Raw genomic sequence first — 144,179 nt, forward strand, 5'->3', positions numbered from 1 at the left:
AGTTAAAAAACCTTAAATGGAATCGGTGACATCTTGAGGTGAAGTTTGTTATTACAACTTGTTATTTTATAAAAGAGTCTTGGCTTGAAGCCCAGACTTTAGATAAGATTTTTCTGACCTTGGCACCACCTGTGAGAGACTTAGCTGTAAGATAACAACTGGGCGGCATAACTGGCCTACTTGAACTGTGAATGTAAACCTTTACTGACTCTCAGAGTTATATGTGGGAAATTGCTTTCTCTTTATTTGAGGAATATTGGTCACTATATGAAATGTTGAAATACCTTGGACTATAAAGTCTTGCTTGACAAACAACTTCTATTAGAAAGACTATTTATAAACATTTATAAACAAGAGATGGATAAAGACCAGGAAAAGATCCTTTTCATGTTGAAAGCAATACATGAAACCATTCTTTCAGCTTGTGATAAAATAAGACCTAACATAAAAGATCAAGACGCCAGCTTAGATACACAAACCCAAACTTTGACTACAACCAAATAAAAAACAATGCAGAAGAAAACAGAAGAAGTAGGACAATATTAAGACAGAGGACTCAATTGACCAACAATGGGAAATCCAGAAAAGGAAATGACAACACTGAAAATGGAAATGACTTTCTATATAAATTAGAAGAAATTTGAGAAAGAAGAACAGATTGAATGGAAGACAAACATATCAGGGCAAGCATGGGGAAATGAAATAACAGGGAGACAACAAATACAAATGGGCTAGTCCTTCTAAAAAAAGATGACAATTAAATGCTCTTCTTTATTTCAAATAACATATATAATAATAGAGGGAGATCTAGTTGACAATCTAAAAGCACTGATATGGAAGCCTAGTTGGCAAAGGAAGAAAGCCAGAATAAAGTTAAAGAAAATTGGGGTTTTTGACTTATTAGAGGGGATTTCATATTATTAATTAGAGGGTTAAAGGGACACGTTGACATAAGGAGAATTCTGGTCATTAGATATAAAATACTTGGAATGATGTTCTTATCATCATGGGGGATTGGAATGCTAAAGTAGGAAGCCAAAAGATAACTGGAATAACAGGCAAGTTTGGCCTTGGAGTGCAAAATGAAGCAGGGCACAGGCTGATAGAATTCTGTCAAGAGAATACGATGGTCATAGCAAACACTCTTTTCCAACAACCCAAGAGACGGCTCTACACATGGACATCACCAGATGGTCAACACAGAAATCAGATTGACTATATGCTCTGCAGCCAAAGATGGAGAAGCTCTATACAGTCAGTAAAAACAAGACCAGGAGCTGACTGTGGCTCAGACCATGAGCTTCTCCTTGCAAAGTTTAGGCTTAAACTGAAGAAAGTAGGGAAAAGCACTAGGCCAGTCAGGTATGAATTAAATCATATCCCTGTTGAATATACAGTAGAGGTGACAAATAGATTTAAGGAATTAGATCTGATAGACAGAGTGCCTGAAGAACTATGGACAGAGGTTCGTGACATTGTACAACAGGTAGCAACCAAAACCATCCCAAAGAAAAAGAAATGCAAGAAAGCAAAATGGCTGTCTGAGGAAGCTTTGCAAATAGCTGAGGAAAGGAGGGAAGCGAAAGGCAAGGGAGAAAAAGAAAGATACACCCAATTGAATGCAGAATTCCAGAGAATAGCTAGAAGAGATAAGAATGCCTTCTTAAATGAACAGTGCAAAGAAATAGAAGAAAACAATAGAATAGGGAGGACTAGAGATCTTTTCAAAAAAATTGGAGAAATGAAGGGAACGTTTAATGCAAAAATGGGCATGATAAAGGACCAAAATGGCAGGGACCTAACAGAGGCAGAAGAGATTAAGAAGAGGTGGCAAAATTACACAGAAGAACTATACAAGAAGGAGCTTAACGTCCCTGATAATCACAATGAGGTGGTCACTGACCTCGAGCCAGACATCCTAGAATGTGAAGTGAAGTGGGCCTTAGAAAAGCTGAGCAACAACAAAGCTAGTGGAGGTGACAGTATTCCAGCTGAGCTATTCAAAATCTTAAAAGACAATGCAGTAAAAGTGCTACACTCAATTTGCCAGCAAATTTGGAAAACTCAACAGTGGCCACAGGATTGGAAAAGATCAGTTTACATTCCAATTCCTAAGAAAGGCAGTGCCAAAGAATGTTCAAACTATCGCACCATTGCACTCATTTCTCATGCTAGTAAAGTCATGCTTAAAATCCTACAAGCTAGACTTCAGCAGTATGTGGATCGAGAACTACCAGAAGTGCAGGCAGGATTTCGAAGAGGCAGAGGAACTAGAGATCAAATTGCCAACATACGCTGGATCATGGAGAAAGCTAGGGAGTTCCAGAAAAACATCTACTTCTGCTTCATTGACTATGCTAAAGCCTTTGATTGTGTGGATCATAACAAACTGTGGCAAGTTCTTAAAGAGATGGGCGTACCAGACCATCTTATTTGTCTCTTGAGAAACCTATATGCGGGTCAAGAAGCAACAGTGAGAACTGGACATGGAACCACTGATTGGTTCAAAATTGGGAAAGGAGTCCGGCAAGGCTGTATACTGTCGCCCTGCCTATTTAACTTATATGCAGAGCACATCATGAGAAAGGCAGGGCTAGATGAATCAAAAGTTGGAATTAAGATTGCCGGAAGAAATATTCAACAACCTAAGATACGCAGATGATACCACTCTAATGGCAGAAAGTGAAGAAGAACTAAAGAGCCTCTTGTTGCAGGTGAAGAAGGAGAGTGCAAAACTTGGGTTGAAACTTAACATTAAGAAAACCAAGATCATGGCATCTGGCCCTCTCAATTCCTGGCAAATAGATGGGGAAGAAATGGAGGTAGTGACAGATTTTATTTTCCTGGGCTCCAAGATCACTGCAGATGGGGACTGTAGCCAAGAAATTAAAAGACGCTTGCTCCTGGGGAGGAAAGCCATGGCAAATCTAGACAGCACACTAAAAAGCAGAGACATCACCCTGTCAACAAAAGTGCGTATAGTCAAGGCTATGGTCTTTCCAGTTGCAATGTATGGTAGTGAAAGTTGGACCATAAGAAAGGCTGAGCGCCAAAGAATTGAGGCCTTTGAACTGTGGTGCTGGAGAAGACTCCTGCAAGTCCCTTGGACTGCAAGGCGATCAAACCGGTCAGTCCTAGAGGAGATCAATCCTGACTGCTCTTTAGAAGGCCAGATCCTGAAGCTAAAACTCAAGTACTTTGGCCACCTAATGAGAAGGAAGGACTCCCTGGAGAAGAGCCTAATGCTGGGGAAGATCGAGGGCAATAGAAGAAGGGGACGACAGAGAATGAGGTGGCTGGATGGAGTCACTGAAGCAGTAGGCGTGAGCTTAAATGGACTCCAGAAGATGGTAGAGGACAGGAAGGCCTGGAGGAATGTTGTCCATAGGGTCGCGATGGGTCGGACACGACTTCGCAGCTAACAACAACAACAACTTGGAAATTAGTTGAAAATAAGGACTATCTGTTTAATATTTAAAAAAATAGACCTAAAAGAAAAAAGAAAATTAATTATTATGAATATGTTTGATTATTGATTAACCCAAGTAATATACGTAATGGTTTTGATTTATTAAAGGGGATATTGTATTATTAAGTAGATGATTTAATATGGTGGGAAATAGATAACTCTTAGGAAATAGAACAAGATTACATTCAAATAGATAAAATATGTATTTTGGATATTATATTTTATATAATAAGAACTGTACTAGCTTGAATACAAGACAGTAAATGTTAAGGGGAAAAGAGAAGAAATATCTGATGTTGTAACTTCAGATTTGTACTAAAGATATTGTTATCGAACTATTAATTAATAATAATAATAATAATAATTTAATTTCTATACCCAGTCATCATGTTGCTTTTTAAATACTTAAAAGGAAAATTGGAAAATTAATAAAATATTATTTAAAAAAGAACATAAATAGAAAAATTTATTGGCTAAGTGTGATTAGATACAAAACAAATTTTTTTCTGGTATAGAAGCACTCAGTGTACATGCAAAACAACAAAATAATTTCAATCATAATAACAAAGGATACTAATCATAGTAGTGATACCAATAGAGAAAGTAGTGGAAGAGAAGAGAAGGATAAAAGTAATACAGCCATACTACATACTACCTTTCCAGTTTCCACTTCAGAAAACCAAGCCGAAAAGGGACTGCATCCAATGGGAAGAAAGAACAGGGATGTGTGGTCCCATGCTGTGGATTGGCTGGGAACAAGTATCCTTTGGCAAATTTCCCAGGAGAAGAGTGCATTAGAGGAGTGCCAGCAAACTATTGGTGGGGGAGAAGCGCTGGCAGAGGGCCAGCTGATGATAAATGCCCACAATGGGTCAGCTGTGGTGGGAGACCCATGATGGAGTGGGTGGAGACATGTGCCTGTCTGAGGGACTGTCTTCTCCCACTTGTTTCTATCTGTCCAATCTGGTCCAGCAGGATTGGCATCATCACTCCCCTCAGCCAAAGTAAGTCAGCTGGCAGGGACTACGAGACATGCCTTTTCTGTCATAGTGCCTGCCCTCTGAATCTCAGCAGTTGCTGAGGTTCAGCTGGTTTGCCTGGTCAGGGGTCCCATGTTGCACTTCTGAGCTGCCTTGTTCCTCCTCGGAATCAAGTTCCACTGAGAAAGGAAAACCCTGGTGGTTTTGGTGTGGGCTGGCTTGGGCGCCAGTTTGAGGACTTCGGGAGGGACTTGTGCCATAGTCCTCACTTAGTGACCATTCTGGAAACCTTTTCCTAAGTTGGTCAATGTGTCTTCTGACCAGTCGCCCTCCCTCCAATCCCACTTTATAAGATAGGGGTCCAGATTCTTTGATCACCTCACCAGGAACCCACAAGTTTCCAGGCCCATAGTTTCTGGCCAAACCCAATCACCTATTTGCAGCCCCCTTGGGGGTTTTGGTTTAGAGGCTTGGGATGCCACTCTGTCTGGATGCAACCTGTCCAGTTTAGTAATTAAGCACCTTCCCCAACAAAGCTCAGCAGTACTTTTACCTGTAGCTGTGCAGGGTGTAGAGTGTTGACAGGGCAAGAAATCTGCCAATCTATGATGCCAGTCACCTGTGATGATGCGCTTGAGCGCCTCCTTCATTGTCCTCACCATGCATTCAGTTTGTCCATTCAAAGAGGGGTGAAATGGTGCAGATGTAGCATGTCTGATGAGGTTAGCTCTGAGAAAAGCCTGAAACTCAGCAGCAGTGAATTGAGCCCCATTATCAGAAACCAAATCATCAGGCAACCCATGTGTTGCAAAGAGTTTTCTCAGCACCTGGATGGTCCTAGCAGTAGTCATATTAGGGACTGGAACTACTTCCAGCCATTTTGAGTGGCTATCCACTACTACCATAAGAAGCTGTCCATGAAAAGGCCCAGAGTAGACTTCCGGGTGGCAAGCCTCCATCGATGGTGGCCATTTCGACCATCAGCCCCGTTGCTCTCCGTTGAACCGCGAAAACAGCGACAATCAGCTGTTTAGCGGTTCGGAACACCCCCCTTGGGAAAAGAGGGGAGGGGAGCATTCAAGTAGGGGTAGAGCTCCCTTAGACCCCTAGAATTGTTATTCTGGGGGTTGAAGGGTGAGAGCCCCCCCCCCCCCGCAGCCTGAATTAGCTCCGGACTCAGGGACTCCTTTGCTCCAAGGCTTTGGAACAGAGCAGGATGCTACAACCATCCCTGCAATGAACATTGTATTTTGGATTAATTGGATGCAGGCAGAGCTGTGCAGGAGAATTTTGAAACAGCAAGTATATGATCTTTAACTCCGGTTTATACTAAAAGAAAGGAAGAAAGATGGTGCAGGAGTGAATTGTTAGTGAAAAATAAAAGGACAAAAGGACAAGGAATATATTATAAAATATAAATACTGAGAAGGAAGAAATTAGTTTTTTTAAAGTCACTGCGCAAAATATTTGAAATTGGTTTAAAAGTGAACTTAAGGACTTGTACATTTAATAGGGGAGAAACAAAGTTGCAAGCTGAGTGAAAAAGTGAAAGTGTGCAACAAAGATTAATTGGGTGTTAAAATGGCCTCTAAATCAGCTAAAGCTTCTGCTCCTAGAAGTACTGGTGCATCACCAGTTCAACATTCTTCATTACATGCACTGATGCCACCCCCTGTGGTACCTGCACCTGCATTAACATTAAAAGATTTACAAGATGCTTTAAAAAATCAATCTCAGCAAATATCTGAACTTATTAATGAGAAGAATAAAGTAATATGAGAGGACATTTTACTGGCCTTTCAGGGGCTGGCAGTTTGTATTGAGTGTTTGGATGAATGTGTGGAAGAGGTGAATCAAAATAATTTGAGATTGGATGCTAAAATGTCAGAAGCTGAGAATAAAATAGATAAGACTGAGGACAAGGTGGTTATGATACAATATAGAGATATGGAGTTTGCTTTGAGGATAAGAGGATTGAAAGAGGATCCAAAGGAAAACTTGAAAGTGTTACTGGCAGAAGCCCTGGAACCGGTTTTGGGCTGTCAAGCGGAAGAAATTATAAGGGATATAGATAAAATATTTTGTGTTAACTCTTGGATTGCCAGGCAAAGAAAACTACCTAGAGATGTGGTTGTTTATTTTACAAAGAGATCGATCAGAAATGTGATTATCCAAGCTTTTTATCACAATAGATTTAAAGTTGCTGATCAAGATGTTTTAATTTTGAAAGAAATTCCACCAAGAATTTTAAGGAGAAAGAAAGAATTTACTTTTTTGGCAGATGAATTAAAGAAACGTCAGCTTCAATTCAGATGGGAGGTACCAATAAGCTTGGTGGTGAATTATTCAGGTACAAGATACTGTCTCAACACAGTTTTGAAGGCACGAGATTTTTATTCTAATATATTGAAAGCAGGTTCTCCGCCATCCCCAGAATTTAAAGGAAGGAAGGAAGGAAGACGGAGGGCGACAGATACAAATGGAGAGTACACAGGGAGATGAAGAAGTCATCTCGTGGATGGTTAAAGAACTTCAGCAAACTTTGGAAACTGTGCAGCCCCAAGGCATCATTAGAAGAGGTTAAGGAACAAAGAATGACGCAGGCTGCAACCAGACGAATAAGACAAGAACAAGAAGAACAGAAATCCACAATTATATCTCAAGAGTCTACTTATAGTGAAGCAGTGGGAGGAGCGAGACTGAAGAGGCAGGTGCTTGTGGTTTTGCAAGATGCGCTCCGAAAGCTTCAGGTCGCAAAAGATGGTGACAAAGTTTCTAACCTGGAATGTTAATGGATTAAACTCCCCGCAAAAGAGAAGGAAAGTATTTCAGTATTTGAAACAATTTTAAAATGATGTTGTGTGCTTACAGGAAACGCATATTCGTGTATCAGACCAAAAATATTTGATAAATTCCAGACTGGGAGTACAGTTTAGTGCGTCTGCTTCAGATAAGAAAAATGGAATAGTTATTTATGTAAAGAATTTAACAGCCAATTTAATTGAAGCTGATAAACAAGGAAGATATGTTATAATTGAACTTTTAATAGAAGGCAAGAAAATACTTTTAGTTGGACTATATGCACCTAATCAACAACAAGGAGAATTTTATAAATTTTTACATAATAAAATAATTCAATGGGATTATAAATCATGTATTTTGATGGGAGATTGGAATGGAGTCCTGGACGCACAGAAAGACAAAAAAGGTCTTTTTAAAAGTACTCCAAATCATGCCAGATTGCCTAAATCCTTTTTTGAGATGAAAGATGATTTGGAATTGAGAGACGTTTGGAGAGAACGAAATCTGGAAGAAAAAGATTTTACCTTTTTTTCTGATCGACATCAATCCTTTTCTAGGATTGATTTTGTATTAACTACTAATGATTTTTTTCTAGGGTTAAGAAGATTAAGATATGTCCAAGAACTTTATCAGATCATAGTCCAGTATGGTTGGAATTAGATAAGGAGAGGAAAGATAGAAGATCTTGGAGAATAAATGAAAATTTGTTTAGATATCAAGAGAATATGGATGAATGTAAAAAACAGATGACAGAATTTTTAATACAAATATGTATATTGGTACTCCTATTGAAATGGTTTGGGATGCAAGTAAAGCCTATATGAGAGGAGTGTTAATATATTTGAATAATAAATATAGACATAGATTGGAATGCAAGCGTAAAGAGTTAGAGGAAGAAATCAAGAGGAAAGAGAAGGCTCTAACTTTGAACCCATCTGATAAGAGGGTAAAGGAAGCAATTACTTTGTTAAGAGGTCAGTTTAATATGTTGATGGCAGATCAAGTGGCATCTAACCTGCAGTATGTTAAACACAATACTTTTTGTAATGCTAATAAGCCGGGTAGGTGGTTAGCTTATTTGTTAAGGAAAAAACAAATGTCACGCAACATAGATAAGATAGAATACAAGGGTAAAGAGATGCTACAGCAAAATTATATTAAAAAGGCTTTTGTTGAATTTTATTCTAAGTTATATGCCGGGGATAGAATTCAAGGTTTAGATATAGATAGATATTTACAAGAAGTTAATATCCCCGTACTTACACAAGAGCAAAGGGAAGGGATGAATCAATTGATAAATGCTGAAGAAATTATTTTAGCAATTAAACAATTAAAAGTGGGTAAAGCACCAGGAACAGATGGTTTGACTGCTATTTTTTATAAAAAATTACAGTTAGAAATGGTGGAACCTCTAAAAGAGCTATTTAGAACAATTCAATCTGCCTCCATCGTGGAAAACAGCTTTTTTTAATTAAAAAGTTTTACAATACATTTTATGTTTAACAAACCAAAAAAAAGAAAAAACCCTCCCAAACCCTTCCCCCCACCCTCTTCCCCCTCCCCAACCCTCCCCAACCCCAACCCCTCCCTTTCCCCTCCCCCCCCCCCGCTTCCCAGAGCAAAATACAGGGTATAAAAATACAAACAATCATAATCTAACTTACGCAAACAATCCTAAACTATTTAAACTACCGAACTTTAACTCATATAAGAAAACTCCAAATATATATATATATATATATATATATATATATATATATATATATATATCATATCATATCATATCAATAATTATACAAATACAGAATAATACTTTCCAATCTAATACCAAAACACAGGGTATAAAAATACAAACAATCATGATCTAACTTACGCAAACAATCCTAAACTATTCAAACTATCAAACTTTAACTCATATAGGTAAATTCCAAACATACATATATATATCATATCAAGGATTATTCAAATACAAAATAATACCTTCCAATCTGATACCCAATAAAAACAATCTCAAATAAACCAATTTATATCAATTGTCTAAAACTATTCCTCATTCCAACTAAGCAAAGTGATGAGATATTTCTTCTTATAGAAAACTAAAAGTGCTATAGTATTCATTGGTAATTTGAGGGGTTTTTTTAAGATTCTTCTGACATACTTTATGCAATCTCTCCTCTGGAAAAAAAATATATAAATTTCATAGTATTAAGGCTGATTACATCAGCCAACATTCTCATCTCTGAAGGAGCCTCTGGATTCCTTGAGGAATTGAAAATCCAGCAAGACTAGGGAACTATTTCTTTAACAAGATCACAAGACAGAAGCCCAATGATTCATTTTGGGGATTTGGTAAAGGAATGCTAGAGGGCAATCTAAATCTGGAGAAAAGCATTCCTTACTATTGTGTAGTGCAGACATGTCAAACACAAGGCCCGGGGGCTGGATCCGGCCCGCGAAGTGATTTCATGCGGCCCGTGAAGCCATCCTGGAAACAGTGAGGGAACGGCCCCCACTGCCTTGGCCCTGGCCCAGAGACCCTCCTCCTGCCAGAGACCCCCAGATCTGTCCCACTCCTGCCCAGGCCCCCATAGGCACCCTTGATGCGAACGATGTAGAGCTGACCACGCCCACCCAGCAGGCCATACGCACTCTAGCCACGCCCACCCAGTAGGCCATGCCCACCCAGGCCACACCCACCCGGCCCCCTGAGGGCAACCGCAATGCTGATGTGGCCCTCAATGAAATTGAGTTTGACACCCCTGGTGTAGTGGGTTCTGGACCGCATGGCAGACAGCAGGCAGAAGAGTACAGCATCAGCTCTTTATTGTGGGTAGCTCAGAATTGAACAAACCTGTACCCCTTATATACCTTGCCAGGTACACTCTCGGCCAATCCATTCATCCGAATCTCCCGCCGAAAGCTAACCAGCCAATACGGTAACGGTACAGCGCCTCCTGGTGGTAATTGTCGAGCTGTTGCTAAAACCCCCATACATAACACTTACCACAGAGTTAACAGCCTCACTGGTCTCAGAAGTTGGATATTTTCACATCCAGTTTCCACAATTCTGTCACCCATTTGCCATGTTTGCTTGTGTTATAGCAACTGGACAGCCAGTTTGGTGTAGTCTGTTTTCATTTTATTTTTGCTGGCTACAGAGACTGTACTCGGTCAGACAAGCTTTTGGGGTGCGGTTGACAATTCCTTTTCTGAGAGAGGGTCCTTCACATTTATCACGTCTCTTCCTTGAGGCTTCGTTATGCAAACATTTTTGACACATTCTTCAGATGGCAGGAAGCCTGACCCTGAAACTGAAAAAAAAAATCCTGACTTCTAAATGTGCTGGGAAGGACTCCATTATTAGCCCATCTCTCCCTTTCAGAAGCACCATGAATCTCCATACTTTGTCGGCATACAAACTACACCAAACTGGTGTGCAGCATTCTCACTGCAACAGCGTGGAACGTCTGGAAGGAAGCAGCTTCATCATTCCAGCCCTCTGTATGCACACAAAGTGCAATGAGTTTGCCCCCTCCCAACCTTTCCAGTTTCCACTTCAGGAGACTGAGCCGAAAAGGGACTGCATCCAATGGGAAGGCAGAGCAGGGATGTGTGGTCCCATGCTGTGGATTGTCTGGGAACAAGTATCCTTTGGCAAATTGCCCAGGAGAAGAGTGCATTAAAGGAGTGCCAGCAAACCATTGGTGGGGGAGAAGTGCTGGCAGAGGGCCAGCTGATGATAAATGCCCACGATGGGTCAGCTGTGGTGGGAGGCCCATGATGGAGTGGGTGGAGACATGTGCCTGTGGTTAATTGACCTAGGCCAGGGGTAGGCAACCTCGGCTCTTTTATGACTCATGGACTTCAACTCCCAGAATTACTGAGTCAGCTCAGTAATTCTGGGAGTTGAAGTCCATGACTCATAAAAGAGCTGAGGTTGCCTACCTCTGGCCTAGGCCCACCTGTCTTCTCTCCCACTGTCCAATCTGGTCCAGCAGGATTGGCATGATCACTCCCCTCAGCCAAAGTATGTCAGCTGGCAGGGACTAGGAGACATGCCTTTTCTGTCATAGTGCCTACCCTCTGAAACATTTTCCTTATGGAGATTAGGATGACCTAACCTCATTGGCTTTTCATAAGACCTTAAAGACCTGGGTTATATACTCACTGTTAAGGGTCCCTTTTCCTAGCTATTGCATATTAACTATGGGTTATATATTTTTTCTCAGCTCATGAGGAAACAAAATCTTTTATATTCTGTTAGTAATTGGTTTTACTTGATTTTATGATTGTTTGCCACCGTTTGTTTGGGAAGGGTGGCCATATATAAAGTGAATAATAAATAAATAAAGACACACACCCCTCTGTTCCCCAGCAGGAGTGGCTGACATTTGTCCATTGTTATTGTAGGGAATCTGTATGGTTTCAGCCTCCTTTCATCTGACCTTATTCTTTTTTATTTATATAAACATCAATGTAGCTACCCATCATCAAACAACTCTAGGCACCTTGCAACCAATAAAATAATATAAGACAATATAAAAACACAAGTGCAGTAAAAAACAAAAACAGAAATCCCTGATGCCACCATTTCATGCCAGCGTGACCTCAAACATATCTCAAAACCTGGGGAAAGAGGCAGATTTTAAATCCTCTCTAAAAAGCCAGGGATAGGGTCTTGTGCCTAAGGTGGGAGTAGAACTCACAGTCTCCCCATTTTAGCCTGGTGCCTTAACCACTACACCAAACTGGCTCCCCAGTTACTATGAGATAAGCAAACATGACAAATGGTCAGAGAATTGTGGAAACTGGATGTGAAAAATATCCAACTTCTGAAGCCAATGGGGTTGCTAACTCTGTGGTAAGAAATATTTTCCCTAGGTCTAGATTGCCCTCTCGTATTCATTTATGAATTTATCATGTTATTACATGTCAGGTGCTCAGAAAGGATCCTGAATTAGCAGTACTAATTGATACTACACACTCATTTAAATTTGACAAGAGGCCTCATCTAGCCAAGATTCCAGGTGACTCACATCACAAAACAAGACTGTCAAAAATATCCATGAATGTATTTCCCATTGTTCATCATTAACCAATCCTGTTCACAAACACCAAAATCTTCCAGTCAGCTGAAAATGAGACAACAATGGACAGTAGTCTTCAGACACCTGTTATCTTTTGTCCTGAAAGCACTATAGAAAAGAAACATTTAATGATCTTAAAGTATGTGATGACAGGACCATCCTGACTGAATGGGATAAGGTATATCCAGAGGGAAGAGGCATTACTATTTTGGACTCCCTAAGAATAAAGAGAACCATGGCATATGCTCTTGGCTCATATGTCCCATGAATCATCTTGACAATGGTTTCTTCTCACACATCAGGAGGACAATCAATCCTATTTGCAAACATCAAAAACTTCCCCACAGCTGAAAATGGGACACCAATGGACAGAGTCTTCATATCCCTGGCATCCCCTGTCCTGAAAGAATTATTAGACTTAGTGAGACAAGATCTTCCAGATAGAATCTGGAAGGTGACAATGGTTTCTTCTAATACATCAGGAGTTCAACAACTTCGAAGAAGCTCACTCAGAGAAAAAAAACTGCTGTCGTCCCATTCATCAGAGATGTGGTCCATTGCTTCTTTCTGAAATTCAGCGGATAAATATTCTTATCCATCGACTCATAACAGAAGAATTGCAGAATTACACATTCCACCTTTCCAAGAACTGTTGACTCAGTGTAACAACAGCAAAAACCTACAAAGTTTTCCTAGAGAAAAAAATGATTTTAACAGTAACTTTTTAGACAAGTATTAATAATAATAATAATAATAATAATAATAATAATAATAACAATAACAATAATAATAATAATAATAATAATAATAATAATAATAATAATAATAATAATAATAATAATAATAATAATAATAATTTAATTTCTATACCGCCCTTCTCCTGAAGAACTCAGGGCAGTGTACAGGGCAATACAATAAAATACAACATACAAAATTTAAAAAAATATTAAATATTACAGCCCAATTCAATACAATTAATACAATAACATTAAAATATCCCTAAACCCATCAGACCAGGCCGGCTTGTTCAAATAAATATGTTTTTAGGTCACGTCAGAAGGAGTGAAGGTCGGGAGCCATCCGGAGCTCCACCGGTAAACGGTTCCACAGGTCTGGCGTGCCCACAGAGAATGCCCTCCCCCTGGGGGCCGCCAGTCAACACTCTTTGACCGACGGCACCCTAAGGAGGCCCTCTCTGTGGGAGCGCACTGGACGAAGGGAAGTTGGTGCCGGCCGCAGGTGCTCCCGTAAGTAACCTGGACCCATGCCATTTAGGGCTTTATGAAGATTAAATAGAACTAAACATCAACTGCTTACATGTGTGTTGTACAGGGGCTACTTTTTGAATAAGGTTTCAGACAATGTTGAAATAAATGATAAATACTGACTGAGTTACAAGCAATAGAAATTTTGCAGGATTCCCAAGAAAATCAATGGGTGAAACCTCTTGTACCATAAAAGATGTTTAATTAATTTATATCTCCAAGAAATGTATTGATTGATGTCCTTTACTGTCTGTTGATACTGTGCTCTTTGCTTTTAAAATCCACGGCCAAGAGCCTCTTTGCATAAATGTATCTTGTACAACATTTGCAGTCATTGTTGGTTTGGAAGGCAGTGCTCATGATCACCTGCTTTAGTCATTTCTCAGTTGGACAACTGCAATGAATTTTAATAATGGCTGATCAGAGAACATACATGGTCTCTTGCATCTCACCTTGTTTCTTCTGACCTTCATACCACCTCCTTCTTCTTCCCCTCTCTACATTGCTCTGAACTGTCTGGCAGCCTTCATTGTAAGAAAATGGCCAGTGAATTCTTTACTTTACTTACATATCACCAGAATAATCAACTTCAGTTCTCCTTGTTTTAAGCAAATCAATTCCCAGCTCTGTGTTATTCCAGAGTTGAGAGGAACACTTGCTCTGGTATTTTCTAAGGTTTATTCTATGAATAACTGTTGGACAACTGTAACCTTCCTTGTAATCCTTTACTTATATACTGCCACAATAATCCATTACAGTTCACTTTCATTTAAGGAAATCTCTTCCAAGCTCTGTGTTAGTCCAGACTTAAGAGGAACTCCTGCAGTGGTAGCTTCTAAGGTTTTCTCTACAAATATATGTGGGAGAACTGTAACCTGATAAAACCAATTGATACAATTCAGTTATTACCTTAGGAAGACTATTTCTTTCTTATTGATTTCATGAAGGCACCTTTTATCTCTTTATTCCTCAAGCTGTAGATGATGCAGTTCAAGCTTGGGGTCACTACTGTGTACAGCAGGGCAAATATCCTGTTACGGTCCGGAGAATCTGCCGAGTTGGGACGAAGGTAAGTAAAAAATGATAGTTCCATAGAAAATGCAGACAACTGTGAGATGTGAGGAACAAGTGGAAAATGCTTTGTGCCTATTCTTGGCTACTGGCATCAAGAGAATAGTGGAGATGATGAGGATGTAGGAATAGAGGATTAGCAAAAAGAGTATCAGGTTACTTAGTGCTGTTAATGTAGAAATGACCACCTCATTTTTGTGCATATACGTAGAGGCCAGCCTCAGAACAGGCATAAGATCACAGAAAAAATGGCTAATATGATTTGACCCACAGAAGGGAAAGGTAAAGATTAAAACTGAGTACCGTATTTTCCGGCGTATAAGACGACTGGGCATATAAGATGACCCCTCAACTTTTGAGATGATTTTCAAGATTTTTTGTCTTATACGCCGGAAAATCAGTGAGCCCGGGAAGGCACGCCCTCCCCTCACACTGTGGAGGAAGCAGAGCAGGCTGGCGTCTGGCGGGAGCTGGCAGGGCAGTCCTGCGCACGCACGTGCTCCCCGGCTTCTAAGGAGTCCTTGGGGAGCCATGGCAGGCGCCTCACACTCTTCCCTCTTGAGGCAGCATCGGCAGAGTCATCCGGCGTCGGGCGGGAGCCGGCAGGGCAGTCCTGCACACGCACGTATTCCCCGGCTGCTAAGGAGAGCTCCTTAGCAGCCGGGGAGTGCACACGTGTGCAGGACTGCCCTGCCGGCTCCCGCCCGACGCTCTTCCCACTTGAGGCAGCATCGCTCCCCGGCTCCTAAGGAGTCCTCGGGGATGCTGCCTCAAGAGGGAAGAGTGTGAGGCGCCTGCCATGAGCCCAAAATTTCTGTTGCTAAGAGAGACAGTTGTTAAGTGAATTTTGCCCCATTTTACAACCTTTCTTGCCACAGTGAATAACTGCACTTGTTAAGTTAGTAACATGGCTGTTTAGTGAATCTGGCTTCCCCATTGATTTTGCTTGTCAGAAGGTCACAAAAGGTTATCAGGTAACCACAGGACACTGCAACCATCATAAATATGAGTCAGGTACCAAGCATCTGGCTTTTGATCATGTGACCATGGGGATGCTGCAATGGTTGTAAGTGTGAAAAACAGTCATATGTCACTTTTTTCACTGCTGTTGTAACTTTGAATGGTCATTAAATGAAATGTTATAAGTCGAGCATTTCCTGTATTAATCAGTCTTGGCTTTGTAATTTTGAAAGTGGATGAACTGCTGTCACAGTGAGAACTGATTTATCATGTTATTAAATGGCAGGTGGCTGAGAAAGGATCCTGGCATAAGAAGCACTAATTGATATTGTACACTCCTCTAAATTTAACAAGAGCCCTCATCTAGCCAAGGTTCCAGGTAGCTTACATCACAAAACAAGATTATCAGAAATATCCATGAATGTATTTCCCATTGTTCATCATTAATCAATCCTGTTCACAAACACCAAAACCTTCCAGTCAGCTGAAAATGAGACAATGGACAGTAGTCTTCAGACACCTGTTATCTTTTGTCCTGAAAGCACTATAGAAAAGAAACATTTAATGATCTTGAATTATGAGATGATAGGACCATCCTGACTGAATGGGATAAGGTATATCCAGAGGGAAGAGGCATTATTATTTTGGACTCCCTAAGAATAAAGAGAACCATGGCATATGCTCTTGGCTCATATGTCCCATGCAAGCTGAATCATCTTGACAATGGTTTCTTCTAACACAGGGGTGTCAAACTCAATTTCATTGAGGGCCGCATCAGCATTGCGGTTGCCCTCAGAGGGCCGGGTGGGTGTGGCCTGGGTGGGCGTGGCCTACTGGGTGGGCATGGCTAGAGTGTGTATGGCCTTCCCGGGTGGGCGTGGTCAGCTCTACATCGTTCGCATCAAGGGTGCCTATGGGGGCCTGGGCAGGAGTGGGACAGATCTGGGGGTCTCTAGCAGGAGGGTCTCTGAGCCAGGGCCAAGGCAGTGGAGGCCGTTCCCTCACTGTTTCCAGGATGGCTTCACGGGCCGCATGAAATCACTTCACGGGCCGGATCCGGCCCCCAGGCCTTGTGTCTGACATGTCTGTTCTAACACATCAGGACAAGAATTTCAAAGACGTTGATTGGGGGAAGAACCTGCTGTCATCTCATTCATCATAATTGAAACACATTGCTTCTTTTTAATAATCAGGGGAAAAATATTCTTATCCATCTACCAAACACAGTAGAATTTCAGGAATTATGTGTTCTGCCTTTTAGAGAACTTGGTGACTCAGTAGCTTCTAAAGCAACACTAAAAATCTGCAAAAGATTTTCTAGAGAAAAGGGTAAAATTGAACTAACATCACCCATTTACATAGAGTATGGCATATTTTTTTCAATAAGGTTTCAGATAGTTGAAATAAATTAAAAATGCTGAATGAGTTACAAACAATGGAAATTTTGCAACATTCCTGGGAAAGATAATGAGTGAAGATTCTTGTACCATAGGAGATGCTTAATTTGTTTTTATCTCCAAGGAAGAAAGTTATTGGTTGAGTTCCTTGGCTATCTGTCAGCACCATGATGCGTGCTTTTAAAATTCTACAGCCAGTATAATGTACTCTGTGCACCATTATTGCTGATTTGGGAAGCAAGCTTATGATAACTTAGGCTTTAGACCAGGGGTCTTCAAACTTGGCCCTTTTATGACTTGTGGACTTCAACTCCCAGAATTCCTCAGCCAGCGTGCCAGTTGAACCACAACAATGGGTTCTGCATGCAGCTGATCAATGAACCTGTATGCTACCTTCTAGCATCTCATCTTGATCCTTCTGCCCTATGTCCTTCTTCTCAACCCCCACCTGAGCCCTTTTTCTCTACATTTCTCTGAACAGCCTGGCAGCCTTCCTTGTAATCCTTTACTTATATACTGCCAGAATAATCCATTACAGTTCACTTTCATTTAAGGAAATCTATTCCAAGCTCTGTGTTAGTCCAGACTTAAGAGGAACACCTGCAGTGGTAGCTTCTAAGGTTTTCTCTACAAATATATGTGGGACAACTGTAACCTGATAAAACTAATTGATACAATTCAATTGTTACCTTAGAAGGTCTGTTTCTTTTGTAATGATTTCATGAAAGCAGCTTTTATCTCTTTATTCCTCAAGCTGTAAATGATGGGGTTCAAGCTTGGGGTCACTACTGTGTAAAGCAGCGCAAAAATCCTGTTATTTTCTACAGAATAGGCTGAGTTGGGACGAAGGTAAGTAAAAATGATAGTTCCGTAGAAAATGAAGACAACCGTGAGATGTGAGGAACAAGTGGAGAATGCTTTACGCCTGTCCTTGGCCAGTGGCATCATGAGAATAGTGGAGATGATGAGGATGTAGGAATAGAGGATTAGCAAAAAGAGTATCACGTCAGCTACCACTGTCAATGTAGAAATGGTCACCTCATTTTTGTAGGTATAGGTGGAGGCCAGCCTTAGAACAGGCATAAGGTCACAGAAGAAATGGCTAATTTGATTTGACCTACAGAAGGGAAAAGTAAAGATTAAAACTGAGTACCCCAAGCTTACAAAAACACCAGTGGCCCATGACACAGCAGCAAGCATAGCACCTTCCCTGAGGTTCATGATATATGGGTACTGCAAGGGTTTGCAAATGGCAACATAGCGGTCATATGCCATGACACAAAGAAGACAACACTCAGTGACACCAAAGAAGGAAGAAATACATTTGACATCCACAGCCCCAAAAGGATATAGTCTGCTTCTCTGATAATAAGTTCACTAACATCTTTGGGCTGATGGAAGAGGTGTAGCCAATTTCCAAAAAGGACAAGTTCCAGAGGAAGAAGTACATTGGGGTGTGAAGTGTGGGACTGACAATGGTGAGGAGTAAAACCAAACCATTGCCCATCAAGGCTATGAGGTAGAATGTGAGAATGAGGGAAAACAGAAGTTCCTGCCAAGTCTGGAAATCTGAGAAGCCCAACAGGACAATTTCGGCGAGACAGGACTGGTTGTGTTTTTTCATGGTATCATTCATGTTAAAACCTGGGAACAAAAGAAGACTGTTAATAAAGAATTAAAGAATTATTCTTAACAATTCAATAGGATTCTCACACTAAAAACCTGTCTCTTGTTTCCTTCATTTTTATTCGTAAGGAGCAAATTGGATCAAATCTTTAGAATTAAGGAAACAATTAAATTGTTTAATTAAATTTAAGCAATTAAATTCTGTTTTTAAATTTATTTCATATGCACTTTGCATTTGATTATATCATACTAGTCAACCATTCAAGGAACCTTTTCTGACAACTCATTTATGGATATTTTCAGAACTGAACCTGCTTTGAGATTATGACTAGCAATTGTAAAATCCTCAGGTACCTGGAAGATTGCAATTCCAAGGAAACCAATTTATGATAAAGCCAGCTCAATTTCCCATTAAACACAATTAGTTTTAATCATTTATCACCCATTGTAATCCATTCATGTTATATAAAGAATGTCCTTTTCCATCTAGACAGGAACATAAAAATCTGCAGAAATTTCAGGCATCATCTCTCTCTGGTTCAAAAGAATTAAATGCTAATGCATGGGCAAAAAATTTTAAGCTAAAACTCTCATAGCATTCTATTTAGCATCATTTAAAAATTAAATTCTCTGTCTTCAATATGCATAGTATCAGGAATCAAACTACCAAACCTGACCTTTGGTAAATTATGAGATTTGATCTTATTTTGTGAATGTTTTTCTGATGATTTCAAATAGATGAGATATTTCTTCTTAAAGAGAATTCAGAATGCTGTAGTATTTAGTGGCAACTTGAGGATTTGAAGATTTGTCTGTCATACCTAAGTCTTTATGCAATCTGTCCTCTGGAAAAAAAAATATTTGATACTTTAGGCTACATACATCGACTGACATCAATGACTTTGAAAGAGCCACTAGATTCCCAGAGGATCCCAAACTCCAGGGAGACTGGGGAACTTTTTCTCTAACAATGTCCCATGAGAGAAGCCCAAGGATTCATCCTGGGGATTTGGTAAAAGAATACCAGAGGGCAATCTAAACCTGGGTAAAATCATTCCTTTCAGCAGTTAATAAATCCTTTGGCCTCAGACACTGGATAGTTTTATGTCCAATTTCAATGGTTCTGTTTGCCATGTTTGCTTATGTCAGGGGTCTTCCAACTTGGCTCTTTTATGACTTGTGGACTTCAACTCCCAGAATTCCTCAGCCAGTGTGCCTGGCTGAGGAATTTTGGGAGTTGAAGTCCACAAGTCATAAAAGGGCCAAGTTGGAAGACCCTGGCTTATATGAACTGGAATGACAGTTTGTGTAGTAGTTAAGGCATCAATCTACTGTAGATATGGAGAGACTGTGAATTCTTGTCCCATCTTAGGCATGATGTAACCTTGGACCAGCTGCTCTCTCTCAGGTGTAAGAAATAGACAATGGCAGCTTGTTTCAGAAAACTTACCAAGAAAAGTGCAGGGACATGTCCTGATAATCACCAAGAGCCAACACAAGTCCAAAGGATAATGCCTTGAGTGGCATAATTAATATTGTTGCTATATTTCCTGCCATAGACATGAATAACCACATAGAAGCTATTTGCACAAAACACTATTGTCTCACCTTCTTCCCAGAACTACAGATATGCCTATTAATTTAGTTCCATTCATATTTCTCCCATACTCATTGATACACTATTTGAATCTCAAATGCCATGTTTCATCCTTCATAAATTAAACTGTTCCATCTGGCTGGTTTTAACAATAGTGTGTTACCAAAATTGTAAATGAGGAGCTGGCATTCATTTTAACCATCAGTCTTGACTTTTGCACTTGGGAATGCATGAACTGCTGTTCTCATAATAGCAGACTTATCATGTTAATACATATCAAGTGTTTCAGAGAGAATCTCAGCATAGGAAGTGTTTATTCACGTTATGCATGCATCTAAATTTGAAAACTGGCCTCACCCAGCCAAGACTTTATATGGCTCATGTCGTAAAAGAAGACTGATTGAATGAACCTTTATTGTCAAAGTACAACCATGTATACATTGAGATTGGCTGAGCCTCCCTTCGTGCCCCCACCCCCAACTTACAGTGACACAAACCCTCCATCTTACTACACCATGTGAGCTAATTGCACAACACACCGGCCTTGCAAATCAATCATACATAAGGTTTATAAAATTATATCCTGTTCAAAAGCCTAACAGCCCATGGATAAAAGCTGTTCTATACTTGTATATCTCCTACCCGATGGTAGGAGAGTAAAGAGATACCGTCCAGGGTATGAGTCATCCCTGAGAATTTTCCTCACTCTTCCAAGGCACCGAGCCCTGGCGATGTCATCCAGTGGTGTCAGGGGACAGCCCACAATGCCTTGTGCTGTACTCATCACCCTCTGTAATGCTTTCCTATCCGTGGCTGTCAGACCAGCATACCAAACCACAATACAATACGAGAGGACGGTCTCTATAGTAGACCGGTAAAAGAGGGTCATTAGCTGTTTTTCTACCCTGTTCTTCCACAAGTCCCTGAGAAAGTGAAGTCTCTGTTGGGCCTTTCTGGCCACCTGGGTTGTATTAACTTTCCAGGTAAGATCTTCGCAGAGATAGACTCCCAGAAATTTAAAGGAGGAAACTCTCTCCACACAGTCCTCCTCGATGTAAAGTGGGGCGGGTTCCTCCTTTTTCCTCCGGAAGTCTAGCACCATCTCTTTCATCTTGCCGATGTTCAGGTGCAAGTTGTTGTTACAACACCATATGGATAGTTTTTGTACCTTCGACCTGTATGATATCTTCTGCCCTGAAAGTATTAATTAAAAGAAGCATCATAATGATCTTTATAAACATTGACAAGGACATTCCTGACTGGATGAGACCAGGTCTCCAGAGGGAGAGCGAGCGGCCTGTTTCAAAGTCCCTACTATGAAGGAGAACTATAGCATATCCTCCTGGCTCATATGCTCCTGGCCAAAGTCTCTTGCAGAGGATATCTTCTAACACGTCAGGAGGAATAAAACTTCAAGGGAGCTGATTCAGGGTAAAAAACAAATCTGTTATCATCCCATTTATTACAGATGGAACCTATTCTGCCTTTTCAATAGTCAGAAGATAAATACTTTTATCCATCTGTCCATCACTCAGGTTGACTCAGTCTTCTATCCTTCCGAGGTTGGTAAAATGAGGACCCAGATTGTTGGGGGCAATAGGCTGACTTTGTAAACTGCTTAGAGAGGGCTGTAAAGCACTGTGAAGCAGTATATAAGTCTAAGTGCCATTGCTAAATGCTGTCACAGCATAATTTCATGGATTATGTGTTCCACCCTTCAGAGAAGTGGGTGATTCAGTAGATTCTAAAATGACAATAAAAAAAAATCTCCAATTTTGGAAAATCATTTTTAAAAATGGCTTTTTAGACAAACATCTATGAGGGCAAAATGTAACTCATTGCTCAACACTCAATGCAACTAAACCCCCACCTGTTTACATAACTTATGGCACTCAATGATTAGATTTTGGGTCATGATTCAGATAAAGATAAATTATAAATACTGATTGAGTTACAAAGAATGGAACATTTCCAGTATTCCTGGGAAACTCAGTTGGTAAATATTACTGTATCACAGAATATGTTTAATTCAATCTTATCTCAAAGGAAATTATTGATCAAGATCCTGTGCTGTCTGTTGACACCTTAATATTTACTTTGAAAATCCATGGCATAAATCTGTAGTGGTAGTACTCGACGTACGATTACAATTGAGCCCAAAATTTCAGTTGTTAAGTGAGACATTTGTTAAGTAAGTTTTACCCCATTTTACAATCTTTCTTGCCAGAGTTGTTAAGTGAATCACAGCAGTTGATAAGTTAGTAACATTGCTGTTAAGTGAATCTGGCTTCCCCATTGATTTTGCTTGTCAGAAGGTCGCAAAAGGGGATCACATGACCTTGGGACACAGCAAAGGTCATAAATGTGAACCAGTTGCAAAGCATCTGGAATTTGATCACATGATCATGGGGGTTCTGCAAAGCTCATATCTGTGAAAAACGGTCATAAGTCCCAATTTTCGGTTCCATTCTAACTTTGAACTGTCACTAAATGAACTGTTGTAAGTCGAGGACTACCTGTATTGTACACTATTTGCAGTCATTGCTGGTTTAGGAGGCACTGTCCATGATCACCCAAGCTTTACTCTCTTCCCAGCTGGAGTACCACAATGGAGTCTATATGCGGCTGCCCTTGAAAAGTGTCAATCTTGAAGTTTGCTTTGCTGGTGCAACAATTATTGTTCCTTAGCTTGCCAATGAACTTGTGGGGAGGATGAGGAAATGGAATACAGGCTACAGAGATAAAGAAGGCAGACCGTGAGAATCAAGGATGATTCACCAAGTGCCTGACCCGACTCAGAGACATTTTCTCATAACAATATGATTGCACCTAATTGGGCAATGTGACCTGTTCATCGATGGGAGGGGGAATTCTATTCGTTTAATTCTAAGGGTTTGGGCTGGCATTTGCTAGAGCTGGTTTTGCTTTCATACATGCCGAAATGATATACACAATAAAGTTTTACATTAAGAGATCAGAATGTCTCAAAGGTGTTTGCTTGCTTGGGTTCATCAGTCGGAACCATGACAGAAAAGTTCTGCCTGGCACACAATGTGGCACTCAGTGTAAATTTTGAGTACATAATGGGATGTCCAGATAAAATCCTTCTATGTGAGGTGCACTTGCTCCCTGCATGACACAGGTCACTAGCAAAGTGGGTGGTGGGACAAAAAGCTTATTACTTTTTATTCCCTTTAATTTTTGTCATTCAACTCATAAATTTCTGCTTTAAAAAGTGTAATCAAACTGAGATTTGATTCTCTAAGGCATCAAATTCTTTTCTTTTTTTTCTCTGATTGCTTATACGTATGTGGCGATTCTATTGCATTCCATTAATAAATTCCTAATTGCAAATGTAGCAAATTTATAATTTATAATTCTTTCTTTTTTTATTCCACTCATCTGGCATATTCATTCCCCTCATAACTGTTTTAAGAATATCCCAGTTTGTTCATACAAGTGGTCCTTGATATTCAGCAACAGCTGAGTCCAAAATTTCCATTAAGTTAGTAACATGATTATGGAGTGAATCTGATTTCACCATTGACTGCTTGTCAGAAGATTACATAATCCCAGGACACTGCAATCGTCATAAATACATGCCAGTTGTTGAGAATTTTGATCACATGACCATGGGGATGCTGCAACAGTTATACATGTGAAAAACAGCCATGTCACTTTTTTCAATACTGTTGTAACTTCGAATGGTCACTAAACAAATGGTTGTAAGTCAAGGACTACCTGTAGAGACATTTGTATTATATCATTTTCCTGAAAAAGGTATTGAAAGATTGGTATATGTTGCTTAGCTGATGCCATACATTACAAAGCGGTAATGGTTTAAAACCACCTATGGTAGAGGAATGTGGTTTAGTCCTCCATTTTAAAGTTACAAGCATAGGCACAATTTCTCCTCTCTGTAAATATTTTAGAGAAGTTTTATCTACTCAGATATAATCTATTGTTAAATGACTGCCAGTGTAAAAAGCAAGCTCATCTGCTAAAAAGCACTCATGATTTCCACAACAGCTACAAAATTGTATTTACACATTGAATTCTGAAATTTCTTAATTCCCATTCATTTTTTTTATTTTGGGTAGGAAATAGACTGATACCTATAGATACTTTCACTATATTAATCTTAACATTATCTTCTCAGAGTGGACTTTAATATAACTGGTCCAAGTCCTTCGGGAGATAGGGCGGCATATAAGTCCCAATAATAAATAAAATAAATAAATAATAAATATATTTTTTTTAAAAAAATACACTTGTAATGGACAAAGAGTTATCAGTTCCTCAATAGGAAAGGATGTTGACATTGTTCTTGCAATGAGCCTGTATGATCTCAAGCTTCTTGTTGCCTACCTTGGTCCTTCTGCCCTAAACACTACCTCCTTCTTCCTCTCACCCTTTTTTCCTCTACATTTTTCAAGCTGTCTAGCAGCATTCCTTGTGAGGAAATAGCCAGTGAATCCTTTACTTACACACCACCAGAATAATCAAGTTGCATTTCCAGTCAGGGTTCTCTTCTTGTTTTGAGTAACTCTGTTCCCAGCTCCATGTTATTACATAGTTATTACACAGCTCTGGTATCTCCTAAGCTTTATTCTACCCATACATACATGTGACAAAAATGTAATCTCATGAAGTGACAAAACTAACCGATACAATTTGATTATTACCTCATGAAGACTGTTTTCTTGATTACTAATTTCATGAAAGCAACTTTTATCTCTTTGTTCCTCAAGCTATAAATGATGGGGTTCAAGCTTGGGGTCACTACTGTGTAAAGCAGGGCAAGAAATCTGTTAGTGTCCACAGAATATTCTGAATTTGGACGAATGTAAGTAAAAATGACAGTTCCGTAGAAAATGAAGACAACAGTGAGATGTGAGGAACATGTGGAAAATGCTTTGCGCCTATTCTTAGCCACTGGCATTCTGAGAATAGTAAAGATAATGAGGATGTAAGAAACAAGAATGAGCAAAAAAGGTGTCAGGTCAACTACCACAGTTAAAATGGCAATGGCCACCTCATTTTTGTAGGTATTGGTGGAAGCCAGTCTCAGAACAGGCATAAGATCACAAAAGAAATGGCTGATTCTATTTGATCCACAGAAGGGAAGGGTGAAGATTGAAATTGAATGCCCCAAACCCAAAGATATACCAATGGCCCATGACACAGCAGCAAGCTTAGCACATTCCCTGTAGTTCATGATATATGGGTACTGCAAGGGTTTGCAAATGGCAACATAGCGGTCATACGCCATGGCACAAAGAAGACAACACTCAGTGACACCGAAGAGAAGGAAAAAACACATTTGACAGCCACAACCCCAAAAGGATATAGTTTGCTTCTCTGATAATAAGTTCACTAGCATCTTTGGGCTGATGGAGGAAGTGTAGCCAATTTCCAAAAAGGACAAGTTCCAGAGGAAGAAGTACATGGGCGTGTGAAGGGTAGGACTGAGAAAGATGAGGAGCAAGATGAAACTGTTGCCTACCAATGCCATAAAATAGAACATTAGGACCAGGCAGAAAAGAAGTTCTCGCATAGACTGGAAATCTGAGAAGCCTAGAAGGATAATCTCGGTGAGACAAGACTGGTTGCCTTTTTTCATGGTGTCATCCAGATCAAAGGCTAAAAACAAGAAGAATATTAAATAATGAATTCAACAATTATTCTTTACAGTCGCTAACAATCAAATGTGTTTCTCACATTAGAGACCTATGCATTGCTTCCTTTAGTCTCCTTCCTTCCTTTACTTTGTTTCCTCAGAAATAATAACTTGGATGGTGTCCTACATAAAAGGGAAACTACAGTTTTAATTTAGCACCATGTCTATTTTGGCTACGATGAATTCATCCTAATGAGTCATCTAAACAATTCTAGGATCTTGGACCAGCCTAGATTGGATCATTCTAGGCTCCTTTCTCAGAAGTAATTTGTCAAAATTGTCAATCTTAAGACTTTTCAACTGATCTTCTTTTAGTTATTTAATTGAAGGTGCCACCCTTTTACATTTTCTTTTGTTGGTTGGTTGGTTTCAGTCCAAATTTTAGACTGTTTATGGAGATTCTGGCTGGAAATGCTGAATCCTGGAGTAGATGGAGTATTGGAGAAAACTGATTTAGATCAAAATCAGCTTCATTTTCCATTAAATGCAATTTGTACCCACATGATCACTGGGTACACGTTACCATCAGTGATCAGCCATTCCTGTTAGATAAAGACTGCTTTTTTTTCTATCTAGACTGAGCATCAAAATGTGCAGAAGTATCAGTCATCGTCTTCCCCAGGTTCAAAAGTATTAAATGACAATGCATGAGCAAACAGTTGAGAATAAAACTCTTGCAATATTTCACTCATTTAAAAGCAAATGTTTCTTATCTTGAGCATGCTCCATATAAGGAATCAAACCACCAAACACAATCTTTGATAAAATATGAGGTATTAATCTTATGGCAAACTGCTTCTGAAAAACCTTGCCAAGAAAACAGCAGAAACTTGTCCAGGCAGAGTCAAAGAATCAGACAGGATTGAAGAGAAGAGAGATATTTATGTGGATTTCTAGAAGATCTGAAATCCCAGAGAAACTGGAGGACTTTTTCTTTAACAAGGTTTCAGAACAGAAGTACAAGGAGACTTCCTGGGGATTTGGTAAATGAATTACCAGAGGACAACGTGGATCTTGGGGAACATCTTACAGCAGAATAACGAAACCCTGTGGCCTCGAATGCTGGAAGTTTTGTCCTAAAGTTGCTTTTCACGAGGCAACTAGACTTTCTTGTTTTTCTTTGTTTTGCTTCTCATCCAATAAGCTTCTTCAGTTCTGACTGGATGGTGAGGAATGGAAGCTCCATTCCTCACCATCCAGTCAGAGCTGAAGAAGCTTCTTGAATGAGAAATGAAACATCTTCAAAGAAAAACAAGGAAGTCCAGTTGCCTCATAAAAAGGCCTCTTTAGGATAACTATGACCTGGATGACTGAGAATCTCCATAGATATTCAGCTGGATATTTTGGTTTACAGTTACCTGATCATTAGAAGGGACACGGTGGCTCAGTGGGTTAGGACGCTGAACTTGTCGATCGGAAGGTCGGCAGTTTGGCGGGTTGAATCCCGAGTGCCGCGTAGCAGAGTGAGCGCCTGTTACTCGTCCCAGCTTCTGCCCACCTAGCAGTTCGAAAGCACGTAAAAATGCAAGTAGAAAAATAGGGACCTCTAAGGTGGGAAGGTAACAGCGTTCCGTGCTAGTCATGCCGGCCACATGACCACGGAGACGTCCTCGGACAAGCGCTGGCTCTTCGGCTATGAAACGGAGATGAGCACCGGCCCCTAGAGTCAGAAACGACTAGCACGCATGTGCGGGGGAACCTTTACCTTTACCTTACCTACCTGATCATTTGCCATGTGGCTGGTCATACAGAAATTGTATTCCAAAAAAATAAAACTTACCAGTGGCATAATTTATATTGTCCCACCACGGGGATCAAAAACCACATAGAAAATCTTCGGGCAGAGCATCATTTTTAATTTGTCTCATCCTGTTTCCTACAGAAACACCATATATTTTCAACTCCATTCATATTTCTTCACAATGGGAATCTTAAAATGTGTGGTTTGTTCTTCCTACTTCAATTATTCATAGTGTTGATTTTAACCCTGGTGAGTCACCCAGAATTGCCCTGTCACAGATCTTGAACCTCTGTCAATCAGTCATGGCTTTTGTAACCTTGAAAGTGCATGAACAGCTCTTTTTAAGATAGCAGAAGTTGAAAGAGGATCTTGGCCAAAAAAAGCATTTATTGATAATATGAAGTCATCTAAATTTAAAAAGCTATTCTTTTTAAAAAAAATGTATTGGTTTTTATAGGTTTGGGAAAGGGAGTGAAAGGGTGGGGATTAGGGTTAGGGTACAGGGAAGGTTGGGGTGAGGGTTGGGGTTTCCCCCAATAACATTCAATATTTGGCAAACAGCATATTGTCTGGGTAAAGATATATATGAATAAGAATAATAAAACTAATGATTGATAACAATAATAGTTATAGTAAGTTATCATAAACAATGTTAAGTTTTCAATCCATAGTATTTTTTCTTACTAAAATAAAGTCAAATTACATATCACATTCCTTTCCCTCTAATGCATTTATCTAGCCATTGATAAAATTTATTCCAAGTTCTATAATAAACTGAGTGCTCTTTCTCTTTAATCTCTAAATTTAATCTATCCATTTCTGCACAATCTAATATTTTCTTAATTACTACTTCTTCAGTCGGTAAATTTTCATTTTTCCAATATTGGGCATACATAATTCTCGCTGCTGTTAGTACAAGTAATATTATATATCCGCTCTCCTTATCATAGTTGGGACCTATCATTCCTAACAAAAACAATTTTGGTTTAAATTCTATTTGTTTTTTAATTATCTTCTCCAACAATAATTGTATCTTAAGCCAGAACCTCTTAGCTTTAGGACCAGGTATGATAATAAATACCTGGTCTTTGATTGCATTTCCAACAAATATTTGAAGTATTTTTAAACATTTTTGCTAATCTCACTAGTGTCATGTGCCATCTATAAAACATTTTATACAAATTTTCTTTATATGATACAGCTTTACTTAATCTAATATTTCTGTCCCATAATTTTTCCCATTCTTCAAACTCTACAGTATGTCCAGGGCTTTTTTTCTCATAGAACGCTCAGAACGGAGTTCCGGCACCTTTTTTGGATGGAACTTTGTAGAGTAGGCAAGGCGGGTTGTATGACATGTGTGAGTTCCGGCACCTTTTTCTTTTACAAAAAAAGCACTGACTATGTCCAACATTTTTTGCCCATGTTATCAATGTTTCTTTGACTTGTTCTTCCTCCATCTTTAAATTAAGCAGAAATCTATAGAGTTTTTTAATCAGCTTTTCATCTGTTTTTAACAATAACAAGTGGGGCCCACTGCTTCTTTGCAATAATCAAGGGACGAATATTCTTTATCATCTACCCACTACAGCAGAATTTCAGAAATTATCCATTCCACCCTTCCTTCAAAGAACAACATGGAAGTAAACAGTAATAAAGCTCTGCAAATAAAACTCCCATTTCCTAACCAAAGAAACATTTTAAAAATGACTTTTAGACAAAAGACTATAGGGGAATGATCTTACCAACCAAGCATGTAGAAATAATGTGTAGCACATGGTGGTTACTTATTTTTATTGTTTACAGTAATGTTCAAATAAATGATGACTGTTGACCAAATTAAAAACAATGGAGATTTTTCAGCATTCTTTGGATATAGAATGCTGCATATGAAAGCATTGTAGAAGAGACTTAATTCAATCTTATTTCAAAGAATGTTATTGATCAAGATCTTTTGCTATATGTTGACACCTTGCTGTTTGCTTTTAAAATCAGTTAGTCCTACAAGATGAGTATTTTCAGAGAGATGACATGACTTTGACTTATAGGATTCAGGGATTCTGCCTAAAGAAGAGATAGCAAGTAGCAGCCATAGCCAGGACAACTTGTGTATAAATCCATCTTGTGTACCACTACTGGCCATTTTTGAATTAGGAGCCATTGCTCATTAGTACTCATGCCTTAGTCGCTTCTTGAAGGGACTACTTCAGGGGTCTTCAAACCTGGTCCTTTTACAACTTGTGGACTTCAACTCCCAGAATTCCTCAGCCAGCATGCCAGGAATTCTGGGATTTGAAGTCCACAAGTCATAAAACGGCCAGGTTTGAAGACCCCTGGACTACTATAATGGATTCTACACGTGGCTGCCTTTCAGAAAACCTTCAGAAGCTGCAATCAGTTCAGAAAAACTTTGTGCAATTTTCTGGTCCATTAAGGAACATCCACATAAAACCATTACTTTGTGAACCAGTCTGGCTCAGAAAGCTTCAGGTGCAGTTCAAATGCTGATTATCACCTTTTAATCCCTGCATGGCACAGAGATAAGTTACTTATAAGACCAAATGTCTCCAGTAGTTTGTGCTGGTCCCACCAGATCCAGCAGGACAGGCATACTATGAGTCCCTTCTGTGTAGCCATGATACTTTATGGGATAGAGAAGGCATATCTTCTGCGCAGTGAGTGTGTCCTATGGAACAGCCCCACTTTGATGGTCAATGACACCATTGGCCTTCCTAAATTCCTGGGTTTTCCCTCACTCCTTAGGAAAGTATGTTGGTAGAGTCCCATGGGAGGGGTGTGTTTTATCTTGTAAGAATAAGTATACTTAGTGTGGCAGTTTTTTCTAATTACCTTGATTTCCTAGATCATTTAGGAATGCATGATGCCTTATATCAGCTATCATCCAGTAAATAACAAGCAGATGAGCATGTTGTGTGGAATTATTATTCCCATGTTTAACCATCTGATCTACATCAGACATGTCAAACTCGCAATGTCACATTACGTCGCGCAACGTATTGGAGCTTTTTCGCCATTGCCGTTAATAGGGTAGGTGTGGCTTACCGATGACACAACCGGCCCACGGGCTGGCAGTTTGGCACCCCTGATCTACATCCTTTGGAACAAGAAAGTGAAAAGGGCCTAACTGTTCACCAGCTTCAATAGAAGAGAATGTAGATAGCTTGGAGTCCTTGGTGCTCTCTGGCCTTGGGTATTGCTTGCAGACGTTTTATTACCCAACTAGGTAACATCACAAAAGCTGGTGAATGGGAGGTTTATTCCCTATTTATACACAGTAGCTTCCCCTGCCAGTGTTGGAGGAGATATGTTTTTTTCCATAATAGTTCCTTGATCAGGGCATTGTTTTCTACTTGATTGTTTGTCAAGTGTTAATTCCTGCTTATCTGGGTTGTTGGCGAGGATGTGCCCTAGTCTTAACACCAGGGATGTTAACTTTGTGAAGTAAATAAGCAAGTGGCAAAGAAAACATGAGTTCAACAACATGCATGCTCACAGCAGAGTCACCAAAAGTCAAGTAAGTTTAACTTAGGTGGGTTCTAATCCAAAACAGGAGGCACAAGACTGGTCAAACAAAGTTCAAGGATCCAAATGCAGAAGGTTCAAAAGCCATTCCTGGTCTAGAGTCAAAGTCCTGAGGTTTCAAGTTGGGAGACAAGGCATACAGTACAGAATCTGGGTAAACAAACAGTTGTTGCCAACAGAGACGCTGGACCTTGCTGTTCTTAAATGGAAGCAACCCCAATGTTTCTCCTTTGGAAGGGGAAGGTTCCTTTCTTGCATAGAGCCTTAAAAATGCTTTCGCTCTCCTCTGTGAGTCCTTGCTTTGGGAAGTGATGAATCCTCATTTTCAGAGACTAGCAGCAGCTGTGCCTGCTGGCTACTGAATGGCCCCATCTCTGTCTGCAGCTTTTCAGGCAGCAACTCTGGAACTGGATGCTAATTGTCAGTCTCCTCATCTGAACCTGACCTTGCTATGACAGTGACAGCCTTCCTTGTAAGGAACTTGCCAATCAAAATAATAAATTTAGGTTTCCTATCATGGGTCTCCCCTTTTTTGAATAAATCTAGCCCCATCTCTGTGTTCTTCTAAAGTTGACATTCCCTACTGTTATTTTCTAGAGTTGCTTCTACCCATAAACACGTGCACAAGAACAGCCACCATATGAAGAGATGAAACCAACTGATATAAGTGGATTTTTACCTAAGGAAGCCCATAACTTTGCTACTGATTTCTTGAAAGCAGCTTTTAATTCTTTGTTCCTCAAGCTATAAATGATGGGATTCAAGCTGGGGGTCACTACTGTGTAGAGCAGGGCAAGAAACCTGTTATTGTCCTGATAATTTGCTGAGTTGGGATGAATGTAGGCAGCAGTGATTGTTCCATAGTACAGGAGAACAACAGTGAGATGTGAGGAACAAGTGGAAAATGCTTTCTGCCTATTCTTGGCCACTGGAATCATGAGAATAGTAGAGATGATGAGAATGTAGGAAAAAAGGATAAACAGAAGGGGTACCAGGGCAAACACCATGGTTAGTATGGCATTAGCCACTTCATTTTTGTAAGTATTGGTGGAAGTCAGTCTTAAAACAGGCATAATATCACAGAAGAAATGGCTGATTCTATTCAACCCACAGAAAGGAAGGGTGAATATTGAAACAGATTGCCCCAAACCCATTAAAATCCCAAAGACCCATGATGCAGCAACAAATTTAACACATTCTCTGTAGTTCATGATAAATGGGTATTGCAAAGGTTTGCAAATGGCAACGTAGCGATCATAGGCCATGACACAAAGAAGACAACATTCAGTGACACTAAAAAGAACAAAGAAGTACATTTGACAGCCACAGCCCCAAAAGGATATAATCTGGTTCTCTGATAATAAGTCCACTAGCATCTTTGGGCTGATGGAAGAGGTGTAGCCAATTTCCAAAAAGGACAAGTTCCAGAGGAAGAAATACATTGGGGTATGGAGTGTGGGGCTGACAATGGTGAGGATCAAAACAAGACTGTTGCCCATCAAGGCTATGAAGTAGAATATTAGAACCAGGCAAAATAAAAGCTCTTGTCTTGTCTGGAAATCTGAGAAACCTATCAAGATCATCTCAGTCAAACAGGACTGGTTGTCTTTCTTCATAGTATCGTCCAGGTTGAAATCTAAGAAAACAAGAAGAATGTAACATTAAAAACTACGTTCATCTCTTAGCAATTTCAGCTTTGAAAAATAAGAATGGAAAGAGTATTAAAGTCTCTGAACATTGGTTTTTGGAGAATATGCCTGAGGCTATCATGGACTGCCAAGAAAATAAACAAGTGGACCTAACAAGTCAAGCCAGAGTTATCACTTAAGACACAAATCATCAGACTCAAATTATTTTACTTTGAAGGATTTTGTTGAATTTTTTAGGGTTAGGGATAAATAGGATCGGGTTAGGGATTAGGGTTTAGGGTGGGGTTGGGATCAGGATTGGGGTTGGGATTGGGATTAGGACAGGGTTGGGATCAACATTGTGGTTGTTCCCCAATAAAACTTTCATTCTTTAGCAAACAGGCTATTGTCTGGGTACATATGTTCAATTAACAATAGTTAGTATAGTAATAAATAACTGTAGAGAATGTAATAAACAATAATCAAAAACAGTATCAGTTAATCAATAGTCCTTCTTACTAATATATATTCAAAATAACATATCACATTCATTTCTCACTAGTTCGTTTTCCTAACCATTGGTAAAAATTATCCCATGTTCTATAATAAACTGAATCTTCTTTCTCTTTAATCTCTAACGTCAGTCTATCCATTTCTGCACATTCTAAGATTTACTTAATTAAAACCTCTTCAGTTGGTAAGTTTTCATTTTTCCAGTATTGGGCAAATGCTATTCTCACTGCTGTCAATACATGCAATATTAAATATTCATTCTCCTTCTTATAATTAGATCCTAATATTCCTAACAAAAACAATTCTGGCTTAAATTCTATCTGTCTTTTAGTCATCTTTTCCAACCATATATATATATATATATATATATCTTAACCCAAAACTTTTTTGCTTTAGGGCATGTCCACCAGATATGATAGTAAGTACCTGGTCTTTGTTTACATTTCCAACAATTATTTGAAGTATTTTTAAACATTTTCGCTAATCTTACTGGTGTCATATGCCATCTATAAAACATTTTATACAAGTTTTCCTTATATGAGACTGCTTTAGTCAATCTGATATTTTTATCCCATAGTTTCTGCCAGTCTTACAAGTCTATAGAATGTCCGAAGTTTTTTGCCAATGTTATCAGTGTTTCTTTACTTTGGACATATTATGAAAAAAGCTAGGTGTCTGGAAAAACTTTATTGCTGAGAAAGGTGGAAGGAAAGAGAAGAGAAAAACAACCAGCAAGTTATACGGACTAAGTTGCAGTGGCAATAGATGCATCCTTAGAAAACCTGAAGGACCAGATTAGAGACAGATCATCATGCAGACAATTTACAGTCAACACTGACTTGATGGCACCTATTTGATGAATCGATTTTAGCAGTTATTAACAATTAATAGCCTTTTCATACTACATACTTATATCCTACATCCATCACATTTACTCAAAAGTGGTGAATTGGATCAAGTTCTCGAAAATTGGAAAATTTTAATTTAGTGTCCTACATATTTTTTGTAATTATACCACTTTCATGAAATACGCAATCATTCTCACATTTTTTAAAAACTGATTTGTCAGAATTTTCAGTGCTCAGAATTTAAATATGGGCCTCTTGAGTTTAGGGCACAGACTTGATTTCAATAGGACACATCTTTGTTTATTTAATTCAGAGATTCTGGCCATTATAAGAATGAACTCAATTTTTATTGTATTTCCTTGAATTAAAAACGTGTTATAACTATGTTGCTGACAATAAAATTCTCTGAGTATTCCTCAGACTATCATTCAAAAATAAAACTCCCTTTCATGAAGTTGCATATCTGCAGGAACTATCCCACTAAATCTGACCTTGGTAAATTATGAGATATTAATCTTACTTTGTGAATGTTTTTCTGGTGGTTTTTTATAGAGCTGGAATATTTCTTCTTGCTGTAATATTCATTGGTAATTCAAGGTCTTGAAAATTCCCCTTCCTTAGATGAGTCTTTGTACATTCCTTCCTCAGGAAAAAAATGATATACTGGAGGCTGTTTAGAGGAGCTGAATTAACAAGTCTGGAGAAGTCCCTGGACTCCTAGAGGTTCCAAAATTCCAGAGAGACTAGATGACTTTTTCTCTAATAAAGTCTCAGGAAAGGTCCAAGGATTCATTCTGGGAATCAGGTAAATTAATACCAAAAGACAACCTGGACCTAAGGAGAAGCATTCCCTACAGCTGAGTTGGGAAACACAGTGGCTCCAGATACTGGATATTTTCATTTATAATTTCCATGACTCCCTAACCATTTGCCAAGCTAACTCACTCATATAGGGAATTTAAAAGGGACACGGTGGCTCAGTGGGTTAGGACACTGAGCTTGTCGATCAGAAGGTCGGCAGTTTGGCGGGTTGAATCCTGAATGCCGTGTAACAGAGTGAGCGCCTGTTACTCGTCCCAGCTTCTGCCAACCTAGCAGTTCGAAAGCACGTAAAAATGCAAGTAGAAAAATAGGGACCACTACGGTGGGAAGGTAACAGCGCTCCGTGCGCCTTTGGCGTCTAAGTCATGCCGGCCGCATGACCACAGAGATATCCTCGGACAAGCGTTGGCTCTTCGGCTTTGAAATGGAGATGAGCACCAGCCCCTAGAGTCGGAAACGACTAGCACACATGTGCGGGGGAACCTTTACCTTTACCTTTATAGGGAATTTAGTTCAAAAGATGACTACAATGGCATTATAAATATTGTGCCTAAACTTCTTGCCATGGAATCAACAACTGCATGGAAAATCTTTGGGTTGATTTTAATACCTTTCCTCTTCCTTGAGCTCCAGAAAGTTCAATTTTATTTTAATTCTTTTCCCATTTCTGCCATACCACCTGATGTGGATCTCAAAAAGTATAATTTGTTCATAATTAAATATTTACATTGTTGGGTCAACTCTGGTGATTCACCTAGTATCTCATATGATTGGGCAGATGTAAAAATTGAAATGATAAACAAAACAGTCCTGGCTTTTATAGTTTCAAAAGTGCATATTACTATTCCTATAATAGTAGTTTTATCAACTTAGTAGAAATTGGATAGTTCACACAGAATCTAGATGAGAGTATCATTTATTAATGATTTTACTGATACTGAAATTTACCAATTGCTCCATCTAGCCCAGATTCCCAGCCCACATATTGATAAGGGACTGTTTTTATGTTGTTTTTACCTTTTTTATATACTTTGTCAACCCTCTTGTTGAAACTGAAATAATATTTGGAGAATATCCAGAGGAAATTCTGGATTTCTGCATCCAGTGGCAGAAGGGGAGATCTAAGTAGCTACTTCCTTGCATAGTTGTTATGTCATTCAAGTTATAACTACTCCGTCTGCGGATGTTAAATCAGGGATTCAATAGGTTTTTCAGTGAAGAATGAGAATAAAAAATATTTTAATACTGGATAACAAAACATTGATCTCATATAAATGATAAATGGATACAAGGACTTTTAATAAGAAAGAAGAGAGTTAATTTATTGTTGTTGCCATTCTAATAAGAGAGATATATGCAGGAATATTTTTAAAAAAATCAAAATTAGTCTAAAGTTCCTATGTGGTACCATCTCTGAATTCAGTGCTCAGTTGTATATATACTTGAATAAATAATACTGTCTGATATTCCTTTATTTCCCTTTTAATTTAATTTAATTTAATTTAATTAAAGGACTCAGGGCGGTGAACAGGGCGCATATAAAAATACAGATTACAAAAATTAAAAAAAGAATTAAATAAAAGCTAAAACAATAGAATAATATAAAATCCACAATAAAAACCCCAACACATCCCCCATCAGGCCAGGCCGGCTTGTTCAAATAGATAGGTCTTCAGACCGCGTCGGAAGGAGCGAAGGTCAGGTGCCATCCGGAGCTCAACCGGCAGCTGATTCCATAAAGCCGGGGCGCCCACAGAGAAGGCCCTCCCCTGGGGGCCACCAGCCGACATTCTCTGACTGGTGGCACCCTGAGGAGGCCCTCTCTGTGGGAACGCACAGGGCAGAGGGAAGTTGACGCCGGCAGCAGGTGATCCCCAAGGTACTCTGGACCCATGCCATGTAGGGCCTTGAAAGCCATTACCAAAACCTTGAATCTCACCCAGAAGACAACTGGTAGCCAATGCAGCTCGCGGAGCAAAGGTGTAACATGGAAGTACCGGGAAACTCCCAAGACAACTCTCGCGGCTGCATTCTGTACCAGCTGGAGCCTCCGAGTGGTCTTCAAGGGAAGCCCCATGTAGAGAGCGTTGCAGTAGTCCAGACGAGAGGTCACGAGCGCATGAGTGACCGTACACAGGGCATCCCGGTCTAGATATGAAAGTAGTAAATCTCACATGCCTGTTTCTACACCTCAAGTTAGAAGCTACTAAGCCAAATACATCTTCCCAGAAAAAAAAAGCACTGGCACAATTTTATGGTTTCAAATAACACAACTATCCTTTCTAACTTTCTATCAGCTCAGGCACTGGGTGCTCCACCACTGGCGGTTTTTAAGAAGAGATTGGACAACCACTTTTTTGAAATGGTATGAGGTCTTCTGCCTGAGCTGGGAATTGGACTAGAAGACCTTCAAAGTCCCTTCAAAGTCCCTTCAAACTCTGTTATTCTGGTATAAAACTTTGCAAAGACCAAGGAATGTTGGTAAACTTGGAGGAGAAGAAGATAGCACGAGGTGTGCAGAGGTCTGGGAAAGCAAAAGATTGTAACTCCCTACATAGAAATTGTGTTCATAGAATATTACCTTTTTGATTTTCAAATTCCCAACTGACTCCCCATTGTTTCATTCTCACACCCTGACTGTACTGACTTCTTGAAAGCATCTTTTATCTCCTTCCTTTTTCCACCCTTTTCTTTAGACTTTCTGAGCAGGCTAGCAGCTTTCCTTTTCAATAAATGGACAGCTAACCTTTATCTGAATTCTATCAGAATAAAGAACTAAGGTTAACTTCCAGGGCTCTCTCCTTGTTTTAAATAAATCTGTCTGGATCATTCTGCTGTAAAGGGTAAAACATGCCACTAATATATCCATTATTCCTCATAGGTATGTTGATAGCATAGGCATGTTGAAGAGAACAAATCTGTGGATATAATACATTTATTCAGTAAAGACCATCTGTTTCCTTGCTATAGATTTCATGAGAGCAGTTTTTATCTCTTTATTCCTCAAGCTGTAAATGATGGGATTTAAACTTGGGGTCACCACCATCTATTTCCATCAAAGCAAAATTTCAGGAATTATCTGCTGTTCTCTCCAGAGAACTAAATGGTTAAAAAAAACTTTGTTTTTCATAACTTTGTTTGAGACTTTGGAAAAAAAATCAGAGAAGAGGAACTAAGATGATTTAAAGGCCTGGAGACTAAAACATACAAAGAATGGCTGCAGGACTTGGGTTTGGCTAGTCTAAAGAAAAGAAGAAATAGGAGTGAGATGATAGCAGTTTTCCAGTATTTGAGCGGCTGCCACAAAAATTAAGGGGTCAAATTATTCTCCAAAGCACCAGAAGGCAAGACAAGAAACAGTGGATGAAAACTAATCGAGGAGAGAAGCAACCTGGAATTAAGGAGAAACTTCCTAACAGTGAGGACGATTAACCAGTGGAACAGTTTGGCTTCAAAAATCGTGGGCGCTCCATCACTGGAGATTTTTAAGAAGAGACTAGACAATCACTTGTCTGAAATGGTATAGGTTCTCCTGATTAAGCAGGGAGCTGGACTAGAAGATCTCCCAGGTCCCTTCCAGCTTTATTCTATTCTATTCTATTCTGTTCTATTCTATACAAAAATCTAGCAATTCTCCTTCCCATTATCATTAGTAAATCTTTAATGAAAACAGAAACAGCATTTATTCAGAGCACCATAAGGATTACTTCTCTGAAATGAACATACCTCAATATATAAGGGACTATTTTTATGTTAAAAGTTTACAGTTCTCATATAATTTGTCAGTCAATACCACTATGGCTGAGGTCGGTTCTGGAATGACATTTGGGGAATATCCAGAGGATGATCTGGATTTCTGCATCCAGTGGTAGAAGAGGAAACATAACTGGCAACCTCCTTGCATAGTTTATTAGGCCACCCGAGTTATAACTACACCATCTGTAGATATTAAATCAGAGTTTCAATAGGTTTGTCTGTGAAGAATGAGAATAAGAAATATTTCAATAAGGATAACAAAACACTGATATCATATCAATGCCCAAATGGATTACAGAACTTTTTAATAAGAACAGAATTAGTTTAGTTAGTTAGTTGCAATTATAATAAGACTAATATATCAGGGAATATTTAACAAAACAAAAACAAAAATAGACTACAGTTCCTAGGTGGCACCGTCTCTGAAATCAGTGCTCAGTTGTATATGTACTGTCTGATACTCTTTTACCTCCCTTTGTGTGAAAGCTGTAAATCTTTCTACAGTTCAAGTTAGAAGCTCCTAAAGCCAAATACATCTTCTCAAAGAAAATAAAGCATTGGCACAGCTATATGGTTTCAAATTACACAACAATCCTTTCTACAAAAGAGATACTTTTACTCTTTTCCAGAGTAACTAATTATCAACTCAGGCATTAGATGCTCCATCACTGCAGGTTTTTATGAAGAGATTTGACAGCCATTCGTCTGAAATGGTATGGGGTCTCCGGCTCGAGTTGGGGGTTAGACTAGAAGACCTCCAATGGCCTTTCCAACTCTGTTATTCTGTTATAAAACTTTAAGAAGACCAACGAATTGGAGAAGGAGAAGATAACACAAGGTAAGCAGAGGTCTGGAAAAGCAAAAGATTGTAACTCCCTATACAGGACAGGAGGACAGGAAGGCCTGGAGGAACGCTGTCCATAGGGTTGCAATGAGTCGGACATGACTTCGCAGCTAACAACAACAACAACAATACAGAAATTGTGTTCGTGGAATATTGCCTTCTTTTTTTTTCAAAAACCTCCAACTATTTTAGGAGTCTTCCCCACTGCTTCATAGTCACACTATGATTGCTACTGATTTCTTGAAAGCATCTTTTATCTCCTTCCATTGTACCAGAATAATGGACTTAGGTTACCTTTTCAGGGTTCTCTCCTTGTTTTAAATAAATCTGTCACACTTCTGGGTCATTCTTCTATAAAGGGTGAAATATGCCTCTAGTCTAGGGACGCGGTGGCTCAGTGGGTTAGGATGCTGAGCTTGTCGATCAGAAGGTCGGCAGTTTGGCGGGTCGAATCCCGAGTGCCGCGTAACAGAGTGAGCGCCTTTTACACGTCCCAGCTTCTGCCAACCTAGCAGTTCGAAAGCACGTAAAAATGCAAGTAGAAAAATAGGGACCACTACAGTGGGAAGGTAACAGCGCTCTGTGCGCCTTTGGCGTCTAGTCATGCCGGCCACATGACCATGGAGACGTCCTCGGACAAGCGCTGGCTCTTCGGCTTTGAAACGGAGATGAGCACCGGCCCCTAGAGTTGGAAACGACTAGCACGCATGTGCGGGGGAACCTTTACCTTTACCTTTTTATGCCTCTAGTATCCCCTGGCGTCCATTCTCCCACATAAATTTGTGCATGACAACTACATTGTGTTGAAGACATCAAGCCTATGGATCTACTTCAATTATCCTATTGAGAACATCTGTTTCCTTGCTATAGATTTCATGAAAGCAGCTTTTATCTCTTTATTCCTCAAGCTGTAAATTATGGGGTTCAGGCTTGGGGTCACCACTGTGTAGAATAGGGCAAGGAATCTGCTACTGTCCATGGAATATTCTGAGTTGGGACGAATGTAGGTAACAATGCAAGTTCCGTAGAAAATGCAGACCACGGTGAGATGCGAGGAACAAGTGGAAAATGCTTTGCGTCTGTTTTTGGCCAGTGGCATTGTGAGAATAGTGGAAATTATGAGGATGTAGGAAAGAAGGATGAGCAAAAGAGGTACCAGAATAATTAGAACTGTTATTGTGACAATGGCCACCTCATTTCTGTAAGTATTGGTGGAAGCCAGTCTCAGAACAGGCATAATGTCACAGAAGAAATGGCTGATTCTATTTGACCCACAAAAGGGAAGGGTGAAGATTGAAATTGAATGCCCCAGACAGACAGAAACACCAATGGCCCATGATGCAGCAGCAAGCTTAGCACATTTCCTGAGGTTTATGATATATGAGTATTGCAAGGGTTTACAAATGGCAACATAGCGGTCATATGCCATAACACAAAGAAGACAACACTCAGTAATACCAAAGAGAATGAAGAAACTCATTTGACATTCACAGCCCCAAAAGGATATATTCTGGTTCTCTGATAACAAATTGTATCATGAACTACAAGAAATGTGCTAAACTAGCTGTCATCTCATGGGTTTTTGGAATTTCCGTGTGCTTAGGGGAATCTATTTCAATATTCACCCTTCCCTTTTGTGGGTCAAACAGAATCAGTCACTTCTTCTGTGATCTTATGCCTGTTCTGAAACTGACTTCCATTAATACTCACAAAAATGAAGTGGCCAATGCCACCCTAACTGTGAGGCACAAGGTTTATTTTATTTTATTTATTATTATTTTATTAAATACATAATTATTATTTTATTAATACATAAATATTCTAACATTGCTATTATACATATTTGCAATTTACTCAAATTCTTGTATTGTAGTGCACTAATTTATACTTGAATTGTGGAAAACCGCACAAGAGATTTTTTTTTCTTTTTCTGACATAGGATATCAGAAATTAGACGGAATATTATAGAGAAAAGATAAGTGGGAATATTGGATGTGGAGATGGTTTGCCCAATAATTTGGTGTTAAATTGGGAGGAAGCATTGAGGGGATTGGGGGGTAAAATAAATAAATAAATGTGTGTGTCTGTGTGTGCGCACGCATGCATACTGTATATATGCAAATATATTTAAATGCACATATTAACAACAAATTGTCACATTCATAATAATGTTTATTTCTATGTTTTAGTTACATCTACTTCCTATGTGATTGTTATGTTGATTCAATAATAATAATCAAAGAGATTTATAAGCATATATGGTTTAAGTCACTATATCCCTTGTGGGGATCCTTATGGCTCCTGTTTCTACCTGATTTTGACATCACTGTTCCAAGAAAACAGCCAGTCAACACTTTTCTTGCATTCAATCATTATAATAAATTTAGCTTTCCTTTCAAGAGCCTTGGCAACATGATGGTTAGAATATAGTATTGCAGGCTAACTCTGCCCACTGCTAGGAGTTCGATCCTAACAAGCTCAAAGTTGACTCAGCTCCATCCTTCCAAGTTCAGTAAAATTAGAATCCAGATGGTTGGGGGCAATATACTGACAATGTAAATATTTTAGAGACTGCTGTAAAAAAAACTATGAAGCAGCATATGTCTAAATGCTACAGCTATTCATATTCAGGTGTCTTCCTGTCTTTAAATAAATATATCCCCAGATCTGAGTCATTCTAGAATAAACGCTAATAGTAGCCACTGGCATTTCTAGAGTTCCTTCTATTGCATAAATGTTTGGATGAGATGGTGATTTCTCAAAAAGATGAAACTGACTGATATAATGGGATCATGTCAATTATTATTGGATTATTATATTGGATTGTTACCTTTAAAAGACCCATTTCCTTGCTACTGATGTTTTGAAAGCAGCTTTTATCTCTTTATTCCTCAAGCTGTAAATGATGGGGTTCAAGCTTGGGGTCACTACCGTGTAGAGAAGGGCAAGGAACCTGTTATCATCCTCAGAAGATGCTGAATTGGGATGAATGTAAGTAATAATGATGGTTCCAAAGAAAATGAAAACAACAATGAGATGTGAGGAACAAGTGGAAAATGCTTTGTGCCTGTTCGTGGCCACTGGCATTGTGAGAATAGTGGAGACAATGAGGAGGTAAGTAAAGAGGATGAACAAAAGGGGTACCAGGACAAATACCACAGTTAGTGTGGCATTGGCCACTTCATTTTTGTAGGTATTGATAGAAGTCAGTCTCAGAACAGGCATAATATCACAAAAGAAATGGCTGATTCTGTTTGACCCACAGAAGGGAAGAGTGAAGATTGAAATAGATTGTCCCAAACTCACAAAAGCACCAAGGGTCCATGAGATGGCAGCTAGGTTGGCACATTTCTTGTCATTCATGATACAAGGGTATTGCAAGGGTTTGCAAATGGCAACATAACGGTCATACGCCATAGCACAAAGAAGACAACACTCAGTGACACTGAAAAGAAGGAAGAAGCACATTTGACATCCACAGCCCCAAAACAATATAGTCTGATTGTCTGATAACAAATTTACTAGCATCTTTGGGCTGATGGTGGAGGTGTAGCCAATTTCCAAAAAGGACAAGTTCCACAGGAAGAAGTACATTGGGGTGTGGAGTGTGGGATTGGCAATGGTGAGGATCAAAACCAGGCTGTTGCCCATCAAGGCCATCAGGTAGAATATTAGAAGCAGACAAAACAGAAGTTCTTTCATAGACTTAAAATCTGAGAAGCCAAGAAGGATAAACTCATTCAAACAGGACTGGTTGTCCTTTTTCATGATATCATACACATAGAAGTCTGAAAACAGAAAAGGAACATAAAATAAGAATTAAACAATTCTTCTGAAAAATTATTAAATTTTATATAGCGTTCTCAAACTAGACGCGTATATGTTTTTCATTTGTATGTACTCAGTAATTTGGATTAAATCCTTGGAAATAGGAAAGAAAGGCTGCAATTTTAATTTAAAATGACCTGTGAATTTATTTGTGATTATGTTATCTTAGTGAATCACACAGTCACTTTAGGATCTTTTTCTCAGAACTCAGAACTGAAGTGTGGATGTGTTTTAATTGGTTGCTCTGCATGTAGTAATTTCTGTTACTGTTTCTGGGATTCTACAAATCATGAAAATTCAATAACAATTACAAGCACTTTTACATATATCCTTTGAAATACATCCCTTCTACATCTGAAATTTTGCATTAATATTCCAGCTAGGAAATAAAAAATACGAGTGATTTAGGCATTAGGGTAGAGACTGGGAGACTGGGAATTCTAGTCCAACCCAAGGGATAAAGACAGCTGGGTGACCTTGGGCCAATCATTTTCTCTCAGCCCGTGGAAAAACACAAGGGCAAAATTTATTTTTTTTTAAATTTAATTTAATAATATTTCTATACCGCCCTTCTCCCTGAGGACTCAGGGCGGTTCACAGGGCAAGAATAAAATACAAACATTTCTGGAAAACCTTGCCAAGAAAACCAAAGGTACATGTCCAGGCAATTTCTGGAAATCAGACAGAATTGAATGGAAGAAAAAAATGTAGGGGAAGGATTGGAGAAAAGTGACTTAAATCAAAGGAAAGTTAATTTCCCATTAGATGGAATTTGGCTCCATTACATACCACCAATAATCAGCCATTCCTAGATGGCCTTTTTTTTTATCTAGACAGAGCATCAAGAAGTACAGGCTCAAAAGATTTAAATGTTAAAGCATTAGTGAAAAGCTGACAATAAAACTCTCTTAATGTTCCACTGGATATCCTTTGAAAATAAAACATCTTCTCATGAAGTTGCCTAACGTGAGGAACCAAACTATAAAACATGATCTTACTTTGTCGATCCCTTTCTGATTGTTTTTTAGAGAAGGACGACACTTCTTAAGGAAAGCCTGGAATTCTGTAATATTCGCTGAAAGTCCTGATGATTCCTCTGCCGTAGAAAAATCTTCATATAATCTTTCTTCTGGAAAAATAAATGTTTAGTGTTACGGAGGCTGTTTACATAAACCGACCTCAAAGACTGGTCTCCTAGGGGGAGCCAAAACTCCAGAGAAACTGGAGGACATTATTCTCTAACAAGTATCATGACAGACACCCCAAAGCTCCTCCTGGGGATTTGGTAAAAGAGTACCAGAGGACAACTTGGACCAGAGGAAATAATTTCTTGGCCTTCCTGAAGGCCTTGAAAACCTGTTTCTTCCCTCATTCCTAGGGGCAGGATTCTCAAAGATCCTCATCTGTAGGGTTTTTATATTGTGTTGTAGGCAGCCTCAATTTCTTTTAATTGGTGTTGTTTTTAGTATTTATACTGTGTTGGCTGCTCAATGGTCAGGGACAATATAAGTTATTCCATCATTGGCACTGGACTACACTTCCTATAAAACTCAGTCAAGAGGGGAAATGGTTAGAAAGTCCTGCAAATTGAAACCAAAATATTCAGCATCGCAGGCCATTGAGTTTCCTAACCCTGCTCTAATTAATGCTCCCCAAGGTCCAGGTTGTCCTCTGATATTCCTTTACCAAATCCCCAGAACGAATCTTCGGGCTTCTGTCAGGAGATCTTGTTAAAGAAAAAAGTCCCTTTGTCTCTCTGCAATTTCTGATCCTCAAGGAGTCAAATGATTTTAAAGGCTCCTTCATAGTCTTTGAAGTTGGCTGATACAAAATGCCTGCATAAATTGTTTATTATTATTTTTTATTTAATTATTTCATTTTGTTCTCAGGCTTTGATCTGAAGGATACCATGTAAAATGACAACCAGTCCTGCATCATTGAGTTTGTCTTGCTGGGCTTCTCAGATTTCCCGTCTCTGCAAGGAATTCTCTTTTGTCTGGTTCTAATATTCTACATGATGGGCAACGGGCTGGTTTTTGTCCTCACCGTTGCTAGTCCTCACCTTCATACTTCTATGTACATCTTTGTTTCGCACTTGTCTTTTTTGGAAATCAGCTACTCCTCGTCATAAGCTTAAAGTTGCTAGGGACCTTGTTATCAGGCAATCATACCATATCGTTTTGGGGTTGTGGGTGTCAGTTATGTTTCTTTATTCACTTCGGTATCACTGAGTGTTTTCTTCTTTGTGCTATGGCATATGACCACTATGTTGCCATTTGCAATCCCTTGCAATACCCATATATCATGAACTACAGGATATGTGCTAAGCTAGCTCCTGCCTCATGGACCATTGGTACTTTTTTGGGGTTGGGGCATTCAGTTTCAATCTTTACTCTTCCCTTCTGTGGGTTGAATAAAATCAGCCATTTCTTCTGTGATCTTATGCCTGTTCTCAAACTGACTTCCGCCAATACCCATAAAAATGAAGTGGCCAATGCAATACTCACTGTGATATTTGTCCTTATTCCCTTTGTCTTCATCCTCTTTTCTCACATCTTCATCATATCTGCTATCCTCATGATGCCAGCAGCCAAGAACAGGTGCAAAGCCTTTTCCATTTGTTCCTCGCATCTCACTGTTGTCTTCATTTTCTTTGGAACCGTCATGGTTACCTACATTCATCCCAACTCATCGTCTTCTGTGGATGATAAAAGGTTCCTTGCCCTGCTCTACACAGTAGTCACCTAAAGCTTGAACCCCATCATTTACAGCTTGAGGAACGAAGAGATAAAAACTGCTTTCAAGAAATTAGTAGCAAACAAACATGTTTTCTTTAAGGATTAACCCAAGTATATCAAGTTTCATCTCTTCACCAGATCAAAATCTTACACAAGAATTTAAGGGGTAGAATGAATTCAAGAAAATGCCAGTGGCAGATGTGACTTTAAGTCCAAAATGATCCAAAGTGTGTAATAGACTTATCTGAAGAGCTGTGGTGGTGCAGTGGTTAGAATGCAGTATTGCAGCCTAACTCTGCTGATTGCCAGGAGTTCAATACTGACCGGCTCAAGGTTGACTCAGCCTTTCATCCTTCCAAGGTTGGCAAAATGAGGACCCAGATTGTTGGGAGCAATAGTCTATAAACCACTTAGAGAGGGCTATAAAGCTGTGTGAAGCAGTATATAAGTCTAAGTGTTATTGCTAAAGAAATGGAGACACCTGAAAAATCCCTATTTGTTATTTGGATATTTTGACAATTTTATTTACTCTGGGAACATGTTTTGCAGGGTAGATGTTTAATTTAAGACCATATAGCCAGGCCAGTGCTTTTTTTCCCTGAGAAAACATATTTGAGTTCGGGACTTTTAATTTGACGCTGAATGTCTTAGGCAGAAGAAAGAGACAGAAGATCTCAACTGTGGGACAGCTATATGTGTGGTTTGAGGCTTAGAGTGGGCAGTTCCAGGTTTGTTATTCTTTTCTCATGTCCGTAATAATAAATTATCTGAGTGAAGCCTGCCCAATAAGTGGAAAGTTGAATAGAACAAAAATGAGAAAAAAATAAATGGAGGTGATCAAAATCTAGGTAAGCCAGAAGGAAATTAATCTGTGAGTCAATGAGCTGGTAAAATGTACCTTCCCCATCTATATGTAAACTGTATTCATTACAGAACCTATGGATTGATCCTCCCATTTTGACTGCTTATAGTGCGCTTGCAAGAAAGCATTGACAGGAAGCTGAAGTGACGGGAAGAAGATTCCGTCAGAAACTTGTGGCTCAGTAAACCAAATGGTGTATATTAGCCAGCCATATCTCAGAATAGTATGGCTGTCATGCTTACTTGGTAGGAATGGATTATATAATAATGAAGTCAGTTTAAAAAAATGTTTAAAAAACCCACTCTTTTTATAAAAAAACAAAGAGCCATTTTAATAAAGCACAAAAATAAATGCATCATTTATTTAGTGTATGGCATCTACAGAGATCATGCAATCACTGATATATAAATATAAGTTCAAATAAAGTATCAGCAAATTTGTGTGTGTGTGTGTGTGTGTGTGTGTGTGTGTGTGTACATACACACAAGGATGATGGTTCATTCTCCGAGCTTGTGGGTTGGTTTCCGAACGTTTCATTATCAGGCTAAATAACATCTTCAGTGGGGTTTAGAGAATGTCAGTGTCAGTGTTCTGTTTATAAGGGCTTCAGGTGTGCGTGTGTCAAGTGAGGGTCTTGTGATAGGTCAGGTATGAGTCATCAGTGAGAGCCTTATGATGGTCTTAAAACAGTTCTTTTAAGAATTTATTTACAAAAGTTATTGGATCACAAATCCACATTTTGCAACTAAATATAGAAGGCCTAAGTAGAAATAAATTGAGTATGTAAGCAGACTGGTCATAGATAATAGGATGGAAGTGGTATCACCACTAAGAGCCTTGGTGGAGCAGTGGGCTAATGCCTCCTTAAGTAACACCAGCTGCCTGCAATTAGTGTAGGTTCTCATCCCACCAGGCTCAAGGTTGACTCAGCCTTCCATCCTTCCCAGGTAGGTAAAATGAGGACCCAGATTGTTGGGGGCAATTAAACTGACTTTGTACTAATGCCGCTTGGGGGTGTGTGTGAAAGCCCTAATAAGCAGGCATATACATAGAATGAAGGCTACTGCTAAGCTTGTAAGCCGCCCTGAGTCTTCAGAGAAGGGTGGGATATAAATGGAATTAAAATAAAATAAAATAAAATAAATAAAATAAAATAAAATAAAATAAAATAAGATACTAATTTTGCTAACAACAAACAGATTAAAGCTAAAGGGAAGATCCCAGGGTACAAAATTGCACCCGGCATAATGTCTAATCTTCATGGCTCTATAATGCATATAATGAGAATGGGGAAACATTAACAAACTGGATACAGCAGAATGAGCTTCACCTAGAACCGAAGAAGCTTCTTGAATGAGAAGCAAAACGTCTTCAACGAAAAAACGAAGTTCAATTGCCTTTTGAAAAAAAGCACCTTTGGGACAACCATGACCTGAATGATTGAGAATCTGCATAGACACCCATCTTATGGTGCCAAAGACAGGAAAACCTTCCATTCTGCAAAATGGCAAAATTAAACAAACCCAGATGTATCACTGAAAGAAGAATAATCCCACTATCCCTTCAAACAATATTATTCTGAATGTTTTAATGGTTGATAAATAATTGAAAGAGATAGAATATATTAAGTCAGATTCCTCACTCACTCTGACTAAGGTCTTACCTTACCAAGACAAGAATTCAGAAGAAAGAGAATAACAGGTAAGATCCCATTTGCATGATGAGTTTTGGAGTGGCAGCACTATGATTTTCTAGTATGGCAATTCATACCCACTCCTCAAAAAGACGAAATTCTCATCAGATTAATGAAGTTTCCCCTCAAGGTTTGTTGGTTCTAATCAAAAAGGAGGTGTTAATGGAAAGATTTGTTTTAATTAATTTTTATTTTTATTTTCTTCTATAAACCCAAAAGAAGGGTGTGACCTAAACCCAATAATGTGATAGAGACCGTGTTTACAATGTATCAGAAATGTTTTGGTGATTCAAACTTGGCCCAGAAATGAAGGAGATAAAAAGGCAATTAATTTTGCCAAAAAAAAGAGAAAGATTCATGGTAATTTTGCTTGCAGTTAGTGTTAACTTTTTAAAACCATGGCATTATTGACTTAAAAGAAGACAATTCTACACAAGGGCGTCATAAATGTCATGATCTATTTCAAGTTAGTAGCTACTTCCTGGTTAAGTGGTTTCACTGGGTTTTCTAACTCTACTCTACAGAATCTTTCCCCTAAGGTCCATTAAAGTCGACTGGTTCTAATCCAAGAAGGAACTGTTGACAGTTTATTTTAATTCATTTATTGTTGTCTTCTTCTATAAACCAAAAAGAATGGCATGACCTAAATACAATAATGTGATAGATAAAAAGCTTAGAAAGTATCAGAAAAGTCTTGGCGATTCAAACTCAGCCCAGAAATGAACAAGATAAAAAAGCAATTTATTTTCTTCCAAAAAATAAAGAGATATATTTTATTCTCCTTGCATGGTGATTTTGTTTGCAGTGAATGCTAACTCCTTATAGTTATGGCATTATGATTTAAAGGAAAAATATTCCACTGCAATGTCATTATGAACTTCAACATCATAATTTGGAAAGTATCTACTACCGGTTAGTAGCTACTTCCTGGCTAAGTGGTTTTCACTGGGTTTTCTAACAGTACTCTGCAGAAACTTCCCCTAAGGTCCATCCATTTACCAAATTCCCAGGATGAATCCTTAGGCTTCTGTCAGGAGATCTCGTTAAAGAAAAAAGTCCCCTCGTCTCTCTGCAATTTCTGATCCTCTAGGAGTCAACTGACTTTAAAGGCTCCTTCACAGTCTTTGATGTTGGCTGATGCAAAATCACCAGTGTATATGAGTACATCCGAAGGTAAAATATTCCTTCTTTCCAGAAATATCAGAAAAATATTCAAAAGTAAGATTAATACTTACTACCTTTCCTAAGGTCCTGTTTGGTGGGTTGGTTCTTCCTGTTGGGCAACATTATTGAATATGTTATTGATCTAGCTCATTAGCAGCAGTAGAAGGAAACAGAAGCTAGATTTCAATGTTAACACGCTTATTTCCTCTTGAAGGATTGCTTAATTCTTTATTTAATGATCCTTTTGTATTCTCAGGCTTACCATGAAGAAAGACAACCAATCCTGTTTGGTCGAGATTGTCCTTCTAGGCTTCTCCGATTTCCAGTCCATGCGAGAGCTTCTCTTTTGCCTGTTTCTAATGTTCTACCTCATTGCTTTGATAGGCAACAGTCTGATTTTGATCCTCACCATTCTCAATCCAACCCTTCACACCCCAATGTATTTCTTCCTCTGGAATTTGTCTTTTTTGGAAATTGGCTACACCTCTACCATCAGCCCAAAGATGCTAGTGGACATATTATCAGAAAAGCGGACTATATCCTTTTGGGCCTGTGGTTGTCAAATGTGTTTCTTCATTCTCTTTGGTCTCAGCGAGTGTTGCCTTCTTTGTGTCATGTCGTATGACCGCTATGTTGCTATTTGCAAACCCTTGCAATACCCATATATTATGAAATACAGAAAATGTGCTAAGCTTGCTGCTGTGTCATGGGCCATTGGTATTTTTGTGAGTTTGGGACAATCTATTTCCATCTTCACCCTTCCCTTCTGTGGATCAGATAGAATCAACCATTTCTTCTGTGATATTAAGCAAGTTCTGAGATTGTCTTCCACTAATACCTACAAGGATGAACTGGCCATTGCCATACTAGTTGTTCTAATTATCTTGACACCCCTTTTGCTCATCCTCTTTTCCTACATCCTCATCCTCTCCACTATTTTCAACATGCCCGGGGCCAAAAACAGGCGCAAAGCATTTTCCACTTGTTCCTCGCATCTCACTGTGGTCTGTATTTTCTATGGAACTGCCATTTTTACCTACATTCATCCCAACTCAGAATATTCCATGGACGGTAACAGATTCCTTGCCCTGCTCTACACAATGGTGACCCCAAGCCTGAATCCCATCATTTACAGCTTGAGGAATAAAGAGATAAAAGCTGCTTTCAAAAAATCTGTAACAAAGAAACAGGTCTCCTTTATGGAATAATCCGAGTATATCTGCAGAAATAACCTCTTCATTACAATGTGGCTGTCATGCACATATTTATGTGGTACATTGGATTCTAGGGGATATTAGTGGCAGATTTCACCCTTTAAAGCAGAATCACTTAGAGATTGATAAATTTATTCAAAACAAGGGAGAACCCTGAAAGGTAACCTCAGTGTATTGTTGTGGTGGAGTTCAAATAAAAGGTTGATGGCTCATCTGCTCAGAAAATCCGCAAAAGGAGACTGCAAAAGGAAGGCCATAAAAGATGTTTTTAAGGAATCATTAGCAAGGAGATGGATCTTATTTATCTAATAATACAAGAATGCAGTTGTTTTCATCCCTTTATCAGAGGCAATTCTTGTTCACATATTATTTGTAAAAATGAACTCCAGCAGGTACTCCTAATAAATGTTTCTCTTTCCTTCTGTATGACCCAAAGTTGGTAATAATTTATTTCAAGAAGCTAAGAGCCCTGACAGAAAACCTAATTTTTTGGTCTGGTAAAACAAGTAAATGATTGAAAAGCCATTTCCTTACAAGGAAGGAAACCAGACAGCTGAAGGAATGTGGGAAGAAAGAAGAAAGAGGCAATGTGTGGAGAAAGAAGGACCAGGTGAGAAGCAGGGTGTATGACACAGGTTAGGAGAAAAAGAGGCTAAGCTGAAAGGTGGGTTTAAACATGTCATCAGTTTAGAATCATTAAAGGTAAAGGTAAAGGTTCTCCCGCACATGCATGCTAGTCGTTTCTGACTCTAGGGGCCGGTGCTCATCTCCATTTCAAAGCCAAAGAGCCAGCGCTTGTCCGAGGACGTCTCCGTGGTCATGTGGCCAGCATGACTAGATGCCAAAGGCACACAGAATGCTGTTACCTTCCCACCGTAGTGGTCCCTATTTTTCTACTTGCATTTTTACGTGATTTCAAACTGCTAGGTTGGCAGAAGCTGGGATGAGTAACAGGCGCTCACTCTGTTACGCGGCACTCGGGATTCGACCTTCCAAACTGCCGACCTTCTGATCGACAAGCTCAGCATCCTAACCCACTGAGCCACCGCGTCATCTCTCATATCAAAACAAAGAAGGGCATACCATTGCCATCATTAGTTGAGTGTGATCAAATACCAGACAACAGGGAAGAGATTCCCACTCCAGAAGCTGCATATCACCATCCCCACTTAAGGCACCTGGCTACTGAGATTTCTCCAATGGACATAGATGCTGACATCTTAGTCTTGCTGGGAAGAGACATTCTCAGAGTTCATAAAGTACGTCAGCATTACAATGGACCTGATGATGCCCCATACGCACAAAGACTTGACCTAGGCTAGGTAATAGTGGGAGATATATGCGTAAATAGAACGCGCACACCATCAGAGATCAACTCCTTCAAAACTCACGTGTTGAGGAATGGGAGTGTATCTCACTTCAGACAATACCCTCACCACCATGAAGAAAAGGAGAAGCCTCTTCACATCATCCAGGTATCTGATGTTATTCCCATCACCTGTGATGATAACTTAGGCAGCACAGATACTACATGCTTTGTCACAAAAGACCTGACTCTAGCCCTCCGTGAATTATGTTGACCTTTATCTAACACCAATTTAGCTTTGCCCATTAGTTTACTAGAATCTGGTATCAAATATAGCAATAATAAGCTCTTCTATCCTTTGAGCTCAACAAATATCCTGGTTATTTGCATTTGAAAACAGGTTCATTGAAAGAACAATGCATGAATATCAACCATTTCATTGGGTTATGTTTGAACCACGGGACATGATACAAGTACATTGAAATATTGATTGATTTACTGACAGCTCTGGATTAAAAGATATGCATAAAGAGGAATGGGGTTAAAGTCCCTCCTGATAGACTAACTCAGATTAGAATCAAAATGTGATTGGCTATAGTTGGGGGTTTTGAAAAAACAAGGAGGCAATATTCTACAAACACAATTTCTGGATAGGGAGAGGGAAAGATAGGGAGTTCCTATTGCTTGCTTTCCCAGAACTCTGCTCACCTCATGGTATCTTCTCCAAACTTAGCATCATTGCTTGGCCTTTTCAAAGTTGTATGACTGAACTGATAGTTTTACTTACTCTTGAAAAATGTTTTTGCAGAAGGGATAGTTGTCTAATACGAGCTTACATTGCTGTGCCAGAGCTTTGTTTTTGCTGGGAAAGTAATATTTGGGTTAGGAGCTTCTAATCTGAACTTCAGAAATACTAGCACGTGTGACTTATTACTTTAATGCAAAGGGAAATAAAGAAGCATCAGGAAGTATTATTTATTCAGGTATGTATACAACTGAGCACTGAATTCAGAGATGGTACCACCTAAATACTTTGAACTAATTTTGATTTTTTTAAAAAAAATATATTTCCATGAATATCAGTTTTTTTAATAAAATTGCAATAATAAACTAATTATGTTTCTCTGTTCTTCCTTATTAAAAAAACCCTCTGTTATCCATTTATATATTTATATGTTATTAGAGTGTTATTATCCTGTTTTGATGTATTTCTCTCCACATTCTTCTCATTCTTCACTGACAAATCTATTGAAGCCCTGATTTAATATCTACAAATGTAGTAACTGCAACTCTGGTGACATAACCACCATTCTCAGTGCATAGAAATAGATAACCATATCAACAGATCCTGAGAATAGTAACAATATTGTAAACAGGGCTTTTTTGTCATAGAATGCATAGAACGCGTTCCAGCACCTTTTTTGACAGATTTTCAACTTCCACAGAAACAATAGTTTCTCACGCTGCTTTGGGGGAAGACCTCTGGCTCCTGCTGCCCCCAACAGGGGAACAGTGTGTGGTTAGTCCCGGGACACGATTCACATGCTTGCACCCGTCAGACTCAGCTGCTGTCTCCTGCATGGGCTGTGCTACTCCCTCTGTTGGCTTCCCAAAGCCAACAGGAATTGCCCGGACCTGATTGTTGACAGCTGTCTCTGCACTGTTGAGCACTCAGAGCAGAGGCGAGTTGGCAGGAACTTTGTACACCTCCCTGCTGCCCAACCACACCGTCTCCTTGTGAGTATAAGAGAGGACCGGGAATGGGAGGTGGGGGGAGCAGTGCTTAATTCTACGTAGAGGCTCAGATCGAGTCCCTGCCAATCCTCAACAGAAATGCTTGGACAATGAAAACCTCGGACAGGAGGAAGAGCACTGCAGGGTGGGCAGGCAGGTGTTTTGCTCCGCTGTGGCTTGAGGTGGCACTTTTTTCAGTGCCATTGTAACTTCGAACAGTCACTAAGCAAACTGTTGTAAGTCAAGGACTACCTGTACTTCATCACTTTTTTCCTTTTTATTGGTCAAGTTTTTGACACCTTGCTAGGCGATTGGTGGTACTCGGATGTTGTCATATCCTAAAAGTGGTACAATGGGTGAAAAGATTGAAAAGCCCTGCTTTGGAGAATAGGTTGAACCCCTCTTCTTTGTGGCAGCCCCTCAAATATTGGAACACTGCTATCATGTCACCTCCTAGTCTTTTTTTTCCTCACTAGTTTATACATGCCCAATTCCTGTAACTGTTCTTCATATATTTTAGCCTTCAGTCCGCTAATCTTCTTTGTTGCTCTTCTCTTCGCTCTTTTTAGAGTCTCAACATCTTTTTTATATTGTGGTGACCAAAACTGGGTACAATTTTCCAAGTGTGGTCTAACATTTGGTTTGTGTAAAAGCTGACAGACAAGTTAAAAATTGGACGACATAAAAAGTAGGGAAAGGAAAAGTAGATGATTAGTAACTATATAAAGCAGAAAGAAAGAGGCTATAGATTTTGCAATTCATCAAGCATTTGGAATAAAGCAGAAAGGAGTTGGGGTGATGCACTTCTTCAAAAGAAGCAAGGTTCTTCATGCAAAGTTATTCTGAATGCTTTAATCCTTCAGATGGAGTATAATAAGCTGCCTGCTCCACTCAGCTTCTCTGAATTTTTATGTATTCTGGAGGAAACTGCAATATAAGATCTCTTTGCAGCGTAACGATTTCTGAGGTTTGGGCCATCATCCCCCAAACCGAATAAATTTGCTTTCCTGAAATTAATCAAGTATCAAGAGCCCCTTCTATTTCCCATTGCAAAATAAAGACCTAAATGAAGTACCTATTCTAATTTATTTCTGTTCTGCTTTCTTCCTATAAAGCAAAGAGACTGGTGTAAACCAGGGATTTTTAAACACGGCCACTTTAAAATAAGTGAACTTCAGCTTCCTCTTTTTCAAGTCTATATATCTTAAAGCAGCCAAGTTTGGAAAGTAATGATGTAAACCAAAATCATGCAAAGCTTAGAAAGTCTAAAAATATCTTAGAGGGTTCAAAGTCAAGGATGAGTCTTTTCAGATGAGTCTTCTAGGACCGTTGTCCCCAACCTTTTGGGCACCAGGGACTGGTTCCGTGGAGAAAGGTTTTTCCTCGGACTGGAGGGTGTGTGGTTTTGTGTGCTGCCAGCATCCCATTGTTGTGACTCAGGGCCAGCCTGTGGGTCCGACAGCCGGGTCCGATGTATCGGAGGACTCAGATGCAGGGGAGGAGGGAGACGAACCGGCTGATGATGGTTTGGAGGCTTTGCAGAGTCCTCAGCCGGGAACCTCTTCTCAGCTGCGTGAGCCCGAGAGTGCGGAGGATGATGACCCACAGCTGGCCCTGTTCAAGGACGCCCGACGCAGGAGGCAGACGAGCAGGGACAAACAAAGAAAGGCTATGGGACTCCTCGGGAGGAGGCACAGGGAGACCACGCCCTGAGCTCTCTATAAAAGAAGTGTTTGGGGAGGGGCTGGTTGCTGAAAGCAACTTTTCCGTTTGAGAAGTCAAGCTCTTGTATTTTTGTAACAGTGTAATTAAAACTTGGCAGAAGCCTTTTGGTCTTGGACGCTTTCCAGTCTCTTCTTTTGATTAGGGGTGCGAGAAGAGGGCTGGTTCAGAACACCCATGGATGGGGCTTTGCTTGTTTGCGCAGACCGGTTGCTGACATGCTGCGGCCCAGTATCAGTCCACGGACCGGGGGTTGAGGACTATGCTCTAGGTCTAGGAAAGATAAATAAAAGCTAGACAGTATCCCTAAAGATTGTCTCATACAGGTAGTACTCAACTTATAACCACAATTGAGCCTAAAATTTCTGTTACTGAGACATTTGTTAAGTGAATTTTGCCACCTTTTTGCCACAGTTGTTAAGTTGTTAAGTTAGTAACACAGTTGTAAAGCGAATCTGGCTTCCCATTCATTTTGCTTGTCAGAAGGTCACAAAAGGTGATCACATGACCCCAAAACACTGCAACTATCATGAATGGGTCAGTTGCCGAGGGTCTGCATTTTCATCATGGGACCACAGGGATGCTGCAGTGGTTGTGTGAAAAACGGTCAGAAGTCACTTTTTTCAGTGCCATTGTAACTTCAAACGGTCCCTAAATGAACTGTAGTAAATCAAGGACTACTTGTATTAAAAGCTCCACATGGAAAAATGCTATTATCTCTGGACAGAGTTATAACTTAGCTTGCACTGTATGTACAAAATTCTGATGGATGCAAGTTTTAGGTTTGAAATCTGCCTCAACTTATTCTGAAGTAGTTATAAACTTGGGAATGAGACAGCATTATCACCGGTTGTACTAAATCGTCAAAAATGGGTCTTGAGTCAATGTGAGAGACAAGGGCACGAATAGTCTCAAATATGGACTGGATTTATTCACTGCATTTCATCTTCAACTTCAGGGTCCAAATTTTCTATGAACTCAAGAAAATCTATCTAATAAGGAAATACATAAGGACCTACTTCAGCTAAGCCTCCCAAGAAAGCAGAACTCTTGAAACAAGCATCGTCTCAAAAGCAAACTTTTATTAGGGGCTAGTGACAGCAGGGAATCAAGGCGAGATCTGAGAGAAAAACCTGCAAAGTGATAGATTATAAGTAGCATTCAATACTCCTCACCCCCCCCCAGTGTCCCAGTGTTCATTCGAATCCCAGCCAATCCACAGGTGGCATCGTGTTTTGTTAACCGGTCCTTTTGGCGAGCTCTTCAAAGTCTCTCTCACTTTTGATTTCTTCTGGCTTCAAGCACAAAACTGTTTCTCAAATAAAGGCGAGACATTCCATCCCCCAGGGGAAGGGCAACAAGACAACAAAGCACAGTGCAAAGCATCCCCGAAGGCTCACCCCCTCCCAATAGAATGACAGGCAACAAAGAAAGCTACAAAGCTGAAATAACTGAGGATACATTTCTTTGGGACCTCACAGTCTGCTTTTCACTACACTCCAGGCAAATGAAGATAAAGGACTATCAACCAATATTTTGTTTTCTTTTACAGTACATATGGGTACAAAGAGAAAATATCTGCTATTAGCTTCCTGTAGGCATCACGAAGGGCATCCAGCCAGTAAATTCTCAGCTCCATTCAGTTGTCCCGACTCTACCCCGAGGCAAGGGAGTACAAAATATCTTTTCTGACAGTCTCATTAAATTCTTCTGATGTTAATGGAATTGACCTACTATTAGGCGCTCAAGGACCTTTTTCACCTCTTTGTTTCTAAGGCTATAAATCAAGGGATTTAGCATGGGAGTAATCATCCCATAGAGCATGCTCACTAGCCTATCCTGGTCTGGATGGTAACTGGAGGAAGGTCTTATGTAGGTGAATATGGTGGTTCCATAGAAAAGACAGACCACTATTAAGTGGGAGGCGCAGGTAGAAAAGGCCTTCTGTTTTCCCTCGGCAGAACGGATCCTCAGAATGGTGGCAATGATGTGAGTGTAGGAAATCAAGGTGATTAGAAAAGCCCCCACACCAAATATGCCAGCAACAATGAGGACAACCATCTCTGCCACATAGGTGGAAGCAGAAGATATGGCCAAGACTGGTGGGATGTCACAATAGAATTGGTTAATTCTATTGGAGTCGCAGTAAGGTAGAATGAAAGTCAAAGTTGTATGCAGCAATGAATTGAGGAAGCCGGTGACCCATGTTCCAGCAGTCATCTGAAGGCACAGCTTTTTGTTCATGATGACAGTGTATCGCAAAGGGTTGCATATGGCCACATAGCGGTCATAGGCCATGACGGCCAAGAGGAAGACCTCCGTCCCTGCCAGGGCCACTAAGAAGTAGAGTTGTAGAACACAGCCAGCGAAGGAGATGGAACTGCATTCTGTCAAAAGGTTCTCCAGCATCTTGGGCACCGTAGCTGTGGGGCAGAAGATGTCCAGCAAGGAAAGATTACTGAGAAAGAAATACATGGGGTTGTGCAGTTGAGAATTAGCTCCTATGGCAAGGAGGATGGTGCCATTGCCCAATAGTGTGACTAAATAGATAAGCAAAATGATGACAAACAGGGAGAACCGGACGGCTGGGAGGTCCGAAAGTCCCATTAAAATAAATTCTGTCACTTGGGTCCTGTTCTCTGGTCCCTTGCTCAAAGGGTAGCATTCTCCCTGTAAAAGATTTAAAGGGAAAAACATGTAGAAAACATGTAGAAAAAGTACGAGGCTTCCAACAGTAAACCGTGCTGTATTTCTGTTCCAAGAATGGAACACTGCCAGATGTTGCCAATACCTACAGTTGACAATATTACGTAGATATTAGAAAGCAGAAAGTAGAATAAATGCAAAATGTAGTATTTTAAAACCTTAGACTTTCGCTCTTGCAGGACAGAGTAATTAGCTCATATGAGTACAATAGTCCTTACTTGGGTCTACAATTCTTCTTTCAGGAACAAAATCCATCTTGACCTATAGGTTTCCATATCAATGGCTTTAAAACTATTTGCAGTAAGAGACCAAAAACAAAAGAAATTACATTTTAAAGTTAAATTGGAAAGACTCCACTTCACGGGGGGGGGGGTTCATGAGAAGTGGGCAGTGAACTCATTAATTCTTTCTGTGTCTTAGGAAAATAACAGCCTTTCATTTTGACATGTTTATTCTGATGGAAATAAGGGAAGTTTTTGTTAAATGTATAAAACCCTGTATTAAAACCATCAGATAGCCCCGGAGCCTTACACAACGTCATAAATTCAGATGGCAATCACTGATTTCTCTACATATTGGTCCATTAAATCCCATCCTGTTCTGATAAGGGTTTTAGGTCAGTTTGTTGCAAAATCATTCAAATTTTCATTTGGGAGCAGTACATCACTTAGTTAAAAAAATGAAGTTTATTTGCTTGCTTTATTTAAGATGAATCTTAATTTACACATTTAGCCTCAAGCTAGCCGTTTTGACTATATATTATTATATTCATCATCTGTTTGTTTGCAGATGTAGCAATCATAGTATTATCCATTTCTGTTAAATCCAATTATTATTTTTCCCTCCAAACATTGCAGGAACCTGTAACCTTCGATCCATTGTGAAATATTTATTTCAGTCTGAACAAGTTGTTTTCATCTATCCTGGCATCTTATTCCTGAACTCACCTGTCTGTGGGTTGGGGGAAGGTGGGGAAAGTTTTGCAGAAAGATTCCGGTAGGGGTGGGGAACCTAAATGAATTTTCTAACAAGGCAGCATTAAAGCTTTGGGGGAAAAAACGCTTTTCAGACATCCTTTCAGACTGAGTCAAAAAGACCATATAAGGAAATGTATGGTATATACATATAAAATTATACATGGTATGTGGAAGCTGCAAAATATAATGAATAAGGATGAGTAATTCAGCTACATTTTTAAAAAAAGAATGTAGTATCTGGAAAGGTAGAAGGACTTTAGTACCATACGATAGCCATCAAGTTGGGGGACTCGCAAAGCGTATTTGGCAAATACATTTTACACCACCACGATGTAAAAAAAGATGTTGAGACACTAGAAAAACTGCTGAGAAGAGCAACAAAGATGATTAGGGGACTGGAGGCTAAAACATATAAGGAATGGTTGCTGGAATTGGGTAAGTCTAGTTTAATAAAAAGAAGGACTAATTGTGACATGATAGCAGTGTTCCAGTATCACAGGGGTTGTCACAAAGAAGCTATTCTCCAAAGCACCTGAAGGCAGGACAAGAAGCAATGGATGGAAACTAATCAAGGAGAGAAGCAACCTAGAATTAAAGAGAAATTTCCTGACAGAACAAATTAACCAGTGGAATACTGTAACTGGCCTCCAGAAATTGTGAATGCTCCAACACTGGAAGTTTTTAAGAAGAGACTGGACAACCACTTGTCTGAAATGGTGTAGGGTTTCCTGCCTGAGCAGGAGGTTGGACTAGAAGACCTCCAAGGCCCCTTCCGACTCTGTTATTCTATACTATTCTATTCTACATTGGAGGAGAAGGCTCTCACAGCTACTAAGCATGAGTGTTCTCTGTTACATTTTGCAGTTGCTGAGGGCAGATGAGAATAGAGCTAGAGTGCTGTTGACATGCTTGAAGAGCTTCTCAAAGGTCTCCAGTTAATCACTGCAAAAACAAAAGCCTCTGCTATCTAGACATTGGCCAATTTCAGTGCTACTCTTCTTCTATTTTGGATTCTGATGGAGAGGTCTGGGCCTCCGAGCTTCTTTTTCAGATCCTTCCCTGAACCTCTTCTGTTCCAGGTCTTCCTGTTGTGTTTGGCTGGTCCTAGTGGGCTAAATCAAGGGACGCGGTGGCTCAGTGGGTTAGGACACTGAGCTTGTCGATCAGAAGGTCGGCAGTTTGGTGAGTCGAATCCCGAGTGCCGCGTAACAGAGTGAGCGCCTGTTACTCGTCCCAGCTTCTGCCAACCTAGCAGTTCGAAAGCACGTAAAAATGCAAGTAGAAAAATAGGGACCACTACGGTGGGAAGGTAACAGCGTTCCATGCACCTTTGGCATCTAGTCATGCCGGCCACATGACCACGGAGACGTCCTCAGACAAGCGCTGCCTCTTCGGCTTTGAAACGGAGATGAGCACTGGCCCCTAGAGTCGGAAACGACTAGCACGCATGTGCGGGGGAACCTTTAGCTTTACCTTTTAGTGGGCTAAATCCTAGCTGTCCCACTTCCTTTCTTCCTCCTTCTCCTTCAGACCTGGCCCTCACGATACATAAAATTAGTATCTCTCAGTACTCACTGTCGACAGCTGCTGTTTGTCCATCTTCTTAACCCCAAAAGCCAGGAGGGTGTGTTTTTTTCCCCATGTGCTCTGAAAACACACAAGAGGGAGACTCATCTTTTTTTATTACCAGCCCTATTTCCTCTGTGAAGTCTGCAATGCAGTGGGAATTACTGGGGGCTGGGGAATTGGAAGCTCTAAGGATTTTGCAACAATTTTGTCTTTTCTAGCACAAATATCAACAGAGCAAGGGAAGGTCCCAAGGTCAGGATGATATTCTCCATGGTGCTGCTATTCCTCATGTGGCAGATTGCTGCAACATACAGTAGGAGAAAGCAAAGGAAATCTTTAATGAGGCACCATTGAATGTACAGTTAACTGGCTCTTACCGTGAACTAAGCCAGGGCTTCCCAAACTTTATCCTTCATTACCCAAAACCACTTATCAAAAAGTCTTATCAAACTCTTTTGAGGCCTGGTCGAAAGTTGCTTCAGTATGGTCATACTTTCCAACAGTTGCTAAACGAATGGTCATAACTTGAGGACTCCCTGTATTATTAAAAACAATATCACTAAATGATTTTTACACCATCTCAACAAATAATAATAATAATAATAATAATAATAATAATAATAATAATAATAATAATAATAATAATAATAATAATAATTTAATTTCTATACCGCCCTTCTCTCGAAGGACTCAGGGCGGTGTACAGGGCAATACAATAAAAAATACAATGTACAAAATTTAAGAAAGAATTAAATAGTGTAGCCCAAATTACAATAAAAATTAATAAAATTAATATTAAAATACCCCACTCCCATCAGACCAGGCCGGCTTGTTCAAATAAGTAAGTTTTTAGGTCACGGCGGAAGGAGCGAAGGTCAGGAGCCATGTCATCCATTTTTTATCTTAATATTTTGGGAGATCTTTTTAAATATATTTTAGCACAGATGGCAATTTAAATTTAATTTGATTTTTTTAAAAAAATTTACATTTTAAATTGAAATTAAATTTAAAGCCCATTTAAAATTCCTTGTTGTGATGGGTAATTAGTCCAGGTCTCTTGACCCAAAAGAACCATTTATTTATTCAATTTGGGTAATTTTCCCTTGTTTAAGAGGCGCTGGGCTGGGTAAACTATGATTCCCAGTTTATAAACCATGAGCTTTATAAGCCAAGGAGGGGCCAGGGTTAAGATGAGGCCTTATTTTTGTTTACAATGGCTGCATTTCTTTACTACTGAAGACATTTCTCTCAGCCTGAGGAGAACAAGATGGTTCAGTGGTAAAAGTGCTGGACTAGAAATGAGGAATTCCATGTTCTACTCCCCCCTCAACAATGGAAGCTTCCTCTGACTGGGCCAGTCCACTTCTATCAGACTCTCAGGGGCAAGATGGTTCAGTGGTGAAGGTGTTGGACAAAAAAAATGGACAAATCCAAGTTCTAGTCCCCCTTCAACAATGGAAGCTTCCTGCGACTGGACTGGTTCATTTCTCTCAGAGCAAGGGGCAAGACGGTTCAGTGGTGAAGGTGCTGCCCTAGAGGTTCAAAGATCCAAGTTCTAATCCCCCAACAACAATGGAAGCTTCCTGTGATTGGGCCAGTCCATTTCTCTCAGTCCAAGGGGCAAGATGGTTCATTGGTAAAAGTGCTGGACTAGAAGTGGGGAGATCCATATCCTAATCCCCCCCCCAACAATGGAAGCTTCCTGTGATTGGGCCAGTCCATTTCTATCAGACTAAGGGGCAAGATGGTTCATTGGTAAAGGTGCTGAACTACAAATGGGGAGATCCATGTCCTAGTCCTCCCTCTCAACAATGGAAGCTTCCTGTGATTGGGCCAGTCCATTCCTATCAGGGAAAGGGACAAGATGCTTCAGTGGTGAAGGGGCTGCCCTAGAAGTTGAGAGATCCATGTTCTAGTCCCCCCTCAACAATGAAACTTCTTGGGTGTCTGGGTCAGTCCATTTCTCTCCACCACCGGAGGGGGGGCGGTATAGAGAGATGGTTCATTGGTGAAATTGTTGAACAGGGAGAGTCCATCATCAAACACAGAAGCTCTCTGAGGACTTTGGGCTAATCCTTCCTCAAGTTTTTTTCCCAGAGTTGCTGTTGTGGGAGAAGAATTGAGAGCACTGGGCATCCCAACTTTAGCTCCTTTATGTAGGCTGGACTATCATAGATCTAACATCTAAGGGATGTTTTTGTTCATTCCAGCCCAGCTGTCAATAAACTCAGCTTATTTCTGTGTTTTTTTGTTTTTAATTTTCACATTCAGCTCCTCGAGTCTTCATTTGTAACAGATGCCTCCGCATTACTTTGGAATCCATTCTGGATATAGGAACTGCTCTTGGTCAATTCTGGATATAGCAACTGTTCCTAGGGACTTTTTCTTTTAATTTAGACTTTATTTTATTTTCAACCTTGAATTGCACAGCCGCAGACAAGCAAGAGACCTTTGAAGAATACATTGAGAAATGCTGCACTCAGATAAACTCCAAAGTACATCTGCATCATTTTCAAAGTGTGCGCAGCCCTGATATTAAGCTTTAAAAAGAGAGAAATGTAGGAGTTCTCAACCATTTTGTTTAGTGACCCCCGTTTGAAGTTGCAACGTCACTGAAAACAGTGACGTATGACCATGTTTCACACTTAAAACCGTTGCAGCATCTCCACGGCCATGTGATCAAACGCTTGGTAACTGGCTCGTATTTATGACAGTTGCCGTATCTCAGTGTCTCAGTGTTTGGAACGTGGCTCACGATCCCAAAACAAACAAACTCACTTGGAATTCCAGCAACAAAGTTTTATTTAAAAAGAAGCGTTTGCAAAGGCTTGGTGAGCTGAAGCACACTAGTAGTCCAGCCATACCTTAAACAGCTGTTTGATACATTATTATATCCTACTCATGACGCAGATTCCTCTCTCTCCTATCACTCTCAACGCCCCTTGTCTAATCATCCAATAAACTAATCCGGAGTGCCTAAAATCACTTTATAGGTGATGACCTATAAAGCCCTACATGGCATGGGTCCGGATTACCTATGGGAGCACCTGCTGCCGGCGTCAACTTCCCTTCGTCCAGTGCGCTCCCACAGAGAGGGCCTCCTCAGGGTGCCACCGGTCAGAGAATGTCGACTGGTGACCCCCAGGGGGAGGGCATTCTCTGTGGGCGTGCCAGACCTTTGGAACCGCTTACCGGTTGAGCTCCGGATGGCTTCCGACCTTCGCTCCTTCCGCTGTGATCTAAAAACTTATTTATTCAAACAAGCCGGCCTGGTCTGATGGGTTTGGGGTTTTAATATTGATTTTAATTAATTTATTGCATCGGGCACAATTATTTTATTTTTTTTAACTTTTGTATCTTGTATTTTTGATATATATATACCCTCCCATGTTCCAGGAAGCCCCTATGTGCACGTGTTATCTATCACCATCTAATTTTCTGTTAAGACAGCTCGGCTTCTATAGTTATTTCTATATTTCCTCTGCATGAGGTTTCAGTTAGCCAGCAACTTCTGCTTTTCTTATTGGTATATACAGTAGTTAACTTGTCTGAGTTTATGACTTGCAGGTGGCTTCTCCTACAGAACTTTAGAGTCATTAGAAATTTCTGATTAATAATCTACTGCTGTCATCAGGGTCATGGCATCACCTGGCAAATAAAGTCAATTGCCAGATTGACTTAACAACTGTTAAGTTAGTAACACTTAACTAAAGTGATTCACTTAACAATCGCGGCAAGAAAGGTCATAAAATGGGGCAAAACTCACTTAACGACAGTCTTGCTTAGCAACAAAAATGTTGGGCTCAGTTGTGGTCGTAAGTCAAGGACTAGCTGCACACAGTAAAAGAAACCGCAATGTTTCGGATTTTTCATGCATTCGCTTTTTTAATTTTTATACATATACATCTATTTTATGGAGTCACATGAGCAAAAGCAAAAACAGACCCTTTCCCAAATCTCTTGATAATACTAATTTTAATATATTTACAGAACAGAACGAATAAAGCTCACGTGGAAAATGCAATGAGCAGAACCAAGGGATATTATCTTGGGTTAAGGATTGAAAATCAGGAATACCTTTCCCAATTAGCACATCTGATTAAAAAAACAGAGGGGTTGTTGTTGTTATTTTGAACTGCAGTTGTTGTCATCAGATGCATCGTGCCTTTTAATAACATTTTCCAATTTAAAAAAGCACCACCAGACTCCTGATTTTCTGCCACTTGGTCTGAAGATTAAAAAGTTGGTCAACACAGAAAGAGATACTTCTAACTCTTCCAGCTATAGTATGTTTTATATAATTCTTGAAATGCCTTCCAATGACAATGGTCTCCACTCCCACCTCCAAGCTCAGCTTCTGGTAACTACATGAACACATCCCTATCATTTTCTAGACAACATTTTTTTTCACTTTCCCAGTCTATCTTATAGCCCAGTGATTTTCTAGTGGTCTTCTGTACGAGTACTAACCGCATCTGGCTTCAAAGATTTACAAAACCAGATCCAGGTACCTAGATGCTGCCTCTTTCTGTGCCCAATCATTTTTAGCCAATAAGTAAGAACTCTTCTCTCAATATTCACTGATTTTTAGGAAGATCCCTCATTTTATTGTAATTTCTTCATTTAGCATCCAAATATTTTAAATATTTATGGCAGGCTATTTTGAAGAAGGACAAAATAGCAAATATATTAATTAGATGCTTCTTTTCCTTGAATCAGGATTAGGATTACATTGGTGTGGGTGTAACGGTGATTCCAAGGTTGACTAAGTTACACATCACTGAACGGAAAACAAATTTTGCTGGACCCACCTTTCTACCCCCTCAGCACCAGAACTATTTGGGATTTATCAGCCTTTTCAAAACTCCTTTCACCTCCTTGTTTCTAAGGCTATAGATTAAGGGGTTCAGCATTGGGGTAATCACTCCATACAGCATGCTCACCAGCCTGTCCTGGTTTGGATGATGGCTTGAGGAAGGCCTGACATAAGTGAAGATCGTAGTCCCATAGAAAAGACAGACCACTATTAGATGAGAGGCACAAGTGGAGAACGCCTTGCGCTTCCCTTCCGCAGAACGGATCCTCAGAATTGAGGAAATGATATGGACGTAAGAGATCAGAGTGGCTAGAAATGCCCCCACCCCAAAAATTCCCCCAAAGATAAGGACAACCATCTCAGCCGCATAGGTGGAGGCACATGCTAAAGCTAACACGGGTGGGATGTCACAATAATATTGGTTGACTTTATTTAGTTGGCAGTAAGGAAGCGTGAAGGTCATTACAGTGTGCAACAGGGAGTTGAGGAAGCCAGTGGTCCACGTGCCTGAAACCATCTGAAGGCACAGCTTTTTGTTCATGATGACAGTGTATCGCAAAGGGTTGCATATGGCCACATAGCGGTCATAGGCCATGACGGCCAAGAGGAAGACTTCCGTCCCTGCCAGGGCCACTAAGAAGTAGAGTTGTAGCACACAGCCAGCGAAGGAGATGGAACTGCATTCTGTCAAAAGATTCTCCAGCATCTTGGGCACCGTAGCTGTGGGGCAGAAGATGTCCAGCAAGGAAAGATTACTGAGGAAGAAATACATGGGGTTGTGCAACTGAGAATTAGTTGCTATGGCAAGGAGGATGGCGCCATTGCCCATTAGTGTGACTAGATAAATAAGCAGAAAGACCACAAACAGGGAGAAGCGGATGGCTGCGAGGTCTGAAAGTCCAGTTAGGATGAATTCCGTCACTGCGGTGACATTCTCCATTTGCCTGCTCATCCTGAAAGAGGTAGAAGATAGATAGATAGATAGAAGCATAGAGAACACACAGAGGCATTCCTTTAGGCATTCCTTTAGGCATTCCTTACCTAAAATGTGAATTGGTCCTCAGGAATATCTCTCTCTCTCTCTCTCTCTCTCTCTCTCTCTCTCTCTCTCTCTCTCTCTCTCTCTCTCTCTCTCTCTCTCTCTCTCTCTCTCTCTCTCTCTTTCCCTCCCTCCCTCTCCTTTTTCTCTCTCTCTCTCTCCTCCTTCTCTCTCTCCCCTTCTCTCTTTTTCTCTCTCCCCCCTTCTCTGTCTCTCTGTCTCTGTCTCTGTCTCTCTCTGTCTCTCTGTCTCTCTGTCTCTCTTTCTCTCTCTCTCTCTCTCTCTCTCTCTCTCTCTCTCTCTCCCCCCGTGTGTGTGTGCGTGTGTGTGTGTGTGTGTGTGTGTCATTTTTACATAAATTCTCAAGGATATTTGAGAGGATATTAGTGTTACTTTGTCACACTAATAGTTTCTAGATGGGGTATTCTACTATCCTTTTTCTGCCCCCCCAAACAAACTTTTAAGATAAATAGATTTGTCATGACCTTTTCTTCTCTGGGTCAGTCCCACCCATTAAAACTAACGGAACAATGAGTCAGTATATCACTGTCCTTCCTAGACATACACAAATATGCACACAGACATACACCTCCCCACCCTTTTCTAATCCACGGCAACATTATCCAAACAAAATATATTCCCTTTCCACTTGCATACAGTGGGAAAATGTTTCAACATCTGACGCCAAAACCTACAATATGAGGCCTCCAAAAACATTACGGAGAGGGAGAGGAAGAATGTCATATATCTAGGCAAAGCTACTATATCTCCTATTCTGTTGTTTTGGTCTTTGATGATAAGGATGCTCTTGATTAAAAATTGTTAATAAATCACTCCTCTCTGACAGTTCTCTCCACCTTATGCTATCTCCGTATGTTGAATTCCACTCCCATTTCTGTATCTCCAGTTCATGTAAGCACCAGCCTTTGTGCACCCCAGCCAGAGATCATAGACTTTGAGACTATAAGATCATAGAGGTTATACTATGGAGAACATTTCTAACTATTGCAGTCAACAGCAGGAACTTTCCAGTGGTAAAAGCTGTTCTTCTTGCATTCATTCTTCCATTGTCTGGCTGAATCCCCTGCCAATCAATTTAATTTCACTGTTCTAATCAAAATGGGAGTATTTTGTTAAATTCAGCTACTCCTTTACTATTTCCCTACCAAATTATCTTTTCTTGTCAATCACTGTTACACAGCTTCTCAAAGTGTCTTTGTTTCCAATAATAATAATAATAATAATAATAATAATAATAATAATAATAATAATAATAATAATAATAATAATAATAATAAGAAGAAGAAGAAGAAGAAGAAGAAGAAGAAGAAGAAGAAGAAGAAGAAGAAGAAGAAGAAGAAGAAGAAGAAGTTGGAAGGGACCTTGGAGGCCATCTTGTCCAACCCCCTGCTCAGGCAGGAAACCCTACACCATTTCAGACAAATGGCTGTCCAGTCTCTTCTTAAAAATTTCCAGTGTTGGAGCATTCACCGCTTCCGGAGGCAGGTTGTTCCACTGATTAATTGTTCTAACTGTCAGGAAGTTTCTCCTTAGTTCTAGGTTGCTTCTCTCCTTGACTAGTTTCCATCCGTTGCTTCTTGTCCTGCTTTCAGGTGCTTTGGAGAATAGCTTGGCTCCCTCTTCTTTGTGGCAGCCCCTGAGATATTGGAACACTGCTATCATGTCCCCCCTCGTCCTTCTCTTTGTTAAACAACACATACCCAATTCCAGCAACCGTTCCCTATATGTTTTAGCCTCCAGTCCCCCAATCATCTTTGTTGCTCTTCTCTGTACTCTTTCTAGAGTCTCGACATCTTTTTTACATCGTGGTGACCAAAACTGGATGCAGTATTCCAAGTGTGGAATCCAAGTTAAGGGAAAGGGGTTTTTTTTATGGGTCTCAACTTCCAAGGCTACCTTTGAAAGGTGCTTTGTTCAAACCACTCTCTGATTCAGACCATTGTTGACCACTGTCCTGCTGCTGTTGTACAGAACAAAGGAATTTTGAGGCCCATCAATTATAAAGGAATCAATGGTACATCACTGAACATCAGGCTCAAAAATCTCTGAAACTATGTTCATTCATTTTTACCCTGTTATTTATGCACAACAGCACTACGAATATTGTTAAAAGCTGGCGGTTAGTATTTCAAAGCTGGAATAAGTTTTGACAAAAACATCCTGCAGAGGCACGAGGTGAAATAGTTATGTCTCTTTTCATCTTCCTGTAGGTTGAAGAAGATAAGAACATCTCCACCATTCACATTAATTATGAGTCTTGCTGTTCTGGCAGTGCCCAAATTTGTAGACCTAACCACTTCAACATATGATACACTTGCCTTCTACAATCCCTTAAAGCTAATCTCCAATACTTACTTGCAACTGGTTCATATTCCTTGGCCTGAATGGAGGTGATGAGGAATACTTTGCAAGCCTTTTAAGCCATAGCATCAAGACCAAAAGGGAATTAAAGTCTTCAGGGCATTAAAGTCATTCTATATTTTTTCCTCCTGAAAATTGTCCAGGCAAATAATCCATGAGTAGGGAAAAATTCAAGCTGTAAAGGTAGTTGATTTAGTGACTGTTGAAAGTTACAACGGCACTACTGTTTTTCATACTTACAACTGTTGAAGCATCCCCATGATCACATGATCAAAATTCAGATGCTTGGCAACTGGCTCACATTTATGACGGTTGTAGTGTCCCGGGGTCATGTGATCTCCTGCCAACTTCTGACAAGCAAAGTTAGTGGGGAAGTCAGATTCATTTAACGACTGTATTGCTAAGTTAACAACTGCAGTGACTCACTTAACAAATGTGGAAAGAAAGGTCGAAAAGTGGGGCAAAACTTACTTAACAAAAGAAATTTTAAGATCAATTGAAAATGCCAGGTCAAATACACATTACAGGTTAATGGGATGTGTGAACCCAGTTTATAGCTTGCTCTTCTTCACTTTTTCTTCATTTGGGCAATTTGATTTTCTTTGCCCTTCCTCCAGACAGGGCTGAAGCTCTAAGGAAGGGCTGTTAAATCTATACTGCAAAATTCCAGAAGGCCTTTCGATGACAAGCCTGCTGTTATCTTGCAGTCATCTGGATGACTGCAGCTCAGATATGGTGGTGTGATGGAGTGTTGTCTGGATTTCCAAGAGGAAGGGAGCGCGTTCCAGAAAAGCAAGAGACAACACAGTTTAGATGGTTTGTGTGGGAGAAAGAGAGTTAAGACAACTCCTCCCCAATAGCTCCCAGAGTGTATCTTTTATGGTGCAAGTAGTCTACTTCAGTTTGGCAAGATTTCTGTCTATAGGTGAAGAGCCATAAAGAAATCTGCTTAGAATGTGTCTTTCTTAGTTTTTGGTGCCTGACATCAATCTTGGCCTTTTTGTGATAGGATGTAAGAGATGACCAGGTTGAGCCTAAGGTTGGGGTCAAATGCATCTTAGTTTGGAGTCCCTATGCCAGCAGTCCCCAACATTTGCAGCTTAGCAGCTCAGCGGGGGGGAGGGGAACTGGGCCACAGAGCAGTGGGCTGGTGTGCACATGCACACACGGAGCTCAACTTAGGCGAGCAGTGGGCCAGCATGCATGCGCACACACTTGCAGCTTGACTTGCATAAGTCGAGCTGCGCACACATGCTGCATGCACGCCAATCCGCCACTCATGCAAGTTGAGCTGTGAGTGGTTGGGTGCACCAGCCCACCACTCTGTGGCCCAATTGCAAATAGGTCCATTGGTTGTGGACCCCTGCTCTACACCATCAAAAGCGACCTAAGTCCAGCACCCTTTGAAGTCTGTTGACTCTTATTTGGCACCAATTTGCCTTGACCATGAGTAGTTCAGATTCTTGTATGTAGATAGCATGAAATAAACTCATAGTACTTTTAAGCTCTATCCTGGCTCCTGACTTCTTGCACCATATCAGCATAGCATCCACCAGTTTCTACATATGCCTTTCAGCCCAAAAGATTGGGAACGTTTGTATTAAGACGTGATGTAAGTTATTTGGTTTTGGATTGGCTTAGTGTAGTGTTTGTCAACCTTGGCGAGGCTGGCTGGGGAATTCTGGGAATTGAAGTTCCTACATCGTCAAGTTGTCAAGGTTGAGAAGCACTGGCTTAGTGTATGACTCCATCGGTAATAGTTTGCAAACCTGGCTTACAACTTAGTGTGTGCTGTGTAAATAATTATGTTGCATGAACAGTTTAACCAATCAGGGCTTAGTGCAATGTGTCCATTCAACCAATGTGTCGACATATAAAAGCTTTATGGCTGATGAAAACCAACAGCCCAAGAATGAGAAAGAAAGAAAATAAAAGTGATGCAAGTTTTGTTTAACTTGGTAAATAAATCCCAGCAGGCATTATTAAGACTAATGAATTTAATGGCAAGAAATTCATTTCCTCTGACAATGGACCAGTTCATCTAAGAGCCTCAGAAGTACAGCAAGGTGAATAATGTATCTCCTGAGCCAGTGGCTCAAAGTTCATAGATCTTCCTCTTGGGTTCAATTAGAGAAAAGTGAGTTTTCCTTACACCTTATAATTCCATCCCTATTGAATTATTACCCCCTTCATGAGGATGGGGCTGTTCTTTGAATACAGCCTGGCCTGAGTTATGGGGGTGGGCAACCAAGATCCTTGGTGGCGTCCCTTGGAGATCACACTGTCCCATTTTGTCAGGAAGGCACTAAGAAATCATTGCAATTTTCCACCGATTTTCAGCAGAAAGCTGTATCAAAATCCATTGCAGAATGGCATTATGGGGAGGGCAAGGGAGGGATGCAGTGGTGGGATTCAGCCAGTTCTCACCAATTCAGCAGAACCGGTAGCTAATTTTTTGTTGCCCAGGCCCAGAATGGACTTCCGGAATGTGTATCCACACAGAGAACCGGGTTGTTCATATATTTGAATCCCACCACTGAAGGGATGTGACATTTGCATTATATTATCATTGGTGTGATGACACCCTGGATTGCCTGTGATCATCATGGCTTCTACCAGCTACATACAGATGCACCCTTTTAATAGTTAATTCTCATTGGGAAGATCTCAGTCAGTTGAAAGAAGATTCATTCATTCATTCTCTCAAACTTTGGTTGAAGACTACAAAGCCCACCCAAAAGTTGGCCCTAAATTGTAATATTTTTATCTGACAGAAAAGAGAAATTATTTAACATATAGGAAGTGATTGCATTAGCTATGTGTTAATTACCAAAATGTGGTGTATTATGTGTATATGTGTGTGTATATATATATACACACACATATACATACATACACACACATGTATAAAAAGGTAAAGCTTCCCCCACACATGCGTGCTAGTTGTTTCCGACTCTAGGGGCTGGTGCTCATCTCCGTTTCAACGCCAAGGTCATGTGGTCATGTGGCTGGCATGACTAGACGCCAAAGGCGCACGGAACGCTGTTACCTTCCCACCGTAGTGGTCCCTATTTTTCTACTTGCATTTTTACATGCTTTCAAACTGCTAGGTTGGCAGAAGCTGGGACGAGTAACAGGCGCTCATTCTGTTATGTGGCACTCGGGATTCGACCCGCCAAACTTCTGTATGTATCAGATACAGAACTTTTATCATACACATTAGAAAACTACAGCATTACATTTACTTTTCAACATAATCGCTATTCAAATTGAGGCACTTACAAGGTTTGAAATTCCTTAGCAGCAGTCATTCAGCACTAAATTTGGCCTATGGGGAGGGGGTGTATGTGATAAAAAAACATCCCAATGGAACTGCTTCAAAAGTTCTTGGTTCCATCTATCAGTGTGCGGGCAAGCATTATTGTGAACCAACACCAGAAGTCAGCATGCCCCGACACTTGTTATGGATGGCTTGTCTGAATTTTCATAACATTTCACTGTAGACTTCTGAATTGATGGTCAAACCATGCTCCATGAACTTCAATAGCAGTCCTCCTTTGGCATCTTCACATTTGCTGGGATTTTCTATGGCACCTCTTCTGGTGTGGTGCCTCAATTTGAATGGCGATTGTGTCAAAAAGTAATGTAATGTTGTAGTTTTGTAATGTATATAATGAAATTTCTGTATGTATGTGTATGTATATATATGTGTGTGTGTGTGTGTGTGTGTATACATATACACACTATATGTGTGTGTGTGTGTGTGTGTGTGTGTGTGTGTGTGTGTGTAACAGAAGACTAAGAGTTATGCTCTTCATACTGAATTATTTTTTGAGGAAACGTGAGGTCACGGGTATGAGAAATTATCTATAAAATGAAGGATTGTAGGAGAATTTTCACAGGCATAGCTTTTTTTATATGTTGTTTTATTGTAGAGAATAAAATACAGAAAGGTAAAATTAACAAACAGAAACATACATTCAATCCTAACCAAAAAAGAAAAAGAAAGAAAGAAAAAATAGTGTACAAAAAAGGAGGAAAAAGCGGTCAATTAAATTTAACATTTAACTTGTAGGATCTACCCTGGCTGAGTGCTGAAATGAAAAAAGCAATAAATTTTCCTCCCCTTTTACAAATATGTAAGGTAGATGATAGATAGATAGATAGATAGATAGATAGATAGATAGATAGATAGATAGATAGATAGATAGATAGATAGATAGATAATGGATGGATGGATGGATGGATGGATGGATGGATGGTAGGTAGTAGGCAGACAGACATGAAAAAAGAAGAAAAGCAATCCACAGGTTAAGCTAAACATTACACTAATCTTTAAATCCTTCTGTTAACCATCTGTTCTTAAACTTAGCATGTAGAAAGTCCACAAATGGTTTCCACTCTCTTATATAGCTGTCTAGTCCATTATCTCTCATCAAGGCGGTTAGTTTTGCCATCTCTGCTAACTCAATCAATTTCAAAATCCATTCTTCAACAGTCGGCATCTCTTTTTCTTTCCAGTGTTTGGCAAGTGGAATCCCCACAGGCATAGCTTTAAACCAGAGACCAGGACACAGTGACACTGACGCACAAATCAGTTTATTGGTAGCCTTGGGAGCAAAGCCAGACACTAAAAGAGGATGGGATACAGTCCCTCTTTCTGGACTTATGGAAAGGAGAATGATGTACACAACAGCTGATGGGATTTTGCACATGAACTAGTGAGGTTGATGAGGCAATTGTGAGGCAGGATTACGAAAACGAGGGGCGTTGAAAGAAGATAAAGGCAACATGCCATGAACAGAGTTTATTTATTTATACAAATAGTCCTCTTATGAAGACCGACCCAAAACAGGGGATCTATGACCCAGATTGGAAGTTCTGACAGCCCCTCCCCTTCACAATCACATGACTTCACTTTGGGTGCTCGGCAACATGGCCACGTTTGCAGTGTCCTATGATTACGTGACCATGTTGGTTTCAGCAAAAACTGGCACTTCCGCTAAATAAGTAACTGATTCATTCTGTGATGCTGGTTTTACAATCACCACAAAAAAGTTGTAAAATTGGATCAGTCAAGAGAACGACCGGTGTTCTAATCATTATGACTGTAATAGGCAGGCTCCATTATGGTTGTAACTTGAGGAATACCTATAATGGACTACTTTACTTTAAACTGTCCTTTTTTTCCAATATACAAGTGTTCCTTGACCTACAACCATTCGTTTAATGACTGCTTCAAGTTTCAACAGTACTGAAAAAAGTGATTTATGACAGTTTTTTTGTACCTATGACCATTGCAGCATCTCCATGATCCTGTGATCAAAATTCAAACACCTAACAGCTGATTCCTATTTATGACGGTTGCAGCATCCTAGGGCCACGTGATCACTTTTTGTAACCTTCTGACAAATAAAGTCAATGGGGAAGTCAGATTCACTTAACAACCATGTTACTAATTTAACAACTGCAGTAATTCACTTAACAACTGCAGCAAGAAAAGTCGTAAAGTATGGGCAAAACTCACTTAACAACTGTCTTGCTTAGCAACACAATCTTCAGCTGAGTTGTGGTCGTAAGTTGAGGACTATATGTATACTCCACACGTCCTAGTATCTTTTCCCAGCCAATCAACATTCCTTGGACGATCGCTAAGTGAAAGTTAAATAGATATCATATAGTTGAGTAGCACTTTCTGTTTGCCAGAAAAATGTTTTGGGATCAGGGACCTGCAAAATTCTACTTGAGGATGCAATGCAATCTATATACATTAGTCTAATGTTTGGGATTCTTCTAATTTTAAAAACATGCTTATATCAACCAGGGTTGAAAGTGTAGACTGAGCAGAAGATGAAGATGTAGCACAGGGAGGGGCAATTTATTTTCCCAAGAGGTCACATGAGATACTGGCAGTATTGTGCAGGGCTGAAACCAATAGGGTTGTGAAGATATATATGCACACATGTACACACGCACATACGTAAATTTTAAAAAATAACAGTCACCTTCAGAATAAAAGTAATGCAGTTGTGTTGTGGTTGTGGTGTATGCTTAATTACATTTGATTTTTAGTTTCCAATTGACTTCAAGCAGGCTGGACAGGGACAGCCAAAGGGCAGGATGTGGGCTGGGACCATAAAATGTCCAAGTCTGATCTAGTTGTCTGCACACCCCTAAATAATCATGAAAGCTCCCTCATGTCAACCTGAATTGCTGATGATCATGCACTTTGACTTAAGTTTAATGGATGTATGTCCCAACTTTCTATCTGTCAAAGCAACTTGTAACAGCAAAGGAAATATTGTCACATTGATTCAGTCCAGATTAAAACTAGCATTAAAATAAATAGATGATGTTTTCTTGGCTACGAAATACACAGAAGTGCTTTATCCTTGCTTTCTTTCAGGATATTTTTCTTCTCAGTTTTCCACTTCAGTCTACAGTCTTGGGACCTTCAATACTTCTCCACCCAAAAGCTAGCCAACTAGATGGGGCCACCTACTGAGGATACTCCCCTCCAGTGTTTCTAGATTTCAATTATTCAGATTATTTATCTGGCCAAGGAGTAACAACCAACCAACATTCACATACCTGTCTCAGCAGAGACACAAAAATATAACAATCTAGGTGATAACTAGTTTTGGTCAGAAAAAAAATATTCACGGTAGGATTATATGGACACCACAGGATAAGAAACCATTCCAATAACAATCACTGTTGATCTTCCCCAGAGCATAGTTTGTTGCCCATCATTCTTCTCAAAGCCACCTTAACCTCCTTGTTCCTCAAACTGTAGATTATGGGGTTCAACATGGATGTCACAACTGTATAGAACAGGGCCAACAGTTTGTCACTCTCAGCTGAATAGCTGGATTTGGGCCGAAGGTACGTGATAATGCCTGACCCATAAAATAGCGAGACCACAATGAGGTGAGAAGAACAGGTGGAGAAAGCTTTCTGACGGCCCTCAGCTGATGGGATTTTCAAAACAGAGATGACAATGTAGACATAAGAGGTCAGAATCAGTAGGAAAGGTGTGGTAATAAAAAGGAGGGCCACCATGTATACAGCAATCACATTTCTGGAGGTGTCACCACAAGCCAGCGTCAAGAGTGGTGGGATGTCACAGAAGAAGTGGTTGATCCTATTGGGGCCACAGAAAGTCAGGCTAAAAACATAGTTGGCCTGACCCAGCCCCACCATCAATCCTACTGACCAGGATGCTATCGAGAGCTGGACACAGAGAGTTGGGCTCATGATGAGGGTATAACGCAAGGGGTTACAGATAGCCACATAGCGATCGTAGGCCATGGCAGCAAGGAGACAGCATTCTGTGATCCCAAACAAAGTAAAGAAGTACATCTGGGTAGCACAACCCCAGAGAGCTATCTTCTTCCCATGTTCTGACATCAGGCTTGCTAGCATCTTAGGAACAATGGTGGTTGTGTAGCATATTTCTAGGAGTGAGAGGTTGGTCAAGAAAAAGTACATGGGTGTATGAAGGACCGGATTGAGCCTGATCACAGTGGTGATGATAGTATTTCCAGCAAGGGACATAGCATACATGGAGAAAACCAGAACAAAGAAGAGCATCTGCAACTGCGGCCGTTCAGAAAACCCAGCAAAGATGAACTCGGTCACCAGCAAAGAATGATTGGACATAATTCACATCAGACAATGGCTCATCTGCAGAACATAAGAGAAAACAAAGAGCCGCCAATGAGAAATTATCCGTTTCCCAAAATTTATGGGAAAGAAACTATAAATTGAAAATGTCAACTTCCTATAAAGAAAACCTACACAAAATGTTTTATAGAGGGCACTTGCCACCAGCAAGATTGGCAAAAATGTTTAAAAAATATGTCAGATAGATGTTGGAAATGTAAACATAAGTCAGGCACGTATTATCATGTTTGGTGGACATGTGATAAAGTAAATACTTATTGGAAAAAGATACATACTTGGCTAGGACAGATGTTAGGAGAACATGTTGATGTTAAACCTGAACTTTTTTTATTAGGTATAATGCCAGAAAAGACTAAATAAACAAAGCTTATACTTGACTTTGCATGTCAGAACAGCAGCAAGAATTATATTTGCGCAACACTGGAAAAATGAAGGAATACCATCAGATGAAGAAATAATTAAAAAATACTAGAATGCTCAGAGATGGACAGACTGACTGTGAGAGTGAAAGAAAAAGAAGAAATGGACTGTTATCAAACCTGGGAGTTATTTTACCATTGGCTGGAGGAAAGAAGAAAAGATTAGGAATTAAATATGTATTAGCATGTAAACTCAGACAGTACATTGGTTGAAAAATTACTAAAGAAAAATTACCTTTTTATTCATCTGTTGCTGCTGTTTAATAGAAAGATGGACTTATCTCCTTGGTGGTGACACCCTCTGATTTCCCACCCTAGCTATAGAGTAATTGCATAGAAGTAAGAAGAAAAGAGAAAACAAGGTTGGTTCATGCATTAAGCACACAAACATTCACACACACACACACACACACACACACACACACACACACACACAGAGAGGGGGGGACCAAATGTATTTTATTTACTTATTATTTATTTAAAACAAACCATGGCTTGGTGCAATATATATGTATCTAACCATATCTGATCCTAAATAAATCTGGCTTTCATGAATCTCCCAGTTCATTTTACCATAGTACACTTTGGGGAGTTCCTGTTATTTATAAAAAGAGTATAAATCGTCACCTGCAAATTAACTTCATTCTACTGAATATTGGAGGGCAACTTACTATAAATGATAAGGCTAAAAGCACCAACTTACAGATTCCATCATAGGCTTCTCCCAAAGTTTTTCAAAGGAGGTAGTCTAAGAGTGAAAAATCTAGAGTGAAAAATCTCTAGATTAAAACCAGTAGAACATTAAGCAGAATTGTGTGGGGTAGAGCAGGCTAGATGTGGCAGTGATAAATAAAAACAAATTTTAAAATCTTAAGCTGATTGTGTGTGTTTGAGTACATAAAATATTAATGTAACTTATTCCATATACTAAACTGCAAAGTCCTACTTATTCTAAATGAATCTCCAGCTGGAATGTTTGCCATCACAAGCTATGAAGTCCACAGAATTATTCCAACATCTTGGAATTAAAAGAAAATGATTTTTTTATCTGACATTTTATCAAACAAGCAACTCTCAAATGGGCCTTCGTGAACAATTGCAAACAGCACAACGAGGGCCTTTTGGAAATTATATTGAACAATTATATTAAATTAATCCTGAAATTGTATTTAAAAATGAAAACAGCAGACTTCTCTTCACAAACACTTACCTTTGCATGTATCTTTGAAAATCTGATCCAATCTATTGCTAGAGAAGAAAATCTCTGGTTGGTTCAACCAACGTCTTTCTATGATACTGTGTTTCCCATGAGGCTTCCCCAGTGAACTGGTATACCTCTTCTCCCAGAAGCAATGACATGTCCCCCAAAGCATTTTAGTCCCTTAGATACTTTTCAAAACACAAACTTCTTTTTTCCCCCTAGCAACCGGAATGTTGTTATTATTTGATTTGTAGGACTGGAAAAATCCACTTCCTTTTAAGGAGAATGAGCCACAGAAGTGTCTGCTACCTATATGAAACTCATTTCTCAAAATGTCTTATAAACGAAGACATATAGTCTGATAAATACAAATTTCAAGGCATTAATATACTGATTGTGAGGTAAAAAAATAGACAAGAAATGCTGGTCCCATAAAATCAGAACTCGGATTGACTTAATTCAATGTCATAAGTGAGAGCACAGAGTTTTTAAATAGAATGCAGTGAACACACGGGTTGAAACCAGGTTGTTAAGTATAGTCCTTGGGTCTCCAAATGTGGCAGCTTTAAGACTTGTGGATTCCAACTCCCAGAATTCTCCAGCCAGCATGGTTAGCTGAGGAATTCTAGGAACTAAAGTCCACAAATCTGAAAATTGCCACATTTGGAGACCCCTGGTATAGTCAAAGGTTAAGAAAGCTAGTCTACAGAAGAACATCCATTATAGCTAGTCCTAATCATAAAACGTTCTCCAGAGCCCCTCAAAACCTGCTGATTTATTGTGTTTGAATTTGTTGGAATATTTATTTATTTATTTATATTTCACATTTCTGGACTTCCCATCTCCCTCAAAAAGGGATTCTGGGCGGTGTACAATAAAATATCATCTCTTCTTAAATTTCTTTTTTCCATATATGGAAAAGTTCAAGTTCAAGCCAACTTTCATGTGGTTCCGTGAATACGCTCAGTTCCCCCAAATTTCAACAACATGACATGTTAGGCACTTTCAGACTATTCACAACTGAAATAAAGTCAACACAGAGTTGAATAACCTATGTGGTCCTTGCTAGATCCATGGGCACAGGAGGCAGAGAGGTTCACCATTCAGACCATCTTTGTTGACCCCAGGGCTAAACATGGGGTACAGGCACTCGGAGAAGTCATCCAGAAAGGTATAGATGTGGGTCATGGTGTCAGCATCGTAAAAAGAGACTTGTCCTCCTTCATAATCTAAATAGACCCCCACTTTCTGAGGCTTGATCTTGAGGAGCAACTGCTTGGAAGGAGAGTCAAGGGCCTTGTACTCAGTGCCATTCCGTAGCCAAATGGCCCAAAACCCATTGCTAGGCTTGACCATCACTTTGGCCTCCTTCCTGTTCACCGACTCCTTGGCCACCCCAATATCCCAGCTGGTTTTATTTCCAACGTCTACCTCCCAATAATGGCATCCCGAAGTAAAGCCCTGGGCACCCAACACACACACAGTCTTGCTAAATCTTTCTGGGCCATCGGGGATTTCTTCTTCGGGGTGATCTTCCAAGCGTACTGTGTCAAGATCCTTGGAGAGCACGAGGTTCGGATGGTTGGTGGCAGGATCCAAGGTTATATGGGAAGGGACTGTTGGGAGGAGAACAATAAGAGAGTTATCTATATTTGGCAACTTTCAATCAATCAGAATGGAGCTGTTAAGGACCTTGAAGGTCTTCTAGTCCAACCCCCTGCTCAAGCAGGAGAACCTATACCATCTCAGGCAACTAAACCTCCAGTGATGAAGCACCCACAACTTCTGAAGGCAACTTCTGTTCCATTGGTTAATTGTCCTCACTGTTAGGAAGTTTCTCCTTAATTCCAGGTTGCTTCTCTCCTTGATTAGCTTCCATCTATTGTTTCTTGTCCTGCCCTCTGGTGCTTTGGAAAATAAACAAACCCCCTCCTCTTTGTGGCAGCCCCTCAAATAATGGAATACTGCTATCATGTCACCCCAGTCCTTCTTTTCTCTAGATAGCCAAACCCAAATCCTGAAACCGTTCTTCATATGTTTTAGCCTCCAGGCCTTTATAAACATCTTAGCTGCTTTTCTCTGCACTTTTTTCCAAAGTCTCAACATCTTTTTTGTGATGTGGTAACCAAAACTGGATGCAGTATTCCAGTTACTAAGGCTTTATAAAGCGGTAGTAATGCTTCGTGTGATTTTTGATTCTATGTCTGTTTATTCAACCAAGGATTGTATTAGCTTTTTTTGGCGGCGGCTGCACACTGCTGGCTGACATTTAAGTGACCATCCGCTAAGACTCCAAGGTCCCTCTCACAGTTACTGATTTTGAAGTTGGGAATGTCCCCCCAAGAAGATGTTTAAAAACAGGTCTATGCCGAGTAGATAGCATCAGTTTGCAGCAATGCCAATCAAGAAATCCTGTTATTGTCCTGCTAAAAACTAGACAAATTTTAGTTGATTTGGGTTCTATTACTTCCACATTCTAGTTAGGTGATTAAATCCTCAACTTACAACGATTTGTTTAGTGACTGTTCAAAGTGACAACAGCACTGAAAAAGATAATTTATGACCATTTTTCACACTTACTGCAGCATCCCCATGGTCCTGCAATCAAAATTCAGGTGCTTGGCAACTGGTTCATATTTATGACGGCTGCCGTGTACCGGAGTCACGTGATCACCTTTTGCGACTTTCTGGTAAGCGACGTCAATGGGGAAGCCAGATTCACTTAACAACTCAGTACTAATTTAACAACTTCAGTGATTCACTTAACAACTGCGGCAAGGAAGATCATAAAATGGGGCAAAACTCAGTTAACAACTGTGCGGTGGTCGTAAGTCAAGGACTATCTGCAACTTTATTAGTTGTTATGTCTCTGGACATACACATGATCTTTCCAGCTTTCTGACTGATTCGCTGCTCTTGGTAAGTATGGTATAGGGCAGGGGTAGGCAACCTTGGCTCTTTTATGACTCAGCTTGGAAACCTCTCCCTTTCCCCTCAGCATGGCTGGCTCAGGAATTCTGGGAGTTGAAGTCCGCGAGTCATAAAAGAGCCAAGGTTGCCTACCCCGGGCCTAGGCCTTAGGCCGCTTTATGACTCGCGGACTTCAACTCCCAGAATTCCTGAGCCAGCCATGCTGAGGAGAAAGGGAGAGGTTGCCATGCTGAGCCGTGCTGGCTCAGGAATTCTGGGAGTTGAAGTCCGCGAGTCATAAAAGCCAAGGTTGCCTACCCCTGGATAGAACCCAAATTCCCTGAAGGCATCGTCTGCAAGTTCTAAAAGGGGATTCTTTTCTGCATGATTCTCCCCTGAAGACACTTGAAATGATTCTTTAGTGTTCAAGAAGAGACCTGTTCCTTCTAACTCTTTGGTTATTCTGTCCTGGCCCAGTTTTGTGAAAAGAAGGAGGTATAAATATCCAGGTGAGCTCACTCTCGGGATCTGGGTTTCCTGCTTGAGCAGAGGGTTGGGCTAGATGACTTCCGAAGTCCCTTCCAAATCTGTTATTCTGTTATTATTCTGTTACCTTCAACAAAGTTCTGGCAGAACGAGTAGAACCGTTCTCAGCAAAAAGCATTTTATACGGAACACGGAATGACGGAGTTGGGAGGGAACTCGAGGGTCTTCTAGTCCAACCCCCTGCTCAGGCAGGAGCCCCTATATTTTCTGTGAGGATGTGATAGGATCACCTCGTGGCTAAATGTTTTGCAAACCACCAGCCAGCTCCTAAAGCTTCGAGGTTGGTGGCAAAATGCAACCACTTGAACTTTGAAAGTTAGTCAATGTTACAATCCCCTTCCAAAAAGATGGAAACAAATTCTTAAGTGAGAAGGCAGATGGGAACTTGCTTGCCTTCCTTCCAATGAGCTACGAGTAGTTACACCTCACTTGTACCCAGGCAATTTTTAACCTTTGTCCTCCCAATTCTGTGAAATAGATTAAGGTAAGAGAGGGCTGAAGGTTGATTTTTGAGCCTGCCATCCTCAACCTGTTTCCATCCAGGGCTTGGGCACTACTATGCCCATCATCCATAAACATTAATTGTACTGTTATGCTCCTTGGCACTGTTTATCATGATTCTTTCCAGTCACAATTTTTTAGTGTTTTGAATTGCAAAAGAATGGGCTTTACAACAATTCCAGCTGCTGAACTGTTTAGATTCAACATGTACGGTAAGGGTGAAACTTTTTTTTATTTCTCTTCTAACAGTTTTCCTATGATCTGGAAAAGAGGTGTGCCTTTTCAGTGATAATGGAGAGGCTTGCATCTGGCAATTTACGTAACAGCCTCCTGAATCTTTTATCAGCCTGGGAACCACGCGGTTTATCTGCAGTTCATGGTAGTTGTAATCCACAGTATAGGGAGAGAAGCGTTTTAGACAAGGCCGCAGCAGATTACAGGGTTCAGCTGAGGCTAAAAAGCCTCTTAGCTTAATACTCTAACCATGATGCCACCCTTACCAGAACTGAAATGAGTTACGCATGATCAAATCATCATGTAAGAATTCGCTTGGCTTTGTTGCGATTTTGATGCTGTTCCCCCATGATACTCACAAGGTCTTAAGTCCAGCAACATCTCTCTCCAGACCATGTACTGAATAGGCCCTTTAAACTGACCTAAATTGAAATCACGAGAAATCACAGGCAGTGGACTTGCTTTGTCCTCGCCGGGACAGTATCTGCAAAGACAGAAAAACCAGCAAGAACTGTTCAATGCCAAGGCTTGATCTTGACCGCCATCTGGTGGTCATATCTGGGAATTTCTGAAGCTCTCAATACTTTCCTTTAGTATTAAACGATGCACCAAGGAAACTTAATAGTAGTAGTAATAGAAGTAAAAGTAGAAGTAGAAGTAGAAGTAGAAGTAGAAGTAGAATTATGCTTTCAAGTCAGTGTTAACTCGTGCCAATTGCCTGGACAGATCCCTGCAGTTGTATTGGCAAGGTTTCAGAAGTGGTTTTCCATTGCTTCTTGATCCAAGGTCACCCAGATGGGGTTTTTTTGCCTAAATAGGACTAGAACTTATTTATTTGTTAAATTTATGTGCCGGCTATCTTTACAATCTCCAATTCTCTAATCCACATCAGACTGGCTCTGTTGAGCAACCAGCCCTCATTTTATCCTCCCAACAACTTGCAAGGTTGCTCTGAGATTTGTTCATGATTAATATTTTTGGGCAGATCCTTGAATCTGGAATCAAAGGCAACAGGGATCAGTAAGGAAAACAGCCAGAGTCAAGCTGATATAGTCTTCTACTGATTCAAGGAAGAGTGCAGAGCACTTCAACTCAGCAGTGGGGGAAAGTCCCAAGCCAGACAAAAAGCAGACAATGTCTTTATTGTAGTTATTATAAATAAGCCAAATTAAAGTAGTTCAACAGAAGGCCTCCACCCAATTTATAAAGGACCAACAGAGCATCAGAGCACTGGTTCACCCAGAAGACATACTCACCTTTCTATGAAGACTTTGATATCCTATGGAAGGAGAAAGTAAGAATGATCAGAGAAAGGCTAGCTATTAAGAATGGTTTCTTCGGGTTTTTAGCCCAGGCGTGTCAAACTCATGACGTCATGTGACATCATGCAACGTATCGGGACATTTTCCCCATTGCCGGCAATGGGGTGGGCGCAGTTTCAGCGTGACACATCCGCCCCGTGGACTGGCTGTTTGACATGCCTGTTTTAGCCCATTACTTTAAACTGGTTCCACTAGAATTCATCTAATGGAAGAAAGAGGAATGCCACTATCTTTCCCAATGAATCATGGAATCCTAGGGCTCTTGAAGATCTTCTAGTCCAATCCTCGTGCCCGGCTGAGGAATTCTGGGAGTTGAAGTCCACAAGACATAAAAGGGCCAAGTTTGAAGACCCCTGTCTTAAATCATCCCAGATGAATGTTTGTCCAGCCATTGCTTGCAAACTTGCAGTGATGGAGATCCACTTCTCCAAGGGAATTTGAGGCAACTTATTCCATTGTAATTGCTCTTAGGATGATGAAATATCCTCCTTATTTGGAGTTTGGTTGTCTCCATATACTGTAAAGCTTCCACTCACTGGTTCTTTGCCTACCCTTGGGGGCTGGGGAGAATGAATTCATACCCTCTTCCCAGTGATAGCCTTTGAAGAGTTTGAAGTGGAGAGTCAATATCTTTTTTTGAAGGAAGATCACATAATTGAACCAGGTTTGGTTAGGTGGCAACTTCCTAACGCCTAGGTAAATTGTTTAGAAAGGAAATACTGAGTTGGCCCTTAAAGCTTGGCCCTGCTTATAAATGCAATGTGGCAATAGTCTGATTGCAAGATCGGAAAGCCTTGAGTTAAATGAAAGGAAAACTGCAGAGGATCTTGAATAATGGAGATACGTAGGTAGTCCTTGACTTATGACCACAAGTAGGACTGTAAAATTCATTGTTAAGCAGTGTGAATGCTAAGTGAGGCATCATGTGGCCACACCCAATTTTACAACCTTTTTTGGCATGGTCATTAAGTGAGACATCACGTCACCACAAGTTGCTACTTCCCCCCCCCCCATCGACTTTTCTTGTCAGATGCTAGCTAGAAAGATAGCAATTGGTAATCACATGTCTATGGGATACTGCAACCATCATAAATGCCAGCTGGTTGCCAAGTGACCAGACGATAGGGTTTCCTGCCTGAGCAGGGAATTGGACTAGATGACCTCCAAGGTCCCTTCCAACTTTACTATTATTATTATTATTGATCATCGCACATTCAGCCAGATGTTCAGACTGGATTGGGCAATTTTTGTCTACCTATCGAGTCCTTACCAAGGACCTGGGATAGGCAAATGTGGATGTTTGATGGTATTACAGATATCGTCACAGGATGGAAGCAGTTCCTAGTAAGGCCGCCTTTTGCAATTGACTAATGGTGAATTTGTCATTGCCAATGGTGTTCAAGTGGTGCTCCAGTTGTTTTGGGATTGCACCCAAGGCGCCTATTACTATTGGTACTACCCTTGCTTGCACCATCATCATCATCATCATCATCATCATCATCATTATTATTATTATTATTATTATTATTATTATTATTATTATTATTATTATTATTATTATTGTGACTGCAGGGATGCTGCAACAGTTATAACTGCGAGGACCAACCGTAAGTTACTTTTTCAGTATTGTTGTAACTTTGAACAGTCGCTAAATGAATGGTCACAGGTTGAGGACTACCTGTAAGAGAAAGACACATGTACATCTAGACACACAAATGCAGATATTGCTTGAGAAATGTACTGACTTTAAGGAAGCTTTCAGAATCCGGTTCCATCGCAAGCCGAGCCTGAATCTTAGCTACTTCCTCCTTGGCTGTGCGGATTTTCTCCTGGCTGTTCCTCTGGTTCCTGTCCAGTTCACTAAGAAGCAGTTTTTCCTCTCTCTGGATCTCCCTGATCAGCGCAGATTCCTTCTCTTGAAGCCACTGATGGAGCTCCGTGAACTGGGCAGAGAGATTTTGCTCTAGACGCAACCGTTGGGCCTTGGGAGGAGAAGGAGGAGGAATGTGTGAGATCCCCACCATCTCTGCTTTTAGAAAATACTGTACATCAAGAAGGCCCCTTCAAGTTAGAATATAATAGAATAACAGAGCTGGAAGAGAGTTTGTAGGGTCAGGGGTGTCAAACTGCTGACCCACAGGCCAGATACATCACAGCAAAACCGTGCCCACCCCATTGCCGGCAATGGCAAAAAAAAGTCACGATATGTCACAACACAACACGTGACGTTGCGAGCTTGACACTGCTGTTGTAGGTCATCTAGTCCAACCCCCTGCCCAAGTTGTCCTGTTATGTAGTTTAGTGGGAAATAATGTCAAGTCTCCCACTGGTCAAGTTCAGTTTTCAATAACATGGACTCGTCTGTAACATTCCTTTGAATAATATTGATTTTTTTAACCTGCTTTTAGGTTTTTTAACTTCTGTCTAATCTGATATTTTTGATAATCTCCCATCAGACACTGACCAGTCCCAACCATATAAACTTTTATACATCTATGTATCTCTCTATCCATCCATCCATCCATCCATCCATCCATCCATCCATCCATCCATCCATCATCTATCTACAGTATCTATCTATCTATCTATCTATCTATCTATCTATCTATCTATCTATCTATCTATCTATCTATCTATCTATCTATGACTATCATCTATCTATCTACCTACCTACCTACCTATCTACCTACCTATCTCATCTTTGGATTGATTTTATTGATAATTTGGACTGGTATTTCTCAAATATGGCAAGTTTAAGATGTGTGGTCTTCAACTCCCAGAATTCCCCAGCCTACATTGGTTTTGACTGTATGATCTCTGTATCTACTCCCTTTTTACAATCCTGTAATCCCTTAATTTGCAGTACAGTCGGGGGGTGGGGGGGGTGGACTAGATGTATCTGAGTGTTTACTGACCAGATGCCTTTCCTGACACCACACAGAGTTCACAGCAGATTTTTTTTTCTTTGCACCCTAGGAGAGAAACATCTACGGCTACCTAAAATCGAACTCTCAACCTTCCAAGTGGGAGGCGGGCGTCTTCATTACTAGGCCCTGCCACCGCTCATTATCTCTACATAACACTGAAGAATTAATTTGGCACCAGCACGTTAACACTACCGCTACGTTCATTTACCTACTAAAGCACCAGTGATGACTGACCATGTCAAACATATGTTCAATATGTACAACAGCATGGAAGATTTGACTTACTTTGATTTCTGGAAGTTTCTGGTCCCTCTGCTCTTGAACGGATCTTTCTGCTTCAATTTTGGATTCCAGCTGTGTTTTAGACGCTGTTAAGATCTCCTGGAAGGAAGCAGAAACACCACACAAGATAGAACCAGATTACAGTAGCCATTCACAGTTATTGATCATCTGAGGTCAATGAAAACAGATGCCAGAAAAGCCAACAGCCAGCCATCGAAGTAGAGACAGATTTTTGCACTGGGGTCCAATCCAGATCTTACAGGGACCACCCATCTCTGGACACTATCTCAGACTTTGCTTTCGTACCCATTTCTTCTCTAGCTATTACAAGAATTGACAATCCAACTCAGGTATAAATCCACAGTGGCTAATAACCATATTTCTGACTCCAATAAAGGAGAATATATGTATCTCAAGGTTGAAATAAGGAGTCCTTGGTGCACTTTGAGCTTGGTTGTTTTCTGGCTACTTGATTATTGCTGGCTACTACACACAGCTGGCAGGATAGTCCTTTTTGTTCAGCCAGTGGCAATTGTTATTTAGGCTGAGCTACACAACTGCACAATAAGCTCTACAAAATGGAATTCTTCTGTGTGGACACTGCAAGCTTTGTCTTAAGAAATCCTAGAACAATTTCCCTCAATCTTTGGCCCTCCAGATGTGTTGCAGCCCCATTTCCTAAAAAGCCTAATCCAAATGCAGTACATGTCACATCAGTCTGGCACCACACTGAGGAAGGGGTTGGTAGAATTTAAAACAAGCATCTCAAAAGTTACTCAGACTTTGCAACTCTAAAGACTATGAGGATGAAGACAAAATGGTATCTCAAAGCAAACAGGGATGTAACCGCCACACAGTCCTAGGAAAAGACATGAGTGCTTTAAAAAATTTTGCCGCAAATTATATACAGTAATTGCTTTCAAAAGTAAAGCAGACAGGAATCCTGTAAAAATTGAACATAGGTAAATAACACGGTATTGATTGTATTTTACTTTTAGATTATTTCTGATCTCCTGCATAGTAATTCCACAGATGATGGCCTGTATCAAAGCCAACTACCAGCCTCCTGCTTGAGAAGAATGTCAGATCTTTGTAAACCATAAAGCAGGGGTCTTCAAACTTGGCCCTTTTATGACTTGTGGACTTCAACTCCCAGAATTCCTCAGCCAGGCATGCTGGCTGAGGAATTCTGGTAGTTGAAGTCCACAAGTCATAAAAGGGCCAAGTTTGAAGACCCCTGACATAAAGCTTTTTGCAAAACAATAAAAATGAGGGTTGACATTGGGTGTGGGGAGTTGGACTAGATGATCTTCAATGCCCCTTCCAACTCTGTTATTCTATTCTATTCTATTCTAAATAATAATAATAATAATAATAATAATAATAATAATAATAATAATAATAATGATGATGATGATGATGATGACGATGACGATGATGACGATGACGATGATGATGATGATGATGATGGAAGGGACCTCGGAGGTCATCTAGTCGAACCCCCTGCTCAGCCAGGAAAACCTATACCATTTCAGACAAATGGTTGTCCAATCTCTTCTTAAAGACTTCCAGTGTTGGAGAATTCACAGCTTCTGGAGGCAGATTGTTCCACTGATTAATTGTTCTAACTGTCAGGAAGTTTCTCCTTAGTTCTAGGTTGCTTCTCTCCTTGATTAATTTCCATCCATTGCTTCTTGTCCTGCCTTTGGGCACCTTGGAGAATAGCTTGACTCCCTCTTCTTTGTGGCAGCCCCTGAGATATTGGAACACTGCTATCATGTCCCCCCTCATCCTTCTCTTCATTAAACTAGACATACCCAATTCCAGCAACCGTTCCCTATATGTTTTAGCCTCCAGTCCCCCAATCATCTTTGTTGCTCTTCTCTGTACTCTTTCTAGAGTCTCGACATCTTTTTTACATCGTGGTGACCAAAACTGGATGCAGTATTCCAAGTGTGGAATCCAAGTTAAGGGAAAGGGGGTTTTTTTATGGGTGCTCCAGATGCTGTGGATAGCCAGATGTTTCTGGGAAACCCTCCAGCAAAACATCCTAAAACACTGTTATTGGAGGCACATTGTTCCTACATATCACAAATCCATTTTGCCATAATCTTGATGGACCATGCACAACGGATAATTTGTTTCGAACCAATGATACAGCTATTCAGACTGCTACTTTCTGGGCCTCAAATGCTATATAATGTCACATAAAGTGTTTTAAATTCCTTCCGTGTTTTAATTATTATATTTCTTATATAGTTATTATTATTATTTTTAAATTTAGATTATTATATTAATTTAAATATTATATTCTTTCTTTTAATGTAAGATGCTAAGAAAAGAAAGGAATCCATCCAATCATTGTATGACTAGTAGTCTTGCTATCTTCTTCAGTATGTATAGATAGTCCTCACTTAACAATCATAATTGGGACCAGCCACTCTGTTGCTAAATGAAGTGATCATCAAGAAAAACATCATGCAACCTTGCCGATTTATGATGGTAGCTCCAACTGTCCTGGTTGAGGTCATTAAGTGAAATATCATGTGACTGTGGTTTGCAACCCCTTGCCAGCTTCAACATTGACTTTGCATGTCTGAAGCTGGCTCAGACAGTTCAAAATGACAATTCTTTGACCAGACTTGTCATAAATGTGCAATGCTTGCCATGTACCCGAATCATGAGCATTTGACCATGGTGATGGTACAAAGGTCATAAATGTGAGGACTGGTGCTACATTGTTTTTTCCCAAATACCATTGTAACCTCAAACAATCACTAAATGAATGGTTGTTGAGTGAGAAGTAGCTGTACTTCCATTTTAAAGTGAAATTGCCTTCATTTCCTTAACTCCCAATTGCTTTGTCCTCCTTCTTTTCAGATAACCTGCATCTTCTCATTTTCCATGAGCGGCCCCAAGAACATCTGTTATGGACCTCCCACAAACCCACAGCCACACTCCACTTCTGGAATTATCCAGAACCAAATACAAGACACAGAAGGATGAAAGAAACAACATAATCTACAAGATCAGTTGTAACTATTGCAACCATTTCTACAATAAGAAGAAGAAGAAGAAGAAGAAGAAGAAGAAGAAGAAGAAGAAGAAGAAGAAGAAGAAGAAGAAGAAGAAGAAGAAGAAGAAGAAGAAGTTGGAAGGGACCTTGGAGGTCATCTAGTCCAACCCCCTGCTAAGGCAGGAAACCCTATACCATTTCAGACAAATGGCTGTCCAGTCTCTTCTTAAAAACTTCCAGTGTTGGAGCATTCACCACTTCTGGAGGCAGGTTGTTCCACTGATTAATTGTTCTAACTGTCAGGAAATTTCTCCTTAGTTCTAGGTTGCTTCTCTCCTTGACTAGTTTCCATCCATTGCTTCTTATCCTGCTCTCAGGTGCTCTGGAGAACAGCCTGGCTCCCTCTTCTTTGTGGCAGCCCCTGAGGTATTGGAACACTGCTATCATGTCACCCCTCACCCTTCTCTTCATTAAACTACACATACCCAATTCCAGCAACCGTTCCCTATATGTTTTAGCCTCCAGTCCCCCAATCATCTTTGTTGCTCTTCTCTGTACTCTTTCTAGCATCATGTCAATTGAAAACCGGGATCCACAAACATTGGCTTGCAGTCAAACGCCACTATCCTAAATCTTTAATCGCTACCCACACCGACATCAAACAACACCAGTTCAATTGGAGCAACACAAAAATCATTGGCCACACTGGTGAGTTCATTGAAGCCTGGAACTCCACTAGCAGTTCCTTCGACAGACACATTGATCTACAACCAGCCTACGAACCCCTCAGGATACAAATCAACCGCACAGCCAACCAGAGACAGCACAGACCCACACCCAACCCACACAAGCCTCTCTCTCCCCCCCCCCAGCAGTTCACCTCCCAGAAGATCCTGACCTGGTGTAATCTCCCCATCTCTGCCCTTTCTACTCACCAAGTCCACAATCCCCTTCTACTCACCTTGAAGTGTTCCACAGCTTCAACTAGAGGGAGACATTGGTGACCCCAGTGATCCGGTTGCAGAGCTCTCACCAGGCACCCATCTTCAGTACAAAAAAGCTTGTCCCCCTGCATCTCCTCATCTTCTTCATCACCGTTGTTCTCCTTGTCACCAGCCTGGACCAAAAGAGATTCCTGAGCTTTGCAAGCAAGCTGTCCCAGCACCCGATTAGGTGTATATTTGCCACCTGGGATCTCACGCCGACACTCTGGGCAAGTAGGGAGGGGTGGTGGCATGTCTTCCTTATGGCTGATAGGGATCTCAGCCCAGAACCGAGTGATACAGCCGTGACAATAGTTGTGCCCACATTCCAGCATGACGGGGTCTGAAAAGAGCTCCAGGCAAATAGAACAGCGCAGATCCTCAGCAAAACATTCTATGCCTGTTGGGGCAGCCATGGCGAAAAAGAAAACCTTTCCCAAATCAGAAAAAGATATAATTTATTTTATAGCTCCTTCCTGTCTCCTCAGAAAGCTTCCTTCAGCCACTTGCTCTTCCCCGTTGTATTTTATCTCCAAGTTTCTTCTCTGGTTTGTTCCCTCTTCAGATCCTGAACTTTGTCCCTTTCAGTTATTTAAATGACCATTCTCTCTGCCTTAGAAAAAGGAATTCAACCTTTGCCGGTAATTCTGGGCTTTCGTTCCTTTGTCCTTACTTCCTCGTTTTCTTTCCATTCTTGGCACGCTCCAGCGGTAATGAAACCAATTTTAAACCAATTTAAACAAAATGACAATAAAGCCAGTCTCCTTTGCAAAGCTCTTTCCTGCCTTGTTTTTCAAAATAGGATTCTCTTAATGGACTCTTCTCACCCAGTCAATCCTGCCCGGACAAGTCTCAGCATACCTTCTGAAAAATTCTCAATTGTTTTTGAAAGGTTTCCCACTGCAACCACACCTTGAGTCTGATCATTGTCTGAAATCTCTTCCTCTTTTGACGAAGCTTTGCACCACCCCATCTATAAGACTGCCTCTTTACATTGTAGGAAGACCCCCACCTCCCCAGATTAAAATATTCTTCATTCTTAATATTAAAAAAGAGGCAGAAAAGGATATTTCCCCTAAAGAATAAATGGAGGGGGGGGAATCTTAACAAAGGCAGAAAGCAGCCCCGGTCTTTCTGCTATAACAAAAAAAGCCTCAATCAAAAAAAGCCAATTGTTAGGAGATTTTGAATGGATATTCAGAAAGATTGGGCCAATCTATTCATAAACAAAACACCTTCAGCCCCTACAGTTGATGGGGTTGAGAATTTACATTCCCTCACCCAAACTCTAAGGACAGGACATGACCTTTAGGACATAAAATGATTAACCCACCACCATTGACACAAGGTTCACTACATTGCACAAGGCCCTGGAGCATCTCAACCAGAAGGCACAAAAACCCACCCACTCTCAACTCCATTTTGTCAGCTGTCCCAGAACTACATGCTGCTGCTGATTCTGCTCATCAACAAACAGACCTTCTTTCTCAAGCACCCTCCATTTTATTCCCAGCTTGGAACTGGACCTGATTTTTCTTTCAACAACACAAACCGATAGATAGATAGATAGATAGATAGATAGATAGATAGAGAGAGAGAGAGAGAGAGAGAGAGAGAGAGAGAGAGAGAGAGAGAGAGAGAGAGAGAGAGAGACAGACAGACAGACAGACAGACAGACAGACAGACAGACAGACAGACAGACAGACAGACAGACAGAAACTATTGGCCAGAAAGGCAAGACTTTTAAATGTATAGGTGTCCACAATCCCACTCAGTCTTCTGGCAAAGAAAGACTCCTGGCCATTTGGTTTTGCCAAGAGTACAGTATATTTTACTGAAGCTTAGGTGTTTACAGCAGAAGTGTAAGCTGAATCTGAGGTTTTCCCATGCAAACTATACAAAGTAAATTTTCCTCTGTCCCCCACCTCAGCCATCCCCTGGTTATCTGTAAATGTTCAATTATGTGCTTGTTACGCAGTGGCTCAGTGGGTTAGGATGCTGAGCTTGTCGATCAGAAGGTCGGCAGTTTGGCGGGTCGAATCCCGAGTGCCGCGTAACAGGGTGGGTGCCTGTTACTCATCCCAGCTTCTGCCAACCTAGCAGTTCTAAAGCACATAAAAATGCAAGTAGAAAAATAGGGACCACTACGGTGGGAAGGTAACAGCGTTCTGTGTGCCTTTGGCGTCTAGTCATGCTGGCCACATGACCACGGAGACGTCCTCGGACAAGCTTTGAAACGGGGATGAGCACCAGTCCCTAGAGTCGGAAACGACTAGCACGCATGTGCGGGGGAACCTTTTTATACAGTACTGTTTAGGAAACAGGTTGTCAGTTCCCAGCTCTGTACATTGATAGTTGACCTTGGCAGGCTGAAGCTTCGCACAAGGCGCAGTGGACTTTCATCCCCCCTCCTTCTTCCTTGCATTACTATCCTCCCCAATCCCATGCCCTTTGCTAATGTCAGGCTGTCAGCTTATGAAACTTGGATAGGAGATACAGCCATGACAAGAGATGGTTCTCAACTTGTGACCATAATGGAGCCTAGAATTTCCGTTGTATGTCATGATGGTCGCAAATCAAGGCACCCATGTGACCAATCAAACAGAATGCGGCAATCGTAAAGTGAAGGTCACAGTCATTAATCAGTCATTAAATGATCGCCACAGTTGTTAAGCAAACCCATTGCCTGCAATTTTTGGAATTTTTTTGCCAGAAACCAGAAGAAGACATGGTCATGTAAATGCAATTTGTGACTTTTTTTGCCATTTTTCAATTTCCTATTGGATAAAATGGGTTTGCTTTGTGACCACGTGATTCACTCAACGCCCGTGTGCTTCACATAACAACAATGGTTACTCACTTAACAACTCTCATAAAACAATTGTAAAATTGAGTCCAGTGTCATGGTGCCTCCACCTATGACCAAAATTCCAGTCCTAATTGTGGTCGTAAATCAAGGACTATTGGTAACTTAGAGCAGTACTTCTCAGCAACTTTAAGACTGACTCCCAGAATTCCCCAGCCAGCAGAAATGATTTGTCATCTCAGTTCAGTACAAGGAAGAAAGCAGAGTTAGGAAAAGTAAGGAATGAGTAATCATGCCTCACCCAAGAACGGGAATTATCTTTCTCAATCAATACTGTGTGCTTCATCTCTTTCTCTCCTGTGATGAACCCCACTGTTGGTATTCTCAGGGATTAATTTTAAGAGGCTTCTGACCTTGACCCTTCTAGGCATAAACATTGTTGATTCTAGAGATGATTCAGTCATAAGGAAGTAGAGCAAGAGTTTATTGTGGGACTTCTTCACTCAGTACCTTTTTGCCCCCTGGGCCTTTGAGGGGAGGGGGAGATTCAAAACCTTACATTGAGGGGAAGATCTCCCACTTCAGCCTGCTTCTCCGTCTAGACCAGGGGTAGGCAACCTCGGCTCTTTTATGACTCATGGACTCCAACTCCCAGAATTCCTGAGTCAGCTATAGCTGACTCAGGAATTCTGGGAGTTGAAGTCCATGAGTCATAAAAGAGCCAAGGTTGCCTACCCCTGGTCTAGAATGATTGTTTTAAAAAATATCTGTTTATGCAGGGTCCTTGGTGCTCTCTGAGCTTGGTTGTTTTCTTGCAGATGTTTCATTACCCAAACTAGGTAATATCATCAGTGCTTGTAAGGAATGGGGAGGCCTTGCCCTGGGAGTGGTCTTTGTTTGGTTCGAATTGACGAGGACTCAGAGTGGTTAACACTGAACGAGTTTATTGAATACACAAAGTCAACTGTCAAATGTCAAATGTTGCAACCCTTTTATAGAGAAAGCGTTTGAACTGTAACCAATACAAACTGTCTGTTTTCCCGCTCCTTGGTTGTGGCGTCCAATGATTGCACCTTATTTTCCCGCTTTAAACCTTGCAAAGCTGCACAGTGTTTGCAATATCTTCTATGGCTTATTGCTAACTATTTACATACACAACACCCCTTACCCCCCAGTTGGTGTCATTTCTTTACAAAGTCCTTTAGGTATTTTGGTGGCCTATGTATTCTAGAAGGGTATCTGTTACTTTGGCTGCTAGGGGCCCCTTTTCCTGGTTGACTGCTTGGCTGCTGGTTACTATGCTGGTTACTACTGGACCTGGGCTCAGGGTTACTGGCTTCAGATGTACTGCCTTGTGTATTAGGTTGTGTTTGGGATTCAGTTGTCACTGGCCTACTTCGCAGGGGTATTTCCCAATCAATTGGACTGAATTGTTGTTGATGGGCATCTGGAAATATGTCATCTTGCCCCACCACTACACCACTTTCAGGCCTAATGTTATCTGTACTGTTTGCCCTAACTGAGCTTTGGTCCCCCTCAGCTGGCACACACCCACTAGATCTTTTCCTCAGCTGGTCTATGTGTCTTTTACAGACCCTATTCCCTTCCCCCTCAATGATGTATGATAAGGGACCTAAGATTTCAGTTACCACCCCAGGAATCCACTTATCCCCTTGGGCGTAGTTCCTGGCCCAAATCAAGTCCCCCACTTCAAATGTTCTGTTAGGAATGTCAAATTCAATGTTTGGTTGGAGTCGGTCGGGGTGTAGTCTGTCCAACTTGGTCAAGATTTTTCTTCCCCACCTCATTTCAGCTGGACTTTTCCCTGTAGCCGAACAAGGGGTTGTGTGTTGGGCCAACAAGAACTCAGCTAGTCTCTGATGCCAGTCACCTCGAATAATTCTTTTAAGCGCGTCCTTCGTGGTCCTCACGTTCCTTTCAGCCAATCCGTTGGTGGAGGGGTGGAAGGGTGCAGAAGTCTTATGCTTAATCGAGTTGGCCTTGAGGAAATCCTGAAATTCAATAGATGTGAATTGTGGCCCGTTATCAGACACTATTAAATCCGGCAACCCATGAGTGGCAAAGAGGCCCCTTAATGCCTGTATTGTTCTGCCTGCCGTTACTGAACTGACCGGTACTACTTCTAGCCATCTAGAGTAGCTGTCGACCACTACAAGGAACGTTAACCCCTGGAAAGGTCCAGCGAAGTCAATATGAATCCTGGACCAAGGATTCCTAGCTAACTCCCATTTATGTGTGCGGATGTGTTGTTGTTCAGGCCTGGAACGTTGGCACAGATGGCAATTGGCAACGCATTCCTCAATGTCTTGGTCCAATCCTGGCCACCACAAGTGACTCCTAGCTAAGGCCTTCATCCTTACTATTCCAGGGTGTCCTTCATGCAATTCAAATAGAATAGCTGATTTGTGGATTCCTGGGATTACTACACGAGTTCCCCAAAGTAAGCAACCCATATGAACTGATAGTTCATCCTTCCTTCGGAAAAATGGACTGTATTTTACGTCTGGGTTGGCGTTGGGCCAACCGCTCATGACCCAGGCCATTACTCTCCTTAAGATGGGGTCCTTATTGGTTGCCTCCGCTATGTCTTTAGCAGTTAGGGGCAGATCAGGAATATCTTGTAGGGACATTACTTGTCCCACTGGGGCAGGGTCCTCCTCTGTTGTGCTAAGGGGCAATCTGCTAAGAGCGTCTGCATGACCCATGTCTTTACCTGGTCGGTATTGGAGGGAAAATGAATATGCTGAGAGGAAAATGGACCATCTCAGCATCCTGGGAGACATAATTTGGGGAGTCTGTTTATCTGTGGTAAACAGTCCCAGCAGGGGTTTGTGGTCTGTCAGGATTGTAAAGTTCCTGCCATACAGGTAGTCGTGGAACTTTTTAACTCCTGCCACTATGGCTAAAGCTTCCCGGTCAATTTGAGCATAGTTCCGCTCTGCCTTGGTTAGTGTGCGGGAGTAGTAAGCAATGGGTCTTTGCATTCCCTGGGTGTCTAAATGGCTGATTACTGCCCCGACGCCATAAGGCGAAGCATCGCACGCCAGGTAGATTGGTCTATTTTCTATAAAGTGGGTTACAGTTGAGCTACTGGAAAGGATATCTTTTAAGGTCTGGAAACTCACTTTGTGCTTGTCTTGCCAATGCCAAGGGGTCTTCTTATCTAAAAGCCTGTGCAGTGGTTCTGCAATGGCAGCCTTATGTGGCACAAAAGTGTGATAAAAATTTACCAAGCCTAGGAAGGCCTGTAGCTCAGCCTTGTTCCTTGGTTCAGGAGCCCCTTTTATTGCTTTAATTTTTTCAGGGGTAGGGTGGACCCCGCTTTTGTCAATCCTGAACCCCAAAAAATCAGTGGATTTAACCCCTATGCTACATTTTTCCTTTTTTAATTTTAATCCAGCCTTTCTAAATCTACCCAGTACCTGTTCCAGCCGCTCTACTAACATTCCTTCATCTTTTCCAGCTATTAGGACATCATCAAAGTAAGGGCATACTCCAGGTATGCCCTTTAAGGTCCTCTCCATCACTTCTTGGAAGATGCCTGGAGCAGCTGCAATCCCAAATTGCAGTCTGTGGACTCGGAACGCCCCCTTGTGGGTAACAATTGTTTGCGCCTCTGCAGCCTCTTTGGAAACAGTCAACTGTAAGTACGCATGCGCCAAGTCGAGCTTGGCGAAGATGGCGGCGTCCTGGATCGTGGCGAGGACCTGCTTCACCGTCGGGACCGGGTAAGCATGCTTTTTCATTCCAATGTTGAGGGTCGCTTTATAGTCGGCGCAGATCCTCACATCCCCATTGGGTTTGAGGGGTGTGACGATCGGCGTCTCCCATAAACCGCCCTCAACGGGTTCTAAAACTCCGAGGCCTACAAGCCGGTCGAGCTCGGCCTCGATTTTTTCTTTTAAGGCAAAAGGTACCCTCCGGGCCTTTAGCCTGATTGGATTTACTGAGGGGTCTAGGTTAAAATTAATGGGGGGCCCTTTGTACTTGCCTAGAGATCCATCGAATACGTCTGCAAATTCTTTGCAGACGGATTCGAGGGTCTTATTTTTAATCACAGAATTTATTCCCCCTATCCAAATTCCCAGGGCAGGAAACCAATTAAGCCCTATTAAGCTAGTCCTATTCCCCTCCGTAACTACCACATCTAAGACCCCCTTAAATCCCTTAAAATTAACTCTAAGGCTGGTCTTTCCCTTTACGATTATTGGACTTTTTTGGAAGTCCGTTAATTGAATATTTGTTGGGCTAAGTGGAATTCTTTTTCCACTTAGTTGTTCAATTTTTTTCAGGGTTTCAGTGGAAATTATCGACACTGAAGCCCCAGAGTCGATTTCCATTCTGCAAGGAACCCCTTGCAGAAGGACTGTGATTTTTAATTTTCCGTCCGGAAAATTGTGCCCCCTTCCCTGCCTTTTCCGATTGACTCGGGCCACCTCCCCTGGGTTTGAAAATTTCGCCCGGGATCTAGGGGTCTCCTTGCCACTAGCATTGGGGGTTACCTTACCCTCTGGCCACACATCGACTTCATTCAGACGGGAGTCCCGGACGCGGTTTCTGCAGATGGCCTGGATGTGGCCGGTCTTGCCACAAGCCCTGCACTTGGCGGTGCGGAATCGGCAGGAAGCGCGGGGATGGTTGCCGCCACAGCTGCCGCATCGGTTCTGGGTGTCGTTGTCGCGCGGTCTGGTTGCGGTGTCCCGCCACGGTCGTTGTGCCCCGGTCGGTGGTCTCTGCGGTGTTGCGGGTTGTTGCCGGCGGCCGGGTTCGGGCCCTTCGCTTCTAAGTTGTCTGGGTGCCATCTTCCCAAATCGCCTGGAGACTTCGGCGATCTCTTCCTCCCACTGCTGATCCACCTCCCCGCAGTCCACATAGCCCTCTTGGTTAATTTCAGGTGCTGTCGCCATGCTACTGCGGGGGGGGTCGCGATACCCGGTAGACTCATACGTTAGGAGTTCGTCGAGCACTTCCTGTAAATCGCCAGTAGGTTTGGCGATTATTCTGTTTTGTAATTGTTCATCGCGTAAGCCTAGCACAACTCTGTCCCGAATCCTAATTTCTAAATTATCGTATTTGCAACGAACTGCGGCTTCCCTAACGGCAGCGACGAATTTCTGTATGGATTCCCCCGGTCTCTGATTTCTCTTCTCGAAGATGCGCCGCCAAAAAAGTTCGGACCTTCGGGGAGTAAAGTGCACCTTTAGTTTTGCAAGGAGGTCGGCATAGGGCACGCTGGAGACTGGTTGTGGCTGGCACAGCCCGACAGCGACTCTGTAGACCGGTGTGCCGCAAATTGTCAAAAGTGCCGCCGCTTTTTTTCGGTCGTCGGTGATTCCGTTCACTAACAGGAATCCTTCGACCTGACCAATATATTCTTCCCAATCTTCGGGGAAGTTAGGGTCAAATTCCTTCAATGACCCGATTTGCGCCATTCGGAGAATTTTTTTCCTATTCTGCCGCGGCCGCTCGGTTGACTGTGACTCGCTCAGACTTTGCCGCCTTCACGACAATTCTTCCTAATCTCTGGTCTTCTGTCGATCCCACCTTCGTCGCCAGTTGTTTGGTTCGAATTGACGAGGACTCAGAGTGGTTAACACTGAACGAGTTTATTGAATACACAAAGTCAACTGTCAAATGTCAAATGTTGCAACCCTTTTATAGAGAAAGCGTTTGAACTGTAACCAATACAAACTGTCTGTTTTCCCGCTCCTTGGTTGTGGCGTCCAATGATTGCACCTTATTTTCCCGCTTTAAACCTTGCAAAGCTGCACAGTGTTTGCAATATCTTCTATGGCTTATTGCTAACTATTTACATACACAACAGTCTTGGAGGGCTATTAACTGTTAGCTTGTTTGGCAATTCCTTGTTTGGGGTGTTGTTTACTTCTTGATTGTTGGTCTGTTGTTAATCTTGGTGTTAATCTATGCTTATCTGATTGACATTGACAGGGCAAGCGACTAGAATATAAACTGAGAGCAAACCCATTCTTTACTAGCACTGATAATGTTACCTAGTTTGTGTGTGTGTGTGTGTGTGTGTGTGTGTGTGCGCGCACGTGTATTTAATAAATTTAAAAACTGGAATCCCGGGTGTAGACATTTGAATTTAGTAAAAATTAAAACCATGAACTCCGGGATATAAGAGAAAATTCTTCTTTATTGCTGAGCTTTCATCAACAAGCTGTTGACATCATCAGAGCAAGGGCTGAATGATAAGGGAGTCAGTACGTACACTTGTATGGCAGTTATAACGTTCAAATTGTGGAATGTGGGTGGGGCCTGTTTGTGACAAGCTCGCTCGTTTATAATCACAGTGGTTCCGGCTTTGCTGGGAATTTGGTAAAAATAAAAACAATGAACTCTGGGATATAAGGGAAAATTCTTCTTTATTGCTGAGCTTTTGTCAACATCAGAGCAAGGGCCTTGGTGGAGCAGTGGGCTAATGCCTCCTTAAGTAACACCAGCTGCCTGCAATTAGTGCAGGTTCACATCCCACCAGGCTCAAGGTTGACTCAGCCTTCCATCCTTCCGAGGTAGGTAAAATGAGGACCCAGATTGTTGGGGGCAATTAAGCTGACTTTGTAATAATGCCGCTTGGGGGTGTGTGTGTGAAAGCAGGCATAATAATAAGCAAGCATATACATAGAATGAAGGCTACTGCTAAGCTTGTAAGCCGCCCTGAGTCTTCGGAGAAGGGCGGGATATAAATGGAATTAAAATTAAAAAAGAATAAGGGAATCAGTACATACACTTGTATGGCAGTTATAACGATCAAATTGTGGAATGTGGGTGTGGCCTGTTTGTGACAAGCTCGCTCGTTTATAATCACAGTGGTTCCAGCTTTGCTGGAAAAGGCTGGAGTCTGGTCGACGACCTCCTTGACTATACTTCGAATGAAGAGCCTGTCAGCCAGCGCATGACTACATGTGGCACGATGAGACTTACACGCCTAACAGCTGATACGCGCCAAGCAGCTGCTACACGCGACTTTTAAAAATCATCCAGAGACCATATATAGATATATAGATATGGCTTTTTTTCCTCATAGAACGCTCAGAATGGAGTTCCGGCACCTTTTTTGGATGGTCCCTTGTAGAGTAGGCAAGGTGGGTTGTATGACATGTGTGAGTTCCGGCACCTTTTCTTTTACAAAAAAGCAGTGTGTGTGTGTGTGTGTGTGTGTGTGTGTATCCCACCTTTATTATTTTTTACAAATAACTCAAAGCAGCAAACATATCCAACCCGCCTTCCGCCTCCTATTTTCCCCACAACAACCCTGTAAGGTAAGATGGACTGAGTGTGTGTGATTGGTCCAAGGTCACCAGCTGGCTTTCATAGTTGAGGTGGAACTATAACTCTCCCGGTGATTGGTCCAAGACATCCAGCTGGCTTTCATGGCTAAGGCAGGACTTGAACTCATAGTCTTTGCTTTCTAGCCTGCTGCCTTAAACCACTAGGCCCAATGGCTCTCTTGCCCTTTGGGATTCAATGATTCACTAATGAAAAGGCAGGAAATTCTCTCATCTAGTGCCAATACTTTTACTGTATTGCTTTTGGGCACAATCCATTATTTCTTTTAAGCTTCTTTTGAAATGATTGGGAGAACAAAAACAGGAAGGAAAGGCGAGGCACAAAGTCCTCACAAAAGAATCATCATCGGTTTTAAATTCTAGCTGCAGTATACATACTGTATATGAGAATTTATGAAAGTTGTAACTCTTGGGGATCAAGGATGGACATTCCCAGAAGTAATGAAATAAACAGGGTTTTGCCCTCAAGCGCTCTCAGAGGTTAACCATGCAATAATTTTAGAAAATTAATTTGTCTCAGGTTTGGTTCTTTTCCTTATTTGTTTTTAAAAATGTCTGTGGTTTGTGTTTTTTTATCTCTGCTTCTCAACAAGGAGAAATGGTGACAAGTATCTAGCAAGCACCCTGATTTGAAGGTGCTTGGAAATACATTTTTTCTGTAACTTTCCTACACTGGTGTTTTTCTGACATGTGGATCACAACTGCCATCAACCTCAGTGGGTTTACTATCATAAGACCATAAAAATTGTGGTCAGACATGAGGGAAGCTGCTTACTCCAAGATATTTGATTCCTAGAGGGCTTTTTTTTTCAACTAAAATTTCCTTCCTTCCTTCTCTCCCTCCTTCCTTCCTTTCATCTATCCATCCATCCACCCATCCCACAGAGCAGATCACTTGATTCTGTGAATTTTTGCACAATACTTGAGCTAAGATGACCAAAGTGGAAATCAGCAAAGCTTTGCACACTAAATTTGACCACACTTAATAAAGCCATTTTTCCAGCACACAGAGCTTTAACCAACATATCTCCCGGCAGGGCTTCTGAGCAAAAATCCAAAGCACTGCATTCCTGAGAATTTTCGCATTAAGTTACTTGAAGCTTCTTGAGCTTTATTCAAAAGTTTATCCTGCTGTTGAGTCAACACTGACAAAAGGACTCCACCTCAAATATTGTAAGACTTCAAAACATGAGACACTTCCAACTGTGATCTTATTGGCATTCAAAGCTTTGGTTGGGTAATATACATATTTCTCTGAAATGAGAAGCTTCCGTTTTTGATTAGACATATCTGATGTACAGAAAAGGTCCAAAGCAAGGAATTTGGGAGCCTTGAGCAAGCTCATTTGTTTTGAAGTCAGAAGAAATATTTATTCAGTTTATATTCTGATTTGCTACCAAGAACTCAGGATGGTTTAGGCATTCTGGGAATTGACGTCCACACATCTTAAAGTTGCCAAGTTTGAAAAAAAAACTGCTTTAGATGGAGACTGATCAGGCTAGGACTGGGACAATTGTAAACAAAAAAGTTGTGACATTTTAGTCCTCTACCTCTTCTAGGGACTGGTTAACTGAGATACAGACAATGCTTTCTTGGGTTGTTTTTTAAATATCCTTAACATCACTTTGCTGCTTCCACCTCTTTTTTTATTTTTCAAAGAAAAACTAGAGTATTAGTGGAAAGTCTCAAAAACCAAACGTCTGGGAGATTATTCAAGCTGAGCCATATAGAAAGAAAACACTGTACCGGCCTTTTATAAATCACAATTTTAATAGAAAGTTCAATTAACAATTTCTTTTTTTTTCCTAAGACATCACTGGGGGGTGGGGGGGGGAAGTACACCACAACAGATAACTGACACAACTCTCAAAGCGCTCCAAACACGTTTCACATACAAATTCAAAGCTGCACCCAAGGCTTAATCCCAAATCTGATTTCTGAATCTTCAGAGATGAATTCTGTATTGGTCAGAAAAGTACATTCGGTTTCCGTGTACAGGTAGTCCTCGACTTACGACCATTCACTTAATGGCCATTTGAAGTTATAACAGCACTGAAAAACGTGACCTGACCAGTTTTCACACTTACGACCGCTGCACCATCCCCATGGTCATACGATCAAAATTCGGGCGCTTGGCAACTGAAATATATTTATCACAGTTGCACTGTCCCAGGATCACGTGATCACCATTTCTTAACCTTCTCAGCCAGTCAATGGAGAAAACCAGGCTCACTTACTGACCGCATGATTCGCTTAACAACTGTGATAAAAGATTGTAGAATAATCTTTTATTTTAACAACAACAGAAATTTTGGGCCCAATTGTGGTTGTACTTGAGGACTACCTGTATCAACTCTCAAATCCACACCCAGCAACACCCACACCACCATAGTGAAAGGCAACTGGGGGTGAATATGGATTAGTGCAACAATTTGGCCTTTTAAATATTTTAGGGGCGAAGCAACATTTACTTCGGAAGTAACAGGAAACTGATCCCAGCTAAGTCCAATTTAACTGGAGAGCAAATGATTTCACTTTGTAATTTGGAAAAGTTCTCTACTGAACAAAATATTTTGTATTTCCACACAGCAGTGTTTCTTAAACGTCCTTCTCCCAGGGAACCCTTCCTCCTTTTAAAAATTATGGAGGATCCCAAAAAAAAGGGGTTTTTTTTGGTATGTGTTATATTTCTCCCCATTTACCCTACTGCAAATTAAAACTGACGTATTCGTGCCTTTACCACTTCTCACAATTCTTTGAGGGGATTTTAATCAATATGCTAAAACTCCCATGCTTTTTTTTAATGTGTAGCCTTTAACTGGGCAAAATGGTGCATCATAAGAGCATTAATTTTTGAATCAACGTAACTCAAACGGGCTAACTTAAAAAATGCACCCCAAATCCAGGACCCCGTTACACACATGGAATTTGGTAAAGTGGTGGCTGCTTCAGCACCACCATGTTGCTGTGCCATAAGGGTCAACCATGATCACATGATCTTCATGGGCAAATCCCATCTTCCTTTCTGCCTCCTACGCCCAATCGGCTGGCGGCAAAGTCCCATGGGCGAGTAGCTATTGGCTGCTTTGGAACCGAGGCCAAAATCCGAAATCTTTTTAACAACAGTGATTGGTGAGGGAAGGGCAAGGGAGTGACTCCGATGCCTAGTGGTGAAGTAGGGCTGGCTGGAGACATCAACAGGTGAACCTGGAAGGAAGGGGACCTGTGGGAGAGGCCAGAATGGGAAGTTTCTTCTCACGATCTATGGCTCCTGTTGTTCCCACTCCTCCTGGCAAAGTGGCAGGCTGTTCCACAGGTCAACCGAGGAGGAGGAGGAGGAAGCTTCATCAGGGCTCTGCTGAAGATTGTGACGGGAGGGGGAAATGGTGCCAGCCTAGATTATATGTGAAAAAGGAGGATGATCCAAACAGTCACAAGTTCTTTAGTATTGCAATTATTTTTCAACATAGGCCGGCAAATAATTTTAAGGACTCCTGAAAGGGTCTCGTGAGGCCTCCAGAGATCCTAAGATCACACTTTCTTAAGAAACATTGCTTTAGAACAGGGGTCTCCAAACTTGGCAACTTTAAGACTCGTGGACTTCAGCTCCCAGAATTCCCCTTCTGGGAGTTGAAATCCACAGGTCTTAAAAGTTGCCAAGTTTGGAAACCCCTGCTTTGCAGGAACACAAAAGCTTCTCCACCCAAGATTTTAGACTCAATATTTGGGGAGGGGAGCCACAAGGGTTTATAAATAAAAGCCTTCTCAATTTTAAGGTAGGTAACTTAAAACATTTGGACAAATCTCGCAAAAGCATTTCCAAGGGTGGCATCATTGCTCTTTTTCAGCAATAACAAATACATCTACTCAAACTCAGGTGCCATCAAGTCCAGAGAGACTTACACTGAGGTAAAATTCTCCTTCATACATCTTTGACAGAACACGCTTAACCATGATTCATTGGGGGGGGATACACCCTCACATATAATTCAATGAGTTGGCTCAACATGCTAAGCCATGGTATACAAGCTGCAACACGTTCCCGCAACCAGAGTCAAAACAAACCACAGGATGGCTTCATTATTAGGTGAACCCAACGTTTGCACTGGAAGTGTAGAGAAATTCAGGCTGCTCCACAGAAAGCTTGGTCACAAATCCTATCCCTGTGCTGGTAAGATGGCAGCTTAAGAGATTTAGGGTTTGTCAACCAAACGCTTACCTCCTGGGCATACCAAAGCAGAAACATGTCCACCCAACTGGGTATGATAAAAAGATACAGGCACATATACATACACAAAATACATGCACGTACATTAAAGTGGCAGGCCATGTTAGTCACCAGGCTGAATATGCAAGGTCTTCACGAAGACAGACCATGTTGGCCTTATCAGGGCTACTATCGTTGGGCTGCAAAAGTCTAGATGACAGTAAAAGGGAACCAAAGCTCTCTGTCGGCTGCCACTTAAGGGTCACCCAGGTTTCTGCAGACCAGATAGGGTAGCGCCAGCCTTATGGAGACACTGTTACATGGCCACTGTCCAGAGGCACATTGATATGGCAAGTGGCAACCAGGATGCTGGAAACAAGCCTTGCCCAGCTACCTTGGACAGAGAAGGCTCTTAGAACGATCCTGGTAGATCAGATGTGGGGTAGAAACTGTATAACTTAGAGGGAAAAGTGGTCACCTCTCCTAGTAGACAGTACTATATGTATTGGTAGGTCACATCCCTCCCAAAGCAGAAGACAAAGTTGTACCATCTCTGTCTTCAAAACCTTGAGCGTAGGCACCATCAACGTTGCATATCTTCACTTCAAAAGCAGAAGGTTGCCTTGTATCAGGGCAATCACAAGTCACCGTTAACACCAACCAAGGAGAAAACTTGCATTTCCTGGACTTCCCTCCCCTTCCTCATAATTTCAAGGCTTCTTCCGCACGACAATATGGCACGTTGAGATGAAGCCCGGGAAGCCCTTTACATTTGTGTCTCTTTTCCATTGGAATCTGCGGGCCGTCCTCACAGCATTATTTGAGAGACAGCAGTTGCCAAGTTCTCCAGAACCTCACTTTGAGCAACCACAGTAGTAATCAATTGACAGTACAGCAAATCCTGTAGCATATAAGGCTGAAGCTTCCATTCTTGGTATTTCCAGTTAAAGAAATGCAGGAAATTCCTCTACCCCAAGATTTCGAGGAGGTATAGCTGGTCAGAATACAGCATATGAGATTGAACGGCCTGTCGGCCTAATTCAATACAAGGCAGTCTTTTGATGTCCACAAGTTTATAGTCCATCTGTTTCAATGTGCAGGGCAAAGCGTGGTATGAAAAAGACATTTCCCCACCTGCACCTTCCAAATGTACATGAACTTCAGCCTCCATTACCCCTAGGAGCCAGAGGACTATTTATTTATTAGATTTGTATCCCGCATTTATTTTGTACATGTCCCATCGGCCTCCTGCCTATTTTTCCCACACACTAGGATCTGGCCTGGACTGAAAGAGAGCAACTGCCCTCAAGTCACTCAGCCGGATTTCACACTTCATGGAGGACTGAAGTCTACAATACAGGTAATCCTCGACTTACAAAAGTTCATTTAGTGACCATTCAAAGTTACGACGGCACTGAAAAAAATGACCATTTTTCACACTTATGACCGTTGCAGCATCCGCACGGTCATATGATCAAAATCTGGACGCTTTGGCAACTGACTCATATTTATGACAGCTACAGTGTCCCGGGGTCATGTGATCACTTTTGGGGATCTTTTTACGAGCAAAATCAATGGGGAAGCCAGATTCACTAAACAGCCACGTTACTAGCTTAACTGCAGTGATTCATTTAATAACTCTGGCAAGAAAGGTCACAAAATGGGGCAAAATTCATTGAACAAATGTTTCACTTAGCAACAGAAATGTTGGCTCAATTATAGTCAGAAGCTGAGGACTACCTGTATCTGAGAGAGGACTGAAGGGAAGATTAGGGAAGCTAAAATCCGATACATCAGGGCACCAATTTGAAAACAGGTGTCTATGGAGGAAGGCTGGATTTGATGCATCTTTTTTATGAAAGACCTGGAGAACATGTTTTACATGAATTCTGCCCTTTCGAAGAGCTTTCAATATTCTAAACAGAAAATATCCATGTTTAATCGGCCATGAGGTAAGGAAACACAGTGTGGGGTCAAGCTAGAAAACTGATTGGATGCCTGTTTCCAAGGAAAGAGATGATGCATCCTTTAGTGTTTTTGCCAGAGTCCTTTCCTGATTTTTTTTTTTTGCGTCTTCCAACCTGCCCATAGAAGGCAGTGTAGAACCAAGTTTACTTCAACCCTTTATTGCAAAAGACAGCCCAATCCACCTTTGCTGTAAAGCAAAACAACAGAAATGCACAGGCACTGTGGTGACATTTCCAACCCAAGTCATTGAGAAGGCAAAGAGCCTTGATCTTTCACATCCACTGTAATGTTGTTGTTGTCGTCGTTTTTTGCAAAAAGAGAAAGAGAGGAGAGGGACAGAAGAGGAAGACGTTGGCCAACAGGATCTCGACTTCTCATGCATCTTGCAGGTCCGGAATGTCAGAGAGGATCATGGGAGAGCCCAACTGCAGTTCTTGCTGGAGGGACTCCATGTCAGCGGGGTTCATGCGATGGACCTCCAGCCAATCAGCGAGAAGCGAGGCTGAGAGTGGGGCAGAGTCACCTTGACTAATAAAGTACAAGAGAGAGAGAGTGTGAGAGAGAGAGACCAGGAGATGGGATGAAGACAAAGCAATGGACAACATGAACTCTAAATAATCTGGATCAGTGCTTCTCAGCAACTCTATGATGGCTGGGGAATTCTGGGAGTTGAAGTCCACACATTTTAGAGTTGCCGAGATTGAGAAACAATATACTAAATAAAATCCTAGAGTGTCTCCAGATAAAATTCTTTTTTATGGCATGAAGGCAGATCAAATTTAGCAATAGCTTCTGCAATATAGCTTTTGATGGAGCCCCCACCCACTTTAGCCTGTAGGGACTGCAAGAAAGTGAAGGGTCTGAGAGAGAGAACAGAGATTCATTTGGGGGGAAAACAGAAGACAAATTATATTATTATTCAGCAAACATACCTCCTGCTTCCTGTGAGGTGGCTTGGGCTGAAAGAGTATAAGTGACCCAAAGTCACCCAGCCAGCTTTAAGCCTAAGGAAGGCCTAGAAGTCTCCGAATTTCTAGGCCATTTAACCACTACTCAAACTGACTCTCCAAACGTCAACAAAATATAGGAAGAACGGCCATTGCAGATTAGGGAACAAATTTTAACTCATCCAAAATTTGAAAATCATGCAAAACCAGCCATCCACAAGATTTTGCCTTCCAGATACGTTGGGCCTCATCTCTAATAATCTTCATGGGACTAGCTGGCCTTTGTGTGGGGGGTTGAAGGGGAGCAGGTAGTAGAAGACAGATTCCAACTAAGCAATGGTCCTTGTCAGATCTTACCACTGTCAGATCTTGGCTCCTCCTTGTCTTACATCTATCAAAAGAAGATTGCCCTGTTGTCAATGGTATCAGAGCAAGTAAGCCAATAAGAAGACAGTCGCCTTCTTTGTCTATTAATTAGGGCCATGTTGCTTCCTGCTGCCCATCAAGAAGCTAGTTCCAACGAAAGTAAATATCTGTTCCTGAATGCATGTATTCTTCCACCGATTCCACGGCCCACACTTCTCCCCACAAAGCCCCAACAAACAGGACACATGAAACCCCTCTCACCTCTCTCTATTCTCTCCCACCATGTCGAAAGACTGATTCAGGAATTCTTCCAGGTCAAATCCAACCCCGTAACCGGCACCGCTGCCTTTGGGCGTTCCAGAGAAGACAGGAGGCAAAAGATCTTCCACCTGGAATGAAGTATCAACAAAAATTAATGTAGGACTACCAATGATTTGAAGACAAGGGTCTCTCCATACAACCTGCACGAATAGCTCAGTTGCTCAGCTGTCCCTTGCACCATGAGCAAACTATCTTCTCAACCTGATACCCTAAGGCAGGGGTCTTCAAACTTGGCCCTTTTATGACTTGTGGACTTCAACTCCCAGAATTCCTCAGCCAGGAAAGGCACGCTGGCTAAGGAATTCTGGGAGTTGATGTCCACAAATCATAAAAGGGCCAAGTTTGAAGACCCCTGCCCTAAAGAGATATCCCATAATCCCCCCCAATCAGCATCTTTTTTGGATACGCTGTTCAAAAATTACGGATGTTAAAGCACATCTGGAGCACAGCAGGAAAACACTGGCTTGTCAACCAGTGCAAATAAAAGGAAAGGAAGTGTAAGGTTCAAAGAAGTCAGCTGCATTTGAACAACCCTCACGAGTCAGAGAAATAAACAAGTTTAAACTTGCTAAATTCCTTTCAGTGGGAGTTGAACAAAATTAATGTTCTCCAGATCTGATCCAGAATAAACAGCTTTATTCAAGGCAACCAACACACACACACACACACACCAAAAAGGACTGTGCTCCTTTCTCAGGCTGCAAAAAGACTCTTTGCTTATCTCTAGGATAAGAGAAACGCTGCAGCCTGGGAATTCAGCTATTGAGCATCCTGCAGAAATGGCATTAGGTTTACCATGAGCATCTTCTAGAGCTGCCAAAGGCTCCCAACTCTTGGGGATTATAGCAAGGGATTTTAGGAAGGGGACAAACACCAGTGGGCTGACTACCCCCAGCCATGTATCCTCCTGATATCAAAAGGAAGAGCCCCTCAAGGGCTTTTACCTGAGATTTGGACAGCTGCTGCGTTACAACGTTGATATCAGGAGATTCTGATGGAAGTCCTGAGGCCACCTGGGACTGAACTGACCCTCTAGTTTCTTCTGTGGTCAACGCCTGGGGCGGAAGTTCAGACTTGTCCATCTCCGACTGGAACAGAGGCTGATCCGCCCCAGCTCTTGCCACAAAGTTGACAACTGGTTCTGGCAAAGGCCCGGCGGGTGCCACCTCAGGCTGACCAACAGGCAGTTGCCCAGACACAGCCCAGTTCTCAGGCGGAGAGACGCTACGCCACGCATTGAGGGCTGTCACACCGTACGGACCTTGGAAGATCTCGCTCGGGGCATACTTGATGTTCAAGAGGCACTCGGACTTGGCAGGGATGGCTTTGGGGCAAGCCGGGGTGGCCACCACGAAAGGGGCAGTCTGCGCTGGGAAAAAGCGAATGACGTTGGCATTGGAGGCCTGGACCGAGGCTAGCTCGGTCCCCACCGGAAGAAGAGTGAGTTTGGGGGCAAGGCCTGGTGCCGCTTTGTCGGAAAAAGCAAGGAATTCAGAAGGGGCTGGGGTGCCATGAGAAGGGGTGGGCGTCATGCAGGTCGATGGGTGGGCCTGCGGGGGCAAGGGCTTGGCGGCAGGAACTGAAGGGAGGGCGTGACTGGCAGGGGTTTTCTGGGGTGGGACCGTGGACCCATTTGGGATTGGCTTGTTCTGGGTGCGGTCCACCATCTTGGTCCACCTTTCCAGAAGGTTCCGGTCGTTCTCAGTCAGCATGTCCTTGTGCTCCCGTTCCTTCTCCTTCTTCTGCTTCTCTCGCTCCTTGGCCCGTTCCTGGCGACGCTTCCGTTTCTCCTCCCTCTCGCGCTGGCGTTCCTTCGCCGTTACCGGTCTCCGGATATCAGGAGTCTCTGGGACAGAGCAAGGTATATCTGCAAGACAGAAGGAGCCAGGGGTGTCCGTGAAGGAGGAGTCCCAAAAGTGAAGATGACGGCTGGCAAATACATTATCAAGACCACGCTTAAAAAAAAAGAAAAGAAAAGCATACGTCACAGATTAGCATCACTCCAGGTAGTTCTCAACTTACAACAATTTGTTTAGTGGCCATTGGAGGTTACAACAGCACTGACAGAAAGTGACTTACGACTGTTTTTCATACTTACGACCGTTGCAACATCTCCCACGGTCACGTCATCAAAATTCGGATGCTTGGCAACTGGTTCATGTTTATGACGCTTGCAGCATCCCCGGGGTCACGCGATCCCCTTTTGTGACCTTCCAATAAGCAAAGTCAAAGGGGAAGGCCAGATTCACTTAACAACCATGTTGCTAACTTAACTGCAGCTATTCCATTAACTACGGTGGCAAGAAAGGCAGTACAATGGGGCAAAAGTTGCTTAACAAGTGTCTCGCTTAGCAACAGAAATCTGTGGCGCAGTTGTGGTTGTAAGTCGAGCACTACCTGTATTTTCACTCTGATTCTCTCAAAGTTTCTCAGCATTTTCCTGGCTTCTAACCAGGGATTACAGCTTATCATGCTCATACTGTATCCAGGATCCAACCCCTTTTGTCTCTCTTGAACCTTGGAAAACTAACAATTGCTGTCAAGTCCCTTTTCAAAGCAGGTTTCTAAGACTCTACAACAATATTCATTTCTTAGTAGCTTCATAATATGCTACACTTCTGTCTGGAAAGAATATTCAAGGTTGCTTTGCATTGAAAACAAGCCAGATGTAAAAATGACAGAAGAACAAATACAAAGCTAGAAAGGTGAAAACATTTGCATCTCTGTGCTTTGCTGCAATTATTTACATCTCGCTCTTCAGGGTTACAATCTCCCAAGAGTAGTTTCAAGCAACACAGTAATTGCTAAGATGCAATATTATCCAGATGCAATATTACATGCAACAAATATTATCTGATTCCTTTTTTAAAAAAACAACAACCTTAACTTACTTCTAAAAGATTCCTTGATTTTGATTTTGGATGAATTTGAAAAGGTAGTCCTCAATTTATAGCCATTCATTTAGCGACCATTTGAAGTTACAGTGGCATTCAGGCGCTTGGCAACTGGCATGTACTTATGACAGTTGCATTGTCCTGGGGTCATGTGACCACCACCTGCAACCTTCCCAGCCGGCTTCCAACAAGTCAATGGGGGAAGCCGGATTGGCTCGCTTCACTTAATAACTATACGATTCGCTTAACAACTCTGTCAAAAAAAATCGTAAAAAGGGGAAAATCGACCGTCTTGCTTAGCATTGGAAAATTTGGACTCAACTGTGGTTGTAAGTCGAGGTTTACCTGTATATCAGAGAGAGCGCGAGTTAAATAACTAGATTATCTCTGACCTCGAGGCCTGGCATATCACTTCCCAGGGCCAAACTGGAGAAAGCTTTACCTTTGTTTTTATTCCGGAGTGCAGATTGCAGGATGAGGGCTTTGAGAGCAGCTTTAGTGTCCTCTGAGATGGCGCCTTCCCGCTTCGGTGGGGCCACTGGGGCCTCGGCCTCTGCCTTTACTTCTGGCTGCGTGACAGAAGAAGCCACGAGAGGAGAGGAGAAGTCAATGGCCTCTGTTGGGTAAGGCATGGGAGAGGCCATCGCATAATCGTCATCGGCGCACGGAGAACCAGCACTGGGCATGTCAATGTCACTGCAGCGCAGCAGAAGCGCCTGGTTAGCGGTACTATCATCCACCCCGCCGTCCACAACGGCCGGCGTAAGAGTGGGCTTGAAACTGATCTGCCGCCGGATGCCTTCCCGGCGTTCGTGGAAGTCCTTGATTTCCGCCACAATGGTCTCCTTGATTTGTTCCTTGGTCAGCACCTGTTTGTCAAAGTCAAAGTCAAAAGCTGGGACACAATCGGGCTCGTCATCCGGGTCGTGATACTTACACAGGAACGGGTGGTTCAAGGCCTCCACTACAGAGATGCGCTCACGCGGGTCGAAGCGGAGCATCTTGGAGAGCAAAGACAAGGCCTTCCGGTCTGCGTTCTGGTAGAGGCTCTCCCAGGGCACCGGCTGGCGCGACGGCAGGCTTTGGATGTAGGCGCGCACCCGGTCAGCACCGATGGAATGGACCACTTTGGCGGGGGGAGTGCCCAGGACGGTGATGATCAGCTGCAGCTGGTGGATATAGTTTTTCCCGGGAAAAAGCTGCTTCCGCCCAAGCATCTCTGCAAAAATACACCCCACCGACCACATGTCTATAGCCTGTGTGTACTCATGCAGAGACAGCATCAGTTCTGGGGCTCTGTACCAGCGAGTGGCCACGTACTCCGTCATGAAGTACTTGTATTCAACCGGCTTGGTGCAGAGGCCCCGGGCCATGCCAAAGTCACCGATCTTCAGCTCGCAGTTCTCATTGATCAGCAGGTTGCTGGGCTTGAGGTCTCGATGGATGACATTAGCCGAGTGGATGTACTTAAGGCCTCGGAGGAGCTGGTAGAGGAAGTAGCGCACGTGCTCCAAAGTGAGAGGCTGCGACGAATGGATAATCTGGTGGAGGTCGCTCTCCATTAAGTCTAGCACCACATAGCTGCCACCGGGGGGGGAGAAAAAGGGGGCACAAGTCAATAAAAGAGTGAATCTGGAGTGTTGCTCACATACTTGCTGAATAATCTTGGACCTCTTATGCAAACACACAAACCTTCCTTGTTGGGGTGGTTGTGAAAATAACCCTGGGCGCTATTCGAGAGCCAAATGGTAGCACTGCACATACATTGATGTGCACATGACATATTGATGTGATCACCTAGAAGAAGAGTAAAAGAATCATAACAGGGCAAGGAGGCAGGGGATGTTATGGTTCCCCTCTCCTGAGGATGTCATCCCGCAAAACCAAGATGGAGAGCCTTCTCTGTAGTGGCTCCTTCCCTGAGGAACATCAACCACCTAGAGATAAGATTGGCCCCCACTTGTTCTTGTATTAAACTTTTATCCTTATAAGCCACCAGGGTGAGTCGGGTGGTCCTATATATTTTCTTAAATAAATGAATAAACAGTGGCCTTCGTACATTTTGATCCTACTTCCTTGAATTGAGAAAGCACACATGCTATTTCCAAGTCAATAAAATATTCACAATAAGCCTGGAAAATAAGTACAAGAGAGATATTGGAACTCTGCTATCATGTCACCCCTCGTCCTTCTCTTCATTAAACACAGAAATGTCAAACACAAGGCCCGGGGGCCAGATCCGGCCCGTGAAGCGGTTTCATGCGGCCCACGAAGCCATCCTGGAAACAGTGAGGGAACGGCCCCCACTGCCTTGGCCCTGGCCCAGAGACCCTCCTTCTGCCAGAGACCCTCAGATCTGTCCCACTCCTGCCCAGGCCCCCATAGGCACCCTTGATGTGAACGATGTAGAGCTGGCCACACCCACCCCGTAGGCCATACGCACTTTAGCCACGCCCACCCAGTAGGCCATTCCCACCCAGGCCACACCCACCCGGCCCCCTGAGGGCAACCGCAATGCTGATGCGGCCCTCAATGAAATTGAGTTTGACACCCCTGAACTAGACAAACCCAATTCCAGCAAACATTCCTTGTAGGTTTTAGCCTCCTGATCATCTTTGCTGCTCTTTTCTGCACTCTTTCTAGAGTCTCAACATCTTTTTTACATCGTGGTGACCAAAACTGGCTGGAATATTCCAAGTGTGGCCTTACCGAGGCATTGTAAAGTGGTATTAACACTTACACGGACTTGAATTCAGCATAAGGCACGGAAGGTTTCAGGATATCCTTGATGGCAATGATGTTATCATGCTTGAAATGTTTCAAGATTTTAAGTTCCCGGAGGGTACGCTTGGCATTCATCACCACGTCAAAGGCATTTGGAATCTTCTTGATCGCCACCTGCTGGCCTGTGAAGTGAAAAACAGGAGAGAGGTGAGATATATCTGACACATTCTCCAAATCCCTAGTTTGTATGTCACTCTAAAGCAGGGGTGTCAAACTGCCAGCCCACGGGCCCAGATGCACCTTGGTGAAACCGTGCTCACCCCATTGCCGGCAATGGGAAAAAAAGTCACAATACGTCGCGACACGTCACATGACGTTGCGAGTTTGACACCCCTGCTCTAAACGTTCTTAGATGCATTCTGACAAGCACTGGGGTGGATTTTTTATTTCCTAACTGGTTATACATTTTTAAATCTAATGGCTTTTATTGGGGAGAGGATTTGTGGAATGTTTTCTTAGTGCAATGTTTCCTTTAAAATATAACAGAAAAAGGGGGGGAAAGGAACAAAACACAAAAATAACTACAACAGATACCTTCTCACAGGGGGAAAATGCATAAAAAGTACTTTAAGGAAAAAAAAGTGGAAAAAATACAAATTAAAAAAAAGGATAATATATTAGTATAAGAGTTAACATTTACAATTCTATAGATACTGACCTAATGTAAATATTACTCAAAAGCATATACAGGTAGTCCTCGACTTACAACAGTTCATTTATTGACCATTCACAGTTACAACAGCACTGAAAAAGTGACTTATGGCCGCTTTTTACACTTACGACCATTGTAGCATCCCCACGATCACATGATTAAAAGTCAAACACTTGACAACTGAATCGTGTTTCGGACAGTTGCAATGTCCCGGGGTCATGACATCCCCCTTTGCAACATTCTGACAAGCAACGTCAATGGGGAATCCTGATTCACTTAACAGCCATGTCACTAACTTCACAACTGCACTGATTCACTTAACAACTGTGACAAGAAAGGTTGGAAAAACAGGGCAAAATTCACTAAACCGTCTCACTTAGCAACAAAAATTCTGGGCTCAATTGTGATTGTAAGTCAAGGACTACCTATATATTTATTTCTAATATATTGATGTGGGAATTCAGCCTATTCGGTCCATTTATGTTACACTGCACTGCATGAGTTCAGAAAGTAGATAATTCACTTTCCAAACTATGATACTTCACAAATCCAACAACTAACACCTTTCCTTAACCACTGTTTACAAATGAAACACACAGAGCTGGTTTTGAATTCATACAGGTAGATCTTGACTTTCCACTGGTCACTTAGCAACAATTCAAAATTACAACAGACACCCAAAAGCTATGCCATCTGGTTCTGTAGTTCCGACTCTACACACACCTCTTTGATCACAAGACCGCATTTTGGACCACTTGGTAACCAGTTCACCTTTACCACTGGTAACAGCATTCCACAGTCACATGGTCACAGTTTAAATTTTTTCACCAGCTTTTGGTCTTTTGGGCCAAAAAAACACCCGTAAGGAATATATTGATTTGCTTAATTGCCACTGCATTTCCAAAATGATAGCAGCATTCACTTAACCACTATTACAAAAAAAAGTAATAAAACCAAATGCAAATCATGTGGGTGCCTTGACTTATGACTGCCATGACACAAAATGGAAATTTTGAGCTCCATTACGGACATAAGTAGAGGACAAGATGAACCAAAGTAAACAACTACATTATTCCTCAATTCAGACAATTTTTGAATCTAACTTAAACATTTAATGTACTTTGGGACCTTGACATTTGTGTAGGTCTTATGCCAATGATCTGCTGTGTATTTCAGCACACTATCTAAAACCAACTTTCTCTATTTCTCAGTGTTTGGCAAGTTTTTCCCGGCCTGGCAGTTCCTTTAGAACAGGGGTCTTCAAACTTGGCCCTTTTATGACTTGTGGACTTCAACTCCCAGAATTCCTCAGCCAGCCTGGCTGAGGAATTCTGGGAGTTGAAGTCCACAAGTCATAAAAGGGCCAAGCTTGAAGATCCCTGCTTCCTAAAATTCCCAGCCAGCATGATGGAAGAATTTTGAAGCTGTAGTCCCAAAAGAGATGGAGGGCAGATGGTCAAGAAAGGCTGTCTTAGTTCCAGGCACTGAGTTTGAACATCGCATAGGCAAAAGCATTCTGAAGGATTCTGTGTTAACAGAAAATGTGTGGGCCCGGCAATGTCAATTTCAGTATATTGATAAGATGCATACCCAGAAGCATAGACTTTAAAAAGTGAACATCAAGGGGGTGGCCTAAAGCCAGGAGATTGACCTTTAGTTCCACCTAACACCTGAAAGTTGGTTGGGTGACTTAGGGCCAATTGCCAGGAGTTCTAGTCCTGCCTTACACATGAAAGCTGACTGGATGACTTTGGACCAATCACAGAAGACTCTGAGTTCTAGTCCCATTTTAGGCATGAAAACCAGCTGGGTAATTTTGGGCCAGTCATTTTCTCGCAGTCCAACACACACCTCACAGGGTTGTTGTGGTGGGGAAAACAGGAAGCAGGAATATTACATATGTTGACTGTCTTGAGTTATTCAAGAGAGAGAGAGAGAGAGAGAGAGAGAGAGAGAGAGAGAGAGAGAGAGAGAGAGAGAGAGAGAGAGAGGGGTAGAGGTATATATTGGGATAAAAGTCTAATAAGTGGCTCATTAATCTGTACAGTTTGTTACCGGTTTTAATACTAATACATAAAATATCTGCTAAGAGTAAATTACAGGTAGTCCTAGTTTAGCGACCACAATTGGAATCAGTGGAATGGGACAACTCACCACAGCTAACTCTATGCGGCCAACTCAACGTGGGACAACTTGCCTCAGGACAACAATTACACTAATATCGAAGAAACGGTGGAATAAAATCATCAAAAAAAGGATGCCAACAGAGGGGCAAAATGAAATGTGAATGACAAAAATGAAAAAAAATATTTTAAATAATTCAAATTGAATTGTTGCATTCTCCCGTAGCGAGTTGTCCCGTGGCGAGTTGGCTGCAGCAAACTGTCATAGCCCGAAAATCAGCAATTCGTCACTAAGCAAAGCAGTTAAGTGAAACCACAACTGGGCTTATGAAAACTCAATTCAGTTTTCCTTCAGTTTTCCAAACCTATGGAGATCATAAGGGCAAAGTTTGGCTGCATTGTTATTTTTTTCATCACAATCATAAATACAAGTCAATGGCTGTACGAGGCAGTAGCTAAATGAGGACTTCCCATACGCATTAATATTTCAGGGTACTAAACCCAAACTTTGCGGAAAACACCAGACAGAAAACAGCAGGAAATATACTGCTGATACACACTGCTAGTCAAGGAGAATTTCTCTATGCCCCACCTCTTTGCAGCAAAGAAAACCACATAAGATCAACAGCCACCCAGCAGAGAACAGGGTGAGGTTCTCTGACTCAACACACCTGTGTCTTTGCGTCGTGCTGAGCTCACCACACCGTAAGCTCCGGTGCCAATTGTTTCAATGACTTCATACTCATCTCCCACTTCAAAGGTGACGTCAAATGACCGGGCCTTCAAAATGGCTAAGTTCTTCGCTGCCACTGTGGCCTGATGGGTGGACTCCTGCTTGGTTTGACTCTGAGCTGCTTCCTCGCCCTCATCTTCCACTGGGGGTTCAGCCATGGTCTGTCACATCCCCAAACACACAAATACACATAAAGAGACAAACGTAAATTATGAGGTTACGGTCCAATGCCCAGCTTCCTACTCTCTGCTTTGTTACAGGAAATGTAGCAGGTGGACACAGAAGCCAAGCCTTCAAACTGTGTGGTACCCAGGCTGTTTAAGTTAACCAAAATATCAGTAGAGTTTAGCAGTTGATGAACAGTGAATGGAATAGGGTCAGCTAGAGGTACATCTGGCTTACCAGAGAACCAGTTTAGTTAAGGTGGTTAAGGCAACAGACCAGAAACCAGAAGACCTTGAGTTCTAGCCCCACTTTAGACCCAAAGCTGATGAGTGACTCTGGGCCAGTCGCTCCCTCTCAATCCTAGCAGAAGGAAAGGGCAAATCATTTCCAAAGATCTTGCCAAAAAAATGGAAGGAACTAGTCCAGGCAGTTGCCAGGAGTCAAAAGTGACTTGAAGACACACAGACACAAAAGTCTTAGGATAAGCTCTTTGTTCATGTTGTTTTAATTTGTTTGGGGTTTCAAAATCTATTACTAAACATTTTTATCCTGGAATACTATTCTCCATCTCCAGAGTCCTCAGTGATTATAGATGGGCTTCAAGACATACCACTTTTTAAATATGTGCCAACTTTGTTACAATGTAGGCACAAGCTGAAAGTGCTTGTATTCACTACAGCATTTCAAACCTCAGACTAATTTCTGCTGAAATATTCACTGACTATAATATTTTATAGGCTTTAGTACTGCATATTTTGGAATGATGGGCAAGATGACCGGAAAAATATGAGTCAGTTATATCAATATACAAAACATATAATTGAATGTAGTGCATTGTTTCACCCCTGCCCCGCTGTAACTGACCTCAGTTAGCTACCGTAGCTATGCAGATTGTAATGAGAAGTCAGAAATAAAGCACAGAATACAATTAAGAGAGAACACAATTAAGAGCAAATAATGAACCATCTTGCACAAAAGTGGCTGTGCAAATCATCTGAGACAAACTCAAAGTTACTTGCAAGATAATTCAACCTACTTAGCACCTTGAAATAAAAGTACTTTTTATAAAGTACTGTAAAAAAAAGATGGATACAAAGCTTGAGAATGGAAGGTGAAAGAAAAGTTCCTTTTTAATTTAGGAACAGGAGAGCAAAGAACTCAGCAGCGAGTAGTCTTCAGCTTAAGTCCCTCTGACTGGGAAAATGAAATAGGGCAGGATGGCAGTTTAATCTGCCAGCCTGAAATTGAGAAGAATCTATTATGGGATGGGATGGGGTGGGGTGAGGGAGGGAGGGAAGCATGGAGAAGTTGTTCTCCTACCAATCAAAACACGATTGTCACTGACATTTCAGAAAGGAGAAAAAAAATAATAATAATTCCTCCTCCCCATCAGCTCCTAGGACAGAGTAAGATTAAGAAGTAAACTGGGCTGGATTTAGAGAGAAAAAAAGGGAAGATGTCACTAGCCAATTTGATGGAGCAGAAAAGGAAAACTTTGTAGGAAGGGAGAGAAACACTTTTGATACGGTAGTTAAGGCACTTGCCCAAGACTGGGGAACCGCAGGGAGTCTAATCCCACCCTGAGTCATTAAAAACTCCCCGAGCGACTTCGCGTCAGCCACACTCCCTCCGTCCAACAGGACAAAAGAACGAAGGGAGACCCAACCCCATGTTGACCTCTCGGACCATGACAGCAAATTCGGGCGCTTATTGGGGAAGGGCTGGGGTTGAGTGGCCAAGCTGAATGTGTCCGGAGCACCCCAAATGGAGCCAAGCGGGGATGGGGAGGAGAACAAGAAGGAGGGGAAAGGGCTGCCGATCGCGTGGGGAAGGGGGCAGAGGGGCTGAACGATGAGCTGGAGAGGTTGTTGCAATGCAAGGGAAAAATGCCATCCCTTTGGCCAATCTCCTACCAGCTGGAACCGTCTCTGCCTAACGAGGAAGGAAGGAAGGAAGGAAGGAAGGAAGGAAGGAAGGAAGGAAGGAAGGAAGGAAGGAAGGAAGGAAGGAAGGAAGGAAGGAAGGAAGGAAGGGGAGAGAGAAGGTTCCCCACCTGCCAAAGATGCGAGACGGGGCGCCGAAGGTCCGAGGAGGTGGAGGACAACAGGGGCGGTTCCCTCTCTGGTCCGCTTACTCCCCCCCCTCCCCCGGTGATGGCTCGCCCGGCTGATCGAGAGTGCCCGGATGTTACGGCTCCGGCTGCTCCTCGGCCAATCAAAACGCAGGCGGGGCGTGGCTCCGAGGGCGAAAGACCGCCCCCCCGAGATTGCTCCGGCGTCGGTACCTTTCTTGAACGAAATGAGACGCCCCACCTCGCCCGCTTCGGAGAGCCAATCGGAGAGCGCGGAGGGAGAAAAAAAGAAAAAAGAAAAAAAGCAAGGGAACCAATGAGAGAGGGAATAAAGTAATATTAAAATACGAGCGGAGCCCTTCTGTAGCCTTGTCGCCTTAGGTCAGGGGTCTTCAAACTTGGCCCTTTTATGATTTGTGGACTTCAACTCCCAGAATTCCTGAGGAATTCTGGGAGTTGAAGTCCACAAGTCATAAAAGGGCCTAGTTGGAAGACCCCCGCTGGTGGACTTCAACTCCCAGAATTCCTCAGTCAGTGTGCCTGGCTGAGGAATTCTGGGAGTTGAAGTCCACAAGTCATAAAAGGGCCTAGTTGGAAGACCCCCGCTGGTGGACTTCAACTCCCAGAATTCCTCAGTTAGTGTGCCTGGCTGAGGAATTCTGGGAGTTGAAGTCCACAAGTCATAAAAGGGCCTAGTTCAGGGGTCAGCAACCTGAAACAGTGAAAGAGCCACTCGGGACCGGTTCCCTCACAAAAGGAAAAACTGGGAGCCGCAAAAAATGTGTTCGCATGGGTGTGCGCAGAACAGGGTTTGACTGAAGAGTGGAGCCAAGGCGAGATAGGCACCTGCCCTGCATATTTGAATTGATTGGTTGAACTTTTTTAGTCCCACTTTTTTTTTTGGACTGCACATGGCAGAGGACTGGGAGCCACAGGAGACGGCTGAAAGAGCCACATGCGGCTCCGGAGCCGCGGGTTGCAGACCTGTGGCCTAGTTGGAAGACCCCCCCCGCTGGTGGACTTCAACTCCCAGAATTCCTCAGTCAGTGTGTCTGGCTGAGGAATTCTGGAAGTTGAAGTGCACAAGTCATAAAAAGGCCAAGTTTGAAGACCCCTGCCTTAGGTGAAGGGCGGGGGGCTTCACCTGTTGTCCCTTCAGCCTCCTATTGTTGTGGGTTGCTGCGAAGCGAACGCCTCGCGGAACGAGTCGGAGGCACAATGCTCCACCCCGCTCTTTCCAAGTTGGAAAGCGAAATAGACAGCCTCGGTTACTCAGTAGACTAAAGACCGAATCGATGCAGTGATTTAGGAACGAGTTGCCTGCAGATTTAAGTATAGACGATTACAATGAAATAGGCTCATGCTTTATTTACTGAAACTCTTACAGAAGCACGTCGGGAAAGTTCTTATATTTTTGCTGTTCTTTTTTTCCCCCATTTTTTAACAAAATAAAGTCGATTTTTATGCGTGTGTCTAACATATTTTCCTGGGCTCCAAGATCACTGCAGATGGGGACTGCAGCCAAGAAATTAAAAGACGCTTGCTCCTGGGGAGGAAAGCCATGGCAAATCTAGACAGCACACCAAAAAGCAGAGACATCGCCCTGTCAACAAAAGTGCGTATAGTCAAGGCTATGGTCTTCCCAGTTGCAATGTATGGCAGTGAAAGCTGGACCATAAGAAAGGCTGAGCGCCAAAGAATTGAAGCCTTTGAACTATGGTGCTGGAGAAGACTCCTGGGAGTCCCTTGGACTGGAAGGAGTCCCTTGGACTGCAAGGCGATCAAACCAATCAGTCCTAGAGGAGATCAACCCTGACTGCTCTTTAGAAGGCCAGATCCTGAAGCTAAAACTCAAATACTTTGGCCACCTAATGAGAAGGAAGGACTCACTGGAGAAGAGCCTAATGCTGGGAAAGATTGAGGGCAAGAGAAGAAGGGGACGACAGAGAATGAGGTGGCTGGATGGAGTCACTGAAGCAGTAGGCGTGAGCTTAAATGGACTCCAGAAGATGGTAGAGGACAGGAAGGCCTGGAGGAACATTGTCCATAGGGTCGCGATGGGTCGGACACAACTTCGCAACTAACAACAACAACACTAACATAAGCTATATATAATTAATAGATGTCCGTATAATTACATGTACTTCACATACAACTTAATCTCATTAAATCTCATGTCCTGTGTGGAAAGGAATTTGATACCAAACTCATACACTTTTTCTTACTGGATACCACCAAGCTGATCTTCCAAGGCATCCCCCTCATCAATACCATAGAACAGGGGTGTCAAACTCAATTTCATTGAGGGCCGCATCAGCATTGTGGTTGCCCTCAAGGGGCCGGGTGGGTATGGCCAGGGTGGGTGTGGCCTACTGGGTGGGTGTGGCTAGAGTGCATATGGCCTACTGGGTGGGCGTGGCCAGCTCTACATCGTTCACATCAAGGGTGCCTATGGGGGCCTGGGCAGGAGTGGGCCGGATCTGAGGGTCTCTGGCAGAAGGAGGGTCTCTGGGCCAGGGCCAAGGCAGTGGGGGCCGTTCCCTCACTGTTTCCAGGATGGCTTCGCGGGCCACATGAAACCACTTCGCGGGCCGCATATGGCCCCCGGGCCTTGTGTTTGACATGTCTGCCATAGAATACCAGATATTATTGGACTCGTAAGTACATTAAAAGGAAATCAGATTATTGAAGATTTGGCTTGAGTAGCATAAGTAAATATCTTTCCAGACCTTTTATGTAGTGTCAGTCTTCCCATCTATGCCAAAGACACTTTTGAATTATCTAAAGGAGATAATGGCTGGGTGATTTCAGACATTACACTGAAGCATAACATGATTCTGTTGGGGTCTGGTTTAGTTGGCTGTAGGAACAAAACCACTGCAGTTTGAAAGCTGGGTGTGAGGTGTGCTTGTCCACTAAATAATTATTCTGGCTAAATACACCATGGCTCACTGTAACATTAGGCACAGCACTCCACTGTGCTGCTTCATAAAAGTGATATGGGAAATGTGATCAAACCATGTGCCATCTGAAGAGAGTTGAGCTAGAATTAGCACTAAAAACAAATCATCCCTCCACTAATCTATAGGGCAATTCCGTGAACCTGCATCGGTGGTGATCAATTTATCTGAACAGAGGTGAGTTCTAATGCAGGGCTTTTCAACCTTTTCACCCACTGTACCACTTTTAGGATATGGCAGCATCCGAGTACCAACAGTCGCCTAGCAAGGGGTCAAAAACTTGATGACCCCCCCCAAAAAAAGGAAAAAAGTGATGAAGTACAGGTAGTTCTCAACTTACAACAGTTGGCTTAGTGACAGTTCAAAGTTACAATGGCACTGAAAAAAGTACCCCCCCCCCAAGCCACAGCCGAACAAGACACCTGCCTAGCCACCCGGCGGTGCTCTTCCTCCTGTCTGAGGTTTTCATTGTTGTGAGCATTTCTGTTGAGGATTGGCAGCGGGGGTGGGGTGGGGTGTATTTGGTTTTTATTCCCCCCCCCCATCTGCTGGGTGGTTGCAGCATGTTTTGGTCACTTCACATGACCCTGGGACACTGTGACCATCATAAATGTGAATCAGTTGCCAAGCATCTGAATGTACATCACAAGACCCTGGAGATGCTGCAACATTCCAGCTGATCGGTGCTTCTTCTGGGCTCAGCAAGCTGGAGCCTGGCACTGAACCTGGCGCTTCCGCTGAACCCTGACAGCCCCGAAGGATTGATGCCTGCTGAGCCCTGACAGTCCTGCAGCTCCAGCCGTCTCTCGCTCAGGCTTGTGCGGTGCTGCCACCAGTTCAGCTCATTCCTCTCCCGCGCTACCACTTTTCAAGGATGGCTGCATACCACCTGCCAGGTGCCAATGTACCACAGGTGGTACCCGTACCACTGGTTGAAAAGCCCTGTTCTAATGAACATTCTTCAGGGAAGATGAAATATTCTTTGGAGAATCCAAAATGCTGATAAATCCAGTCAGGATTTAGGAGAAGGGGCTCCTAAAATAATGTGCATGAAATTTATTGTCTTTTAAATTCCTTCCCCTCTGTAAAATGTCCAAAATGATTTAATTGCATTGTTGATGGAGTTTCTGCAGAGATCAAAAGGCACAATGAAACCAAATTCACCACTTTTAGAAAATGTTAAGTGGGAAAAAGGCTTGACTTCACTGGAGCCTAATTCAATTTCAGGCAGTCCTCGACTTACGACCATAATTTCCGTTTCTAAGCAAGGCTGATGGTTGAATGAATCACCCCTGATCTTATGACCTTTCTGCCAGTTAAGTGAATCACTGAAGTTGCTAAGTGAATTATCTGACCATTAAACAATCCAGAATCCCCCATTGATCAGTCATAATAACCCACTTTTTTCAGCAAGTTAACTTTAAATGGTCGCTAAACAAATTGTTTTAAGTCAAGGACTATTTAGTACTTCATCCCTTTCAGGAAAACTTAAAACTTTTTCTCCCACCCTCATATTTCAAATTCTGAGAATTGAAGTCCACAAGTCTTAAAAGTTGCCAACGTTGGACACCCTGTCCTATGTGGACAAAAAGCTACTGGTAGATGACCGTTTTGTAAACAGCTATTGTAAGAGAATTCTTTATTTCTTTAGACAATTTCTATGCCTGTTTATTTCAATAGTCAGGGCTTTTTTTTGTCATAGAACGCTCAGAACGGAGTTCCAGCACCTTTTTTGGATGGAACCTTGTAGGGTAAGCAAGGTATGACATGTGTGAGTTCCAGCACCTTTTTCTTTTACAAAAAAAGCACTGTCAATAATGATTCTGGACAGGACATATTCCATAATCTAAGAATGCCTAACTTTTATATAAACACATGGGCTGGTAAGATTCACCCACAAACTCTAGAATTGAGTGTCGGGCCTATGCAGCTCCCTTTGGCAAGTCGCAAATAAAACATACCTTTTCCTCTTAATGTTAAGTATGTCTGTTGTCTTGAAATCTTCTGAGCTGGCTGACAGAAGTTTTCCATCACTATGCATTTATTCACTATGCATTTATCCCTGAGCACAACAAAAAGAGGAAACGCTAACCAGGAATTAACAATTTTCACCCATTGAGCACAGCACTGTTTAAAGGAGTTATTTTCCTTGGCTGACTGGAGATAATCAAGGCTTATTGTGCATTTTTTTCAGAGTACAGGATATGGAATATTGAAGCTATGGGAAGGTAGATTCCAGCTCAGTGTCAGAAAACAATAAAAGTAATAGTGGTAGTAGAACCAATCCTCTGGAGAAATGGTTGCCTTCTATTAATTGGATGAGTTCAGGTGGAAGCTGGAAAACCATATGTCTGGAATGCTTTAGTTAGGATTTCTTTCTTGAGCAGAGGGTTGAGCTAGATGCTTTATAATTCCACAAAGAAATCACTTGTGTGTTCTGGTTGCAAGCAGGCATCATTTTATCCTCAATTTGTAAGAAACGTGCCTGAACATTTCTTACGTCTTAGGGACAAATATCTGATCCACAGCTTAATATTAACAGATTTTTAAAATGTAGACCCATTGTTCTTGCTTATAATGCTAAATTGTTATTTTATCTGTTAAATTCTTTGGCAGCCATCTATAGTTTAAAAAAACATATGATTCAAGTGCCCAGTGACCTAAATTTTACTGGTTTCAATAGATTTTCTTTTCATAGGAACAATTATAATTGGGAAGCATGGATAGAGGGATAAAAATACCAAATCTAGTCTAAACATCTGGTTGATTGTGCGATCAACCATAAAATCCCAAATATATCAAAGTTGAAAGATTATGGAATAAATCAGATGTGGTGGTCCAGTGGGTATTGGCATACAGGGTGCTATACCAAAATACCTTGGATAACATTTAGAAAAACCGATCATTGACAAAATGTCCATCTGTAAATTGCAAAATGCAACACTGCTTGGATGAGAACATATATTATGCCAATGGGGGAAGAATTCAATGCACGTGAAGGCAAACACCAGCTAAAGAATTGACAGCCATGATTTCACATTTTTGTATATATAATAATAACAAATCAAGACAAAACAATTGAATAAATCAGTTTTCAGTTTGTATTAGTTCCAGGTTTCACCATTCTTAATTTTACAATGAAAACTTGATGGGAAACCAATTCATTAAGCAGAAACCAGACGACTGTGAAAAGAAAAACAATATTATAGCTCCTCCAATAACTAGAATCATATTTACCGGTATATGGAAAAATCTCCAACAGTTATCACTTGGATGGTGAAGAAAGGGGGTTTTATTTATCAATACTGGACTGGTGGAGATTTGAGGAAAATAAAATGTTAGCCCTGAGTTACAAAAGACAAGTGCTAAAAGTAATCATTTTGCACATAAAGAGGAAACCTTGCTGAACACAATGGAACTTGATTCTGAGTGAACATACAGTTTTGCAAATTAAAGGGAGAAATCGAGTTTTCAGAAGAAGACCTGAAAAAAAAATTAGAGGGGAGAGGAAGGAGGGGGTTAATGGAGAAGGTAGATAAAATTCAAATTGAATTGAGTACATCATTACAGCAGCATCAGGCAGAGCAGGAGAAATTACGCTGAACAGAAGTGTCTGAAACATAGATGGAAGAACAGACCCAGAAATCCAGAACTACAAGGACATGCACCCCAAAAGCACTTTTGAAGTTGTCATGATGGAACACTTCCCCACCGCTTCAACAAAACTGCATAGACGATCCAGATAGTCAGACAAGGTAACACTTAAGGTTGTTTGTTTGTTTTTTCATTTTTACACCATTATCTGCTATTTGGCTTCCTGGGGGGCAGGGGGTTGTGTTCAAAGCAAGAACAGCTGAGGTTTTATTTATTTGATTTTTATCCTGCCTTTATTACTTTATAAGCAACTCAAGGTGGCGAATGTATTAAATACCCCTTCCTCCTCCCATTTTCCCCACAACAACCTTGCGAGGTGAGTTGGGCTAAGAGAGCGTGACTGGCCCAATGTCGTGCAGTCCGTTTTCATGCCTCAGGTGGGACTAGAACTCACAGTCTCCTGCTGATTGGCCCAAAGTTACTCAGTTAACTTTCATGCCTAAGGCAGGACTAGAACTCACGTATCCTACCGACTGGCCCAAAGTCTCTTAGCTGGCTTTCATGTCTAAGGTGGGACTACTGCTAAGCTTGTAAGCCGCCCTGAGTCTTCGGAGAAGGGCGGGATATAAATGGAATTAAAAATAAAAAAATAAATAAAAAGAACACATAAGTCTCCTGCCGATTGGCCCAGTCATCCAGCCAGCTTTTGTGCCTAAGGCAGGATTAGAACTCAAGTCTCCTATTTCTAGGCCTGCACTTTAACCACTAGCCTACACTGCCTCTTTGGTTCCCTTGACCTCCTTAGTACAGTGGTTCGCATGGAGGCCACAAAGTTTGGGAGACTTTCTTGATGCCCTTTGCTATCTGAGGTACCTTCTCAGTTCACCTGTACACTTTTGTCTGCCCTTAACTAACTGCATGCTTAGATTTAATGTTCCTGTTGATGGATGAAGGAATGTTCCTGGATTCTGGCATTCTCTAGCCTTGGCTAGGACCAGGAAAAGCCAGTTTCACATCCAGCCTCAACCATGGAAATTTTGAGCCAGTTACTCTCTTTCAGTCCATGTTACCTCACAAGGTGATTCTTGTGAGGATAAAATAAAGGAAGATTCTCATGTAGGCCACTTGAGTTCCTACAAATAACATAGCGTTATCAAATCATAAATAACTTAAAAAACAAATTGCTATAGTTAAAAGGAAGCATTGGATATTGTGCTTTGGGTTAAAACATTAATCCTGTGGCTCGGAGTGTCGCTAACAGCAGTTCTTTCAGAAGAAGCAGCCAATTTATCTGTTTTTTTTTTCCCCTACAAAAGTGGAGCTAAACCAGCTGAATTGTTAAGAGGTATGAAAGGGACGCGGTGGCTCAGTGGGTTAGGACGCTGAGCTTGTCGATCAGAAGGTCGGCAGTTTGGCGGGTCTAATCCCGAGTGCCGCGTAACAGAGTGAGCGCTTATTACTCGTCCCAGCTTCTGCCAACCTAGCAGTTCGAAAGCACGTAAAAAATGCAAGTAGAAAAATAGGGACCACTGCGGTGGGAAGGTAACAGCGTTCCGTGTGCCTTTGGCGTCTAGTCATGCCAGCCACGTGACCACGGAGACGTCCTCGGACAAGCGCTGGCTCTTCGGCTTTGAAACGGAGATGAGCACCGGCCCCTAGAGTCGGAAACGACTAGCACGCATGTGCGGGGGAACCTTTACCTTTACCTTATGAAACGGAAGTAGTCCCATAATTTGCGATCATTAATTTAAAATAAAAATTATGTGTGACTAGATGTTGTGAAGAGGATTTGCCATTATGAGAAGGTTAGAAAATCTGTTTTAGTCTAAATTGAACAACTGAAGCCCTTGTTATGATTATTGTTTCAAACGTTTTCTCTACAAATAGGTTGATTTACAGTTGTTCTATAGTACTTGCTATGCTCTACAGCTCTTGCTGAAGATTGGTAAATTAAAGAACCAATGGCTGTTTAATGTAAAATGTTTTCATAGACCATAAAATTCTATTATAAATTTAACAAAAATGAAAAACTACAATGAGAGTTCAGAAGATGGAAGAAAGAAATATGAACACATGACTTGAAAAGCTAAAAACTAGCCATCCAATTTCATGAGCAAAAAATTCTCAAAAGTTACAGAAAAACCTACAAAACCAGCATAGCAGACATCTTTCCTAAAATTTCAGCTCATCTGTTTTAATTCCACAACTTATTTTTTTCCTTTAAAACCATGTTCCTCAATCTTGATAGCATGAACGTGTGTGTTCATTTCCCAAAATTCCCCAGGACGCAAAGTGGCTGGGGAATTCTGGGAGTTAAAAGTTCATACATCTTCCAAGTTGGCAAGAGTGAGAAACACTGCTTTAAAAAATAAAAAGCCAAGTCAACTTTGGAGGATCTAAAGTCTGAAACTCGTATCCAGATTATCAACTCATCTTGGGCTGAAATCAATTTTCGTCCAAGATCACTCATCCCTTTCTGGAAAATTAAAAAAAAAACTCATAACATTGGCAATGCTTCCTGTGATCAGAATGACTATACCAGTATTATTATTATTATTTTTAAAGACCCACTATATCCATCAACTTGTAATTACAAATTCTGGCTGCTGTACACTCGGATCCAAGGGAGACACCCAAATCTTTGCAACTGTCTGGGCTAAGCCAACTATCATTAATTGGATTATCAACTCTACAATATGAGACCAGCAAAATAGAAAGACTGAAATATTCAGAACTTCATCAAGGAGATCAAGCTTAAATGCTGCCTAGAGCTACCCCTTTCAGCAAACGTTCACAATCCTTTGCCACATAAGGTTTTATTCCAAGGAACAGAAATCTATGGCGTAGCAGATATATACTGCCCATCTGCCTAGATCAGAAGTAGGCAACCTCGGCTCTTTTATGACACATGGACTTCAAATCCCAGAATTCTTGAGCCAGCTTGGCTGGCTCAGGAATTCTGGGAGTTGAAGTCCATGAGTCATAAAAGAGCCGAGGTTGCCTACCCCTGGCCTAGATCAAGGGTTTCAAACTGCCGGCCCGTGGGCCGGATGCATCACACGGAAGCCGCGCCCACCCCATTACCAGCAATGGCAAAACAGTCCCGATACGCCGTGCGATGTCATGTGACATGGCGAGTTTGACATGTCTGGCCTAGATGGTGCAGCATCTGAGCATGCTGATCCAAGTGTACTATGTGGTGGTGTGGGAATAGCAACACAATCTTTGTCGGAGGAAGGCTACAAGTGGAAACCTCTAAATTGCCATCAGGTGTGCAATTAAAAAAAACCTGATCAGTGCAGGATGCATAATAAGCCACGGGGAAATTCAGAAGCTCACCGATGACAAGAAAGCCACCATTTGGTGAGAAAGGAGAATTTCCGCTTGATCAAAAAGTCTTTCTTCCTGATCTTCAGGAAATCTGTCTGCAGTGGGATAGGTTTTTCTGGGAAGCACTAAAATATGCTAGGGAAAGAGATGGATTCTGGGGGGGAGGGGACTCGTTTTCCTTTTGTATCATTTTTTTTTCACACCCCTAGCAGAGTTTTTGTGGACTTCAATTCCCAGGATTTAATTCTGTGAGTTGAAATCCACACACCTTAAAGTTGCCAAGTTCGAAAAACACTGATCATGAATCACAATTCAAGTCATTTCAGCTGCCATTCACCAATTAGATGACAGAAATTTGAGTTTGCATCATTCTTGAGGTTTTTTGCCTTGTTTTGAAAGGAAGGAAGGAAGGAAGGAAGGAAGGAAGGAAGGAAGGAAGGAAGGAAGGAAGGAAGGAAGGAAGGAAGGAAGGAAGGAAGGAAAAATATTTGGACTGGACAATTTGTTCTCTTTTGTGGATAGAGAAGTACTGTAAGGTTTCTCATCTTGCACGTCTGCCAAACAACATATTCTCTTTCTGTTTGTTTCATCTCCACACCCCGCCCACAGAGTAATATCTGTGTCTTAACTCCTTCAGAAGCAACCTTCCCCAATCTGGTGCTCTCTGGGGCTATGACTCCCATGGTTCCTAGCTGGCAACCCTCTTCTGATTGGCAGAGTTCAAAAACCACAATTGCATCAAAGGGCCCACACTTCAATAGGCCCTGTGGACCCTCCGGGAAGGAAAGCATCGACATGGCCAATACTACAAGTCATATTGACATGACCTGCAATTCTAGAGCATCAAGGTTTCTCCACCGTGTGGTTCTGGAGATGGTGCAGCAAAAGCGAACTGTTTCTGGAAATCTTCCTGGGCTCAGAACGCACAAAGTATCTGCCTTTATCTGGTCGTATGTGGTGCTGGGCAAACACACCACCAGAGCAGGGAGATTTACCCAAGTCAAGATTGAAGTAGGATTCTGTGGTCTCTAAGGCGTCAGCCAAGGTTTGCTTCCCATCGACTCCAGGGTCTTTGGGCCGCAGCATAGTGCTCCTTTCAGAGATATAGTTCCCTCTCTGCAAAAGGATGGCTGAGATCCCTGTGAAGTTCTCCCCAAGTTCTGGGCTCTCCCTGTCTTTGCTACAATTCTGTTTTGGGAGGGGTGGATTATGGGCCCCTCTGTCTTTGTCCACCGTGTGGTCCATCTGGTGCTGGATCAGAGCCCACCTTTCTGGGAAGCCCTGCCCACATTCAGGGCACTTCAGCAAATGTTCCTTCATGTGGCCGATCTGGTGATGAGACAACTCGGCTGCAGTGGCAAAACTCTGCTCACACTCATGACACTTGTAGGGTTTGGTGCTCAACTGCTGGATGAGGGCGGTCATTTCTGTGGATACCGGAGAAGACTTGTCTAGGATGCTAGTCCTTTGAGGGATCCGAGCACGGACAGAGCTTTCTTTGAAAGAAGAAACATCTAAAGGACTCTTGGATCTACAGCCCTCCTGTGGCTTCAAGCAAGACTCGTCTTCTTGTAAGGAAGGAGATGAATGGCTCTCTAGCAGCCCACCAGAGGGTCCCATGAGGATTCTCTGAGTTTTGTTGTTGGAAGTGTTGTCATCCTGGTTGGTTCCCAAGGAGCCACAGAACAGCTGACCTTCCAATGGTTTTCCCTGATTGAAGCTAGAGACAGCACTTTCTTTGGAAATCTCTTCTTCTGGGAAGACTTCCTGAGGCTCAGTAAGCGCTTTATCAGAAGACTCCTCAGTCCAATTCTTCTGATGCACAGCAACATCTAATTCAGGACTAGAAGTTTCTTTGGATTGAAGACACTCGTGGGCTTTGTCCCCCAGCTGCCTCTCCTGTTGGAGCATATGGGCTGAGGTGTCCACCAAGGCCTGACCACACTCCACACACTGATCCAGCTTCCCACACTTCTGCTCCCTCTGGTGGCAAGTCAGGGCCAACAGATCTCCAAAATCCTGCTCACAGTCAGAACATTGGTACAATTTCCCCCGCCTGGGGGTGAGCTCACCATGCCCATGTTCAGAGCAGACAGGAGTTGCCCTGTGACTCTGCTGATGACTCCCTAGGATTGAAATGTCCTTGCAGCTTTTTCCACATTCAAGACGGATCCAAGCTCCCTGTGCTTCCTCTGCTTCCACGGGAAGATTCCCCACAACCTTGGAATTGATGCATGGCAGGACTTTGAGGGGTCCTTGGGCCAATGAACGTTTCACATTTTCCTTGCCCTTCCTGCTTCTTTCATGCTGCCCATCCCTCTTGCGGTCAACCAATTTTGCCCTACACACCCTAGCGATTGGCAGCGAATGGGCTTCTTCATGCTCAACCAGAGCCACACTGTCCCTGCACTCCTGCCCACATGTGCCACATATCCAAGATTCATGGTCCTCCTGATGGCAAGCCAAGGTTCCAGCATCATCAAAGCTCCTCCCACACTCGGTGCAGATGTAGGAAGTGTGGGTCTCTTCGTGCTGCGCTAAGACGTCCGCATCTTGGAAGTTCTGCCCGCAAATATTACAAAGATGAACAGCATGGCGGCTCTGATGCTGCTCCACTCCTCCAGCATCTTTGCAGTCCAGACGGCATGTGGCACACATTGCCTTGTTGTCCTGAGAAAGTGTTTGCATGTGGGCATCCTCCTCAGGGCTGCTGACATACAAGTCCTCCACAGGGGAAATGCTGCTCTCTGGTTCTTTGGCATCTCTTTTCTGTTTGCACTTCCCACTCTCTTCCTGCTGGTGGCGCTGCAGTTCCTCCTCCAGGGCAAAGCGCTGCCCGCAGCCATGGCAGACGTGGGGCCGTTCCTCCATGTGGATGCGCTGGTGGGTGATGAGGTTGGAGCTTTGGGAGAAACGCCGGCCGCATTCCTCGCAATGGTACGGTCGTTCGCCCGTGTGCGTTCGGCGGTGCTGGGTGAGGTGCGAGCTTCGGACAAAGGCCTTACCACAGTCCAAACACGCATACGGCTTCTCACCCGTGTGGATGCGCTGGTGGCGGATGAGGGTGGAGCTCATGCCAAAGCATTTCCCGCAATCGGCACAGCGATAGGGCTTCTCGCCCCGGTGTATACGAGAATGCAACGTAAGATTGGAAGCTAAGGAAAAACTCTGACCGCATTCTCCACAAGCATACGGGCGGCTTTCGCTGTGGCACCGCCGGTGGCGCTCCAGTGCAGAGCTGAGTCCAAAGGTTTTCCCACAGTCTGCACAGCGATAGGGCTCCACCCCCATGTGAAGCCGCTGGTGCTTGACCAGGGTGGCACCGTGGCCAAAGCATTTGCCGCATTCCTGGCACTGGTAGGGCTTCTCCCCCGAGTGGGTCCGCTGGTGCTGGATAAGCTCTGAGCTCTGGATGAAGGTCTTGCCGCAGTCGTTGCAACGGAAGGGTTTCTCTCCGGCGTGGATCTTGCGATGTTTGACCAGGTTGGCACTCTGGGTGAATCCTTTCCCGCACTCCTCACACTTGAAGGGGCGTTCACCGGTGTGCGTGATCTGGTGTTGAATGAGATCGGACGAGCGGTAGAAGCTTTTGGGGCACTCGGGACAACGGTAGGGCTTCTCGCCGGTGTGGCTGCGTTGATGCTTGATGAGGTTGGTGCTCTGTGAGAACGCCTTGCCGCATTCCCGGCAGACATACGGCTTCTCCCCGGTGTGGGTGCGCTGATGCTGGGCCAGGTTGGAGCTCCAGGAAAAGGCCTTGCCACAGTCCTGGCAGACGTAAGGCTTTTCGCCGGTGTGCGTCCGTCGGTGCTGAACCAAGTGGGAGCTCTGAGTAAAGGACTTTCCGCAGTCTGTACATGTGTTGGGTCGCTCGCCTGTGTGGATACGCCTGTGGCGCACTAGTTTGGACCACTGGCTGAATGCCTTCCCACATTCGCTGCAGGGGTAAGGGCGCTCTCCCTTCCCTCGGGACAAAGGAGCTACATCGACTGCAGGCGCTTCGTCCTGTTCCATGAGGCTGCTGGGCTCAATGCACAGCACAATCTCCCCTTCCTCCTCTTTCGGGGGCAATGCTATAATCCACCGCCTGGGGAAATGTAAAGACAAGACCAGTGAGAAATCAGAAAAGGAGCAACTTCCACAAATTCAACACTGAGGAATGTCTAACTTTTCCACGTCTGCCTTTGCATCATCCGGAAGATAAGTTGACTCTGTTCTCCCACTAACATGATGTCAGGGTGAGGACATTCTATAGCAGAAGACTCTGCCTTGAATAGTCAAGCTACCGGTTCAGCAATATCTATAAAAAGATATTGCTAAAGATAATGATAACAGGACAACGACCGGGACCACGGTGTCATTGCACAAAGGATACAGATTTTGTAATTGTGTCATGATGAAGCTAGTACATGAGGTATGTCCTTTGCAAAATGACATCATGGCACACGTCAGAATTTCCTCAAGTAATCTAGATACCCAACTATTGGTTGTTAGTTCTTCTAGATCAGGGGTAGGAAACTATAGTCCTTTTATGACTTATGGACTTCAACTCCCAGAATTCCTGAGCAGCCATGCTGGCTCAGGAATTCTGGGAGTTGAAGTCCACAAGTCATAAAGGGGCCATGGTTCCCCACGTATGTTCCAGACGAATAGAATGATTCTTCTAAATCAGTGTTTCACAACCTTGGCAACTTGAAAAGATAAGGACTTCAATTCCCAGAATTCCAGGCAGTTGGGGGAGTTAAAACCCACATATCTTCATGCTGCCAAATCTGAGAAACACTGGTCTGAACACTTACAAGGTAGGAGAGGACAAAGGTAGAGCCAGTTGGTATCCAAACACTTCCTTCAACATCCTTACGATTACCTGTCATCTCTCCTTCAGTTTTTTAAAAGACAATTTTAATGTTTAGAAAATAGAATATGAAACTGGTATATTGCCAGGTAAATCACTGGACTTGACCATCAGATTCATTTACAGAAATGCCATATTATAGGATAGAAAATATCCAGGACTACTCCACCTTTTGGTAAATAGGAAGCTTATGTCTTACAGTGACAATCAGGGTGGCCATTTTATGAACAGGTAAAAACTTCCACAGCAACCGTTGTCTTTCAGTAGCCACCATCCACACACTTAAAATTCCAAATGTGCTCTGACTTCCCAAAGTTGCCTCTGTATTCTGTTATTCTGTTAGAGCAGGGGTGTCCAACTTTGACGCTGTCAAGACTTGTGGACTTCAACTCCCAGAATTCCCCAGCCAATATGGCTGGCTAGGGAATTCTGGGAGTTGAAGTCCACAAGTCTTAAAGTAGCCAGGACTGGACACCCATGTTAGAATGACCTCTAACTAGACATCCAAAAACCAAACTGTGTTTGGAGACACTGTTCTTGAAGGACCAGACTTTCAAGGCCACATAAAACACTCAACTCAGTGTTTGTGTCTCATTTTAATAGACTGAAGCTACTCTCTCATCCCAGATTCAGCTCTTTCTCATCTTCTGTTGCAACCTCTTCCAGCTTTATTTCAAGATATCTCTCTCTCTCTCTCTCTCTCTCTCTCTCTCACACACACACACACACACACACACACACACACACCACCAAGTCCCTTTCCTTCCCACCTGCATAGGGGATCCTCAGGTTTTCTTCTGCTTCCAAATGTCCAGGATCAGTCAAGTCTACCTTGTTCCTTCCTTCTGAGATCCTGTGCAAGAAGCAGTTTCTAGAGGAACTGGAAACACACAAGCAAAATGGTGAACTTGAAACTTAGCAAGAAGACTGAAAAATACTCTAACAATTGGTCTGTGCTCTAGAGAGGAGATCAGCAAGAATAGAAAACTAAAAGTCTGCATGGGTTTCCTTCCTACTATACAGCTGCAAGAAAATCTGGGTGGGTGCAGGAAAAGAGGGACTTGGTTTTATTATTTACTTAATGCATTTCCATAGTACTTCCCTTGAAAACTGTAATCTCAAAGCAGTTTCCAAAATGAAAATAAAACACGGCATGCCAAAACAACACAAAAACCTCTCAATTAAAAAGGTGCAAAACCGTGTCATTCACCTAACATTCATCAAGGGGATAAGGTCTTCACAGAATCATAAAATTCTTTATTGGCCAAGTGTGATGGGACACACAAGGAATTTGTCTCCAGTAATAGGTCATAGATCATAATAAACAATTCATAAATCGTAAGAAGCCAATAGGAGAAGATCAGAGGATGAGAAATGAGACGGTGCTGTGGGAATTAAGTGCTCGGCAGAATGATGGCACGGAGGGGGTGGGGTGGAATTATCTTTGTATCTAATTCTGGCATTCAATGCCCTATAGCAGCAGCCTGTGGGGAGAAATTGAAATAGATTATGTCTAGGATGCGAGGGGTCTGTAGATATTTACTCAGCCCTCTTTCTGGTTCATGCAGTCTACAAATCCTCAATGGGGTCATTCACCAGGGGGTCTATACCTCTTAGTTCACCTGCAGAGGTTTCTTGGTGGAAGAATCCACACAGAGTTACATGAAGTTTGGAAATGTGGTCAGTTGTCTACCTCTATATGTAGCATCTCTTGACGTCACAAGAACATAACCCCTCCAGACAGAAATCCACCAAAGGTGGGTCCAGACCCAGAGGGTGGCAGGTGAGAAACAACTTAGAAAAGTTGACACCTGGGGGAAAAAAAAAACACAAGGCAGGTTTGTGAAGGCAAAGTGGGAGCGACAGCAATCTTTGGGTCTTTGCAGGTTTGCAAATTTTGAAAACTGCGACGTGCAGATGAAAATGCAATGATTAGAAGCAATACAGTTATAGATCGTTCTCGACTTACAACCATTTGAAGCAGTGACATTTGAAATAACGACGGCACTGAAAACAGTGACTTATGACCATTTTTCACATTAACAAGCCTTGCAGCATCCCTACTGGTCGTGATACTTCGACTACATGCATTTTCTTAATCTTATTCTATTTTATTCTTTCCCTTTATCCCAGGGGTCCCCAACCTTGGCAAGATTTGTAGACGTCAACTCCCAGAATTCCCCAGCCTGGCTGGGGAATTCTGGGAGTTGAGGTCCACAGGTCTTAAAGTTGCCAATGTTGGGGACCCCTGCTTTACCCCAACCTCTCCCCTCCCTTCAATAAACTATCTTCCAAGTTAGCAAGATTTAGCAGATTAGATTAGATTACTGCAGTTACTAAATTAGTAACTGGTTATTCAATGAATCTGGGCTCCCCACTGACTTTGCTTGTCAGAAGGTCACAAAAGGTGTTATGACTCCGGGACACTGCAAACGTCATAAATATGAGCTAGTTTCAAGCATCCAAATTTTGATCACGTGACCACAGGGATGCTGCAACGGTCACGGTAAGTGTGAAAAAGACTTTTTTCAGTGGTGTTGTAACTTCAAATGGTCACTAAACCAATGGTTGTTGAGGACCAGCTGAACTCCTTTCTGCCTATTTTCCCCACAACCACCACCTTGTGTAGGGCAAGTTGGGCTGAGAGGGAAGGACAGGCCCAATGTCATCCAGCTGTTTTTTTATGCCTGAGGCACGACTAGAATTTGCTGTCTTCCATTTCTAGCCTGGTGCTTAACCACTAGACCAGGGGTAGGCAACCTCGGCTCTTTTATGACACATGGACTTCAACTCCCAGAATTCCTGAGCCAGCATTCGGCTCTTTTATGACTCGTGGACTTCAACTCCCAGAATTCCGGCTCAGGAATTCTGGGAGTTGAAGTCCACGAGTCATAAAAGAGCCGAGGTTGCCTACCCCTGCACTAGACCAAACTGGCCTTAAATAATAAATAAATCTTCCTTACATAATCCAATTGCCTCAGCTTAAGAAACTCAAAATAGCAAAAAAAAAAGTCCTCTGCAAAACACATGCACAAAGTCAAGCCAGTGTGCTACTTTACAAAGGATATGCAGTTAACAAGTAAGATTGTCTTCTTTCCTGCTTCTGTTGAGATCTTAAAGGGAATTGCTGCAACTAAGATCTGTTGGAAATCTCCTATCTAGAAGAGCCAAATCCAGGTACAAAGGCATACCCAGTTTTTAAGACTGGAAGGAACAGCTGATAAATTCAGTTTATGAGCTATAGAAATGGTTCTCAACCAGTGGCAAAAGTGCCATGGGTGGGAGTTAGAAGCAAATTGGAACAATTTCCCAACTTTGGCAACTTTAAGATCTGCAGACCATCTCCCAGAATTCCCCAGCATGTAGACATGCAGTTTGGCTGGTTGCTGACTACGAAATTCTGGGAGTTGAAGTCCACACACCTTAAGGTTGCCGAAGTTGAGGAACAATGATCTGAGGGAACACAAGGGAAGTTACTGAAAGTTTAATTAACTCCTTAAAACCGATTAAAAATAACAGAATGCCTGTACTCAAGTAGCCATCTTTAGGGATAAAGTGGACTCTTTTTTATGATGGGTGTCTAAAAATAAATCTTCATCAGGGTCCAGTCCAAGCCGGGAACAAATAAAGTGGAGGCTGCTTTTGATAGAAGGTTCTTGTTTACTGAGGGGCAGAACCACAACAGAATGTGGTTCTGGAGCAGCTGACCACATGGAGCTGGGAGTGGTGGGCTTTTGTACCTCCTTTGGGCTTTGTATTTCAGGTTCTTCCTGTTCCTGTGTCATGAACTTTGACCCAAGATTCAGTGTGCCCTTCTGGTATTCTAATGGTGGTGGGTTAATCCTATTACGTCCTAAAGGTCATGTCCTGCTTCGCTGGGGCTGATGGCTATGTCCTGTGTTGGATTTTGGGGTGAGGGGTTGCTGGTTCTAATCCTATCACTCTGCTGTTGTTAGCTATCAAATCTTGCTCCAAGAGATTTAAAAATATTCTGTCTTGAATGGGCTTCTGCAGGTAGAAATTGTTCATGAATGGGGCCTCAGTCTTTCTGAATGGGATCATCAAATCTGCATTTCTACAGAGCTGGCCTGCTGAGTTTCTGCTTGGGGGAGAGGGAGAAGCTTCTGCCTTTAAGATCTTTTGGGGAAATGTAATATTCTGCCTTTTTAATATCCCCCTAAATATTTTTCTCTGAGGGTGGGGTGGGTGGGTTGCTGACTTCCTACATGGGGGATGCAAATTATCCCACACAGCTTCTGTGGAACTTAAAATACAAAGGATTTGCACTCTTATGCCCCAGCCCCACTTTGCAAGCAGAGGAAACAAAAAATGAAGATCAGCAAACATAAAGAGATTAGAAGAGTTAAAGACAAACAGACCAAGAGTCAGTCCTTCCCTGAATTTTGGACTGCTGCGGCCACGAGCCCCATGCAGCAAGTCTCAAAGGGAAGGGGGTCTTGAGGACAACCTGCCCCCCTGGATAGCAGGGCTTCAGACTGAAGATTTCTTTAGCCCTGGTGTCCAAAATGCTTCACAACTGGAAAGGCCCAGCAACTGGACTTTCTGGAGGAAAAAGAAAGGTTCCTTCAGCCTCTCCAGACAAGACAGTAGGGTAAATGTCAAAAAAATTAGAATGTTGGATTTGTACCAATCGCAAGAACTTCACTGATCATTGAGCAAAGAAGACAGTGCTATAGAAGCTACCGTCCTAAATTTTAAGCGTCTAAGGATTTAATTTGTTTGCGGTTTTTTTTAAATTTTATTTTCAAGCAAGTGTATAAATTTTAAGAGCAAAGGAAAACCAGAAAGAGAAAAAACGAGAAAGAACAAGGAAAGGAAGCAAGAATTTTAGGGAGACCACCAAGCAAATGCTTATAATCCCAAAGAATTTAGAATTGTGCTTTGCAAGCTTCATTTCAGCTAAACTTCAAGGAACACACTTCGCAAACACTCGAGGTCCTCTAAAACTCATAGAAACTTCAGGATCCATACAGGAGAGAAACAAAATAGCCTTAAGACACATACTATCAATTACTTCCACAGAAAATGCAAAATCCTCGAATCTAAGCAATAGTGAGAAACCTTGCCAAAAAAAAAAAAGTGCCGAAATGAGTTGGTCTTTTAAGTGTCTTCCTCCCCCTCCCCTGACTGGTCCCTGTTCACAAGGGATGAAACATCTTACACCTACGCAACCTGGTGATTTCCAGCAATTTCAGAAACTCCCCCCAAATTTTCTTCCGTCTGCTTGTCGGGTCATCTACTTCTACCCCTTAGCTGCGCTTGGCACAGAAGTCAGGGACAAAAATACAGGTTATAAATCCCTACGACAAGGCACGCAACCGGGGAGAAGGAAAGGGTCCTTAATCCGTGCCAAGAGAACCGCTTCTAATCTCCTTCCTTGCCAACTTCTCTTAGCACGTCGCAACCAGAGGACCAAAGCCTATTATTTTCTTTTTTCTTCGCTTCCTTGGCAACTTAAACCAAGGGGAGTCCCGCCCGCCGAGATAGCCTTCTAGGGGCCAACTCCCCACCCCCGTTGCAAAAATAATAATAATAAAAAAAATCAATGTACCCATTTCGCAGCTCTTGCACAAGACTCTAACCTGACCCTTGCTTTGCAGCTGCCCTGGCCCAGAATGGCACCGCTTTGCAAGAGATGCATCCCGGGGATAATTCCCCGCATCTTTGCAAACGACCCACCCACCCACCCCCGACCAGCCCTCCCCAAAAGGACCGGCAAGACACCCGATCTCCGCTCACCAGCAAGCAGGCTCAGCCAGGGCGACTGGGAGAGAGCGGAGGAAGTGCTTTTGGCAGCTCAGCTCCCCTCTTCCGCCGCTGCCGACCGTGAGGGGGAAGGCGGCCTTCTCTATGGTGTTTAACCATTTCCCCTTCAAGAGGCAGCCAGCGGACGGGGCCGCCCGGTGCGCTGCTCCGAGCGCCAGCGAAGCCGGATCGGGCTTGCTAGAACAGGCGCTTGGGCGGCTGTGCAAGAGACCCGCCGCTTGGGCCGCCCCGTTGCAAGGGAGAAAAAGCTCCCAAAGATGCCGGGTTGTTTTGTTTTGTTTTGTTTTTTGCCCCAAGAGGCAACTGGACTCCCTTGTTTTTTTCTTTGAAGGCGTTTCGCTTCTCATCCAAGAAGCTTCGTCGGCTTTTCCACCCATTGCTTCTTGTCCTGCCTTTCAATGCTTTGGAGAACCAAGTTGCGCCTCCCCCACACCACCTCCTTTTTTTAATTTTAATTCCATTTATATCCCGCCCTTCTCCGAAGACTCAGGGCGGCTTACAAGCTTAGCAATAGCCTTCATTCTATGTATATGCCTGCTTATTAGGGCTTTCACACACACACACCCCAAGCGGCATTATTACAAAGTCAGTGTCAGAATCCATTTATATTATTTATATTATTGCCCCCAACAATCTGGGTCCTCATTTTACCTACCTCGGAAGGATGGAAGGCTGAGTCAACCTTGAGCCTGGTGGGATTTATTTAATTCCGTTTATATCCCGCCCTTCTCCGAAGACTCAGGGCGGCTTACAAGCTTAGCAGTAGCCTTCATTCTATGTATGTGCCTGCTTATTAGGGCTTTCACACACACACCCCAAGCGGCATTATTAGAAAGTCAGCTTAATTGCCCCCAACAATCTGGGTCCTCATTTTACCTACCTCGGAAGGATGGAAGGCTGAGTCAACCTTGAGCCTGGTGGGACTCGAACCTGCACTAACTGCAGGCAGCTGGTGTTACTTAAGGAGGCATTAGCCCACTGCTCCTTCTCTGTGGCAGCCCCTTAAATATTGGAACACTGTTATCATGTCCCCCCCTTCCTTTTTTTTTAAACTAGACATGCAACCATTCTTCCTCTATTTTCGCCTTCAACCCCCCTAATCATCTTAGTTACTCTCTTCTGCACTCTTTCCAGAGTCTTTTAGAATAGAATAGAGCTGGAAGGGACCTTGGAGGTCTTCTAGTCCAGCCCCCTGCTCAAGCAGGAGAACCTATACCATCTCAGACAAGTTACTGTCTAGCCCACAGGTCTGCAACCCGCGGCTCCGGAGCCACATGCAGCTCTTTCAGCCGTCTCCTGCGGCTCCCAGTCCTCTGCCATCTGCAGTCCCCCCCCAAAAAAAAGTGGGACTAAAAAAGTTCAACCAATCAATTCAAATATGCAGGGTAGGTGCATATCTCGCCTTGGCTCCACTCTTCAGTCAAACCCTGTTCTGCGCATGCATGCATGTATGCACATGCGCACACATTTTTTGCGGCTCCCAGTTTTTCCTTTTGTGAGGGAACCGGTTCCGAGTGGCTCTTTCACTGTTTCAGGTTGCTGACCCCTGGTCTAGCCTCTTCTTAAAAACTTCCAGTGATGAAGCGCCCACGATTTCTGAAGGCAAGCTGTTTTACTGGTTAATTGTCCTCACTGTTAGGAAGTTTCTCCTTAATTCCAGGTTACTTCTCTCTTTGGTCAGTTTTCAACCATTGTTTCTTGTCTTACCCTCTAGTGATTTGGAGAATAATTTGACCCCCCTCTTCTTTGTGGCAGCCCCTCAAATATTGGAATGCTGCTATCATGTCCCCGTTTCTTCTTTTCTTTAGACTAACCAAACCCACGTCCTGCAACCCTTCTTCACAGGACTTTTTTTCTCATAGAATGCTCAGAACGGAGTTCCGGCACCTTTTTTGGATGGAACCTTGTAGGGTAGGCAAGGTGGGTTGTATGACATGTGTGAGTTCCAGCACCTTTTCTTTTACAAAAAAAGCACTGCTTCTTCATATGTTTTAGTCTCTAGGCCTTTTGATCATTTTAGCTGCTCTTCTCTGAACTTTTCCCAAGGTGTCAGCATCTTTTTTGTAGTATGGTGACCAAAATTGGTTGTAGTATTCCAGGTGTGGTCTTACTAGGGTTTTATCTGACAGGATGGTAAGGGAAATGGAAGGATTTATACTCCGTCCAGCAACTGGTTATATGTTTTCTTTTAGGGAGCCATTGAGGTCAGCTGGAGGTTTCCAGATGCCTTGTGGGGGGAAAAAAAGCATCTTAGGGACAAATGTGACCTGGATGACTGGGAATCTCTTATAGTCAAGGGAGCAATCCATAGATTGCAGATTGGTTGCAAGTATTGGAAGACGTGCGGCGAGAAATCAATGTGGGGAGTCCACGGGTTTGCTAAAGCAGGGCTTTTCAACCTTTTCACCCACTGTGCCACTTTTAGGATATGGCAACATCCGAATACCACCAGTCGCCTAGCAAGGTGTCAAAAACTTGATGACCAAAAAAAAAGAAGGAAAAAAAGTGATGAAGTACAGGTAGTCTTTGACTTACAACAGTTCGCTTAGTGACTGCCTGCCTGCCCGGCAGCACTCTTCCTCCTGTCCGAGGTTTTCATTGTTGTGAGCATTTCTGTTGAGGATTGGCAGTGGGGGTGCGGTGGGGGGGTGTTTGGTTTTTATTCCCTCCCCCCCTCTGCTGGGTGGTTGCAGAGGTTTTGGTCACTTCACATGACCCTGGGACACTGTGACTGTCATAAACTTGAATCAGTTGTCAAGCATCTGAATGTAAATCACAAGACCCTGGAGATGCAACATTCCAGCTGATCGGCACTTCTTGGCTCAGCAGAAGTGCCAGGATCATCGCCAAACTCCAGCTGGAGCCTGGCGCTGATCCTG

General features: G+C 42.1%; 7 protein-coding genes and 1 pseudogene across 8 annotated transcripts; 1 reads left to right on the forward strand and 7 right to left on the reverse strand.

Annotated features, from left to right (window-relative positions):
• Positions 1-17,721: 17,721 nt before the first annotated feature.
• Positions 17,722-18,655, reverse strand: LOC310649971 (olfactory receptor 10P1-like; annotated as a pseudogene). The gene has a single exon. The product of its transcript is annotated as an olfactory receptor 10P1-like (transcript).
• A 6,280-nt stretch (positions 18,656-24,935) lies between these two features.
• Positions 24,936-25,877, reverse strand: LOC310648567 (olfactory receptor 10AG1-like; the record flags this gene model as incomplete). The annotated part of the gene is made up of 1 exon (XM_083376470.1): positions 24,936-25,877. One exon carries the CDS (start codon positions 25,875-25,877, stop codon positions 24,936-24,938), a length of 942 nt encoding a protein of 313 aa, XP_083232596.1.
• Positions 25,878-31,823: 5,946 nt separating this feature from the next.
• On the reverse strand, positions 31,824-32,834 carry LOC310649972 (olfactory receptor 10AG1-like; the record flags this gene model as incomplete). The annotated part of the gene is made up of 1 exon (XM_083378803.1): positions 31,824-32,834. One exon carries the CDS (start codon positions 32,832-32,834, stop codon positions 31,824-31,826), a length of 1,011 nt encoding a protein of 336 aa, XP_083234929.1.
• Positions 32,835-42,461: 9,627 nt separating this feature from the next.
• On the reverse strand, positions 42,462-43,397 carry LOC310649973 (olfactory receptor 10A4-like; the record flags this gene model as incomplete). The annotated part of the gene is made up of 1 exon (XM_083378804.1): positions 42,462-43,397. The coding sequence occupies one exon, from the start codon at positions 43,395-43,397 to the stop codon at positions 42,462-42,464; it is 936 nt and encodes a 311-aa protein (XP_083234930.1).
• Positions 43,398-50,177: 6,780 nt separating this feature from the next.
• Positions 50,178-51,122, forward strand: LOC310649974 (olfactory receptor 10AG1-like; the record flags this gene model as incomplete). Its single annotated transcript, XM_083378805.1, has 1 exon — positions 50,178-51,122. One exon carries the CDS (start codon positions 50,178-50,180, stop codon positions 51,120-51,122), a length of 945 nt encoding a protein of 314 aa, XP_083234931.1.
• A 6,484-nt stretch (positions 51,123-57,606) lies between these two features.
• Positions 57,607-77,041, reverse strand: LOC310649975 (uncharacterized protein; the record flags this gene model as incomplete). The annotated part of the gene is made up of 3 exons (XM_083378806.1): positions 57,607-58,560; positions 66,017-66,911; positions 76,095-77,041. The coding sequence occupies 3 exons, from the start codon at positions 77,039-77,041 to the stop codon at positions 57,607-57,609; spliced, it is 2,796 nt and encodes a 931-aa protein (XP_083234932.1).
• A 2,409-nt stretch (positions 77,042-79,450) lies between these two features.
• On the reverse strand, positions 79,451-92,204 carry LOC310649809 (zinc-binding protein A33-like). Its single transcript, XM_083378603.1, has 6 exons — positions 91,385-92,204; positions 87,411-87,506; positions 85,944-86,180; positions 84,133-84,155; positions 83,236-83,360; positions 79,451-80,301 (listed from the first exon to the last, which is right to left on the reverse strand). Exons 1-6 carry the CDS (start codon positions 91,820-91,822, stop codon positions 79,751-79,753), a joined length of 1,470 nt encoding a protein of 489 aa, XP_083234729.1. The 5' UTR covers positions 91,823-92,204; the 3' UTR covers positions 79,451-79,750.
• An 11,112-nt stretch (positions 92,205-103,316) lies between these two features.
• Positions 103,317-118,676, reverse strand: MAPK7 (mitogen-activated protein kinase 7). Its single transcript, XM_083376867.1, has 6 exons — positions 118,477-118,676; positions 114,987-115,152; positions 112,689-113,827; positions 110,297-111,219; positions 109,293-109,420; positions 103,317-108,246 (listed from the first exon to the last, which is right to left on the reverse strand). Exons 2-6 carry the CDS (start codon positions 115,103-115,105, stop codon positions 108,093-108,095), a joined length of 2,463 nt encoding a protein of 820 aa, XP_083232993.1. The 5' UTR covers positions 115,106-115,152; positions 118,477-118,676; the 3' UTR covers positions 103,317-108,092.
• Between the last annotated feature and the right edge of the window lie 25,503 nt (positions 118,677-144,179).

This window comes from Vipera ursinii, assembly GCF_947247035.1.
Source record: "Vipera ursinii genome assembly, chromosome: Z".
In the NCBI taxonomy this organism is placed as follows: domain Eukaryota; kingdom Metazoa; phylum Chordata; class Lepidosauria; order Squamata; family Viperidae; genus Vipera; species Vipera ursinii.

What these genes read in the sequence shown, in the direction of transcription:
- MAPK7 (XM_083376867.1), bottom strand. Translation starts at nt 115,105, where the DNA reads ATGAATGCCAAGCGTACCCTCCGGGAACTTAAAATCTTGAAACATTTC. An exon ending in ACTCCGGAATAAAAACAAAG is followed by an intron (nt 111,220 to 112,688) that starts GTAAAGCTTTCT and finishes TCTGTCTTGCAG; the next exon opens with ATATACCTTGCTCTGTCCCA. An exon ending in AGCAGCTGTCCAAATCTCAG is followed by an intron (nt 109,421 to 110,296) that starts GTAAAAGCCCTT and finishes ACTTCATTCCAG; the next exon opens with GTGGAAGATCTTTTGCCTCC.
- LOC310649809 (XM_083378603.1), bottom strand. Translation starts at nt 91,822, where the DNA reads ATGGCTGCCCCAACAGGCATAGAATGTTTTGCTGAGGATCTGCGCTGT. An exon ending in ATTCTGAAAGCTTCCTTAAA is followed by an intron (nt 84,156 to 85,943) that starts GTCAGTACATTT and finishes CTCCTTCCATAG; the next exon opens with GATATCAAAGTCTTCATAGA. An exon ending in GTTGCTGGACTTAAGACCTT is followed by an intron (nt 80,302 to 83,235) that starts GTGAGTATCATG and finishes TCCTCCCAACAG; the next exon opens with TCCCTTCCCATATAACCTTG.